This window comes from Muscardinus avellanarius (genome assembly GCF_963383645.1).
Source record: "Muscardinus avellanarius genome assembly, chromosome: 8".
Lineage (NCBI taxonomy): Eukaryota > Metazoa > Chordata > Mammalia > Rodentia > Gliridae > Muscardinus > Muscardinus avellanarius.
In genome coordinates, this window is record NC_137794.1 from 76417945 (window position 1) to 76539840 (window position 121896).

Sequence of the window (121896 nt, forward strand, 5' to 3'; positions counted from 1 at the left end):
TAAATTAAGATTCTAATTTTACCTATGACTTATGCTTCACCCTGTCCCTTAGCACAATCCAAACCCAAGAGATGGGAACAAAAGTGGGAAAAAGAATGATATGTATGCACTCACATACACACATGCACACACACACAGCCACATGTACACACAGGGAGAGGGGAGAAAGAGAGAGAAGATAGAGGAAGAGAAAGAGACGCAGTAAGAGGAACAGGGTGATTGAGGAAGAGAAAGACAGAGATGCAGTAACACAGCAACAGGGTGAAGTAGTGCTAAAGAGAATAACTTAGAAAAACATGAGGCAACTATTTGAGAAATCACCTATGGGTGCAGAAAATCTCCCTTCACTATGACAAGAGAATGCACTCAGTATATGGATTTTAAAAAATCAGCCAGACATTTCAGTTAAGATCTTTAAAATATAAAAACTGAAATATATGCCATTTCTTCTCAAGCCATATCTCTTGTGGCATTGTGCAAAACATTTTACGTGAGTGATAATGAGAAAAGGGGTCTTTCATATCATTCCAAATGTGTGGAATGTATGTGTGAAAACACAATGACATGCCCTCATCATCATAAAGTGTATGTGTAGAAATTGAGAGCCTGCATTTGGTGGGTGGTGATATAGACTGAGGTGATCCTCGAGGGAAATAAAGCATTCAGATAAATATTAATGTTTCAATAAATATGCAAAGAATTTCCACTATTTGTATATAGCTAAAAGTGCTGTACTGAGCTAAAGTCAGACTCACTAAAAAACATAAACAACCAAATATGGCCAAGACTCAATTGGCAGTAACAGTTACAGACACTTTCTTCTTTTCTTTTTTTTAAAATTTTTAATTGGTTCATTATATTCATAAATCTTATTGGGGTAAAAAAAAACTTGTGTGTACATACATGTACATATCACTGACTTAACTCCTACCCACTTCCCACCCCATTCCCTCCCCATGCCTCCTTCCCTTGCTTGGCTTAGTGTTGACTTCGATATGTTTAAGTACATTGTGTGTTTTAGAGAATTTCCTTCCCCCACCTCCCATCCCCTCATTTAGGTTGTCTTGTTTGCTCCTCTATAGGATTTCCTTTTTCATCTAGAGTTCTTCCTATGACCCATTTATACTTAGCTTTCACATATTAGGGAAAGAATCTTATTTCATATTTTTTGGAACTGAATAATCTCACTTAGCATAATGTCCTTGAGTTCCATCCATTTCCCAGAAAACGATGTAATTGAGTTTATTTAATGGTGGAGTAAAATTCCATTGTGTACATATCCCACAATTTTGTAATCCATTCATCTGTTGATGGACATCTTGGCTGGTTCCAGTGTTTGGCTATGGTGAATTGTGCATCTATGAACATAGATACATATGCATTAGTTTGGTAGTTTGGTTTCCTTTCTTTTGGGTAGATACCCAGAAGTGGTATTGCTGGATCAAATGGTAGATTTGTTCCCATTCTTCTGAGGATTCTCCATACTGTTTTCCAAAGTGGTTGCACTAATTTGCAATCCCACCAACAATGTTTTAGAGTTCCCACTTCTCCACAACCTTGCCAGCATTTGTTGTTGTTTGTGTTTTGAGTGATTGCCATTCTAGTTGGAGTTAGGTGAAATCTCAGGGTAATTTTGTTTCGCATCTTTCTGATTGCCAATGATGTTGAACATTTTTTCATGCATTTATTGGCCATTTGAGTTTCTTCTTTTGTGAAGTGTCTATATAGTTCACTTGCCCATTTTTGATTTGATTTTTTTTTTTTTTTAGTGTTGAGTTTCTTGAGTTCTCTGTATATTCTGGGTATTAGTCCTCTATCAGAGGTGTAAGTGGCAAAAATCTTCTCCCATTCTGTTGGCTCCTAGTTGAGGTTCTTGACAGTTTCCTTTGCTGAACAGAAGTTCTTCAGTTTCATGCAATCCCATGTATTGATTCATCTTTTAATTTGTTGTGCCTTTGGAGTCTTGTTGAGAAAGTGTTTATCTGTGCCTATGTGTTATAGTGTTGGACCTATGCCTTCTTCAAAGAGCTTCAAGGTCTCTGGTTTTATTTCCAAGTCTTTGATCCATCTTAAATTGACTCTTATGCAGAGTGAGATAGTGGGATTAATTTCCAATTGTCTGCATATGGTTAACCAGTTTTGCCAACACCATTTGTTGAACAGGCTATCTTTTCTCCAGTGTATGTTTTTGGCCCCTTTATCAAAAATTAATTGGCTAAAAATGTGTGAGCTTGTTTCTGGGTCTTCTATTCTGCTCCATTGGTCTATGTATCTGTTTTTGTTCCAGTACCATGCTGCTTTTATTACAATGACTTTGTAGTATAGTTTAAAGTAAGGTATTGTGATTCTTCCTGTATGGATTTTGTTGCTGAGAACTACTTTGGTAATTCTGGGCATTTTGTTATTCCAAATATATTTAAGGACTGATTTTTCTATGTCTGTGAGGAATAATTTTGGAAGTTTAATGGGTATTGCATTGAATCTGTAGATCACTTTTGGAAGGATGGCCATTTTAATGATATTTATTCTGCCAATCCATGAACACAGAAGATCTTTCCATCTTTTAAGATCTTCTTTGATTTCTTTTTCAATGTTTTATAATTTTCTTTGTAGAGATCTTTTACCTCCTTGGTTAAGTTTATTCCTAAGTATTTTATTTTTTGTGGGAGATCCTGAGTGGAAGTGTTTTCTGAATTTCTTTTTCAGTGGATTTATGGTTGGTGTACAGAAAAGCTTCTGATTTTTTTTTTAAGATTGATTTTGTATCCAGACACTTTGCTGAATTTGTTGATCAGTTCTATAAACCTTTTGGTTAAGATTGTTGGGTTTTTAAAAATATATTATCATATCATCTGCAAATAGTGAAAGATTGAGTTCTTCTTTCCCTGTTTGTATTCCTTTAATTTTCTTTTCTTGCCTTATTGCTCTGGCTAGAGTCTTAAGTACTATATTGAAGAGAAGTGGTGATAATGGACATCCTTGTCTTGTTCCTGTTTTTAGGAAGAATTCTTGAAGTTTTTCCCCATTTATTATAATGCTGGCTGTGGGTTTATTGTAGATGGCCTTTATGATAATGAGATATATTCCTTCTATTCCAATTCTCTGCAGTGTTTTTATAATAAATGGATGTTGGATTTTATCAAATGCTTTTTCAGTGTCTATTGAAATGATCATGTGATTTTTGTCCTTGGTTCTTTTTATATGATGAATTACATGGATTGATTTTCATATGTTGAACCAGCCTTGCACCCCTGGGATGAAGCATACCTGGTCATGGTGTATGATTTTCTTGATGTGGGTTTGAATGCATGCTGTTAGTATTTTGTTTAATAGTTTTGCAGGCAAGTTCATCAGAGATATAGGCCTGTAGTTTTCTTTCCTCGAACTGTCTTTATTTGGTTTGGGTAACAGTGTGATGTTGGGTTCATAGAATGTATTTGGAAGATTCCCAGTTTTTTCTATTTCATGAAATAGTTTGAGGATTATTGGTGTTAGCTCCTCCATAAAGGTTTTATAGAATTCACTTGGAAAACCATATGGTCCTGGGATTTTCTTTGATGATAAGCTCTTTATTGCTGTTTCAATTTCTTTGGCTGTTATTGGTTGATTTAAGTGTTCTGTATCTTCTTGACTCAGTTTAGGAAGGTTGTATCTATCTAGAAAGTTCTAAATTTCCTCCAGATTTTCCATTTTATTGGAGTATAGTTTTTCAAAGTAATTTCTGATAATCCTCTGGATTTCTACCTTGTCAGTAGTAATGTCTCCTTTTTCATCTCTTATCTTCATAATTTGGGTTGATATTCTTTTTTTTTTTAGTTAGGTTGGCTAGTGGTTTATCTATCTTGTTAATTTTTTTAAGAAACCAGATTTTGGTTTTGATGATTATCTGTATTGTGTTTTTATTCTCTACTTAATTAATTTCTGCTTTAATTCAAATAATTTTCTGTCTTCTTCTGGCTTTGGGGTTTGATTGTTACTGCTTTCCAAGGGCTTTGAAGTGTGTTGTTAAGTTATTCATTTGAAGATTTTCTGTTTTTCTTATGTGAGCACTCAGTGCTATAAATTTTCTTCTTAATACTGCTTTCAATGTGTCCCAGAGGTTTTGATATGTTGTATTTTTATTATCATTTGTTTTTAGAAATTTCTTGATTCCACCTCTTACTTCTTCTATGACCCATTCTTTATTCAGAACTGTGGTGTTCAGTCTCCAAATGTTCATGCTGTTTCTCTGGGTCTTCTCATAGTTGATTTCTGGTTTCATTCCATTATGGTCTGAAATGACACAGGGAAGTATGTAACATTTTTTAAATTTGCTAGTGTCATTTTGTATCCCCGGATGTGGTCTATTTTGGAGAAGGTTCCGTGAGCAGCTGAGAAAAATGTAAACTCCACTGTAGTTGGGTGAAATATTCTATATGTGTCCAACAGGTCCCTTTGATTAATGGTGTTCTTTAGTTCTGAGGCATCTTTATTTACCATTTTTCTGGAAGATTGGTTTAATGTTGTGAGAGGTGTGTTGAAGTCTCCCAGTATTATTGTTTTGGGATTTATGTGTGACTTCATGTCACAAAGAGTTTGTTTTATGAAAGCAGCTGTACATATGTTTGGGGCATAGATGTCGATTATTGTTATTTCCTCTTGCTGGATTATTCCTTTTACCAGTAAAATATGACCTTCTTTGTCTCTTGTAATAAGTTTGGGTTTGAAGTCTAACTTGTCTGATATCATAGTTGCTACTCCTGCTTGCCTTCAAGTTCTGTTAGCATGGATTACCTTGCTTCAGCCCTTAACCTTGAGTTTGTTCCTATCTTTACTTGTAAGGTTTGTTTCTTGTAAGCAGCAGATGGATGGATTTTTAATCCATTTTGCCACTTTATGTCTTTTTATTGGGGAGTTGAGGCCATTTACATTCAGTGTGATTATGATTTTATTTCTTTTTGAAATACTGTTTATTTTTCTTTGCTTAGTTGTCTGCTGGATGGAAAATCTTGTTTCTCTGGTTCTGGTGTGTATTACCTATGTATTCTTTGTAGTTAATGTCTTTGGGTTTTTTCTCTAGTGCTGGTTGTGAAGACATAAATTCCTTCAGTTTCTGTTTGTCATGGAAGCTTCTTATTTCCCCATCTAATTTAATAGATAGTTTTGCTGGGTAGGAAATTTTTGGCCAGAAATTGTTTTCTTTCAGAGTTTGGAATATGTTACTCCAAGCCCTTCTGGCTTTCATGACTTGGTTTGGGAAATCTGGAGTGATTTATTGGTTTACCTCTGAATGTCACTTTCTCTTTTGTTTTTGTTGCCTTTAAAATTCTCTCCTTGCCCTCACATTGGTTATTTGGACAATTATGTGGCATGAGGAACATTTTCTCTGATCCTGTCTAAAGGGAGTTCTATAAGTTTCCTGGACCTGTGTATTGACCTTTTGCTCTATGTTTGGAAAGTTTTCTGCTATTATTTCTTTGAAGAGATTATTGATCCCTTTGGTTTCACCTTCTTTTCCCTCCTCTATGCTGATTATTCTTAGGTTAGCTCTCTTAAAATGGGCCCATATTTCTTCAATGTCAGATTCCTGCTGTCTGATTTTTCTTTCTAAGTTATAAATTATGCGTTTGTTTTTGGAGTGGTCATCTTCTACGAGTGAGATTCTATTCTGTATGTGTTCTAATCAATTGTTTATAGTTTGAATTGATGCCTTTACTTCAATGATTGCATCCTTTATTTCTGTTAGCCTCTCTCTGTATTCTTGTCAAAGGTCCTGTATTATTTCTACAGTTATATTCCTGATTTGATCTTCTGGAGATCTCTGAATTTCTGTGTTATCAGGTTCTGATGTTGTGGGGTTGTTGGCATTCACTGCTCCATTGTTATTTGTCTTTCTCATGATGTCAGAAGTTTGTGCCTTCTCTGAGTCACTACGACTTGACTTAGGGTGCTTTGGATCTCGAGTCTGTGGTAATTTCAGTCACCACTACTCCTTTACTGGGTTGTATCACAAAGTCTCAGTCCCAAGGAGTTAATCGAGGCTGCACGAGACTGTGGAGGTCCCGGGCTGGGCATTTTCCCATGGGGAGCTGCGACTAGGTTGTGGTATCTCTGCCACTGCTACTCCTTCACTGAGTTGGACTGTAAAATCTCAGACCCAGGGAGATTATCAAAGCTGCCAAGTCCCTGGGGGTGCAGTGCTAGGATTTCTCCTTTAGGGGCCACAATTTCACTTACAGTTGTTGAGTGTGCTAATCTGGAGTTGTCACGGGCATGGAGAACTCGCCGCTGCTGCTGCATGAGTTTTGTTCTGAGTCCCTGGAGGGTGTGATGAGCTTGGCCACTCGGAGTTTTAGATGTTCTTTGCACTGAAAAAACTGCTGAATTACATCCAAATGATCTGCAGCTGATCACTTTACCTCCTTGTTTACCTTTCTTCTCTGGAGCCTTGTGCTGTAAGGGAAGATTTTACAGACACTTTAATGAGTAGTTCTTTCTAATAAACAAAAATTAATGTTAATAGAATGAATAATATATGTATAAGAATAAAATTCCATGATTTCTTGGTGAAACTTTGAACTAGACATCATTTGTTTTCCTAGTTTTAAATAGTGTATGTAATTTCTATTATGTAAAATTAAGAAAAACAATTTTAAAAAGGAAAGATGAATGTTAAAAATTAAAATATGATATTATGCATTCCCAAAATAATAAGTACTGGTAAGTATTGGATGAATATCTCTAACTTTTAATGTAAATATTATATACATATTTTACAAATGTGGCATATCAGGATATGTTTTTAATTTGAATTTATTTCTTATGAGTTTTATAGTCTTTCACCAAATATTCTTCCATGTTTGTCTTAAATATGTGCAAGTTTATTTTCTGTGTGTAGTACTAAGAATTGAATCCTTGGGCATTATACCTCTGAACTACATTCTGAGCTCTATTTTATTTTTTATTTTAAAACAGGGCCTTGTTAAGATGCTGAGGCTGGCATTGGAACCTACAATTCTCTCATCTTAGCCTCCCACAAACTAGAATTACAGGCATATGCCACTATGACTAGCACATTTTTAAAAAAAAGTATAATTGCATTTTTGTTTTTATGTATCTATTTATCTCCTTCAATGGATTTTGCCTTAAATTTATTTATTGTATAAATTCATATTATGCCTCAAATATTTTTGGCTTTTGCAAGATATAACTCTTCCCATCATCATTTTGCATTCAGGTGTGTGTGTGTGTGTGTGTCTGTGTGTGTGTGCACGCGGAGATATGCATCTCTTATTAGCAGCACATTACCAGGTTCTTTTAAAAATCGAATCTGTTTTTAACAGTTTTAAAAATTTTATGTATTACATTTAATGATTATGGTTAATGGTTTTGAATATGGAATTATTTCTGCAACTTATTTTGTTATGAATTTTGTACATTTTTCTCTTTTCTCATTTATTTGCTTCCCAAACTTCTGCTGAATTCTTTATGTCTTATTCCTCTACTGTTTCAGAAATGTCACTCAATTCAATATTAACTTGGATTCTACCATGTGAAAGTCACTGCTCTGGATATTGCGAATGCAATGGCGATCAAAAAACATAAATCCCTCCTTCATGGAGTTTATATTCTCTTACAGAAACACATGTGATAAATAAATCAGTAATAATAGTTAATAATTCTATGCAATTCTTAAATGTAACTGTAGAAACAATACAGGAATTCCAAAAAGAATTTAGAAAACATCTGAAAGAAATACAGGATGTAATCATTGAAGTGAAGGCATCAATTCAAACTATAAACAATCGATTAGACCACATAGACAATAGAATTTCACTCCTAGAAGAAGATTAGTCCAAAAGCCAACATATAGTATATAACTCAGAAAAAACAATTCAGCAGCATGAATTGGACATAAAAGAAATATGGACCAATTTTAAAAGAGCTAACCTAAAAACATTTGGCAGAGAAGAGGGAATAGAAGATAAAACAAAAGAGATCAACAATTTTTTCAGAGATGTAATATTAGAAAATTTTCCAAAATTGAACAACAGGTGGATACACAGGTACAGGAAACTTATAGAACCCCCTTTAGACAAGATCAGAAAAAAGGTTCATCAGGCCACTTAATACTGATGAATGTAGAAGCCAAAAAGAGAATCTTAAAGGCAACAAAAACAAAAGACCAAGTGACATTCAGGGGCAAACCAGTTAGATTCACTTCAGACTTCCAAAACCAAGTCATGAAAGCCAGAAGGGCTTAGAGTAACATATTCCAAATACAGAAAAAAACCCAGCTTGCAGCCCCAAATTTCCTATCCAGCAAAAGTATCTCTCAAATTAGCCAGGGAAATAAAAATCTTCCATGACAAACCAATGCTGAAGGAATTTATGTCTTCCAAACCAACACTAGAGAAAATACTTAAAGAGATTAGCTGCAAAGAAGAAATAAGCAATACATGCCAGAACCAGAGAAATAATAATTTCCATCTAGCAAACAACTAAGCAAAGAAGAACAAACACTACCTCAAACAGAAGTTAAATCTCAATGTTATGAATTAAAAATCATCTCTCAATAATCACACTGAATGTAAATGGCCTCAACTCCCCAATAAAAGACAAAAGGTGGCAAAATGGATTCAAAACCAGAATCCATTTAGCTGCTGCCTGCAAAAAACATACCTTACAAGTAAAGAGTGTAACAAACCATAGGTAAAGGGCTGGAGCAAGGAAGACAAGGAAGACAAACAGGAGTAGCAACTATAATACCAGACAAATTAGACTTCAAGTCCAAACTTCTTAGAAGAGACAAAGTAGGTAATTTTATTTTACTAGTAAAAGGAACAATCCACCAAGAGGAAATAATGTTAGTCAAAATTATGCCCCCAACATAGGTGCAGCTACTTTCATAAAACAAACTCTTTGTGACATTAAGTCACACATAAGTCCCAATACAAAAATAATGGGAGACTTCAACACCCCTCTCACACCATTAGACTTCTTTTCTAGACAAAACGTCAGTAAAGATGCCTTAGACCTAAACAACACCATCAACCAAATGGACCTATTAGACACACATAGAATAGTACACCCAACTACAGCAGAGTTCACATTTTTCTCAGCTTCTCATGGAACCTTCTCCACAGTAGACCACATCCTGGGACACAAAGTGAGCACTTGCAAATTCAAAAAATGTGACACACTTCCCTGTTTCTTTTCAGAACATAATGAAATGAAACTAGAAATCAACTCTAAGAAGACCCAGAGAAACCACATAAACATGTGGAGACTGATCACCACACTGCTGAATGAAGAATGAGTCATAAAAGAAGTAAGGAGTGAAATCATAATCTCTTTAAGCATCTTATATATAATTACTTCAGAGCAGCCCCATGACGTTTATGCTATTAGTATGTTCATTTTATCAATAAAGGGAAGTGAACTACAGAGTATGATTGGTTTAAAGTCATATAGCCAAAACCAAAAGAACCAGAATTAAACTCAGACATTCTTGTTCCAGAGTCTATATCCTCCCCACCTACTGTGATAAAATCAGTGCAGTGGAGTAAACTATCATATTGAATAGGGGTGTCAGGAAATCTCTATGCCATCTATCATGACATTAAATAAAACATAAGAAAGGCCTCATGCAGAAGGCAATATTTAAGTCTCAAAGACCTCATGGAGGCAAAGAAGCAAGTCTTGCAGGTATCTGAGGAAAGAAAATTCCAGGTAGAAATAAATCGAAAGCCTTATTGTGGTGACCATAAGGAAGGAATTCCTGTGCTTTTGGGCAGCAAGAGTTTGGAGACGACAACAACTGAAACAAAAGGTCACATCATATCAAGTCTTGCAGGCTCCAGGAAGGGTTTCTGTGTCATTGAAAACAAAGCCACTCTTATTCATTTTCATATTATACAGCTGTAGGGTTGAATGGTTCCAAACAGAGAGTGTGTGGCTTACAAAAGCTAAAATATGGACTATTTGGCTCTTTACATGACAATTTTGCCAAGCTCTGTTCTACTTCATAGATATTTGTTGAGCTAACAAATAGAACAACACAATTTTGGTACTTTGTCACATATATAGCTATATTATTACATGCAACACAATTTATATCATATAATATATATTGTATATACATTTCATGTATAGAATGAATGTACATATGTATGTAAATAAAATATGCTTTACACAATACTAAATTATATAAAAAGAATATTAAGAATATATAATAGTATAAGTATTTATAATGTATACCTAATATAATTATACATAATTATAGCTCTATATAATGCATACCTGTGTGTATTTGTAAATACATAACTTTTACTCTCTTTTCTCAACTAAACCCTAAAATAAAAATACTGCCTTATAATTTTTACTCTTTTTTCAATATAGACTGGTGCTGAAGTACTCAATAAATGCTTGGGGTTGAAATAAAATTGTTTGAACCATATTAATTCTTAGCTCATCAATATTTTATAACCTTATGCTTCTGAATTGGAGGATGATATGAGAAATCTAAAAGACAGGTGTGATATGGAGTAAAATAGGTGATATGAATATAAATCAGAAACTTATTGCAGGAACATCTATTTTCATGCAGGATATGCACATGATCCTTTGTGAATTGTGATTAAACAGTCTCACAGAGTTAATACACTTTTTAAAGTACCTTATTAGCAGCTAACAATTACACCTAGGGAATAGCCAGCCCAGTGTACTATTGAATCAGAACTTTTGCTTTAAATTTATACACTTCCTTCCCAAAGGGATTTGGGTCAATTCTTAAAGCTATAGACATTGATGGATTAAAAAGTAATATGGCCAATATAACCTGAAACGATTTCATCCTACACTGCTTTCATTGCTGCTGCTTTAAGTAGTGTAAGTCTTTATGCTACTTTAAGATGAAAATGTATGTAGGAAGGAAAAAGCAACTTGGAAAAAGATAAATCCACAAGTGAAGGGCAGTGATGTGTGTTAAGTTGGGAACAAATGGTTTCAGTAATATGTTCTGAAAGAAAAAATCTATACCAGAGTTATATTAACACTAGCTGTCTTTTCAATTATAATTTTCACTGGCTGTGTGAAAATTTTAAAGGACTGTAAACACTGTCTGACAACAACCAGAATTGAAAAACCTCCGCACTACAAAGTGGACACTATTTGTATCAATATCATTTATCCAGCTACTTCACAAGTCATATAAATTATGCAGCTCACAAATCCACAAATCTTTCATTAGCAGACATGAAATACTCAACTTCTATTGTATCAGCTTAAATCTATTCCATCTTATTGCATGGCCTAGTATTCATCTGATCTTCTAAAGTCTCTGTGAAAAAAGATGGAAAGTTAGGCTAAAACTTGAAGGGCAGAAGTTATAAATCAATTTTCATCTGGCACTACAAGGAGTGACCTTCAGGACCTCCAGATGTCCACTACATTTTTATTAGTACATTTTTATTATACTGGGAATACTGGGTTTTCTTGTGGCAGATTCATACTTGAACATAATTTACTTTGTTCAATTCAATACCCGTTTTTTCTAATAATCTCTCTTCTACTTTCTAATAGTCTCTCTTCTCCTTTCATGGTGTGTTTTTCTTCTTCTAGATTCCACATATAAGAGAAGACATTTGGTACTTGCTTTCTGAATCTGATATAGTCTATCCATTTTAAATGCATTTACACATTTTTTGCCTGACTTGAACCCAGTGGTTTAGTCTATAGTCATACATTCCCTACTTTGTTTTTATGTAAAGACCACTGACTAAATACAGTCTGTGAAGTTTGCTGAGAGAATAGTGGGGTTTTTTTTTAATTTTAGAATTGTAACATGAATTGTCAATTCTGAATTATATGTTTCTATGTCCCAATTTATAGAATATGATGAACAATGTGAGAAGTTCCTAGGCATTTCAACTTAAAAATTGTAGAAAAATTGGGGATTGAGTAAGGCATGGGAATTGAAAAGAAATTTGAACTACGCTGGGCGTGGTGGTGCACGCTTGTAATCCCTGCGCTTGGGAGGCGGAGACAGGAAGATCGCACAGGTTCAAAGCCAGCCACGTTGGCTTAGGAGACCCTGTTTCCAAAAAATAAAATAGTTTAGGGAGTGTAGCCCGGAGGTAGAAGGGCTTCCAGGAACCTCAGAACCACCAAAAAAAAAAAAAAAAAAGAAAACAACAACAAACAACAACAACAAAAGAAATTTGAACTAATCTTGTTATGGAAACAAAAAAGGAAAAATTCTGATAAAGGAATTGTATTCTTTTCTTTTGAGAACCATGTGAGATTTATTTATTTTTGTCTTAGGAAATGAGAAACAGAAAATACTTCCCTTCATAAGTCTAAGAATATTTGGAGAAAGAAATGCAGAGTTTCAATATACAAGGAGAGAAAAGAAATTGATATTTACTAGGAACTGAGTATAAGATTGTGATAGAAGTTTTTAAAATATTACCACATTTAATTATTAAAAAAATCCTACAGGCTAGAGAACTGGACTTCAGGAATGTTAATGACACTTTTTAGTTCATCCCATATGCTTTGATCTGTGAGTATCTGAATGTGTGATGCAAAATTGTGCAACAGGATTCACATAGGAAGAAATCTCAAGCTAAGGGTGGCCTTCAGCATTGATTCACTGAGTCAGGTATGCTGCGAAGAACTTAGTTTCTTTCGGTGTCTCTATGCAGTCAGCCATACTTTTGTCTTCAATCTAAAGCCAGTTTCTTCACGGCTGTCAGACCTGCAAGCACCAGTGGAGCTACATGCTTCCTTTCCTTCCATGCAAAGACATGAGAGAAAACAGTGCTCTAGAAGCTTTTCTAGATGCACTATCAGAATTTCTTGAAACTCATCAACCTATCTCATTATTCAAAAACTAATCTCATCCCTAGCAAAAGGGATACAATGACCTCTAGGGCAGTCAGGCCGCCTCTTGAAGCCAGTGGGTGGTAGAATCAATTTCCTTGAGTCACAGGCTGAATGAGGTGGGATGGAGAAACAAAATTGAGTTCTGCTAGAGAAAGATGGCAGAATAGAAACCTCCATCCAGGCTGGGTGTGGTGGCGCACGTTTGTAATCCCCGCGCTTGGGAGGCAGAGACAGGAGGATCGCGCAGGTTCGAAGCCAGCCGCGCGCGCTGGCTTAGGAGACCCTGTTTCCAAATAAAAATGGAAAAATAGGTCTGGGAGTGTAGCCCGGAGGTAGAAGGGCTTCCAGGAACCCCAGTACCACCAAAAAAAAAAAAAAAAAAAAAAAAGAAAAGAAAAGAAACCTCCATCCAGAACCTCCTTGCCCCTGTGGAGTTGCTGGCTCAATGACTGTATAGTCCAATTCTTTCTGTGAGGAATACAGAATCAGGTAAGAGACTCTTGTATCCCAGGCAAGCATAAAACTAGCTGTACTGAAGCTGGTAGAGGCAGTCTGTCTATAACAATAGTCCTCCCAACCCCAACACAGTACAGTGAGATCAGAAAGAAACCCTCATTTCCACTTGTCCTGAGCAATTTTTCTTGCTGTGACAAAATAACTGAAAAAAAATCAACTTATATAAAAGAAATAAGTGTTTTGGCTCACTCTCTCAGAAGGCTTAGTCAGTGGTGAGGTGGTGAGGTGGAGCCATTGTTTCTGGGTCTGTGGTATGGCAGAATATCTTGGAGGCAAAGGAGGAAGGTCATCTTCTGGTGGCTAGGAAATGGAGGAGGGGGTAGGAAAAGTGACAAAGAAAGCAAGAATGAGAGCAAGAGTGAGAGAGAGATGATTATACCACTATACCCCCTACTCCAAGTACGTTCCCCAAGCATGTTACTTTCTCCTACTAGGTCTCACCTTCTAATGTTAGGTCACATCTCAATATCTGGGGACCAAAACCTCAGCACATGGACCTTTGAGGAACATTCCAGATCCAAACAATACTATAATCTTTCTCCTAGGATCAGCAACAATGAGCAAAGAAGACTCCTAACTCTGATTTTGCCTTCATAATGAAAGAATTGAAACATGTTCCCAACGTCCCATTTTAAAATGTGGCTACCTGAGGTACTGCTCTTTGTCTTACCTGCCTCAGAGCACCGAGGGGACCTGGACTACTCAAGATACCTGGAGAACACAATAGAGATACCTGGAGACCATTGAGATCAAATGAGAGTTGAGTGGCTTGCTGCTTTTCCAGGGGAACTGTCTCACATCAGACAGAAGACAATACAGCTTGGCAGTCTCTCTCTTGTTAGGGGCAGGGAGTATAAGTATGCATCCCAAGTAGCAGCATATCTATCAAGTGCTTTCCACAAAGGACTGATGTCTATTTCAGATCCAAAGAGCAGTGATGGGAGCTGGAATACTCTAAAAGGCCGAAGGCTTTTTAGAAATAAAGAGAAGCTATATGGTTCTGGATATTTCAGAAAACCTGCAGTACTATATATACAGATGCCAGAAAGAGTGAGAAAGTAAGAGCTCCTGAAAAATAAGCCAGTATATCCCTCTAACTGTCCAGAGAAGTATACAAAGTAGAGAAGTAAGAGAACTCCATTAGTGAATTTATGAAACTCCTTTTCAGTATGAATATAGATCATAAAGATTCTGAGAGGAGGCAGTTTTTCTAAATGTATGAATCACAACACAGAATTATAAGATACCAATGAAAAAGGGCCATGGGGCCCAATCAAGAACAAAATAAATATCTAGAAACTGAGCCTAAAGGAACAAAATAATGTATCTTGAAAAATAATTCTAAATGTGTGTCATTATGATGTTCAACAATCTCAAGAATATGATACATGAACAAAATTGAGAAAGTAGAGAAAATATTAAAAAGAATTAAAAAAATTTTGGAACTGAGGAACACAATAATTAAATTGAAAATTTTATTATAGGGGTTCAGTAGTAGAGTTAAGCAGAAGAAAGAAACATTAAACTCAAAAGCAAGTCATTTGAAATTATCTAGTCAGAGAAGTAAAGCTCAAACAGAATGAAAAGTGAAAAATCAAGAGGGATTTATGGGACACAATGAAGTAGACCAATACATCCATCTTGGAAGTTCTAGAAGAAGAAGAGATGGAAAAAGACTCAGAAATACTCTGGAAATAATGGTTGAAGACTCCCAACTATGAGAGAAAAGAGTGGACATACAAATTCAGAAGCCCAGGACTGCAAAGAACTTCAGATTAAAACACATTACAATAGGCCGGACGTGGTGGCACACGCTTGTAATCCCCGTGCTTGGGAGGTGGAGACAGGAGGATCGCACAGGTTTGAAGCCTGCTGTGCTGGCTTAAGAGACCCTGTTTCCAAATAAAAATATAAAAAATGGGTCTGGGAGTGTAGCCCGGAGGTAGAAGGGCTTCCAAAAACCCCAGTACCACAAAAAAAACAACAAAAAACAAATTACAATGAAATTGCCAAAAGTCAAAAGAATTTTAAAAATAACAAGAGAGAAGTGCAAGGGAACACAGGAAAAGAGCTTCACCAAAAATCAGTGGGGGTCTCTCAAATATTTTTTTTGAGTACTTCTTTGGACAGTGGGGGGATATACTGTTGTTTTTTTCAAGAGCTCTTACTTTCCTCTCTTGCTTTTTCTGGCATCTGTCTGTGTTACTCTGGGTTCTCTTAAACTTGCACATCATGTGCAAGGGAACCTCCGTAAGACTATTTGTAGATTTCCTGGCAGATGCAAACAAACAAAGTGGGGAAAGAAAAATATTCTGTGAATCAAGAAAACTATATCTGGCAAAATTGTCCTTTCAAAAATGATGAAGAGGTGACATCAGAAAGACAGTGACTAGAGATACTTAACATCCATGCTCCCCACAAAGCAGGACCAAAACAGTGAAAAGCAACTATAATGCAGCAAGAGTGACCAAGAGAAAGTAGCCATTGCATATCTCCCTCCCTAAGGCTCTGCTGTCACTGTAACATGCTCATCCATGATATTACACCATTCTCCAGCTGAGCTCCTCACCTCCTAGAAACAAGCACCCTGGAGGCACTCCATCTCCCCAATTCCAGTTGCTGATATAGCACCAACCCTGGTCCACTGGGATGATCATGGTACCAATACCTGAACCCACTCAGCAACCTGTCTACTGGAGGAACAAGAAGCTCTGGCCTGAAAAGAAGCCACACAAGAAACAGTGGTGCAAATGCACCCTCTCAGCACCTCGGGTAGGACGTCACACCTTCAGGAAGATAGAAGAGAGTGGCTCCAAGCAAGATGCTCAGCCACTTTGAGCCCGGTGCTTCTGTTCAGCAAAAAAGTCGAGCTGCCTCATTGCCTCCAACTACCTTGCACCCGAAGTCCTCAGGTATAGAAGATGTAGAAACTGCTGGAGGCTTTAATTTAGTCTATTTATATTGCAGGCAATTTTTGATCTGTAAGTACTTACTGGTGCTATTTTGTTCATTGTTTTCTGGCCATTTTATTTATCTTTTGCTAGTGCTGTGTGCTTGTATTTCATTGTTGACATGATTTGCACTAGGATGTGAGGCTATAATGCACCAATAAAAGCATATTATAAAATAAAATCTTTAAAGTAAAGTTCAAAGAAAAAAATCTAATATGAGAAATCTTGACTTAGAGTTACCTTGCTTTAAATGATCAGCAACATCACTATAGCAGCTTAAAAGCCAAAAGTATTAGCATTGATGTGCATCTTGTTTAATCACTTGCAGGTATAGTGAAAAAAAGAATCATTGATAAGTATAGTACTTTGTTCCTTGAAATGTGGCTCCAACTGGTATTCTTAACCCATCACTGTTCAAGTATGGTATAATTCTTACTTACTGAGATGTAGACGTGAATTCCTTATGGGCCCAAGTTAATGCAGAAACCATAAGGAACTCTTAATGTCCCAACTCTTTTCTTTCAACTTCTGCCCACTTTGATAGGCACATAATATAATTAAATTCTCAATGAGATCTCCATAATCATTTAAGGTAGTTAGTTACTCTCTATAGACATTCACATCCCTGTCTATTTAGAACTTGTACAAATTGCTTTGATTGACCAGTGCTAGCAGATTCTCCAGGGGACATTTAATCTCTTGTGCTAAGTGTTGATTTTGTGTCACTAGGGGTGAAAATAAGCCTGGAATTTCTCATTTTTTATTTTACTTGGTTAGGAATAAATCCCTCTGCCCTTCTAGATGACGCGCTGGGCATAGTCACAATCGCTTGGCAATGCATTCATTAAGATGTTGTAGTCATTTTTCTGCATTGCCTTTTCCTCATAATGCCATATAAGGGCCTCAGAGTAAAACAGTCACTCAACATTATGATTATTAAGACAGTTCTTTGATTTTCTCCTCAATATCATAATGTATTTCTTCACATGTATGGTATTATTATTTAGTAGTAGTAGTAGTAGTAGTAGTAGTAGTAGTAGTAGTAGTTGTTGTTCTGGAGATTGAACCCAGAGACATTCTACCTCTGAGCTACATCCCCAGCTTGATTTTTGATTTGGAAATAGGGTATGGCTTAGTTGCTGAGAGCCTTACTAAATTGCTAAGGCTGGCTTCAAATGTATGATCCTCTTGTCTAAGCCTATCAAGTATGGGGTTCACAGGCATGCATCACCATACTTGACTGGTTTTATTCTTGTATTATTTAAAAAAGTATTTTGTAAGTTTAACTTTTTTTAGTTTTGGTGAAAAGCCAGCATTTAATTATGAATGACATTACTGGATTGAGGTTAATACTACTGACATACTGATTATTTGATTGAGATTTGCCATAAAAAGTTTGAAAGATTTTTTTATTAATTTTTTATTGGTACATTGTAGTCATACATCTTAACGAAGTATAAAAATGTAGAGGCACACATGCACACATCACTCATTTAACCCTCCCCACTTCCACACCATTTCATCCCCCCTCCCTTCCTCTATGTTTGGCCGAGTGATTGATTTTGATACATTTGTGAGTGTACATCATGTACATTAGGGAATTTCCCCTTTCTTCACTACTTTCCTTCTCAGTTAGGTCACTTTATTTGCTCATCTATGCTTTCTCCTTCTTTATCTAGAGTTCTTTCTATGACCCTTCTTCTCCCTAGCTTCTGCATATCCGATTTCTTATTTTTTTTGACTAATTTCACTTAGCACAATGTTTTCTAGTTCCATCAATTTCTCTGTAAATGACATAATTTTGTTTTCCTTTATAGCTGAGTAAAATTCCATTGTGTACATATCCCATAGTTTTGTAACTCATTCATTTCTTGACAGACATCTTGGCTGATTTCATAGTTTGGCAATTGTGAGTTGTGCAGCTATGAACATAGATATGCATGCATTAGTTTTGTATTTTAGTTCACATTTTTTGAGTAAATACCCAGAAGTGCTATTGCTGGATCATATGGTAAGATTGTTCCTATTCTTCTGAGAATCCTCCATACTGTTTTCCAAAGTGGTTGCACTAATTTGCAATCCCACTAATAATGTACTGGAGTTCCCACTTTTTCACATCTTCAACAGCATTTGTTGTTGTTTGTGTTTTGAATGATTGCCATTCTAGTTGGAATTAGGTGAAATCTCGGGGTAGTTTTGCTTTGCATTTCTCTGATTGCTAATGATGTTGAATATTTTTATATAATTATGGCCATTTGAATTTCTTCTTTTGTGAAGTGTCTATTTAGTTCACTTGCCCACTTTCTGACTGGGTTATTTATTATCTCAGTACTGAGTTTCTTGAGTTCTCTGTATATTCTAGGTATTAGCCCTCTATCAGAGAAATAGTTGGCAAAATTTTTCTCCCATTTTATTGGCTCTCTGTTGAGATTGTTGATAGTTTTCTTTGCTGTGCAGAAGCTCTTTAGTTTAATGCAATCCTATGTATTGATCCTCCTTTTAATTTTTTATGCCTTTGGGGCTCTTGTTGAAAAAGTTTTTACCTGTGCCTATTTGCTGAAGTGTTGGACCTATACCCTATTCAAGGGGCTGTAAGGTTTCTGTCTGATTTCCAAGTCTTTGATCCATCTTGAATTGACTCTTGTGCAGGGTGAGAAAGTGGAGTTTATTTAAAATATCTCTTTTTTATTTTTTGTGATACTGGGGATGGAACCCAGAGGCATTCTGCCTTCAAGCCACAGCCCTCACTCTATTGTATTTATTTATTTGTTTTACTATTTTTAAAAGGACCTCACTAAGTTGCTGAGGCTTTGAACCTGTGATCCTTCTGTCGCAACCCCCCAAGTTTTGAGATTACAGGCATATGTTACTATGCCTGGCGAAAGATATTAAATTTATATTATTCCAAGTCATATTAGATAGAATTTGATAACAATACATTAAAGTGAATGTTTTCCAAGATTTCTCTTTCTAATAGACACATCCACTTAAATTCTGAAAAGAAATTGTACCTTTTGTTCTTTTTCTATACTGAGAATGGAACTCAGGGTCATTCTACCTCTGAGCTACACCCCCAGTCTTATTATCTTATTTGGTAACAGGGTCTCACTTAGTTGTGGAGGGCCTCATTAATTGCTGAGACTGACCATGAACCTACAATCCTCCTGTCTCAGCCTCCCAAGTACTGGGATTATAAGCATGTACCACAATGGCTGGCTTAATTTTTGTTCTTTATGACTAATTTTCCTTAGACTTTGGTTTTGTTTGATTATCTCATAAAAGAATTTGAATACTCAGTAAATGCCTGAAAAGAAAATGCTTTGTTTATTAGAAGGTAGATAAGTTGGAGTAGAATTTCCAGGCGTGGAGCTCTAAGAGTGGTAGCCTTGAATATTACTCTGTTGTTAGCAACAGAAGGGACCATCTACTTGAATAGTATACTATCTATGTTCCTAAGTCGATATTTTAAAAAATAATTTTTTTGAACTTTTAATTATAGAGACTTTCAAACATACACAATATTAAAGAGAATAGCAGAGCAAAGTCCCATAGACCCATAACTCAGCTCCAACAGCTGTCATCATTTCCCCAACAAGTAGGAAAAAAAAAAAACTTTCTACCATCACACTCACTTCCTTTTCCCAAAATGTTTTAATGTAAATTCCAGAAAACATATTGTTTCACTTGTTAAATAATTTTTCTCTTGTTGAAAGTTAAAAATGATGCCATATTTAGTGCACTGCAATTATACATCATATTGGAGTGTAGTGATAGAAACCATGCACACAACTCTTGGAGCACTTTTCTCTGATTCTTGACTCACTATTTTCCCCTCTCTGTACATGTCTTTGAGACTGGCATTGGTAATTTTGCATACATAAGCAGCATTATTTCAACTGTTACACTAAAATATTTAAATGAAGGTGACAATCGTGGTTATCCCAGGAGAGACGTTCATGTAGCAAAACAGAAAGGTACCTTGGTCAGCTCCTAGTTCTTTTGAGATAGAAATTGTGACTCAGGAATGGATTACTAGAGAGATTTTGTTCAGATACCTTAACCTCTGTGTCCTCAGATCTTATCTCTAACGTGAGAATTAAATAATATGCATTAACTGACTGGCTTATTGTAAGCATAAAATACGTGAAGAATATATATTCACTTTTTAATCTCAAATACAAAATATTAAAGTATGCTTTAGAGAGCCTTGAGCATTGTAAGCACCAAACAAATGTGTTAAATAAAAATTATACATTTAAAATGAATTAGAGATATTACCTATACAAAATTTTATGAAAAATAAAAGGTTGAATTGCTTCAACAAATATTTCGCTTAATTGGAATTGAATTGGTAGCTATTTAGAAATAGCAATTGAGTATATAGTATATATATAAAGTATGCATTGTTATCCTTTGACATTTTAATCTTTTGTATAATTAAGACATATTTCATTTTTCATTTAGTTTCTTTATTCTCGTGCAGTAAGAATAAGAAAACTGTGTTTTGCACATTATTGCTTACCTTGAACACCAGATCTTTACTTGTAGGTTTTCAGCTGTATGTTTAGGCCATATTTCTGCCTCACATGCTCACTAAACAGATCATCTCTCATGGACTCCTGTTGATCATTGGTTATTCACAATGACTACAGCGATTATTTGAAAGGAAAGTAATTTTTTTCTCTAAGCAATAAAAAGGAAAGATTGTTTTGAACTGGCCAAAATAAATTCACTTCAGTTTGACACAAAAATATTGAATTTTGTCTCTTTGGACAAGAGGGCTGTGAGAGATGCAAAGAGAAAAAGCTGTGAGCACTACCCCAAGAGCTTGCAGACTTCATCATACAGAAAAGCATACAAAAAGGGCTTGCTGCTAGACAGAGAAACTTAAGTACTCTCATAGAGATACAAATAAGCAAAAACAGGAAGATTCAGTTAAAAGCCTGCTATAATTCATTGTAGAATTAGATCATTTTCTACAGAAAAAAATACAGTAGCAGAGAACTATTGCAGGTTTTTAAGTCAAAGCAGCTAAGCAGCTACTCTCATGAATTGTATATGGTTTACTGAATTCACACAACCCAAAGAACTTTTCTAAGCACTATGTGGTTCCTCTTGTTTTATTACACTGCAACACTCAGTGGTGTGCACAATCATAAAAGGTTTACAACACCTGATAAATGGGGCTGATGAGATTTAGGGCCTTCTCTCTTGCCATTCTAGTGTTGTGTAACGGAGTGTGCATGGCCTCTGTTTTTTTTCAATTTAAAAAATGTGGTTAGGAGCCTACCACAGTAATATTTGGAAAACAGGTTTTGAAATTCCTGTGGCTATGGAAAGATGAGGGATGCCCTGACATCTGCTACTTTAAAAGCTTTGTGAACTTCATGCCTCTTTCTCTGAGGAATATTTAACAGCCAGCTATAGTGGGAGAGGCGCCCTTTCTGCCCTCACCCAGTTCCTAACTTAGGGCAGCCTTCTTCTTCCCTGGGGAAGTCCTGGACCTTGCTTGGTCCAGCAGTGCAGAGTTCCCTCTGCGGGTACTCCTCAGGCAAGGAGGCAGCCGTGTGCATGGAGAAAAAGATGTATGCAGGCTCTTCTTGGTTCTTTCCCCTGTCGGCTCATTCTTTGCCATCCTTATTAGCTTTCTTTCTTTCTCTTTTTTTTCTCCTGGTACTGGGGATTGAACCCAAGGGTATTCTACCTCTGAGCTACACCCGCAGCACTATTTTACCTTTTATTTTGAAACTGAATCTCACTAAGTTGCTGAGGCTAGTCGCGAACCTGTGATCCTCTTGTCTCAGCCTCCGAAGTACAGGGATTGCAGGCTGGCACCACCATGCCCAGCTCATCCTCAGCTTTCTTGCACCTTCGTACAACACTCAGGTGACATTCAGAGCACACTTCTCCTTCCAGCTGTCTTCCTAGCTCCATTACAGTGAGGGAAGGATTACTCTTATTAAACAGATAGAGTCCATTGATTTCCATGCATTACAAGTCATGTCTGCTTTAATTGGTACATAATCAATGTCCATTCTACTAAGATAATCAGTGTGGTCTTTTGATGAATTGCTTTTAATTTTGCTCTGGCAGTTTGTGGATAGATTCTTAAAGGTGATATTACCGTGTTCATCTAAAACTTGAAGTTCTAAGTTTATAGTCACATGGCAGTGTTCTGACATTAACTCAGACTCATTTGAAGAAGTATAATGCTAACATTTGAATGCTGCATGCCTGTTTCTGTATTGCTCTAATCAAAAGAGGTAATGCATGAAAAGATACTAATAAAACACAAAGTAGGGTACAAGGCCATTCAATTGACAAGTGAATTTCTATCTAGAGTTGAATCGTAGTGATTAGAGTTGAGTTACTAAGAGTTGATTTGAGAATGGGTTTTAAGTAACCATTTATAGTGGAGACAAGTTTTTTTTGCACTTCACTTTTACTTAAGAATGAAATTTTCTATTCAGTTGCATAATCAAAAATAAATTTATTAGCAGAGTGTGAAAGATATTTAAACACTGATATCTTACAAAGATATATTTATATTTTCTCTTTCATTTTAGACAGTGAAAGTAAATGTATTATAAGTTTCATTAGTCTCAGGAACATTTGTACCTTATGTAGAGTCTACCTGCATTCAATATTATTAGATTACAGGATTTGAAGTTTGAAAGAGATGTTAAAAATCATTCAATGAACAATCTTTCTTCACAAATGAATAAAAAGTACTTCAGAGATCTTGAATAATCTAACTTAACAGCACAGCAAGAAAGAAAGACATAACTAATATCCACTCTCTTGACTCCTAATAATACAATTTCTACCATATGTTTCTTATCTGTTGTATATTAATGCTTTTATAACATTTTACTTGAGCTTTTTCATTCCTTAAGAAACTAAGTATACTCTCTAAACCAGAAAACAAAGTGGCGTTTTTCATTAATTCTATACATATTTATTATATTCTTATAAGATAAAGCTGTAACTTTACAGAATTTATGCACACTGGGGAACAATATTTTAAAAATAGAAGAAAAATGTAGGCAATTACTGTGGAGCAGAGAGTAATAAGATATAAGGATCATTATACAGTGTTTTGATTATAGAAAATGCATAGATCAAACTTGGGTGGGACAGATAAGTCATGTAATGGGGTAGACTTTCAATTGAGTCCTTAATGATTACTAGTTGTTACCACAGCGAAGGAGGGCAAAAGTGTGTTCCAGGATCAAGAAGAGCATGAAACAAAGTGTGCACAGACTCAGAAGCAAGATCGGGTGGTATTCTTGTTTTCATGGATGTGCTGGGAGATTGATTTTTTAAAATCTTTTTATTGGTGCATTGTAGTCATACATATTAATGGGATACAAGATGGTAGAGGTATACATGCGTATCACTCATTTAGCCCTTCCTCAATTTCTTCTCCATCCCCTCCCCCTTCCTTCCTCATGTTTGGCTTAGTGATTGACTTTTATATGTTTGTGAATGTACATCATATACAACTGAGGGGGTGGGAGGAGGAAGTGGGAGATTGATTTTGCTGAAGCTGAATTTACAAAAGCTAGGCAAATGAAAAATAAATGAGGAAATAAGCAGGGATTCATTCATATTTTGATAGAACTAATGAAAATCGAAATCTGTGAAAGAGTCTTAGGTAGGAGGTATGATATTTACTCTAATTGGATGGCATGCTGTAGCCGGGTGATCATCTCCCTGTGTGACTTTCTTCAACTCTTGCAATAACTCCATCTTCCTTAAGACAGGTTCTAGTCTCCTTACATTTGCAGAGAGATGCCTGTTTCTTCTACCCCAACAACAAATAACAGCTACACTGGTATACAATGTTTCATGCTAAGAAGACTGGCCACCAGTACACTGAAGATAACACTTTTTGCCTGAGACAGTTCTCCATTTCCTCTTTGTCTAGACAACACCTCCTTGTACTTTTGCTTTTGGCCATATGCCATTTCTCGGAGAAAACCTTCCCTGAAGTCACCTTGTTCCACTCTAAGCTAGTGGGTTTTTTTTTTTATACTACATGTTTTAAGACCCCTTGAAAGATTACTATCACATCTTTGTCACCTGTTATCATGACTGCATGAAATATTTGTATTCTTAAAAAATGGGCATGAATAATACGTTTGAAAGCAACCTTGTATGAGATCAGGTTAATGAAACTGACACTGATGAAAAGAGAAGTTGTGATTGCAATTTTACTTAACTTTTCCCTACTGGCTGTAAACTCTGCTCAGCAAATGCTTGTTGAATATATGAATAGAAATGGTATAGAGCTGGGGACATGAGACAAATAGGAGTCACTTATAGAGGTGATGAAGGGCCTGACAGGGAATGGTGATGGAGTTAGATAAAGGTGAAGGAGTTTGAGAATTGTGAAGGAGATAAAGAGAAAGAATAGATTGGGCACACAATCCTTCAGGAAGGAGGATGGCAGGATGGTCTTTAGGTTTCTGGCTTATGCAATAAATTGATAATGATATCAGACACTGAAGTAGGATGAGTACTTACGTGGGGTTAAGGTAAAGATTTCAACTTTACACATGTTGCATTTTGGGGATTGTAGAATCCAAAAGTAGAAATAATCTCAAGACTGTAGGTGAATAGTTTGGAGCTCTGTGAGGTTATTTGGCTAGAAATGTGTTTGTCATTGGCATGGTTGCGGCAGAGAATTCCCGAAAAGAGTAGAGGAGGCAATCCAAAAGATCACAATATTTTGGAACTAGGAGAAGAATAATTAAATTAGAAATGTGCAGTGAAGTAATAATAGTTAACATTTATTGTGGGTCTGCCACATCTTATAGACAGGTAATACCACAATAAATTCAAGTCAAGTGGTATGCCATTTAACCAATATGACATACAATGGAGTCTATTATAACTCTCTTTCTCACTTTTTTATATTTCATAGCGACCAAAGAAATATGTGCTTATACAAAATTCACAATGATCTATATACATAATTTAGAAGGTAAATGTGTAATATAATTTCTTCTACAACTGTAGTGTGCGTAACTCTAACATTTCCTACCCTTTACATATTTACTTTCTATTGATGATTTTTCAAAAAGGACAATGTTATTTTTGTTCAACTTATTTTTCTCCAGATGATCATGACTAATTTACTTTATATTTTAAACTTGACACCTGGTAGTTCATTGTGTAGATATAGTAAGTAGTCCAAGTAATGATGTACTGACTATATAGTGAAGAAAATTAGATTTATAGTTAAAATTAGTCTTGAAGTAAAATTGTCAAGGCTAGTAAGCTGTGGAAATTAGGTTCAAAAGAGAAAAACCAAATAAATACCATATCATGAAAGCCTAAGGATGGCAGGATAATATGACAAGAAAGATAGAGAGATTAACATGCTACAGAGATTAAGGAAGATTTAGCAAGACTTTGTTAGTGACAACTACTGATGCCTGAACATGATTTTCATCACATGGCTGAAGCCGGATGGAGGATGGTTAAGGGGAGACAGTCACTTTAAACAGCTTGTCAAAACTGTTGAAAAGTAGGCGAGGAAAATGACAGGGTGGCAGGAAGTTTATGGGGTTGAAGAAGCCTACAATCAATACCATTTTTTATAGACAATAGATTTTTAAGATCTAAAGCCATTTTGATAGCTTATTAAAATGTCTTCCTTTGATTTGTAATTGGTTTAATACAGAAACAGCAGAGGAAGATGAGTGCTTATATTCCTAAAGACAAAAGTCAAACTAAACACATTTGCACTGCATAATCTGACCAGGATATAGGTCACTCTAGTATGTGTAAGACACCAATAATTCTGATTTCTTCTTCTTTCTTAAGAAATAATTACAAAACACTTGGCTCAGTAATAGATATAAAGACTTTTACAAGGAAGGTCTTTATGCTCACCATACATCCTAGAAAATAAGTGTTTGCTATAGATGGGATATGGTTTGTCACCCGCAGGTCCAGGATGGCAGTGCTGTGTTGTAGTGATGGAACTTTGACGAGGTAGAGCTGGTGGAAGGTGATTTGGTCACAGAAGAACAAGTTTAGAAGGGATTAATATAGTCCTTACACAACCAAATTAGTCCTTATGAGTGTGTTGTTAATAAAGTCACCCAATGTGGTCTCTTCCTCATGTAGCCATGGATAGCCGGATGTCAACACCAATGATGCTGTTTGGACTCTCCAGCTACCAGAATTATAAGGCAAATAAATATTTTTGTGTTGTATATTACCCAGCATCATATATATTGTTAAAAAACTAAAACTATGACAATATCAAATCAATAATGCACCACAATATCTCTCTTCAATCTTTTCCTTCTTCCTGAAGCTGAATAGTTACAAATATCATGAATTTGGTGCTCTCTCTACAAGATTTAAAATTCTAAGAATACACTCTCATTTTGCCATTTTAATGGAAGTAAGATGACGCTAATAGAAATAGTGTGATATTGTCCTATTATTTGACACTGTAAAATATCAATTTTTGAAGCAGTAGTATGTTTTTATGTAAGGTATAAAATGAACTTTATAAGAGGATTTCAGCTACACCTGCTATATGAACTTTCATATAAGCCAGAGTCTGGGCATTATAATAAAATGTAAAGCTGATGGGATAAGTCAAAACTTTTGCTCTGACTGATGCTTCTAATTTTATGCCATTTTCTTATTCTCATGGTGTCTAATACAATATTTTCTGCTAAAAATGGTATCATCAGGTAAAACCTCTTAGGAATAATTGCCAGCCTTCCTTGTGAATTATACAGCTCATTTTTTGGTAAGGACATGGTAAGTTTCCCAGAAGTCCAAGTTGGGACAGTGCGCTGGTGGTGTAAGATGGAAGGAGGATGAGATGGATTTTATTCCTGAGGGACATCACCAGATATTAACCTTACTGCTTCTCCATCAGCTAAGACTCAATCATCCAATAATTTAAATCCTGGTCATGTTGAGATCACGCTGCCAACAGAGCATAGCTAACCATTTCCAATAAGAAAGTGTTTGGTATTTCACAGTAATTGCTTCAGTAGTTTTTAGTGTTCACAGGAAAATATTCCAATAAAGAAACACAAGTATTTTTAACTGATCACTTATTTTTACTGTGCTGGGGGAAAAACTCACACATGAAAATATACTACTTAGCTATATGCCCAGGCTTTCTTAAAAACAAAACAAAACAACAACTCAATTTCACTTTGATTTACTGCTCACTTTTTAAACATATATAGCTTCTGATGATCTGAGAGACAGACCAATTTATTTCTTTGGATAAAGCTTATTTTCTGTGTAAGAATTACACAATATTAAATCAAACATAGTTACCTGCAACAGCTCCTTTGAGCTAGCCTTGCAGTAGGGACTGGGGGAGTTCTTGGACTAGATATACTTTTTCTTTGCTTGAAGAAGCCCAGGATTTTCTTGTGAATGAAGAACAGACCCAGTCATCTTTTCTAATTGTAGTTTATTTAAACCACAGGACATTTTGGCTGGAGTTACATTCAAACACACAGTTAATTAAAATACCCATCTGCTTTTTCTAAACTTCCAACTTCACAACGTCTTGATTTCTCTTTTATGAGACAAGAGAATGTTCTGGGATCTCTAACCTACCTTCTAAAGTGAGGACAATCATGCAGGGTAGGTCTGATAAGTAAAATCACTGTGCTTCCCAGGTTGCAGAGAGCCTTAGCAAGTTTCTGTCCAATGTCCACCATAAGTCCACTCTGCAGTCTTGGGCACTCTCCTGCATGGAGCTGATCACTTGACCTCACAGCTGCAGGGCCTTCACCACCAGGAACATTACGCTAAACATCTCCTCCTCCTACTGCATCCCTGCTTTTACTTCTGATATTGATAAAATAGACCCTGTTTTTCACTACTAACAATTACTTTTCTTTCCTTCATACTCAGTAGACTTTTCAACCAGGCTTGCCAGCTATAATACACAATGTCCAGTAAGATTTGAATTTATTGAGTAATTTTAGTATAAATGTCTTTAATATTGCCTGGGATACACTTGTACTAATTTTTCATGTCTTGTTTATGGCATTAGAGAACTCAGAATTTAAGCAACCACTGAGTTTTTGACCACTGAGTACTAGTCAAGCTCTGTGGAGTTTGCAGCTTCCTCTGCTGGGAAAACTGACCAGTCTTTGACTTAGCTCCACTCTTAGGCTGGGGATAAAGAGTTATGGACAGAGTTGAGACAATGTTTATGGCAATTATAGGGGCTGGTAAGTAGACCCAGTGGCATGGAGCAGGGGATATAGTGAAGATTTTTAAATTGGAAATATTTTTCTTTGCTATACATTTAAAATTTTTTACAGCCTTATGAAACCATTATTCTTTGATTAATTTTGATCAGGATATCTGTATTTTATTTCTTCTACTTTACAATGAATATAAATCATCCTCTTGCAGTTCCCTTATATCTTGGATCCCAGCACACTTGCAGTTATCTTTAACTGTCCTGTTTTTTAGCTTCCGGAGAATTATAGGACAGAAGATAGAAGATGAATATGATTCTCAGTGATTAGTGTTTTAGCAATAAACAACTTAAAAACTGGCTGGAGAAAATAGTAATGATGTTATTTCCTTATGATGTTTTACCTCACTATGAGAGCTGTATATGCGTTTTTTCATAGTAACTGGCTAGGCATTTGTGAGACATCGTTGCAGTGTAGCTTAGTAATTATAGTAAATCTGCTTCTTATCCTTTGCAACTAAGAAGTGTGAAAGTGGACAGCTAACACTTTGACCAAGGTGACTGTCACTACAGAGCAGAGTATCCTGGGCTGTATATAATGAATGACTCTCCATCTTTTGGCCAACACTAGAGCCCCTATTCCCCTATTTTTTTCTTGAAATGCATAGAGAAACTTGCCTAACTCAGCAGAAAAACAAACAAATAAACAAACAAAACTGAAGAGACCTATTCTGGCATCTTCAAGGTATACTCACCCTTACAATGCAATTTTGATGGACTTGGTAATAAAGCGGGAGAATATTCAGAGTCAGAGAGCTTAGTCTCAGTTTCTAAAGAAATTGTCAACTGATGACTGGTATCTGATTTCAAATACAACTAATGTTTCAGCCACAGAGAAAGTAACCAGAATGTGCAAAGCAGAATAACAGATGGCTTGCAAATCTCTAGGGGTCTAGGGCATGCTTCACATCTCAATCCTGTGGATTTGACCCACCTGATAAGGAGAGTCCTGATGTGTGTGACTTAGAGAATATGCAGATGCTGGGATAAGGCCAGCTTCTGGCACATTATGTCCCAGGGAGTTTGGCAGTTCAAGTGACAGAAGTTCAGTGCAGCAGCACAATTTGTGCATCCAGAAGTGTGTACTGGTCCACAAAATCTCATCTTTGAAACCCAAGGCAGTATATATTAATGCCAAGCATTGCAAACTGGCAGCCCAGCAGATGTTTGGGGGTCCTGTGCAATGTGAAAAGAATTCAGAGCATCTAGGGTCTGGACATATTCTCTTGTTTGTCAAAATTACCAGCAATCTTTTTCTCCTTATACAGTCTGCTTTGCATTTCGTAAGGCCCTACTGTGTCCTTAATGACATTTGAATTTGGACCTTTGGTCTGTACCTTGTTTTTGCTTTGATCGATCTGGGAAGCAGGAACCTTCCAAGGCAGCCAACATTGGATTTGGCTATGAGGAGCTGGGCCAATCAGAGGCAAGGGCGGTAAGGTAACTTCTGACACTGCTAAAGAGAAAACTATCACCAGAAGAACTGTTATCAAAGGCATTTCATTACAGATGCAGAAACTAGCTAAGCTCCAGCATAGTTGATGAAGCCAAGCCTTGAAGCTCTTAATTACTGGGAGCTGACAGGCACACTTTATGAGTGATCAGTCATAGTATTTCACATGTAGCTTGTTTTGACCAGGACTTAAATTACTGAAGTTTAGAAATTATTTAACTTGGCATGGTGTGATGGCGCACGCTTGTAATCCCCACACTTGGGAGGCAGAGACAGGAGGATTGCACTGGTTTGAAGCCAGCCTTGCTGGCTTAAGCGACCCTGTTTCCAAATAAAAAATATATAAAAATAGGTCTGGGAGTGTAACACAGAGGTAGAAGGGTTTCCAGGAACCCCAGTACCACCAAAAAAAAAAAAAAAAAAAAAAAAAAAAAGAAAAAGAAAAAGAAAGAAAGAAAGAAAGAAAGAAAGAAAGAAAGAAAGAAAGAAAGAAGGAAATTATTTACCTTTACACTTGCAACTGGGAGTAGCAGTCCAGATTATATTTTTATCATTCTTTCACTTTATACTTTTTTGAGTGAAACATTATTGGATAAAGGAAGCTTTCTAGGGATTTCACAAAACCTATGGGCCTATTTTCTTTATGTGTTTATATGATGATGTTCCTATGTCATTTGCTATCTAAAATGGTTGAGAATACCAGTTTTGGATGGTTGAGAAACACTGAATTGCCCCTAAAAAGATGCTAAAAGTGGGAATCACTGAATTGCATCTAAAAGGATGCTAAAAAGATGTTTTTGGTTACACCATCAAATTGAAAAGCCACAGTATTAATGGCAGCAGCCATTATCCTAAAGAATTTTATGCAATTTTTAAAGATCTCTGTCCATCTTAAACTAAAAAACATAACCAGAACAATATAATATTAAAAGGAGGATTTTGGAAAATAAGCTTATGATTGTTTGGATAATTTATCTATAATGTATTCTACAATGGAGAGCTGAACATGAAGCGAGGAGGAGAGACTCTACAATGTAATTGATTTTTAATAAATATCTGGTGAAAGAGAAAATGAATTAGTAAAAGACAAAAGCTCCATGTGCATCTTTAAACAGTATCTTTTTCAAATTCTTTGTATTACTAAGTGTGTCATCTTAATAATGCATCTATACATATTCAGTTGGACATTCTTGTTGTTTCCTCCACTAGATAATCCTCTCCAGTAAGCCAGAAAATAGACAATTTAGGAAAGTCTCATAAAGATCTGTATTGTAGCCAGAGAAAAAGTGAACCCATAGAAATTTAATGGAATACTTTTCAAAAGACTCTTTAACTGAATTACAAAAGGAATCTCACCAATAGAGAACACATGAAGTTAAATGTCAAACACAACCACTTCTGAAATATTTCACTTGTTTGTTATGTGGGCTTTCCACTTTAAAATATCTACAGCCGGAACGCATCAGGATAGTTTTTTCACATCATGACTTTTACTTTCCTCCTACTCCCCCTCCCCCTTTGTGCTCTTTATGAATAATCAATGTAGGCTAAACTGTAAGACATGGCAAGCACACACATGGTTTCCATGTGCTTGTGGCAGAAAATTACTTTTAGTGCTTGTGAAGTTTAGCTAAATGTGTTCAACTACAATAAATCTAGTTTCTACTAGATGATTATTAGCAGATATGATGTAATAATAAGATCATCAATATTTTTTAGAACAAAATCACTACTGAGAAAATAAAAGAGATTCAAGTTGGAAGAGTTGGCATGAAAATATGTTACAACTGAAATTATATGCCTCAAAACAAGAGCAATGAGGCAGAACTGAATTTGTTCTTCTCTACTAAAGAGACTTCTCTAATAAGATGGCATTAAGTCTAGGCATTGACGAATCTGGATATAGCTGCACTCATTTAAGACATAAATCTGGAAAATGCTTCCAAATACAAGTTTCCACATATTTTTCTGTTGAAATAGTTTCATTCTAGATAATCTTGCTTTAGAGAACTGAATGTTTTTTATATTAAGCTACAGCTTAAGGAGTAAGCTGTTGATTTTGTTAAAATAGTTGAGGCACATATGCATTTATACAGACTTTGTGTATATGTGTATGTGTGCATGCATGTGTGTGTGTGTGTGTGTGTGTGTGTGTGTGTGTGTAAAGATACCCATACCTTAAACATTTTAGAGATTGTGTTTCCTTGAAGTGTCTCTTGATGGTTATTTTAATTTACAAACACATAGAATAAAATGACCTATACAAATTATATTCTTTTAGGAACTTAATAGTTCTCTTAGAAATATATTGTCATAGGAATAAAGTAGAAATATAATAGCTATTAGTCAGAATCCTTCTAAGCAGAAACCTTTTAAGCACAAAAGAAAGAAGACTAAAATCTACAGTGATTTTTTTTTTAAATTTTTTGTAGTACTGGTGGTGGAACCCAGAGGATTTCTACCTCCAGGCTATACTCCCAGAACTATTTTCTATTTTATTTGGAAACAGGGTCTCACTAAGTTGCTGAGAGTTTCACTAAGTAGCTGAGGCTATCTTTGAACCTGTGCGATCCTTCTGTCTCAGCCTCCCAAGCACAGGGATTACAAGCGTGCGCCAACATGCCTGGCTACAGTGCATTTTTATAGTTTAGGGCACTGGTCTGTGGAGCTTTCAGAGTTAGAGTTTATAGGAAAGAACTGATGTGACTATCAAGTGATAAGTTATATTTTCTTAGGAAAACATTAAAAGTGTAATGCAATTTTTCAAAATAAAATAAAAAGTGACGATATGGATCTGTGAAATATTATTAAAATATTTGTAAACATGTATTATATTTTAAAATAATACAAGATATAATATGATCGCCTCCTCCATTACATTTACTTCTCAGAAAGAAGAAAGCAATACAACGTCCACTGCATCTAACAGGATGTCTGGGAAGCACTTGTATCACAAAGGGAATAACTGGATCAATCTGCTATTATTAGCTACCATGAAGGTGTGATATTGTTGATAACAACACGAAGATGAAATGAGAATTTGCAAACTATGGCCGCAACACCTATTTTATTCAATGTCTTTAAAGGCGATACCTTTATTTTAATTTTAACTTATCTGTAGTACTACTAAGATATGATAAGAGGAAAAAATGAAGTAAACATCTGGAAAAAAATTGCCTGTTAACACAATAGTAAATATAGAGATTCTATATTATAATGACAATGAAGAGTGTCAGATTATTTCAATGCTCCTAATATTCACTTGTGTTTGGGAAGCTACTAGTCAGAAACCATCTAAGCACAGAAGGAAGAAGTCTCAATGCTTCAGTTTACTCATGTAGGTTAGGGCTCTGGTCTTGGAGGTTTGAGAGTTAGAGTTTATAGGAAAGAAGTGATGTGACTCTTAAGGAACAATATGAGAGATCCTTGCATTGGTTGAAATTCTGACTGTTGGCTGTTATCAGCATCAATATCCTGATTGTGACACTGTATCATAAGTTAGCAGGATGTTTCCACTGGGAGACCTGGGATAAAGGTACGTGCAATGTCTTTGCAATATTTCATAAAAATGCATGTCAATCTATAATTTTTCATAATAAAAAGTAAATTTTTTCAATTTTAAACTTTAATTAAATTTTAAACCTATGAACCTTTTCTTATACTTTTGGTATCAGCTATCATTTGTGAGTGACACTTGCAGGTATTGAAATAAATATGCTTTTGAGAAAAAAATATGGAAAGGAAAATTTAGGAATATATTCTAATGCTTAAGCAATTTTTTGTGTTTTGTTGTTGTTGCCATTTTGAACATGTGAGCTGCTAGTAGTGACACTGCTTCCTGGTTCATGGATGACTATGTTTTTACTGTGATTTTATATGACTAAAGATGTAAACCAGCTCTTAGAATTTTTTTTTAAGGGTACTAATGCTATTCATGAAGAGTCTCCCTCAAGGCTAAATTCCCTACCCAAAGCTCCATTTCCACATGCTAGCATGATACAATATACACAAAAAAACAGAAGCATATACACAATAATACAAAAATAGAGCAAATCAATAAGGGCCCCAAAACTTTAAAATCACAGTGTTTATTACATAGAAGAAGCTAAAAATTGAGATGAGTAACTATAACATAACTGATCTATCTCTGCGTATATATGTTATATATTCATTAGAACTATTAGAATGAGAAAATATAATAAAAGTTTATTGAGGGTAGCAAAAAGACAGCAGCAGTTTAGAAAAAGCTGAAGAGAGCTTTGTCAAACTGAAAGCAGATTAGACAGAACATATTGAAAATAAAAGATGGCAAAATGATAGAAAATAAAGCTGCTAATATAAAGAAAACAGTGAGAAGATATAACATCTATTTTAACCAAAAATCCAGAAGCAGAGAAGTAAAAGATGAAGCAGAAAGAATATTTAAAGATATAATGACTTAGATCATTTATTCCCAAACAGATAAGAAGGATTAGGATAAAGTCAAGGACTCCTATAAGCCCCATAAAAGGTTTGTAAAATATAACAGGAATAAGAGTAGTAAAAGTGTAAAGTAATAAAAAGCTAGCTTAAAACTGTTGAAAATTAGAGATGGGGAGATACAATTAAATCAGCTAGAGATTAGTTTCAAAGGAACAATGAAAAGAATGGCAGTTTACAACAGAAATAAGAAGAACCAGAATACATGGAATACAATATATATAGTATTGAAAGAAATTAGCTGCTAATCTAGAATCTTAAGCTTAGCAAAAATAGTCTTTGAGAGTAAACATAAAAAGATGACTTTCAGGAAACAAAACAAGTAATTTACAACCCTCAAAGGTGTACTGTATAACATATTTAAATGTGTTAAGTAAAATAAAATTAATTCCATATGGAAACTCAAGAGATACGGGAAGGAATAACAAACAATGCAAACTATGAATATGTGGGTAAATGCAGAGCAATGATCTCAGACTTTAGTTTTAAATAAAACCACTCAAAGGGCTGGACAGAAAATTGCAAGTTTCTACACCTTTGCAGGGGTTTATTTTATTTTATTTTTTGTGGTACTGGGGATGGAACCCAGGGTAATTTACCCCCAAACTACACCCCTAGCCCTATTTTCTAGTCCCTTTTAAATTTTAAAACAGGGTTTCACTGAATTGTGAAGGACCTCGCTCAATAACTGAGGCTGTCCATGAACCGCGATCCTCTGGGTCTCAGCCTCTCGAATGCTGGGATTATAAGTGTGTGCCACCATGCCCGGCTAAGGGTTACTGATCTAGTATCTTAGGCATGAGAACTTATATTTCTAACAAGTTCCCAGGTGCTACTGATGCTGCTGGTCTGGGCCTCACACTTTGAAAAACACTGAGGAATATTATATGTATAAAATAATGTGGAGTTTAAAATTTATATTGAATTAAAGCCCATGCATTTATGGGAAATTATTTTGTGAAAATGGTTGGTCATCTGTCCAGTATGGAAAAAGAAGTTTTGTCTTTCCAATAAATAGTCACCATGAATAGTGATCAGTAAATTTGAACACATACAGAATAAAATGACCTTATGCCTTTCTCAATTCATGAAGTAGACATAGTCCAGGATTGCAATTTATATGTGAAACACACACACACACACACACACACACACACACACACACACACACGTTGGTATGTTGGCACATACCTGTAATCCCAGTACTTGGGAAGCCGAGAGAGGAGGATTGCTGGTTTAAAATCAGCCACAGCAATTTAGTGAGATTCTCAGAAATTTAGTTAGACCCCATGACAAAATTAAAAAATAAGAAGGCTGGGAGTATAGCTCAGAGGTAGAATGTCCCTGGATTAAATCCCCAGTCTTCCCACCCTCCACCAAAAAAAAAAAAAAATTCTGGGAGGTGCATTAAAGAATATCAGAGGAAGAGGATCCCCAAATGTACTATTTACCAGGGAAAGTTTGAACTACATCAAATGTTACAATTATGATAATCAAGAGGTGCTATCAAGAGAGTGAAAAGGCAAGCCAAAGACTGAAGAAGTCATTCACAAGTATGCAATCAACAAAGGGCTTGCATTTAGAATCTAAAAACATTCCCTCAAGTCATTAATAAGAAAATAAACCACCCACCATAAAAATTAGCAAAATCTTCAAAATGATCCTTCACACAAAAGGGTACACAAATGGTTTCTTGAAATGTGAAAACTTGTTCAGCTTCAATAGTAATCACAGAAATGCATACACATTCAAATTATAATGCAATATCTTTATTCAAAATCAAAATGGATACATTTTAAATTATTGCTAGTAATATGAAGTTGTGATGCAATGCCACAGAGAACACTTACATTTACTGCTGGGGGAGAGGGAAATCATATAATCATTTAGAAAATAGTTTAACACTATTTACTAAATTTAAAGATGCAAATCCCACATGATTCAGCAATTTTATTCTTAACTATGTCCACATTCACCAAGAGATGTGTAAAAGACTGTTCACACATCGTAATTCACAACACTAAAATGAAAACAACCCACTTTTCCACCAAGAGTATAATGGAAAGATATATTGTAGTATGTGTATAAAATGCAATTTCATGAATTATCACTGAAGGGGGATGAAGTATCTACATGCAATAACACGAGTTCATATTATGGGCCAATTGCAAAATTGCATATGAATTAGTATATTTATCTAGTTAAACACGGGAAAAACTAAATTGTAGTTACTTTGTACAGTTTTAAAGAAAAACAAGGATTACTTGCCAAATATAGACATTGTGGCTTCTTTTTAAAAACTTTTTACAGTACTGGGATTTGAACTCAAGGACATTATACCTCTGAGCTACACCCTGAGCCCTATTTTTTAGTCTTATTTTGAAACTTGGTTGCACTAAGTTGCAGAAGGCCTCACTCAATAGCTGAGGTTGGCTGCGAACCTGCAATCCTCCTGTCTCAGCTTCCCAAGTACTGGTATTATAAGCATACACCACCACGCCTGGAAGACATTGTGGCTTCACTTATTGGAAAAAAGGGGCTGAAAATTAAGAGGAGACAGCAAGGTCACTTTCTTGTTAGTGGCAAAATTCTGTTTCTTAACCAAAATCCTAAATGGATATTTAAGTGGGTGTTTATTTTTGTGCCTATTTCACAAAACACACACACAGTATATTTTAAAATATATTTTTCCTGGTGCATTGTAGCCATATGTTACATGCACATGTACACACACACACACACACACACACACACACACACACTGTGGTATATATAAAACAAAATTTTACTCAGCCATAAAAATATTTTATATTTATCTAACTAACCTACTCCAACTTACCTGATTTACATTATTGTGGGGAGCCATTAAGGCTCTCCCCAAGATTAATGTTTCTGACTCAGCTGAGTGTCCTCCGCCCAGAGTTAACAAGGTTTGGGGTTATGGAAAGTTCTAAAGGGTCTGAGAGAAGATCAGGTGGTGATGACACGAGGGTACTGATTAACCTATTTGTAATGTATGTGTTTTGTATTGGTCTTTATTGTATTCCAGTGGTGGTAGCACGAGAATGTTGATTGACCTGTGGCTGTGTATAAATACCTCTGGAAAAACAAACCTGGCATTGGCACAATAAAGATGAGATTGATTCAGAAGTAGATGTCGGAGACTGAGACAGGAGGATTGCAGTTCATGGCCAGCCTCAGCTACTTAGTGAGGCCCTTTGCAATTCAGTGAGACCCTATTTCAAAGTAAAGAATAAAAAATAGGGCTAGGGGTGTATCTCATCGGTAGAATGTCCCTGGGTTCCATCCCCAGTATCTCAAAAAAAAAAAAAAATCAGTACAATAAATGGCTACTTTGTGTTTTAAGTGATTTTAAAGGCTATATTCTTATTTTCTGTCAGTTGAATTATCTAATATATGCTGAAATAATAAATCATCTCAGACATTGGATAACCCTTACATATTATAAATATTATGTTCATACATAGCACAATATGCCTGATCTATATTACTTTATTTCCATAATAAAAAAATTTCTAACATAGAAAAAAAAAAAGAAGTAGATGTCGGCCAGGAGCATTGGTGCAGTAGAGAATACTGACCCAGGCGTAGTCGTTGACCCGTAGGAATATTGACCCAGGAAGAGGGGTTGGCCAGTAGAGATAGTAGGATGGCGGCTCCCCCACGTTAGAATTAAAAATTCTTCATCCTCACGCCTCTCTTCAGAACCAGTACTTTTGCCGGCTGGCTCTGGCATATATATCCTAATATAGATATATATGTATGTATGTATATAATCTTGGTACTTGAGAGTGAAGACAGGGTCATTCTACCTCTGAGCTATACCCTCAGCTCTATTTTTTTTTTTTTTTTAATTTTGAAGCAGGGTCTTGCTAAGTTACCATGTCCTGGCCTTTAACCTGTAATCCTCGTGTTTCAGCTTCCCAAGTAATAGGATTATGAGTGTTAGCCACCATGCTCCTGCTTCTGTTTTATTAGCAATAAATGAGGAAATACTTTAACAATAAATGAGGAAATTTTTTTCTAATACAAGCTACTTACTGTGTCCATTTCAAATAAAGCAAAAAAAAAAAAAGCTTTCCTTTCCAGTTGCTTCAAAACACCTGCAATCCTTGATTTAATTATTTTAAACAATGCTTTGATTAATCCTTCTTCTTCATTAATTTATTCTCATATTCTAGTTCTTACATTACTTTGTATTTATTTAGCAAGGTAAATTAATATTTAATAAGAATCAAATGTGCTGATGTCATCTGGATAAACACTTTGCTTGATTCATTGATGGTCATGTGTGTTTATCTTGGTTTCAGAACTGCTTTCAAGTGTATAAATAGAGAAGAGAGTAGGATAATCATTGGAGAAAAAACTAATAGTTTGTAAATAGAATGAAACTCTTTTTAAGTATACTTTACTGGTGTATTGTAGCTGTATGTTGTATTGAAGTTTAATGTGATAGAAACTTACATGCATATAGCACCTGGTAAGTTTCCCTCTGGATCCCAATCTATCTCCTTCCCTCTCCAGGTAGGTTGTAATCATCAAGTATACAAGCCATAATAAATTCTGGTGGGGGTGTGGGGAAACAGGAACTCTTATATACTGTCTTTAGGAGTGCAAATTAATATAGTGTGGAGGTTCCTAAGATTAGTAATGTAACCACTATAATGGAACCACTATATGACCCAGCTATATTACTCTTGGTGATCTTTCTAAAAAAATTGAAATTGGAATACTATAGTGATATGTGAATATGCATGTTTATAGCAGTATAAGTCACAATAACCAAACTATGGAGCCAATCTAGGTGTTCATCAATAGATAAATGGGTTATGAAACTTTAGTATATACACAAAATTTTATTCAGCCATAAAATATTTTTATATCTACCTAACGTACTCCAACAATCCTCTTGCATGAAAGGAGTTCTTTATTTTATACATTGGTTTATTAAGATAAACCTATTTGAAACAGTTCTATTATTGGTAAATAATAATAAAATGTTATCACTAAATATAGGTCACATCATACTACGGACTAAATTTATCTTGTAAATTCTTCTCAAAAACATACTTTGATACTCTCTTCTCAGAGAACAAACTTAAGAACTTTAAAAAATTTTTATTTGCCGCCGGGCGTGGTGGCACACACTAGTAATCACGCTTGGGAGGCGGAGACAGGAGGATCGTGCAGGTTCGAAGGCAGCCACGCTGGTGTAAGAGACCCTGTTTCAAAAATATAAAATAGGTCTGGGAGTGTAGCCCGGAGGTAGAAGGGCTTCCAGGAACCGCAGTACCACCAAAAAAAATTTTATTTGCTTTTATTGATACATTATGTTCTCACATAATGTAAATCATGTTGAAAGTGACATACACGTACACAACACTTGGTGGCCCTCCTCTCCCTCCCCATTTCCCCCCTTCCTAATACAGAATACTGATATTGATGTTGGTATATTTGCATATATACACATAGTCGATGGTAGTATTTTCATTAATGAACCTCAGTATTTCTCCTCCTCTTCCCTTATACCTCCTCCTTAGCTCCACTGAGACTTCTCTTCTATTATCTAGAGTCCCTCTGGTATCCCAATTACTCCCTAGCTTGTGCATATTAGAGGGAACATGACCTTTCACTTTCTGTGATTGCTAAGCTTAATATAATGTTCTCCAGGTCCTTCAATTTTTTTTAAAAAAGTAATAATTTTGTTCTTCTTTATTTCTGAGTAGAATTCCATTGTATATATTTTCCATTATTTTGTAATCCATTCATATGTCGATGGATACCTGGTTTGGTATCATAATTTGGCTATTGTGAACTGTGCTGCTATGAACATAGGTATGCTTATATTACTGTAGTTTTCTCACTTCAAGTTTCTTTCTTTCTTTCTTTCTTTTTTTTTTTTTTTTTTTTTTTTTTTTGCTGGTACTGGGGTTCCTGGAAACCCTTCTACCTCCGGGCTACACTCCCAGACCTATTTTATATTTTTATTTGGAAACAGGGTCTCGTAAGCCAGCGAGGCTGGCTTCGAACCTGTGTGATCCTCCTGTCTCTGCCTCCCAAGCGTGGGGATTACAAGTGTGTGCCACCACGCCTGGCGTCTCACTTCAATTTTCTTGAAAAGATACCAGAAATGGTATATCCAGATCATATGGTAGGTTCATCTCCAGTTTTCTAAGGAACCTCCACACTGATATCCATAGTGGCAGAACTAGTTTGCACTCCCACCAACAGCATTCCTATTTCTTAACATCCTTGTCAAAATTTATTGTTATTTGACTTCTTTATGGTCTCCATTTTTATTGGGGTTAGATGGAATCTAACGGTACTTTTGATTTTCATCTTCCTGATTGCTAGCAATGTTGAACATTTTTACATGGATCTATTGGCCATTTGTATCTCTTCTTTTGTAAAGTGTCTATTTAATTCAGTTGCCTATTTCTTGATTGGGTTATTGCTTGGCTAGTGTAGTCTTTTAAGTTCTTTGTATATTCTAGTTATTAGTCCTCTGTCAAAGGGATGGCTGGAAAAGATCTCACATTTTGTAGGCTCTCTCTTTAGATTCTTGATGGTTTTCTTTGATGTGCATAAACTTTTTAGTTTAGTGCCATCCCACTCATTAATATTTGTTTTAATTTCCTGAGCTTTGGGGGTCTTGTTGAGTAAGTTTCTACCTGTGCCTATATGTTGGAGTGTTGAACTTATGCCCTCCTCTAGTAGTTTCACAGTTTCCGGTCTGCCTTCTAGGTCTTTGATTCATCTTGAGTTGTTTTGGGCAGGCTGAGAAGTAAAAATTTAGTTCCATTTATTTTTAAGTGGATAACCAATTCTCCCAACACCATTTATTGAAAGAGCTGTATTTTCTCCAACATATATGTTTGGCCCCTTTGTTGAAGATCAATGGGCTATGAGTGTGTAGATTTATTTCTGTATCTTCTATTCTCTTCCAGTGATCTTTATGCTTGTTTTTGTGCCAATATCAGGGTGTTTTTTTATTAATATAGCTCTGTAGTATAAAAGAAATAGTTTTAAGCACAGGGAAAGGCTTGAGTTTTAACCTTACTTATAAGTTAGCAGGCTAGCTGGCTGTAGTTTCATAGATGCTGGTAGAAGAGATAAAACTCCAAGGTCAGAGACATAAAACATCATCATCACTCAGGCACAGCAATCAGCATGAGCTTCAGGATATTGTGCACAAGTTTCTGAGCTCCAATTCCACAGGGATAAGGGAAGAAATTCAGGTGAAAATTGGATGCACATTGGTAGCATTAGAGTAATTCTAAGTTCAGGAGATCCAAATAAGCCTGCCTGCATTTGCTCAGTAGTAGCTTCCAAGGCTATAAATAAACTCACCCTTCATTTCAGATAAAGGTACTAGTATCTCTATCTTCTAAGACTTCCAGGGTTGTTCACTATTCAAATAGCCTTACTATACAAACAGTCTGAAAAAAAGCACATACTATCTTCTTTATAAGACAAAAAAGCATAAGATATCCATGGGGAAATGCCACTCCAATCTGGTAATAGCAAAAACCTCTTCATACACTTGATATGATGCATAATTTTTTCTATTTTTGGTATATTGGCCCCAAATAATTTTTAATATCTTTTGAAATTCAGTACCAAAATATTTAACAATATACATTGCACTCAGAATGCTTGTGAGGGTCATAGTCACATAAAGTCCTAGAAAGAGCTTAAATAAAGCTACCATTTATGTCCATGGGTTCTGCGTCTATGGGTACAGAAAAGTGAGAATAAAATATATTGGGGAAAATTCATCTGTCTTGAACATGTATAAACATTTTTCTCCTTGTCATTACTTCCTAAAAACTGTATAACACTTATTTATATTGCATTATTATAAGTAATCTAGATATGCATAAATTATAAACAACACTGTGTCATTTTATATGAGACATGAACATCTGCAGATTTTGTTTCCTTGAGGATCCTGGAACCAGTCCTCCTCAAGTACTGTAGGATGGTGTATAGTATGTATATATAATGCAAATATGAACATACATTTATTTGTACAATGCATATGTATTTATACTGTTTATTTTTCACCTGCCCAATTTAAAACACAAATTCCTCAAGAGTGTGTGTGTGAGTGTACGTGCGTGTGTGTACAATTTATTGCTATCATTCTGGTCATAATGTAATTAATAAAATGGTAAGGTTTGCCATGCAACCTTATTTCTTTTCATCAACCGTATATACAGAAGAATAACAGTAAGAAAGAGGGTGCCTCTGATTTGAAAGTTCTAATAGTCAAAGCATAGACAATTTTTTTTTTTATCTTCAAAAACCCCTCTCTCCCCGGGGAATGGTGGTGCATGTTTGTAATCCCCGTGCTTAGGAGGCAGAGACAGGAGGATTTCACAGGTTTGAAGCCAGCCTCGCTGGTTTAAGAGACCCTGTTTCAATACACACACACACACACACACACACACACACACACACACACACACACACACATAGATATATAGATATATAGATAGTAGAAATAGGGGTCTGGGAGTGTAGCCTGGAGGTAGAAGGGTTTCCAGGAACCCCAGTACCACCACCACCAAAAAAAAAAAAAAAAAAAAAAAAAAAAAACCCTCCCACTCATAGAATCTAGAGCAATGTCCCTCAAATAGTACAACTCAGTAAATATTTTTGCATTAAGTTAACCTGAACTCAAGACTCCATGGTACAATTTGTAACACAAAGTTGTTCTTAGTGATATGCTCAGTATTATAGTCTGTGCTTTAAAAAAAAAAACAACGAAAAACATTTGTTTTTCTCTAACCTCTTTACAGTCACCATAAGTTCAAAGATTCTTCATTTGTGGTGGTTCCAATATACAGATGCATAAATTGAGAGTGAGCGAAAGATCATGTATACAGAAATAGTTGCCTTATTATGAGAAATAAGCCAAGTGCTGATATTGTCTTCTGTTGACAGATGTGTTAGTTATTGTTATTAATTTTTACCCGCTTCTCTTTTTCATCCTCTTTGATAAGAATTTAGCAGAGAATTTAAAATGGAAAAACGTAAAAGTTCCTCCAGAGGCTTAATCATCAATCTAATGTGTTGGAACCACTCTGGTCTTCTTTCCTAAATTAAACATCTCTGTTTACAACAAATGCAGAAAGTACAAAATGTTTCAGTACTCCTTCCACACAGAAATGACCTCCTGCAGGAATTAGGAACTGTAAGTCGGTGTGCATTACCATTCACCAGGGCTGCTAGCCGGCCGGCCACTCTGGGGTCTTGCACACAAAGGGTGAGAGATGACAGAGGGGCGTGGGGAAGCTGGAAGGCTCCGTGCCAGGGAGTGGGGACCAGGGGCAGGTTAAACTTGGGGTTTGGGAAATTTGAACGCCACCACAATTACCGTCCTACCCCAAAGAGGCAGGGAGCGGGGAGCGGAGTGCGTGCGAGAGCTCTGTGCTTACGTCGCGGCGAGATCTGTGCTGGGATAATTAGAGAGTTGGGCTGAGCAGCGTCCTGCTTTAGGCGGCGGCGGGAGGGGCGCGGAGACCCCGGACGCCCGGGAGGCCCCGCCGCGCCCACCGCCCTGGCCGGCGCACAAAGGCGGGGCCCTGGCGTGGCCTTCCCCAGCCCAGTGTTCGGGCCCCCTCCCTCCCTTCTCTCCCGAAGGCTAAAATGGCAGGGCCAGGCGAGGACCTGGGACAGGGGTGGCCCTAGCCCTGCGGTCCCCACCCCTCCTGCTGGCAGAGGAGCCGGGCTGTCCTCAGAGGATGCGGTCGCAGCTAGTCCCGAGTGAGTCTCCGGCCCGGATCCTCGCCGCCGCCCCTCTTCTCTGCTCGCCATCCCACCGAGAGGAGTTGATGCTGCGGTCGCCCCCGCCGCCGCCGCCGAGCCGGGGCTGATGGATGCCAGGGAGTGCCGCATTGCTTAGCGTCCCCCGCCGCCGGGTTTGCTGGTAGGAGCCGGCTGTCCTTTCTTCTTTCTTGCTTTTGGGGTTTATAGAAAAGATACAGATATTTTTTATTTCGTTCTCCACAACTCCCTCCATCACCCCGTTTTTGACATGCACCTTCCCAGAGAGGAACCCTCCCCCCTCCCGCTGTGTATGAAATAAAGGGAGAGAGGAAGGCAGAAGTTGGGGGTGGGGTTGGGGGAGCCCACGCTGGTGCCAACGCCACCAAAAACCCAGCTGGTGCCTTATAAGATCACGGTGTATCCAAGAGGGGCAGAGGGAAGGTGCGCTATCTGCAGTCCCCCTAATTGGATCATAATCATCATAAATAAAATCTCACAAAAATATCTTTTTTAAAAATAGCGTCTTTGAATAAGCAGCAGAAGAAATAAGCTCCTACCCCCTCCCCTCCCGCTCCCCTTTCTCTCTTTTTCTTTCTGGCAAAGATGCTCTCTCCCCGCCCTGGAGCTCCGTGCTGAAGGGCCACCTTATTATTAATCAGAATTCCCATCTTTATCCCTGGCAGGCGCTTTCTTCAGTAGGGACCACAGAAGCATCACGGCGCTGGGGCTGAGATGTGCGTGGGGGTTGTTTTTATTACATCTTGGAAGAGGAGAGAAGAGGACAGTACCAAGATCAGAACCGCCCGAGCTAGGTGGAATTAGGAGTGTTTTGTTCGGAGAAAGAACTAGAAGCAGACATTCAGGGCCCTTCGGAGGTCCACATCTCTTTAAAGGAGAAGAGAGAAACACCTTGGTGTGCTGTTTTTAGGGGAAGGGGGAAGAAGTTTCTATTCTCCACAGAAAACTGTGGAAAGCAGGAGCAACAGGGTACTTGATTGGTCGCAAAGAGGAATCATTTCCTGTAAAGGAGAGGAAGCAGACCGCAGCAAGGTCTGGGGGCCAGGGCGTGGAGGGGCAAGGGCCAGCTTTGCTGTGGGACAGTCAACAAGAGCCCCAGAAGGGAAGGCTGGGGACAACAGAACAATGACTCATTTACAAGCTGGTCTCTCTCCTGAGACCCTGGAGAAAGCTCGCCTGGAACTCAATGAGAACCCCGACACGCTGCACCAGGACATCCAGGAGGTGAGGGACATGGTCATCACCAGGCCGGACATTGGCTTTCTGCGCACGGATGATGCTTTCATCTTACGCTTCTTGCGGGCCAGGAAGTTTCATCACTTTGAGGCCTTCCGCCTCTTGGCCCAATACTTTGAGTACCGGCAGCAGAACTTGGACATGTTTAAAAGCTTCAAGGCCACTGACCCTGGCATCAAGCAGGCGCTGAAGGATGGCTTCCCCGGGGGCCTGGCCAATCTGGACCACTATGGCAGGAAGATTCTAGTCCTTTTTGCTGCCAACTGGGATCAGAGCAGGTAAATCCTAAATCCGAACTTCTATTCATAAGCCTTATTTTTCCTCCTCTTTTCTAGAATTTACCCTGGGTAGTGTCATGCTTTTGCAATTTTGATGTTTTTGTTTATTGGGCTGGGGGGATAAGGAACTGGGAATAAGAAATGAGCATTTGGTGGCCCGCCCAAGAAAAGAGGAGGACTTTTATTTTTACTTTTAAAACTCTTCCTTCACGAACACCCAGTTTCTACTGCAGCTTTCAGTGTTTTCTGAACCATATTATTACCCTGAGATCTGAGTTATTTAACTTCTAAATAAAGCTTCCAATTTTTCACCTCCTGAATACATTTACTCATCTGAGAAAATGAGTAGAGAATGGAGACAACTTATCCTCCCTTCTCCTAGAAAAATTCTAGATTCAGTGCTATCATTGTCATCATGATCACCACCATCATCATCATCATTGTCTTCACAATTTAAGAATCAATATTTTATTTTCTATGAAAATCTAGTGTTTAAGCAAGAACAGGTAGTTTCATTGCTGGGGAACTTTTCTGCTTGGTGATGTGTAGATAAAGGCATAATATGATGTGTGTCACTTCACTGGAAAGCAAGAGTTGTACCCTCTGTCTCTGAGCATAAAATAAAGGCTGACTGGTGTGCTTGTTCTACACCTGCCACTAATCTGAAGAATATGTTTCCTGTCTGATGTGATTTTTCATCTTTTGGAAGGAAGTGGAAAATGTTCAGATATATCAGCTGGTTGACTTTTTTTTTAGCTTGTTTGCTATTTAATAGAGGAGCAATCGTATTCTCACTCCATCTGTATTATTACAGACAAAAAGCAAACAATGATACTTCCGCTTCTTCAGTCAGAATTAATTTCTCAGGCTGAAAGGTAGAAGAAATTGTAAAGGAAAGGTTCTTGTATCGGGTAATTTCGATTACGTTCAAAGCTAAAATATATTTCGTGAGACTTAAAAATGCTATTTGAGCTAATCATTAGAAGTTGATTGTTAAGACCTCAATGTGTGTTTAGTTCTGTGAATGGTGATTTTGAATGTGTGTGGTTAGTCGAAGGCATCTCTGGAGCAACTCTAAGTACTTTTACAGTTACTGAAAGATGATATAGAATTATGGGTTTCTAGATAGGCTTCTGAGTTTCTTGGAATGTTAATTTTTTTTAACATTTTACAATAGTTTTCCTCTTTGAATTTTAACCATTGGGAGAGAATGGAATTTCCTTACCTTTTACTAGTTATAGAGACTATACTGTACTTTTTATCAGGCAGAAAACTTCAAAGAACTATGAGATTCCAACCCATTGGTCATAGTTTTCTTTACAAAGTGGGTTTTTAAAACTGTAAGTACACTGTTGTCATGAAAACTAACTGTGCATATCAAATCTTGAAAAATTACTTGAGAAAGAACCTAATATTTCTTATTTCAGTAGACTGAAACTTTATTGGATTGTACTAATATGAGAACTGTGAATTTTTTATATTTTATATCTAGCTTGAAGTTTGTTAGATATATTGTTAGAGAGGCAGAGTTCATTTAGAGAGACATACACATAACTTAGAACTATTTTTTTCTTTTTCTATAAGTAAACTAGTATTTATACTGATCTAGAAATCCAATTAAGGTAAAAGCTAGTCACAGTTCTCATGTAGTGTGAAGGTGATTATTGTGGATATACTCAGGAAACTGTTTCAGTTATCTATCTCATGCATTCATATAAAGGACAGGTAATAAGTAATCAAGCCTTATATCTCTGGAAATCTGATTTATTGATTGATTATTTTGAGTTATTTTATATTAAGCCTACACAAAATTATAAACACTGATACCGTGTGCATATGAAATTAAATTGAGAAGCTCTGTCTTGTAGACTATTAACTGTGAATTATATTGGAAAAAGAACAGGTATAACCCAGAAGTTGTAGCACATCTAAGTGAAAATGTATGCAAGTATTTAAAGCTTACCTAAATTTAAATAGTTTCTATTTCCTGTGTTCTTAAAAAAATGCTTTTTCCTACTGCTTCTTATACCAAATCCACATAAACCCAATGGCAAAGACTAGTGGGTGCAATTTTGCTATTTTGGCATATCTTGGCATCTTCTGTAAACCTCTGTCCCTAGAATATATGCATAAGAACTAACTGCTTTCTAACTGCTTTGGTCCCTCCTGAAAAGAGAAAGACAGCTGCCTCTCTCATAGTGCCCTGACCCTACCATCTCTTCTGTCTGAATCCTCTTCTTCTACCCTGAGTTGCAAAGCTTATCAGACTTGACTCCTACAGAAGTCTGTGCCACCTTCTCCACGTGCTCAGCTTACTGTTGCTGTCTTTGGTGGCTTTGCCATGTGCCAGTTGCTATTACTCTTTCCTCCCCCTCACCCCTTGGTGATTCAGTCAGGTATTCTCACATTTCTGGCCCCCATCCTGCCTTTCCAGGGAACTATACAACTGAACATAATTCTGACCACATTTCTTGAGTTGAATTTTTTTTAAGTTGTGTTCTTTCTTAACGGCAGTGCCATGCTTAGAACTCAGCATATACCTCCATATTGTCCACCTGATTTCATCAACAGAATGTGATGATAATAGGCTGTAAAACTCTAAGATATAGCATTGCTTTATAAAAAAGTTTGGAATGGAAGGAATGGCAATCTAGGCCCCTGGGTTTGAGAGCAGAAACATGAAAAGTTGAAATCTACTGGACATAACTACTGGGAATATTCACGAGTGGAATTATATCACCTGAATCATAAAGATGATGTATAAGAGTTGTCTGTTAGCCTGCTGGTAGAATTCGATCTTATGAAAGCTATAAAGTACCTACCTATATTTTAGCATAGTAAACAACCATTTATCTGGAATCTGGTTAATAGTCATTAGCCATCCGGTTAATAGTTATCACTAGAATTCAAATGATTCTTAATATGATAGCAATTCAGAAAGCACTAACCATACCATCTTACACTATCTATGGCTTTCACAGTGGGCATTGATTATCACTTACAGTATTGAAGTTCTGGAAGGGGTAAAATAACAACCCGTCAGATGTTGCTATGATCCTCTAATTCAGCCTGAAATTTGCCTAAAAATTACTTTTTTTGTCTCTTTGTTCCTTTTATGTGGCTTTTTTCATAGAAATTTTGTAAACAGGCAGGTAGTTGTTGCTTCTGTTTGAATTATGATCATGTTCCCATTTACTAAATTAGCATGATTAATGTTCAAAATTAAAGACTATCACATTAGCTTTCTACTTAAAAATAACTCTAGACTCTACAAATTTGCTTAAAGCCAGCTACAAAGATTTCATCTTTTTGGAAGTACACTAATGTACATAAAATAAAATCAAATTTACCAGGAATGGATTAAATAGTCAAGGGAAATAAACCAGACAATTAGGGAGAAACACTCACAGTAATATTAAAAAAGTAAAAAAGAATTTTTGGCTTGATTTTTCAAGACTTTTTGTCTCAGCTAATTAAAGCATTAAAATATTTCTCAACTAAAAAGTCCTTGTCATACATATTGGTGGATCAGGAGTCCTTATGTTCAAAATCCTGGAAGCATTGTAGAGCTTTGTTATAGGTAGATTTTGACTTGGTCAGAATTACAAATGGTAGGTGTGCATTCCATGGGGTTTCTGTCCCAGTTGACCTTCCATATTGTAAGGATCCTCTTTTAACATATATTCTGGAAACTGCAACTGATTGCAAACTCTGTTTTTGGTACAAACCACAGGAAAATGGGGGAGGAATCAAATATTATCTTGAGGATCATTAGAAGAAAATTGTGACAAATCTCTAAAAAAAAATAGGATAGTCTCTAAAAACCAGAAGACCACCTTCAGTAGGTGTGGATGAGGTCTGGCCCATACTATGTTGTTTGCTTGTTTCCAATGTGTAACAAGGCTGAAGAGAAGCACAGTATTTGAAAGTTACCAGAGTGCCTGAAAGGATGCCTCAAGAAAAATGTTTAAATGGTATTTTAAAACATGAGCAACAGCCGGGCATGATGGTGCATGCTTGTAATCCCCATGCTTGGGAGACTGAGACAGGAGAATCCCAGTTTCAAAGCCAGCCTCAGCTACTTAGTGAGGCTCTCAGCAACTTAGTGAGACCCTGTTTCGAAATATAATATCAAATAGATCTGAGAGTGCTGAGAATGTAGCCCGGGGGTAGAAAGCCCCTCTGTTCCATCCCAATACTGCAAACAAAACAAAATAATACAAAACAAAACAAAAAAAAACCATGAGCAACACTTAGTATGTTAATAAGTTATTCTTAGTAAATTAGAATACTTCCTCAATTTTGAGAAAATAAAAGAGCTCTATTGACTTCACTTAGGGCAGGCACATAGAGTTCACTGTAACAATAGTGATATTAAAATGCAAAGGATATTATTATATTTTGGATCTTTAGGATATCAAAAAACAGGCTAAGCAAATTAATATTTTATATTAATTGATTTTAAAAAGTCAACTTCAGGTTGGTATTTGTTATTTACCTAGATTTTTAGTAGGTACTAAAGGCCAAGACACACAGCACAAACTTTGAAGCATTAAGGGCTATATAATCTCTCTGAAATAATTTGACACTGCACAAAAGAAGAAATTCAAATGGCCAATAGATGCATGAAAAAATAGTCAATATCATTACCAATCAGAGTTAATATTAAAACTACCCTGAGATTCTACCTAACTCCAATTAGAATGGCAATCATTAAAACTATTAATGACAAATGCTGAGGAGGGGGTAGAGAAGTGGGAACTGTAATACATTGTTGGTGGGATTCTAAATTACTTCAACCATTTTGGAAAACAGTGTGGAGGATCCTCAGAAAAATGAGAATGAACTTGCCATTACCAGCAATACCACTTCTGGGTATTTACCCAAAAGAATGAAAACCAAACTACCATAGTACTGCATGTGTAGCTATAGCTGCACAATTCACAATTGCCAAATTATGGAATCAGCCAAGATGTCCATCAACAGATGAATGAATTAAAATCTATGGGATATGTAGACAGTGGAGATTTACTCAGCCATAAAGAAAAACAGAATTATGTCATTTGCAGAGAAGTGAATGGAACTGGAGAACATTATGCTAAGCAAGATTAGTCAGACACAAAAAGTAAAAACATCAGATAATGCCCCTAATATGCAGAAGCTAGGGAGAAAATGGGTCATAGGAAAAATTCTAGATGAAGAAGAAGAAACTATAGATGAGCAAATAAGGCAACCTAACTGAGGGTGATGAGAGGAGGGAAGATGAAAATTCCCTAATGTACATGATGTACATTCACAAACAATGTAAAGTCAATCATTAAGTCAAACATGAAAAGGAGGGAAGAGGGAGAGAATGGTAAGAAGTGTGGAAAGGCTAAATGAGTGATATGTGCATGTATGCCTCTCCTATCTTTTACCCCATTAAGATTTATGACTACATGCACCAATTAGAAAAAATTTTAATGGCTATCAAAGAAGTCACAAACATTTTTGATAATACTGTTTGTCAGTGCTAGACATTCTGGTCATGGGGGACAATGTAGCCTACTTACTGTATATAGAAAGGGTATAGCCTGTATGGTTAACTGAAGCCAAACTTTTATTCTTCCATTTCTTTTATTCATTCATTCATTTTAAATATATATTTTTCAATGAAATATTTATGCAGCATGTATTATACCAGTTTAGTGCTTCTTCATGATCACACAACTAGTAAGTGAATTTCCTTTTGTGTATAGTTACCGACATAAAGGAAAAGACACTTAGATATAGTTATATAAAAATTGGGTTCTGACAATTTTTTAAAATATACTTTTATTGGTGCATTTTAATCTCACATCACAGTGAAGTTCAGAGTGATAGGGACATACCTGCACAAAGCACAAGGTGAGCTTTCCCCTAGCTCCCACTCCACTTTCCCCCTTCTCTGTACATGACATTAAGATTGACTTTGATAATTCCTTTATATACATGATGTCATAGAAATGCTTCCTTCATTAATTCTCCCTCCCCTCTCCCAACATCTTTCATATATGCCCTCCATTGCTTCACTGGGGTTTCTCCGCCTTCATCTGAAGTCTCTCTTTTATCCTGATTTCTCCCTAGCCTTCACATATGAGGAAAAACATATGACCCTTCACTTTTTGTGACTGGCTAATCTCATTTAGCATAATGTTCTCTAGATATATCCATTTTTTTCTGTAAATGAAATAAATTCTTCTCTTCTTCATTACTGAGTAGAATTCCATTGTGTGTATATCCCATAACTTTGCAATCCATCTATTTATTGACATTTAGGTTGGTTTCATGATTTGACTATTGTGAATTGTTCAAACATGAATGTGCATGGTTACAAAAAGTCTTGATATAAAATCAGAATATAGACAATTAGGGACAAAGAGTTAAGGTGGAAGAGTATATTTTCTGAAGAGAAAGACTTTACTAAACAAAGACTTGGAACATTCTTCCCTGAAAAGGTGAGGCTGAGACAGGAGTATTGTGGACAGCCTCACCTACTTGGTGAGGCCCTTTGCAACTCCGTGAGACCCTATTTCAAAATAAAGAATAAAAAATAGCCCAGAGGTAGAATGCCTCTGGATTCCATCCCTGGTACCACACACACACACACACACACACACACACAATGTTGACTTCCTGATGTGTTTGTTTTTGTCCACCACCATTTTATTTTATTGGTGCAATAGGTACACATTTTCACCTTCCCCCCCATAATGACATTTTTTTCACAGATGTCTCATTTCCAATGATTATCTTGTTCTCACCCACCTACATTTACATAGCAAAAACATTAAAGCAAATTTGAGACAGCTTATCTTCTGTTCTCAGTGATAGAAGCCAGACAAATGAAAATTTCAGAGTAGATATTTCTCTAGGGTTTGTTGACTTAGCTGCTTCCTCTCCTGACTCCTTGTGAAAGTCTTAGTATTTTCCCTCCAACAAATCTCTGTATTGTGGCCAGGTTCAAAAATGTTTGACACAGTGCCACTGTGTGCTTCATTGATGTTGACCTCTGACCTCCTATCTCCTGACATGTTATAACACCAATACATGAAAAAGCAGAAGAGTTATCAAAAACTGTCCTAGATAAGGCACCAGGAGGCGTAGAAAGAACACTGGTCTATGTGGTATCAGAAAGATAAGGCTTCTAATCTAGGCTTCCTGTTTCCTCCATGTTGGAGTTCAGCAAAATGTTTAAATTCTCTGAGACCTTATGTCCTCATCTCTCAAATAATAGGAAGAAAGCCCCAGAGACCTTGGCAATTGTTTTGGGATTAAGATAATGCATTTGAAATTGTTTTGGAAATCCTAAAATTATTTCACAGGTAGAGGTATTATTATTACCACTCTACAATATAAAACACCTAGATGGGTTCATCAGCTTTAGCACTAATCATACCCTGAGGTATTCATAAAGGTAATCCTTCTCCTTTGTCTCTCCCCCAAGCACCTTTCCAATAAGAAGTGCTTCAGACATTAGAAAATGTGGTTTAATGAAAGCTGAGGGGCTGGGGCAGGCTTAATGAAGAATTTAATAATGGCTGATTGATTTAGTGACAAAGGAAAATTGCTGGCTGTTGTGCTGCTCAGTGTAATGCCAGGATGTCAGTTTTCTTTTTCTTTTTCCCTGTCATGCTGAAAAGACTGGAGAGTAAAAGGATATAACCTGTTTGTGATTTAAGTTGATCTTTGCACTGACTGTCCACTTTGCTAGAGGAGGAAATGCTGTGAACTCCAGGAGGGGAGCATAAGCCAGAAATTCTCACACACACACACACACACACACACACACACACACACACACACAAACACACACAAACACACACACAAACACACACACAAAGACACACACACACACACACACACACACACACACACACACACAAAAAGCTTGACTAGAAGCTGAAGAAGTTTCCCTGATCTTGTTAAATATTTTTGAAAGTACCTCAGAATTCACTTATGCAATTAGCTTCTTTTATATATATATATAAAGGTGAGAGGGCTACTAGCTGCAGGCAGGGCACGGCCACTCTGTCATGCTGTGTAACAAGGGTCTTGTCCTTTCTCTGGTCTAGGAGGAAGCCATAGTTAATGGTATGACAAAAATCAATGCCAGATTAGGACACCGTTGTGACCCCTGAAGGGAGGAATGGAGCAGAGTCATCTGCATCCTTGGAAAACTGATTTCAGTATCTATTTTTGTACACTTACACTGTCCAAGATATATTGGGAAATAAAGACAGAAAGTGGTATCAAATGTGAAACTCAGTTTTTAAGCTAATATTACTTGTCTACTGCCATAGGCAAACACTGCTACTTAAGCACTCTAGGGTTTCAGAGTGGGAAAAGGCATTGGGTTTTTTGCCAGGTGGAGACAGTATCCCACGAAAGCGTGCTGAAGTTGGGTCCAGAGAAGGTTAGAACTTAGAGATGAAAAGTAGTGGTGTCCTCAGTGGACTGAAGTGATGAAAGCGTGGTGGAGCATACTACTTTGTTGAGGGACAGATGTGACAAAACCTTGGAGGCTGAGGTGAGCCTGTGCAAGGGTGTGCAAGGAAAGAGGTGAGATTAAGGCAGTTATGGGTTTTTACAAGAGTCATGGGGACAAAGTGTTATGTGGAAGTTTTAGGATAATTAATCTCACAACAGGGGGTAGATAAGATTTGGAGAGGAGAAAAAGAAGAAAGAAATAAAAAGAGACAGAAGTGCCATTATATTAGAAAATGAAGCCAGGTCTCCACTGGAAAGAAAGAGTTGAATGCCAACACATATAAGTAAATAAAGGAAGAAAAAATAGTTGGGTCTTGGTAAATACACACAGAGGAAAAAGGAAAGAGAATATACAAGAGTGATTATTAATTGACTGATGCAGATAATCCCAGAGGGGAAGTGGGTTGGGGGGGCTCTAGGATGAGTACCATTAATATGAAGTATTTCAAGTAACAAGGAGGTACTAAGATGCTGATGTTTACTTGACAACTGGAAAGATGAGGGCATTGCTTTTGAAGGCCACTTGCTCTGCACACACAGACTAGACAATCACTGCCATATTGGTTGAAGGGATGAGCGTATGACTCAGGAGCTCTATAAGATACTGCATGATGAAAACAGGAAATCAAAGTCTATTTCCTCATTTGCATGATAGGAGGAGAAGCAAAACCGAAGAGGAAAAGTAGAAAGTATTCAGAAGAGTGGGAGGAGAAAAAGGTCAATGTAGCATCATGGAACCAAACAGAAGAGTATCAAAAGCGATGAGTATAGCAAATGTTGTTATTGCTTCTGTTATATACCAAGTACTTTTAAAAGCCTTATATACATTTTAATTTTATTTCTAGTCTCATAACAATTCCGTGAAGAAGACATAGGCAAAATAGAATAAAAGCAAGTGTACAATATGTGACAATAGAAAGAAGTAATAATTATTGAAATTATAGAAGTTAACATTTAAAGGGTTTTCTGTGTGCTCGACACTGGGCTTAGTATTTTACTTTCTGTTCTATGAGGTAGCTATGACTACTTCTATTTGTAATGAGGAAAAAGAGGCTTAGCAAGGTTCAATAAATTCTTGAGTGTTCAAGGGCAAGTTGAGATTAGCAAAATAGACAAGAGTCGCCATTTTCACTATGCATTTGGGATAGTGGTAAGTTTTACAGCAAAAGGTTTTGATTAAGTTAAACAAAAATGCCTTAAATTATTAATTCATCAACAAATATCCTTCTTTGCATATATCCTACTTTTACAGACTGATTTCATAGCTAATTTTTTTTCAAGAGGGCGGGATTAGATATTTCCTTCTGATTACACAGCAAGTAAATAGGTGTCAGTATCTTCCCCGTATGTTTTTTTACGTATTATAACAGTTTTGATTTCTTTCAACAAGATGGTGGTCTATACAGTCTTCTGTTAGTTGTAAAGTTTCTTGCTGGTGTCATGATTTCTCCTTCCTATGTGCTGTGCATCATTTTCTGCACAAATTCATGTTTTAGCTAATGCTATTTTGGGAAGCACAATCAGGAGTCAAGAGCTGCAATAATGTGCTAGTTTTTATTTATGGCTGTCTTCCGATCTACAAGGGAAGCACAGCAAGGATGGAACTCATGCAATTTGAGTCTAAATTCCTAACAGGAACATGTAACATATTTAATTATAGTGATCTTTAATTTGTAAGTTATAAGTTAAAACAAATTAAGAGAGAAGGATGATGGTAGTATCCCTGAAGAGATAAATTTGTAGATGCTACATTTCTTTGGAAAATATTTTGTAGACTTTGGCAAGAACCTGTGTAATAATGAATAATTTTGTGCTACAGAATAGCCTGCTGAGTTGCTAATGGTAATAATATGACATGTTTGACAACAGAGGACTAGAGTAAGTCAAGAGTGGTGCTGACCTGCCCTTCTAATGCTGTTAGCTAGGGTCTTTTATGTTTATTTTCTTATACTTATAAATTAATGTGATTCATTAAAGTTCATTTATTTCTCAAATTTTAAAAACTGGTTAGATCTACTCTTGAAAACCTTGCAAACATGCTTTTATTCCTTGCTAATTCTGGTATTTGCTTTTTTTCTTTTATACTTTTTTGGTATAATGATATATGTGTGTATATATATATATATGTGTGTGTGTGTATATGTATATGCATGTATAAATGTATATGTACATACAAACACATATACACATATATATGTGTGTATGTATATGCATGTATGTACATATATATACATTTATATCATTATATAAAAATACATATTTTCTTTTGATTTTGACACAGTTCAGGAAAATCATACTTCAAGTATATTTCTTAAAACAAACTGCCTCTTGTTTTCAGTCCTTATGGGTGTCATGATTTACTTTTACTACACACAAATGCATCATACTTTCAATGCTGATTTCAGAGTTATTTTATGGTATTTTGATAGTAACACTATGTGGTATTCATATGGACAACTAAATAAATTTTTCTTATAATGAGGAAACCTTCTAAGTTGGACTTTTCTGATTTTTAATTTTCTTTATGATAATATTATTTATTATAGAAAGTAAACTGATGTGGGGAGATGCCCAATTTTAACATTAAATATAGTCTTCCTGTTCCAACTCTCTCATCTCTGTGCAGGCTATCTGTGAAGTGACATTAAAAGTATTAAGCCATACATTTTCACAGATATAATAGAAAATAAATATTGTTCTTCAAATTTTTATTTCATTTTGTATTCAGAAAGTATTTTTTTCTAGGCCTGTAGTAGCCTAAGAATAATCTTGGAATCCTCGTCTTTTACAATAGTAATAATCTATCTTAAAGAACACCAACTTCTTAAGTAAAAAAATTTCCGTTCTGATTGTACCCTGAGTAGTATACTACATCCAGAGCTACCATTACAATAAAAAGTATGTTATGTATATGTTCCAACCAAAATTTACTAAATACATGCTGTATGCCTCAAATTGTACAAATTTCAACAGAATCATCTCTTTGACTCAATGCTCTCTATCCCTCCTTTCCCTCAACCCCACGGGACAGTGAGGTAGATGCAATTACTTCTATTCTTTCGAATAAGGAAATCAAACCTTAGAATTATAGACCAGCGACACATTGTGGGCCACACAGCCAGTGAAAGGCAGAACAGAGATTCTACCTTGAAGTCTCCTGACATTATACCCTATGCTTGGTGTGTGCAAGAAACCTAAAGGAGATTCTGTTCCTAACTACTAGTTTTGCAAATGGGAAAATGATGCTATGAAAAGGTGAGAAATTGCTAAAGTTCAACTTTTATTTATTTTTTCTTTTCCAGAATACTATACTTTCTCCATTCACATCCAGATGTTTTTAGAAGTAAGAACAGAGCTCCTCCCTCTCATTCACTCTCTTAGACTGTGTCCCTGACATGTCTATTACTTTCACTAAATGGTGATGATTTGTATTATTACTTTTTATGGTACTGAGAATGGAACCCAGGAGCATTTTACCTCCAAGCTACATTTCCAGCCCTATTTTTTATCCTTTGTTTTGAAGCAGGGTCTCACCAAGTTGCAGAGGCCTCACTAAGTAGCAGAGGCTCTGGCTGCAATCCTTCTGTTTCAGCCTCCCAAGTACTGGGATTACAAAAGGGCACAACCATGCCTGGCTAATGAGTTCTATTCCTAATCCAGCCCTCCCCATCCCATCCCCATCTCACATTTCTACCTGAATGTCTCAGGAAAAGGAAATGTTAAAATATGGGCTATATAAAATTGAGAATTGTTAACATTGTTCACAAATTCTGATTCTTTTTAAAATTTTGGGATTTCCTAAGGATTCTCTCAGGATATTTATCTGATATTCTTCTTTGTTCTGATAGCCTTTATTTTCTCTGCTTTCTTTTTCTTAGAGTCTTCACACTTTTGATTCCAGAACTTCTGGCTTAGTGCTCTCTTCTGAGCTTAGAATGTATTATTAAATGTTTATTTGACACCAGGTGTGGTGGCGCATGCTTGTAATCCCTGAGGTTGAGAGGCTGAGACAGGAGGATCACACTTGTTCGAAGCCAGGCTCAGCTACTTAGTGAGACCCTGTTTCCAAATAAAATATAAAATAGGTCTGGGAGTACAGACAACAGGTAGAGAGCCTCTGGGTTCCACCCCTAGTACCACAAAAAATAAAAGTTTATTTGATGTATCTTTATGGGTATATTGCATGTTTCAAAAGTACAGTAGGTTTTATTCAAAACTATATACTTCAGCCTTCACCAAAAGTTTCTTCTGTTTGCACTATTGATTTTAATGAATCATTTTACCATTTATTCAGGCTCTAAAGCCACAATCTGTGTTATACTTTATATTTCTTCAGTTTGAGTCCTACATCCAAGTAAGTATCCAATTTTAGTTAGTTTATCTCTAAGATAGATGTCTCCCAAATTTGGCTTTTTATTTTTTTTTTTTTTACTTCTTTCTTCATTGAATGAGTATCTTAATCGACAACCAGTATCCTTGCACTCAATTCTGGTCCCATTTTACAGAAACAAGTGTACTTACTGAGTTCTTAGAATATGTCAGGACTATAGTAAGGTACAAAGCAGAAAAAAATATTTAGCCCCTAAATTTTGATAACTTGCCTTATAATAGAGAGGTACATTTTCATGATTTTTTTATTGGTGCACTGTAGTCATACATCTTAATGGAGTACAAGATGGTAGAGGCATATATGCACACATCACTCATGATTTAATGACTTTTATTTGTATCACTCATGATTTAATGACTTTTATTTGTATTTATCACCTTTTCTTCCTGTACCTTCCACCTTCCCTTCTTTTATCTTCATGATACAAACTCAGTAGAAATAAAGTCATTCCATTTTTTATTCATAGTTATCACATACATCATTCTTGTTTCTTGACAAAACTTTTAAATCTTATTCTTAATTTTCTTAAATGAAGTTTTCTCTTGGTATCCTTCGGATATTGATTTCAGGATTCCCTGCAGATGCTCAAGTCCCTTATATAAAATGGCGCAATGTTTGCATACAATCTGTGCATCCACTTAGGTGTACTTTGAATTGTTTCTGTTTAAATTATTTCTTGGAGTCGGGCATGGTGGCGCATGCTTGAATCCCAGCATTCGAGAGGCTGAGACCAGAGGATAGCAGTTCACGGACAGCCTCAGCTACTTAGTGAGTCCCTCTGCAATTTAGTGAGACCCTGTTTCAAAAATAAAGAATAAAAATAGAACAGAAGGTGTAGCTTGGAGGTCGAATGCCCTTGGGTTCCATCCATGTATATATATTTCTTGGTTCCTTAAAATACCTAATAGAGTAGAAGTGCTATGTAAGTTATTGTACTATATTTCTTAAAAAACATCTTTAAAAATATTTTATATCTTCAATTGGTTGAATTTATAGATTCAGATCCCTCAGGTATAGGAGGCTAGTTGTATAAAGATAGGAAGTGTCAGTATTACTGAGGACATTTTTCAGCTATTTAAAAATATGATACCCAATTTTAGGTTAGTTAAAATGAGATTTTAGAAAAGCATAAGAAGGCCTGGAGGCAAATTAAATTACTATAGTATGAATACACTGCAGTGTTTTCAAAAGCCTTGTTATTTGTTTGGGAAGAAGGCATGGCATGTTAAATTCTTCTATGTCCCAAGGGCCATATAAAGTAAACATCCTTTTTTTCCCTTTCCTTTCTCTTTCTTTCTTTCTTCCTTTCTTCCTTTCTTTCTTCCTTCCTTCCTTCCTTTCTTTCTTTCTTCCTTGTTTCTTTCTTTCTTGTTTCTTTCCTTCTTTCTTTCTTTCCCTCCCTCCCTCCTTCCCTCCCTCCCTCCTTCCCTCTCTCCCTCCCTCCCTCTCTCCTTTCCTTCTTTCTTTCTTTCTTTCTTTCTTTCTTTCTTTCTTTCTTTCTTTCTTTCTTTCTTTCTTTCTTTCTTTCTTTCTTTCTGCAGTACTGGAGATGGAACCCAGGGGCATTCTAACTCTGATCTATACCCCCGACCCTATTTTTTATTTTTTTTAGAAACAGGGTATCACTGAGTTGCTAAGGGCCTTATTAGGTAGCTGAGGTTGTTCTCAAACCGTGATCTTTCTGTCTCAGCCTCCCAAATGCTGGGGAGATAAACATGTACAACCTCACTCAGCTAATAAACATCTTCTTAAAAGAAGTTTTCTAGACAATATCATTTTCTTGATATTTCTGAGGCATTTTAAAGGGAATTTTAATGTGCTAGAAACTTTGTATTGTTTTTATCCTGGTGGTTGTCAGATTTAACTCAGTACTTCTTTGTTGCTGATAGGTACACGTTGGTGGATATTCTGCGTGCCATATTACTTTCTTTAGAAGCCATGATAGAAGATCCTGAGCTTCAAGTAAATGGGTTTGTTTTGATCATAGACTGGAGTAACTTCACCTTCAAGCAAGCCTCTAAACTTACACCCAGCATGCTGCGATTGGCTATTGAAGGCCTTCAGGTAGGATACACCAAAGACTGTTTCCTAATCATTCATGTTTGACTTCTTTTGTCCAGTGAGTTAAAATACAAAGTGTCTTACAGAATCATAAAAAAACATGGATCTTGAGCATAAGCATCAAAATACTAACTGAACAAATGATTATACAAAAAAGAGCTGGAGAGTGCTAGACTTTTCATAGATGAGAGTTTGTGATGCTTGGCAGAAGCATCCTTATGTCTAAACACACATATAGGTGATGGACTGATATTTTTATCTTAATAATTAATGAAACATTTTTATTTGAATTATTATCTATTTAGATTTTCTTTCTTATTTCTTTGTCCTTTTCTGGCTTTATTAGTTAATTAACTATTTCCTTCATTCCTCTAACCTAGTGAATTTGGGAAGGATCAGTAACATCTGCATGTTTCCTAAGGTTCATCAATATGATATTTTGGTTTCTTAAGATTACCATTTTAAATTATCTCTGTAGAATTAATGGCTTTTCTTTTATTTTTTTATTTTTGTGTGGGAGATGCTGTCATATGGAATTTATATAGTAAAGATGCATATTCCAGGGGATGATATTTAACTGCTTGGAAATTATAAAACTGAAAATAAATCATTATTTGGTGCCATGTCATAATCCTGTTGCTTTTAAGTTCTCTTTAACTGTTAGGATGTCCTTCTTTACTACATGCTTCTTTATAATACTTATGAAACTGATTTTAAGTTGCTAGAAAGATTTTCAAGTTTACTGGAGTGATATTCTGTATTTATTTTCTATACTTTCAAAGTATACTTTAGAAGCTTGTGAGTTAGCAGTTATTTTTTCTAACTCAGAATAACTCTTATTTTAAAAGAATGAATTACCCGTGAATCATTCTCATTTATCACATCAGAGTTTCAGACTAAATTTTTTATGTTGAATAAGCTAAAATGACCAGATCTCTTTGCCATAGTAATTTCTGACTGCATCTCTGGGCACCTAAATTGAGATTACTGACCTCTTCACAATGGGCCACTGCTGTAGGTGGCAGGGTGTCTTAATCAAGTTGAATTCACTGTTTGAATTCTGACTCTGGACTGAATAAGACACACTGATCTTTCTTTTCATACAAGCTTCCTGACTTGCTCTTGGTGAGTCAGCCTTGCTTCTGTTTTATCTTTAACAACACCTTATTTTAACTCCACAGAGACAGTGAACAGGGTTAAGAGAGGGCACTGGATAAAGCACGTTTGGTAGCCTGTATTTTATGTAGAATCAGACTTAATTCTTCTCTACTTCCAGTAACATCTAGAGGATGATCTTTGTTAAGGAAATTGTTTCCCCTCAACTGTGGTACCATTATAGTTTGTACCTGGAATGTTCCTTCAAAGGCTCACACTTGATTCCTAACAGCAATATTCAGAGCTGGGACTTTTGGGTGTGACTGAATAATGAGGGCTCTGATCTCATCCGTGGATTAATCTATTGATAGCCAAATGGACTACTTGGGGGTGGTAGACAGTGTAGGAGGTAGAACCCTGTTGGAGGAAGTGGCTGTGCTCTGGAAGAGTAAGTTTGTTATTGCCTCCTTACCCCCTACTTCCTGGCTGCCTTAAGCTGAGCAGCTCTCTTTCTTCTGCCATGACCTCCTACCATGGTGTCCTGTCTCACCTCAGGCTCAAAGCCTTGGAGCTGGCTTATCAGTGGCTCTGCAACCATGAGCCAAGATAAATCTTTCCTCCTCTAAGTTGTTGCTGTTAGGTATTCCGTTCACTGCAACCAAGAGTTGACTAACAAAGTCACTCAGCACAGATGGGTGATGCAACCTAATTGTTCTCCTTATTTAACTTGTGTCTTCTCTGTGCATTAGAGGAATCCTAGGCCTTCTGCTGTAAGAAAGGCTGGAGAACTCAATTGATAGCTGAGAAAGTTTAAAAAAAAGACAGCTCACTATTGTTCTATTTTGTAATTTTCACATTTTATGGACTTATTTAATAATGTGTGATATCACTGAAGAACACACTGATGACTCAGATGTTACAGTTTCTTATGAGCCACAGTCACTCTCTGAGGTTCTTTAGTGCTAAGTGTGAGCACAGTGGGAACTGCATCCAGCAAACCTCTGTGTTTGTCTCTAGAGAGGGAAATCATCCCTTTTGCGTGCATGGACCTGGGCTGCACATATGGAATTGCCTTCTCTCTATTCTCCTAAATGTCTTATTCACTTTCTCCTGTTTCCCAGAGCACATACTGAGTAAACAGGTCTAATTCTTCCTGATTGCCAGTTGAGAAGCAACTGAAGAGAGGAGGGCTCTTTCTGAGAATTAATTTGACATGTGACTGACCCTTAAACTTTTCCCCATTCAGATTGATTGTTTATAATGTGTATCTAGCCAGGCGTGCTGGCACACAGTTGTAATCCCAGCATTTGGGAGGCTGAGACAGGAGGATCACAGTTTACAGACTGCCTCAGCTACTTAGTGACACCTTTGCAACTCAGTGAGACCCTGTTTCAAAATAAAAAATAAAAAATATAAGTTTGGGAGTGTAGGTTGGAGGTGGAATGCCCTGGGTTCCATCCTCAGTGCTGAAAATAAAATAATGTTTATCTATGCTTGTGTCCATGCCTAAATAATGATATCTAAGAACAATGGTAATTCTGAGTCCTAGGAATATAGAATTGCTAAAAATGTTCCAGTTCATAGTATTTAGTTTAATATTGAAGTAACACTTTCTGACTTTTTAAATTTAGTTCCTGTTTTATTTTGCATTTACTGTGTAAAAAATAGTGCATTGTATGTTTCTGTATATTTCCTTTATTTTTAATTCATCACAGAAATAAAATGTATACTACCATTGCCAAAACCACCAATACTACACCAATTGTAAATGCCTTCCAGTTAGCGCAGCCAGGATAATTAAGAAATGAGAATCTTTTGTATAACTCAGTGTAATATATACATAATTCTAATATAATTTTACTTTTATTTATAGATGTAGATAAACATAAGTATTCTAAGTAGTTTAACAAAAATATAAGAAAGGTTACTGGCAAGTCTAGCATCAGACAGAATAGCTATTTCAATGAGCTACTTTATGAATGGGATGTTTCTATTTTAAGAGGCTGTATATTTTTTTTGAGTTGGGTGTGTGACCTATTTATCCACATAACTACCCCCTTTCTCCTCAAGAGATAACCATTTTGAGTGAAACAGATAGATATTACACCAGATTCATGATATAAAGCTATGTGGACAGCATTCGGGAGCTGAGACAGGAGAATCATGGTTCGAGGACAGCCTCAGCTACTTAGTGAGGTTCTTTGCAACTCAGTGAGACCCTGTTTCAAAATAAAGGATAAAAAATAGGGCTGGGGGTATAGCTCGGAGGTAGAATGCTCCTGAGTTCCATGCCCAGTAAAAAAAAAAAAAAAAAAAAAAGATATCTGGAGGTTTACATGTGACCACAGTATAAATTCAGGTGAGAAAACAATATGGAAGAATGAACATAGAATGCCCTCAGGAGTCAGGCAGACCTGGATTTGGATGATGGCAACCCTGCCACATACTAAGTGTTGTACAAATTACTTGTTTAAATCTGTCTCTTTACCTACTTGTATTTTATTATTATTATATTAGATATGATGCATATTGCACCTGACAGGTGTTTTCAGTGATTAAAGTTGATGTAGATTAGCTAATTTTTCAGGTGGCATATTTTTTCTCAGGATATGTTGCTTTTCTCACAATTCAATGACTAACTAATTTGTGATTAATTATTGTTGATTAACTTTGGGAATTTGAGTAATCTATTTTGCTTTGGTGTTCTCATTGTAGATACCCAGACTGCATTTTTTTCTATGAGTTTTCTTTATAGTTAAAGAGCACTAGATATTGTTGTATTGGATGCCAAATAAAATGTTTTCATATTAAAAAACAAAATGAAAAATGGAATAAGATTATTTCACCTATCAAAACAATGTTTGATTCTTTTGGGTGAAGCTCCTGGCTCCGCTGGAAAGGTGGTAGTTATGAAGATATCCTGGGCTTTGATGGTTGAACAAAAGTTTTCTATATGGACAAGAATAAGTTGATTATTTCAGGCAGGAGGACAATGGAATAATACGTTGGGAGAACATGGAGCTGTAGACGGTTGGAAATCCATAATGAATTAATTTTGACATGGCTCTGATGAGAAATAAACTGAGGAAAGTAACTAGAGATGGCCCTGAGAAGGCTGTCTGAGACAGAACTTCATGAGACTGAAGCTGTATGCTATGTAGTTTGTCTGTGCTCTCCAGATAGGTACATTTCATATAGGAAAGTGACCTGAGCACTGTTCTGCTTTAAAAAGATGGTTTGGGTAGAATGATTGGCTTGGATTGAAAGGAGAGGTTGAAGCTAGAGAATTCTCAAACTATTCTTGTGTTAGTTAATATTAATCCCATTTTATAGGATAGGAAATGCAACTTCAGAGAGCTAAAAATGCTTAGACTGCCAGTTGGGAGGCTAAGACAGGAGGATTGTAAGTTGGAGGCTAGCCTATGGAATTTAGTGGGACCCTTTTTCCAAATAAGAAATAAAAAGTACTGGGAGTATAGGTCAGAGGTAAAATGCCCCTAGGTTCAATTTCTAGTTCCAAAAGAAAAAAAAATGCTTAGCCAAATTTTCTCATTGACATTATGACTTGAGCCTCAACTTTTTGACTCTAGAGACTAATTTATTTCTTGAATCCTGTTGTTACTGTTGATTCCTAGCTTGTCCCTCTTAAAAACTGGGTAGGCTCAGTTTAAAGTAATTTCCCTCAGCCATATTTAAATACTCACATTTTAGTATAATATGGAATTTCCTTATTGGAATTGATTGTGTACTTTTAACTAAAGAAGTCCCAAATAACTGGCCTGTGTCTTTGTAGAGTTTGTTGACACCAAAGGGCAGGACTATAGCCTTTTTCCAGTGAGCAGACTACTTGAGTGAACATCAGCCTCTTAGTTCTTTGAGATGGAGAATGAAGACCAAAGAACCATTTTTACTGTTAGCCAACGAGACCTTTTATAAACCCAACTACAGATTGACAAGCCATTCAAAATGTTGGTCTAAATTCTATATACTTTCACTGTGTTGAATCTCTAAATATATTCAAAGTATAAAAGTTACCTACGTTTTTTCTTCTTCTTCAAAAATAATGCAGTTTTCTGATGGGAAAAGGACAGCATCAGATATCTTTGTGAGAAGATATTCAGGCTTCACTGGAGATAAAGAAAAAGAAAATTGTCTTGCTGCTTACAAGTTAATTGATTAGAATAATCATAGAAACAGGAAGTTTCTTAGAAAATCAATATAACACTAACTGTGACTTGAAGATTGTAAGGTATCTGTCCACGAAGCCAATTAAATCATGAAATGTTTGGAAATACCTGGAACAGTTAGACTCTGAGTTTATGGAAAAAGGTTCTACTTCTAATACTTTTGATTTCTGTTGTTATTCTTTTCTTATAAAATATATCAGAAACTTATTTTAAAAATGAAACTCTTCTATTTTTAAATTTTTAAAAACTTAGCCCAATTCTACCATTGTCATTTGCCAATCCTTGGGATATGTCTGTTATTCACCTAGTGCTATCCTGCTGTGTCTTTGTGCATTTTGCTCTCATAATTTCACAGAAATCCCAAACCCCATCTGCTGAAAATTAAGTAATGCAGCCAAGACATGGCCCGCTGGCAAAGGGTTTGACTGTAACTGAGGTTTAAATTGGTGCATAAAGTTAGATATGGGACCATTGTAAAGTGCCTAGTAGAGCTGACAGTCCAAGAACACTTGAAAAGAAGTACATGTGAAACAATCAAGAGTATGTAATCAATTCACTGGCCCTTTCATTTGTCTCAAGGGCCTGGCACAACCCGCAGCCACCAATCTTTCAGCTCTGAGAGCCCTGATCATTCATGTGAAAGGCAAAAAGTGCTGCCTCTACAAATTCTGGCTCCGACTCTTTGGAAAGCCAGTCCTATGTAGGGAATCTTGCCAACAGCAGAGGACATGCTAATGATTTGGAACATCGCTGTCCAAAGCTAGCGAATGAGGAGCTCCATTAACTTCAGTCCAGCCGTAACTTACTCCATTTTCCAAATTCTACTTGGGATTTCTGGCAGCTTTGGAATTGCATGTGGGTGTGCATGTGCAAGGTGGTTAAGGGAGAATATAAGTAGAAATTTGCTGTGGTATTGACTAAATTAGAAATTTATAATGAAACAAAGGAGTCTGCTGTACAAAAGTGTTTTTTTTTGTCATTGTTGTTGACCTGTCAATAGTTTTCAGAGTGAGAATGCATTGCATAATAATAGAAATCTCTTGCTTATCGACTACCTTGTAAACTTAAGGCAACATTGATAGGATGGTGTTGAAACAATTCCCATCTTTTTGGAGATGAACACAGACACTCATGGTCTCTACTCACTGACACAGCTGGGACTTGAGAGCCTTTATTTTCACATTTTGTGGGCACAGGCAGACCCATATTGAGAAACGGTGACAAGGGTAGTGTGTAAAAAAAAGTGATATTTTGTTCATGACGGGCATAACTAAGCTAAGTGTGTTTCAGTTGTGCTTCCTTTTGGTTGTTACCTAACCGAAAGCAAAATGAATGAAAACCCTAAAGTTGATTTATTTCGTGGTGTTAGAATGTGTTATGACTGAGAGATTAAGTCCTTAGAAATAGGATGTAAAGTATTTCTTAAAAGCTGACAGTAGGTATGTAAAATCTATATATAATATTCAGTTTGACAAGAAAGTGAGGGATTATATAACCTTTGACAATGAGCTAGATTAATTGTATACATATACATATGTATGCATGTATATATAATCACTCTATGTTTACTATTACAGGTTAATTATACAGAATTATGGGTTTCATTATGGCATTATTATAGATTCACATAACATGTATTGATAATTTCCATCTCTATAACCCTCTTATACTTCCCTCCCCTCTTCCTAATCACCCAATCACAAAATATATAATTTTTTTTTCAGTACTGGAGATGGAACCCAGGGGCATTCTACCTATGAGCTACACCCACAGCTTTATTTTTTATTATTTTATTTTGAAACAAGGTCTCATTGAGTTGCAAAAGGCTTCACTAATTAGCTGAGGCTGTTTGTGAACCGTGATCCTCCTGTCTCAGCCTTCAGAATGCTGGGATTACAAACGTGCGCCGCCACACCCAGACCAATCACTATATTTTTTGCTTACATGAAAATTGCTGTTCATTTTCTTTGATTATGAGCTGAAGGAGTTAAAATTATCTAGTTGTAGGAAGTAGGTGTTAAACTTAAAAAATAAATAAGGGCCAAAGTTACTGAACTCATATTTCCTGAACTAAAGAATATTGGAAATTTTCAATAAAATTGAATATTTCTACCCCCTTTTTTGTGGGGGGGGTGGGACTGGGGTTCCTGGAAGCCCTTCTACCTCCGGGCTACACTCCCAGACCTATTTTATACTTTTTATTTGGAAACAGGGTCTCTTAAGCCAGCACAGCTGGCTTCGAACCTGCGTGATCCTCCTGTCTCGGCCTCCCAAGCACAGGGATTACAAGTGTGCGCCACCATGCCCGGCTTTATTTCTACCGTTTTAACTACCAACAAACCGGCTTTTATCTTTTGGCTTCAAATCACTAAATAATTGAGGGCACAAAGAGAAATTATATAAATCACACATTTTTTATCTAAGCCATCGAGATAATGATGGAGAGAAAGTAAATATCTATAATGAAAAACTAAAGGACCCATATGAGCTATTCTGCATTTCGTTCTTTTGGCTATGTTTAGACATGTCCTGAAATAGAGAACAAAAAGGATGAGTAAGAGCAGATTCTCATATGCTTTTCAGCAGCAATGTTAATGCATATCTTGATGTGTCCTCTTTCAGCAGAATCTCATTTTTTCTAGTGTCTTCAAATAAGAATGAAAACTGTGAACATCTATTTATACTTTAAAAAGATTAGGTCATGACCCCACATAGCATCAGGTTTAACTAGAGCTATTAATAAAATTGATATGCTTTATCTTTCAAAAACCTAGTTATTTCCCTTTTATAAATGTTGTCTCATAAACATTTAATTAAAGTCTGTTGAAATATCAATTAAATATGCTTTTTTCTTTTCTTATATTTTAAAATTCTGGTACCATATTGTCAGAGTCTTGGAGGTGAGTGACCCTATTGTATCATTTATGGATAACACTCCTGTTGTTCTATTTTCTTAAGACTGTTCTGGAAATTAAAATACTCTTTATAACTATTCCAAAGAGCCTTTTTCAATGGCTTTAGTTTTCTTTCCTTCTGCAATCTAGGGTGCTATTCAGCCAGGCATGGCAGCCCACACTTATAATCTCAGTACTTAGGAGGCTGAGACAGGAGGATCGCGTGGGTTTGAAGTCAGACTCAGCTACTTAGTGAATCTGTCAGCAACTTACTGAGACCGTTTCCAAATAAAATATAAAATAGGTCTGGGAGTGTAGCCTGGAGGTAGAAAATTCCTGGGTTCTATCCCCAGTAACAAACACACACACACACACACACACACACACACACACACACACACAACACACACACACACACTGAGGAATATTTCTTTGGAATTTTTTTCTAAGATCCATTTAATGAACATTTAATACTAGTGTGTTCCTGTGGCCTAAAGTGAATTGCATTTTGACATCTCACAATCAATTGGAATCTTAAAATGTGTGTAAGTGTGAGATGGGTTCTTAGCATAATGGTAGCTTTTGTAACAAGAGACAAACCAAAATGCTTTCATTGACTCAACCATCTTTCACATGAAATTCAATGGGTGTTTTGGACAGTAGATGTTGCTGCTCCTTTTTCTTCATGTCCTGTGTTCCCTTCTCATTGTTGCCTTGCTAAGTTTTTCATATGGTTTCAAAAGTCATTTTGCTCAGTTCTGTTCTTTTCTCCTGTAAGATGAACAACATGGAAGGTCATATGTAATAGATTTTTTGGGCCATACCTGGCAGTAACACCTATCCATTTTAAAAAAAATTCTATTGGCTAGGACTTAAACAAAAGAACACTCCTTACTATAAGGAAAGCTAGGGAGTGGAGTCTAACTGTGACCCCAGGGAGAAGAGGAATGGGTGGATACCTCACACTCTTTGACAAAACTGGTTTCCTGAAATAACATTGATGAGTCTTCAATCAGTTCTTTAAGGGGTGTTTTGCTTTTGTTCTGTGTGAAAAGGAAGAGTCGATAACTAGACAGTATTTCAAAAGACTTTAATTCCTACATTCGAGTACAAAGGAATAAATACGCTTTTCTTACATTTTATTCTATGTAAACTTTTGCACAAGTGAGGTAGTGATCAGTTTCTTTGTACCTGTATTGGTATAGATATATCTCTGTAACAATTAAGATTAGATCAATTCAACATTCCACAAATTACTCTCATTCTCCAATGATGAGTGTTTCCAAACATCTTTAATATAAAAGAAGAAAAAGATAAATAATTCTTCTAAATTTTTAAGACGGTTTCCAGAACAACTATTATTTTTCTGGGTTCCCCTAGAGAATCAGAGCCAAAAGCATTGCTAATATATTTTATATTAAGAGAGACTGAGAAGTCTCAGAACCAGTAATTAACAAACTTGAGACTAGGAAAGCTGATAGTAGTTCTACTTTGTGTCTGGAATTCTGAGAAGCAGAAGCACCTATGCTGTAAGTTACTGTTTGAATCCCAAGTCTAAAGGAAGAAAAAGATCCACTTCTCAATCCAGAGACAATCTTAGAGAGAGAAAGAGGGGTGTGTGTGTGTGTGTGTGTGTGTGTGTGTGTGTGAGAGAGAGAGAGAGAGAGAGAGAGATTTTTCTTAGTCTACTTTTTTATTAAACTTTTAATCAAGTGAATAAAGTCCATCCAGATTGGGATGGGCAGTCTGATTTACTCATCTACCAATTAAACTTTTAATTTCTTCCAGAAATGCCCAGAATAATCTTTTTTTACAGATACCCAGATAATGTTTATCCAAATATCTGGGCACCCCTGGGCCCAGTCAAGTTGACATATTAACTGTCACAACAGCTATAGTGATATCTCTATTGCATTGCTTTGAAGTTAGAAATTATCTGCATTTGGGATTTAATATTCATAAAATGGAAATAATACACTTAAAATGAGGTAACCTAAATTAAGAAGCTTATATAAAAGAATATTAACTGCTGATATACAGCTATGTGTCAGTTAACAACAGGAAAATGTCCTGAAATATGTGCCTTTAGGTGATTTTATCAACCTGCAAACATCATTTAGTGTACTTATACAACCCCAGGTGATGTAGCCTACTACACATGTAGGCTGCAACACTACATTATGGTACCATCAAGGCATATGCTGTACATCATTGCCCAAAATGTCACTTCATGGCTATGCTAAAATAGTTTTGTGATTATATTTTGTTGCATGAATTTAGAGAGTAGGATCACTGTCAAATTTTAGAACACAGAATCTATAAAATTCACCACATTGTCAGTATTTATCAAGTGCTTTAAAAATTTTGGACTTGTACTTATTATTTAGCTACATAGTAAAAGGTGATGTGCAGAAGTCAATATATTTAATCACTTAAAATTTAATAGTTACAGGAAGAATTATTTTATTACTTAGTTTTTCAATGACACTGATTTGCTTTCCTCTTTGAAGGTATTCTAGAAGCTCTTTATGCTATGATTGTTTTATTCTTGTTTACTAGAACTATCATCCTAAATATTTAAAAATTATCTTTATGTTATATTAGATATTTTTTGGATTTTTATTTTCTGAGTCTTTGAATTTTCTCTCTTGTTTTGATAAACTGAATATTAGGAATTTTTTTTAATCTGAAAAAGTGCAAGGAAGGTAAAATTGCAGAATATTTGTCTTCCCCAAAACTTATTTATTCTGTTTCATATTTTTTATAGTTTTGCTAATTATAGACATATGAGTCCAAAATAATTTTCCTTAGTATTTTGAAATCATTATTTTATAGTTGTTAGACATCCATTATTTCTCACAAGAAGCCTAGTTTCAAACAAATTTTTGTTATTTTGTAGGTACCTGCAATAACTCTGTAAAAGATGTAAGGATCTTCATGCTTAGAATTTACATGCATGCGCTTGAGTTTGGATTTTCTTATAGGTCTACCACATAAACTAAATAAATTATTTAGTTAGAAAATAATTATTTTTGTTATTATGTCCTCTCAGGTTTCTCATTCTCTTGTTTTGTTTCTCCTGTACTCTGAATTCATATCTATGTTCTTAATCCTTAATGTTTCTGTTTCATGATTTAGTACATTTTTATTAAATTTTTATTTTGACATCATTGTAGATTCAGGTTCAATTAAAAATACATAGAAATGTCCCCTTTAATTCCCCATTCAATGGTGACATGTTACAAAAATATTGTCCAGTATCACCAACAGCATAAAATATTGCCATAGAAGGGATGGGAGTCCTGGCTGCTCTCCAGCCTTTTCTGGCAACACACTGTTGGGAGGTGGCTCACTACATCTTGTCGGGATGTGACTTTAGATTCCTCTTTTAGACATTTGCAGGTATGGGTGAGGATGAGACCATACTTTTGTCCTGTAGTGTTTGGCTAAATTAGAGTAGTTACTGCACACATGTTTTATATGTTGATATATACTAGTTTTTGGTTAGTGAACGTTAAGTTTTTGCTAGGACTATTGTGGGTAAGTTCTAAATCTGAGATAGTTGAGGCAAAAGCAAACCCATGGAATTTACTGTTATGTCTGTATTTGAGTCTGAAGGTCCTTCTTTGCTTCTTTTATATACAATGTTCACGATTTTTGTTAGCCAAAATCAGTGGAAACAATAGTGCAAGGTACAAGTATCTTATCTTTCTGGAAACAGAAGTAAGAACTACATATATTTTCCATCTAAAATTTCAAAAAAGTATTTAACTTACTAATATTATTGTGCCTCATTTACTTTTCAGTGATGTTATAAATCTGTTAGAATTTGTATTGTTCACTATCATTTAATCTTTTGAGGAAGGTAACAAAAATGTACTTATTTCATCTGTCACAAATACTTGAGAGCCAACCGTTATCTAGTTTATCATCACAAGAAGATAGCTGTACAGGACAAAAGCCATAATTTTGAAAGGTCTAAGAGACCCTAACTATTCTATTTGGTAAGAATTGTACAGTGGTGATGACAATAATGATGATAATGGTGTTTTTCAACATGGAATTCCTAGAGATATTCTTTTTCTGGGGTGATATATGAAATAAATTTATTTCCAAAATTTAAAATTTCAAAGGAGGTACCAACAATTATTGACAAATAAGTATGGAGAGATAATATAAGATTATAAAACTTAGAACACTATGGTTATTTGCAACTAGGTAGTGATTCAGGAAGAATCTTCATCACCTAGTTTCAAAAGAAGGCCTCAGAAAGATGCCTGTGGTCAGCTAATTATCACTACTAAGATGGCTAAGGGAAGGCACATTCTGCCCCATATAGGACAATGATGGTTTCACAGGACTGGAAAACAAACTGCATTTAGAAGTAACAGGTCTGGTGGCTCAGCATGGGCTGAGTGATTAGTGTCATAGTGGATTACTGCCACAATGCTAAATGGAGAGGTAATTTAGTTTGTTAAAGGGGAGTAAAAGCAGTCATCTGTAAATAATAGAGAGCTATGCTCTAGTTTCATAAATGTTTAGAACTGATGAAGGACTATACCAGAAGAGCTAAAGTAACTTTAATGCAGCATAGAAACCATCACCACAGACCTAGGCTGACTTGAGCAGCACCCTGGAGAGCTCCCAAGAATTCATCTGTGGTTTGTCCTTTCCTGCTCTACAATTCCTATTTTCTACAGTCATCCAGGCCTTTACAGTCTTAGATAAGTTACAGATCACTGCAAAAATAGGGTTTTCTTTACCACCCCTGGGATTTACAGGCCACGTGTTTGAAAAAAGGCTGCAGTTTTCAAGTGACCAAGGTTTGCCTACATGACCCCTTCTTCATTAGTCCTGATTTCGGTGTTAGCAGAATTGTTTACTGGATGCTCAGATATTGGGAATGAGAGTAGTACAATTGTTTCTCTCTCTCCTTACTTCTGGAGGCTTCCTTTAATATCATTTATAATCTACAGACACAAAATGTTCTTAAGTTAGGTATAGGAAAAAAATTATGTACTGTGATTTGTGTTTCATCATGAGGTCATATAAGGAGGAAAGCAAACTTCTGAGAAAATACTATTTTATTTTTCTTCATGAAATGTGGTTTGGAGAATAATTATATAGGAAATAGAAGGAAGTTATATTTTCTCTTGACAGCTGCTGAGATAGATCATATTTTAGAATCTAAACTACATGATGATGTGAGATTACAATGCACCTATAAAAGTATTCATAAAATATGTATTGAGTGCAATCATTGAAATGATTGTCACAATCTGAGTGATAGCAATTAAGGCTGGGTACTCGGAATGGCAAATAGTCTTATTAAACAATGCATTACTATAAAGAAGAAAAAATCCAATAAAGGTGTTGTTTTAAATATTCAACCAAAAAGCATAAGGGTAGATATTCCAATATAACGTTAGAATACAATTGGGTATGGTGGCGCACACTTGTAATCCCAACATTTGGGAGGCTGAGACAGGAGAATCATGGTTCACAGTCAGCCTCAGGTACTTAGTGAGGCCCTTTGTAACTCAGTGAGACCCTGCTACAATATAAAGAATAAATATAGGGCTAGTGGTATAGCTCAGAGGTAGAATGCTCCTGGGTTCCATCCCCAGTACTGCAAAAATAAATAAATAAATAATTAAATTTAAAAAACAAAGTTAGAATACTATTCCTACTTCCCTGAATTGAGTTTCTTCACAGACTTGAAATCCATAAACCAAGGGGTAAAATGTTTGTATTTCTGCATTGAGCCTGTCTCTTATGCTCAGTTATGTCACTGTCAAACTGATTTACGTTGTGATATAAGACGATGATACAGCAATAAAAGCATATAAAAAAGAAGAAAAATGCATCTGTATGGAAACAATAAGTATATGATGGTGGAAACAATAAGTATATGATGGTTGTAGTACTATTGTAAAATTTTTGTTTTCTGAATTTTGCCATTTGGAACATAATATTTTTGCCATAGAAATTTTATTCTGAATAGTCATTATATGCAATAAAAATAAAGGAAATTAAAAAATAAATTTAAATTATACTATATTAAAGGCTTTGGTCTATTTTAAAAATAATATTTGCATGATTTGATGAGTAAATTGAAGTGGCCAGCTGCAATTTCTTATCTTACAAACATTATGTAATGCTAAGGCAGCATGGTGGTGCACACTTGTAATCCCAGTATTTGGGAGGCGGAGACTGCAGGATCGCGGTTCATGGACAGCCTCAGCTACTTAGGGAGGCCCTTTGCAACTCAGTGAGACCCTGTTTCAAAAATAAAAGGACTAAAAACTAGGGCTGGACATGTATCTCAGAGGTAGAATGCCCCTGGGTTCCATCCCAGTACCATACAAAAAACAAAGTTAGGTAATGCTAATAAGTGTAGTTATGATGGGTCACATTTGGGTCCACATCCCAAAGAACACAGCAACAGGATTAGTGGAAATGTAACTATATCCTGGAAAAAAGATCATATATCTTTTAAAATGCATATATTCTGAAACTACCATACAGATATAAAATCCCAAATATCATGCTATTATACCTGGCATGTACCAACCCGTTTTTGGTAGGAGGAAGGAAAGAAGTTGAATTAAGTCCTATAGTCATCAACAGCACTATTTAAACTATTTTGTGCAAATATGAAAAAGAGAGTCAAGGATGAATTAAATAATGGAAGTGAATTGCATTTTATAAAGACACTTTATAAATATATATATGTTTATAATATATGTTGTTTCTTTTTATTAGTTATATTCTCATACTATAAAATTAATTCCATAAATGAAAGAGAAGTTTTGTAGAGAGCAATTACTTGAGTTCAGAGGGTAGGGTAATAATGTATGAATTAAAATGCGAGCTTTATGAAAGAATGAAAATGGATGTTCTCAAAGATGACATAACTTATCCTTGTGGAGTGGATAAGAAGGAAGGGAAATACCTTGAGCTAAGGTTTGGAGGTAAAATGTACATATTGTAGTAAAATATAAAATGAGTCTAAGTAATCTTATGTGGAAGGCCAGCAGGATAAGACTAAGAAAGTGTCTGATAGGTTGGAACACAATGGGAGGGATTTTGAATTTAAACTGTATTTTATGAAGAATGGAGTTTCAGTGAGCATCTTGAGTAGAAAAAATGTGAAAAGTAGAGAAAATGTGCATTATAATTTATTCATACTCTAATTTTATAAGTAATCACTGAGTGGAATACTTTTTGTTTATACATAAATTATATATAAGCATATATATAACTATATATAACCATATTTATATAACTATATAACTATAACTATATAACTATATATATATATAATTGGGTTTTGAACTCAACTCAGAGGTGTTCTACCTCTGAATTAAATCCTTAGCCCTATGTAATTTCAATTTTGAAAGAGTCTCATTAAGTTGCTGAGGGCCTTGCTAAGTTACTGAGGCTAGCCTTGAACCTGTGATCCTCCTGTCTCAGCCTCTCAAGTATTAGGATAACAGGTATGCTCCAGCATTCCTGATGAATGGGATACTTTTAATCAAAGAAGTCTGAGAAGTAGGAAGTCTGGAGACTTGTACAGCAAGGCATCTCAGACATGCTGGAAATCACACTATTGCTGGTCAAGTGACATTTAATGAAGAAGAGGATACTTCCCACCCATATATTCTTCCATCCACATTTTTCTCTCTTCATTTAAATATTTATCCTTAGACCTTAGAATGCTTTCAACTTCATAAGGTTTAAAGTAACACTTGAGTCTTTTAAATGGGTTTTTAAATTGCTGGTATCTAAACATTATAAAATGGTATGGTTGTTTTGGTTTGCTTGTATGTAACAACAAAAGACAGATGTAGAGAGTCTATAGATGTATTTATTTATATTTTGGTAAATACAGAGAAAGGAAATTTTGTGAGACTAAGAAAGCATATTGTAAGGGTTATCCTAAGATTGTTCCAAATGGGAAAGAAAGAACCAGGATAGAAAAATCAGAGGGTTAAAGCAAGTTGTAAAGCGTTTGTGGAATGTTTGTTTTAAGGTATCCTACAATTGTCCCAAATGGGAAAGAAAGAATCAGCATAAAAATATCAGAGGTCACTGTGGCTATCTCAGAAGGCAGAACAGTTGTCCTGCCTGCAGCCTGTCACTGTATAATCCCTCCTTTCATGGCGATCACAGTTGTCCTCTAAAGCACCATCTTTCTTACCAGATATTCCCCACCCTGTGTGTTTTTTCAATTGTGCCCTCTGCATAGACAAGAAGTAAAGGCTCTGCCACTTGGTGCACACTCAGAGCTCATGTGGCCTCACTGATAACATAAATCAGAGGTTTGGGAAAGACAGTTTAGGGCATAATTTATAATGCTGTGGAAAGAAAAATAAGACGTCATGAGTGTTATCATCTCTTGTGGAAAAGTTTTGCTTGTTAAAGTTTATATTTGCATTTGCTCAATGCCAAATGATAAATCATATTTATCATATTAATATACTGTGCATTGTAAGATAAGTACATTAATGGCATAATATTTTATTCGACTTTGCAATAAAACATTCACTTTATCCTAAAATCTAATCAAATGCTGGTAAATCACATGTAGCTATTGGTATACTTTAAATTTTTAAGAGTTACACATTTACAATGGCATGCTTATTTTTCTGTAGATTTTTTAGACTAATAACTAAGTACAAATGACTGAAAAACTGATAGTTAAAATGTCAGAAAGCTGTCTAATATAATCTTTCTTTTCCAATAGTAATGCTATTTCTTGGCACTCTTTGTGATTCTGCATGAAACTGTTGGCTCTGCTGTACAGAGATAAATCAGACATACAACACATGCTATGTCAGACTCTAATGAAAACTGAGTGTAGACATTTCTAGGATCTTAGAATATCTACGTCTGAAGGAAACTCAGAGTCTTACAGAATATCTTAGGATAAGAGATAATTCTGTCATAATTCAAAGGGATGGTGATGTGTCTTGTTAGTATACTGAGAACACACTACTACATCACTTTACATAGTGGCCCTTTCATCTCAAAGCGTTGGGCAGCGAGGAAGCTTTTAAATTCAGTTAAAATCTGCCTATGACTCGTTCATCATTGTACCAGCTCTTCAATACAGGATGAATGCCTCTCCTCCTCCACTTCCTCCTCTTTGTCCTCCTTCTTTTGATCTTTATTTATTTTTGTGGTATGGGAGTTCAACCCAGGGTCATTCTACTTATGAGATATACTTCCGGTTTTATTTTATTTTTTAATTTTGAAACAGGGTCTCACTAAGTTGCAGAGGGTCTTGCTAAGTTTCAGAGGCTGGCCACGAACCTGCCATCTTCTTGTCTCAGTTTCCCAAGTACTGTGATCACAGGCATGTACCACCACACTTAGCTAATGCTACTCTTTTTTATGCACTGTTCGTATGTAATGATTTCTAAAAAAACAATAGAAGGTCTATTCCTTTGAATTCTGGAAGGTATTTGGTATTTCTGATGTAATTTTTCCTCTTTAAATTCATATAACCTCTCTGATTGCTAATGATGTTGAACATTTTTTCATATATTTGTTGGCTATTTGTAGTTTTTTTTAGTGAAGTGTCTGTTTAGTTCATTTGCCCATTTTTTGATTGGGTTGTTTCTTGGTGGTGAGTTACTTGAAAGAAGATTCATGTTTATAGCTGTACAATTCATAATTGCCAAACTATGGAACCAGATGAAATGTCCATTGAGAGATGAATAGATTACAAAACCATGGGATATGTACACCATGGAAATCTACTCAACCATAAAGGACAAAATTATTTCTAATAAAATATAGATTTTATGCTACATGAGATTAGTTCATCAAAAAAGTGAAGGGTTGGATGTTCTCCATCATATACAGATGCTAGGGTAAAATTAAAACACAGAAGGACTCCAGACAAAGGAAGAGATGCCTTCGTGGAGAAAGAGGGACCTGAGGGAGGCGGGGTGGGGGAGAGGAAGACTTGAAAAAGGAAATACGTCAATGGTCATGATATACATACACAAACTTATCAAAGTTAATCAATGTGTTGAGCACAGGAATGTGGGGAGGGAGAAGATGGGTGGGATCTGGGGAGGCATATGTGTGTACATATGCCTATATCACCCTGAACTTCATCAAGATGTATGATTACAATGCACCAATAAAGAAATACATATGACCTGCTCCTCCATCCCTTTCTCTCTTATATATTTTCTAAATAACTTATTATTCTGGATGTCTTCTTCAAAATATAAACTTTGTTGGTTATTCCTTAGTAAAATGCACTGAATCTATGTTCATCAAAAATTCACAGGTTGAAATCATAATTCCCACTGTGATGACATTTGGAAATGGGTCTTTTCAAAGGAAATTTGGTCGTAAGGGTAGAGCCCTCATGATGAACTTATTCTCTGATAAGAAGAGATACACAAGTGAGCTCTCCTTTTTCTTGTCATGTGAGGAAAATAGGAAGAACCATGCTGGCATTCTGGTCTTGTATTTCCAGCCTCCAGAAAAATAAATGTTAATTCTGTGAGAAATAAATGTTCTTTACATCACTCAGTCTATGAGCTAAGACACTGAAGTAGAAAAACAATGATTCCACATGTGTTTTGATCAGTGTGTGGTGAATATTTCCCACCATTAAGAAAGTATATTACTTAATAATCAATTGCTATGTTAATCTAAAACAAAAATGATTTGTCAATGTGCTGACACCATACCAAAGAGGCAGAAATGAAAAGGCAATTAGATCTTTTGGAAAGGACTACAAAAGTAAGAATACCCAAAGTATGCTCTACATGGATTTTGAAACAGAGAAAATGCATTCTTAGGAGCATTATATGCTGAAGGACAGTGGGGGGGGGTGCAGAATTTATTCTGTACATGTTGCATTTGTGTAATCAGTTAATACAATAATATAGTTGTTTTTTAGTGAGAGAATACATCAGGAAATAAAGTTGCAAAATTTAGCTGAGTTATTTAATACTACACTAAAAAGTTTTGTTTTTTTTTTTTTCTGTAGGAGTGAATTTTTGACTTGATAGGACAAGTGTATTTTAGTAGAGCAAACTTGTGGTCCTGGGATAATGGATGGATTAAAGGAGGGAGATAGGACAACAGTTGCAGCATGCTTTTGTTTCCCTTTACACATGTCATCAATTGTACAAATACTGCCTGAAGATAGAATATATAGGTAGCAAGGAGCCTGTGTCGGAAAACACAGATTGATGAAACAGCTTTTGTCAAAAGCATCATGTGACTACTTCTTATGAATCATCCTGCGTGGAGAATGGCTTGCTGGGCCCGAAGAACGATCACCTTCACTTAGTGAAATGCTCATAACCTTGGCACAATGGGCATTTAGCAAGCCACACAGAGAGCACAGGAAAAGCTGGACAAATGTGGACTGTCAAAGAAAGTCTCGTTGATCATTGTCACGTTGTTGTGTGATACTCTCCTGTATCCTTTCATAACATTTCCCCTATTTCTTTCAGAGACTTTTTAAAGGGCTGTTAATAAAAGTGTGTAAATTTAGTTCTCTTGTTCAGTTCTTTCTGCATGAGATCTTTGATCTCATCCTGGTCCTTTGGAGCTATTATAAGAGAGATAAGAGACTGGATTCTTTAGTTCATTGTGTGACATTTAATCTTCAGTGGAGTCCCAGTTACCCAAGAACCTTATCTAATGTTTGGTTTTAATGTTATCGGTGTTCTAGTAGTGAGGAGCGGCAATGAGTCATTTTGAAGTTAAGCTTTCTGACATCTAAAACTATATAGCGTTCAGGCTCCTATATACTTGGCTGGCGTGGAGAACTGCTCCCTTCCTGCCGGTGAAGCATAAAGGTCAATTCTGTCATCAGTTACACATTCTCCAGATCTGCTTCCTTTTGTCTATTCCCATAGCTCTAAACCTGAACTTTGCAGTCCAGGTGATTTGGAGAGAAGTGAGACTGTGCAGAGCCCGATGACAGCACGTACTTTGTTCTTTCTGTTAATATCTGAGACCAAATCTAGCTCAGCCAAACTAAATGCAGCAATTTTTAGGGTCTTCAATGCTACTTTATTTGCTGTGCTTTAGGATGGAGTAAAAATAATTTTGTAAAGATAGTCTTAATTTTCTTAACGTTAGCATTAGGTTCATCACAGAAGGAATATAGGATGGATTTTGTTTTGTTAGGTGTCTCTATTTGGAGAAATCTGTTTACACAAGCAAATGCCAGTTTTAACTTGAACTCATCTATCTGCTAAATGAAGGGTAAGTGGGGAGATATTGGTCAAAGTGTACAAAGTTTCATTTATACAGGATATGTTCTAGAGACCTAATGTACAGCACAGAAACTGTAGTTAACCGTAGTATATTCCATACTTGAAATATGCTGAAAAGGTAGAGTTAAGTGTTCTCATCACACACAGTAAAGTGGCAGCCATGAAAGGTGATGAATATGCTAATTAGCTTAATTATGGTAATTCCTCTATAATACACATGTTTATTAAATCACTAAATTGTATACATTAAGTATATACAAATTTTATTAATTGTTAGTGTACCTCAATAAAGCTAGGGAAAATTATCTGACGATCTTTTTTATGGCTATTTTCAGAAGATTATGAGGCGGTAAAACTCCAAATTTTGCTCCTAAAACATTTGAGGTCTATGAGTAGTGTATTCTTTAATGAGATTAACCTCACTATTAAGGCTCCTGGCCTTATTTTTCCTTCTTTACACTTGATTCAATATTATAATTCCAGCAAGACATTTACCTATTTATAAAATAGTAAAATAGAAGAGTAATAATTGTTTTTAATTGTTTTTTATTGGTGTGTTGTACTCATACATCTTAATGGAGTACAAGATGGTAGAGGCATACATTCGCACATCACTCATTTCGCCCTTACCCGTTTTCCATCCCATTTCTTTTCTCCTCCCTCCTGCCAATGTTTAGCTTTGTGATTGACTTAGATATGTCTGTGAATGTGCATTATGTACATTAGGGACTTTCCCTCTTCCCCCTCCCATTACCCACAGTTAGGTCGCCTTATTTGCTCATCTATAGTTTCTTCTTCTTTTTCTAGAGTTCCTTCTCTGATCCTTTTTCTCCCTAGATTCTGCATATTAGGGAGAACATTCAATGTTTTACTACTTGTGACTAACTAATCTTGCTTAGCATAATGTTCTCCATTTCCATCCATTTCCCCACAAATGATGTAATTTTGTTCTTATTTATGGCTCTGCTTTAGAGGACTTATCTCTTTTTTCTATTGTTACTATTGTTGTTATTATTACTATTATTATTATTATTATTATTTTATTGTTATTATTATTACTATTATTATAGACTAGGGATTGAACCCAGGAATATTCTATCTCAAAGCTAACTCCTCATCATTTTTATTCTTTTACTTTTTATTATGATACAGGGTCTATCTACATTGCTGAAGGTTTTGCTAAGGTTTTGATGCTGTCCTTGAAACTATAATCCTCCTGTCTCAACCTCCCAAGTATTTATTCTTTTCCTATTGTAAAACCACTTTAAAATATTTTGTATGATGATGGTTTGTGATAATTCTTTTACTATTTATGGATTTATTATTTAAAAATATTCTTTTCTCATAATTTCTAATGAAATATCCAGATCAGGGGAGACAAATGCATGTTCTTAGTCTGTCATTTTAAATCAGAAAACACTCATTTACTTTTAAATAATTTTATGCATCATTGTAAGCCACCAAAAGGCTTTCTAGTTAAAAAATAGAATATAAAAATTTACACAGAAAGTGAAGGGTCATTTGTTTTCTCTCATACTCAGAAGCTAGGAAGTAATTGGAATACCAGAGAAACTTCTGATAATGGAGGAGAAACTGCAGTGGAGCCAGGAAGGTCATCTCAGGGTAAGGGGAGGAAGAGAGAGGATCAATGAAGGAGTCATTCCATTGACATTGTATACATATATGAGAATATCAATGTCAATCTCAATTGTTGGTATGCAGAAGAGGGTTGGATGGAAAAGGAGCCAGGGGCAAGCACACCAAATGCTGTGTGTGTGTGTGTGTGTGTGTGTGTGTGTGTGTGTGTGTGTGACTATCTATGAACTACATTATAATATGAGACTATAATGTACCAAAAAGTGTATAAAATTTTTATTTCAGCTTGTTGGAAAAACCCATGGATATAGGATGATATTTTATAGTTATTATATGGGGTTGAAAAAATATTATTTAAATCAAATTAATATAACATTATAAAACATGATTTTTTAAAAAAATAAGAAAATGTTAAAGATGGTGTTGGTTGTGGAGTAGGTGAAACAATATCAAGGTTCCTTAGGAGTGTGTGGAGGGCCTTATTATTATACTTAGCTCTGGTTTATATTCAAATTTTGATCTCTTTCATACTTCTCAATGACTAAAATAAGTATATATCCAAGTGCAGTGAGAAGTTGATTTGAAACTACAGAGATTCCAGGCTTATCTTGACTAACAACATCTTGATTAGGTAAAATGTAAAGTTTCTGTACCTCAGTTTCCTTAGGAATAAAATTAAGATCAGGCAATGACAAGTTTGTCCAAGAGGTGATGGAGCTTTGTGTAATGTGTCATATTATGTATATCAAAAATTTTTTGTAGTGAGAATTTAGCCCAGTGGCATTCTACCTATAAGTAATACCCACCCCAAGCCCATTTTGATTTATTTTTAAACAATGTCTTGCTAAGATGCTGAGGCTTGCCTCAAACCTTCCACTCTCCTGTACATTCTGGGATTACATGTGTGTGCCACCATGCCTGCCTTTTTTTTAAAATTAGTTATTTCCCACTTGTATTTTTTTCAATACTGGGGATAGAACCCAGGGACATTCTAACTTTATGCTATACCCCAAGCCCTATATTTTATTTATTTATTTATTTATGTATGTATGTATGTATGTATGTATGTATGTATGTATGTCTTTATTTTTGCAGGTCTGGGGATGGAACCCAGGGACATTCAACCATGAGCTAAACCCCCTGCCCTATTTTTTTTATTCTTTATTTTAAAACAGGGTCTCACTAAGTTGCAGAGGGCTTCACTAAGTAGCTGAGACTGTCTGCGAACCCTGAGCCTCCAGTCTGAGCCTCCCAAATGCTGGGATTACAAGTGTAATCCCACCACACCAGCTTATTTTTTTATTTTTTGAAACAGGTTCTCACTGAGTTGCAAAGGACCTTACTAGGTAGCTGAGTCTGACCTTGAACCTCAAGCCTCCTATGTCAGCCTCCCAAATTCTGGGATTACAAGTATGTGCCACCATGCCCAGTTTCATTTGTATATTGTTACTATTAATTTTGCTCAATGTTAAGATATGTGTTTTTGACTTAAAATTATGGTTGATCTTTCTCATGTTGACACACTAATCTATTTTTGTTTAAAGAACCCATTTTTGACCTTATAGTCTCTGATTCATGAAATTGAAAAATTTAGACTGACAAGCTAAATTGCCATCTTTTTCTGGAAGAAAATTCATTTGTATCAAAATCAACTGTTATTTACCTTTCAGAATAGCATAGGATTATATTTAGAAAATATTTTAAGATAGAATAATATAATTAGTTTTTGTTCTTATTTTCACATTTATATAGTAGCAATACTACTACATAAATTAAAATGTGGAACTGATAAAGAAATAGACATATAGATCAATGGAACAGAATAGAAAAATTAGAAATAAACCCATGTGAATATGCTGAACTGATATTTCACAAAGTACAAAAATTTAATGAATAAAGTATAGTTTTTCAATGAATAATTCTGGAAGTAACTAGACATTTATAGGCAAAAAAACTTAATTTCAAACCTTAGGCAAGTTTCTGTATCTTATCCATTTTCCATGACTAATGGATTTTAAATGTAAAACATAAGTTTGTACAGTTTTAGAGAGAATAGAAGAAAATCTTTAGGGTCTAGAGCTCAGCTTAGATTTGCTGCCAAAATATAATTTAGCCTTGCTGCCAAAACACAATCAATAAAAGGAAAATCAATAAATTTTACCTCATCAAAAAATTTTGAAATTTGTCTCTGTGAAACAACATGATTAAAAGAAGAAAAGACAAGTTACACATTGAGCAAAAATATTTTTTAACTATATATGCAAGGAAGTATTTTATCTAGGACATTTTTAAAGCTCTTCAAAAATCAACAGTAAAAGAAAATTCAGTAATGAAATGATTAAAATATGTAAAAAGACATCTCACCAAGGAAGGTATACAGATGGCAAATCACATGAAAAGATGTTCAAAGTCTTTAGCATAGGGAAGTGCAATTAAAACCACAAGAAAAAAAATCACTACACACCGCGTACAATGACTATTTTTCTTTTAAAGTGAAAACACTAAATGCTAGCAAAGATCTGGAGAAACTGGGTCTTATAGGTGTTGCTGGTGGGAATGTAAAATGGTAGAGCCCCTATGGAAAACAGTTGGCAGTTTCTTATGAAACATGAAACCCTATGACCCAGCAAGTATATGACATGAAAAGAAAAATGTGTTTACACAAAAATTTATACATGATATTCTGTGCAGGAAGCTCTATTTATAATGTTCCCAAACTTAAAACAGTGCAATTTTTCTAAATGGATGGATAGTTAAAACTATTGTATATCTTTACCATAAAATACAATTTGGAAATAAAAAGAAAAACAAAAGTTAAAAATTAAAAAAAAATCCTTTCACAACACCCGAGTTTGAAAGCTATCAATGGCATTGTGATAAGTGAGAAAAACCATTCTCAAAAGGTGTCTTACTGGTACTGTATAATCTATATACTTAAAATTCTCAAAACAATTAAATTACAGAAATAGAGAGCAGATTAGTAGTTAGCAAGGGTTAGGACCTGGGATAAGATCTGCTGGGCGTGACACTGAAGGGATATGGTGTCATGAGGGCGCCTTGTACTTGTTAAACATTTATTTTTATTATTAGTATAATTATTAATGTATGTTAATTTTTAAGATTGTTTGCTTTCACTGTGATGTGTATCTTCTTATGTCATGCTTTGATCACATACACTCCTCCACTATTTTATCTTCCCTTTCCTTCTCTGTCTCTGGTCCCCATTTCCTTTCCTAGTAGTCCCTCTGATATATCTGGGTCATCTTTGTATTTTATTTTTAATGTCTACAAATGAGAGAGAAACCATGCAACATTTGTCTTTCTGTGTCTGGATTATTGTGCTTAACATGATCAGCTGCAGTTTCCTAATAGAACATCTATGTTTTCCCTTTCTTCCCTTTTTTTTCTTCTATTTTTTTTTTAAATGTATGGTACTGGAGATTGAACCCAGGAGCATTGTACCTCTGAGTTACATCCCCATCCCTATTAGCCCTATTTATTTTTTACTTTTTTGTGTTACTTGGAATTGAATCCAGGGGCATTATACCTCCAAGCTACACCCTAAACCATATGTTTTACTTTTTTATTTTGAAACAGCATCTCACTAAGTTATGAAGGGCCTCACTAAGTAGCTGAGGCTGGCCTCAAACCTATAATTTTCCTGGCTTAGCCTCCCAAGTACTGGAATTACAAGTGTGCACCACCATGTTTGGCCTTTAGTTTTTAATTTGAAAGAAGGTCTTGCCAAGTTGTTGAGGGTCTTGCCAAGTTGATGAGGCTGGCCATGAATCTGCAATCCTCCTGTCTTACCTTCCCAAGTATGTGGCCATCACACCCAGCTACACTTCTATACCTTGAATACAGTAGTGGTTATAACAAACTATACATTTGATAATTTACATTGAAGTACATACTAACCAAATGAGAGCTTGAAAAATCAGTGTCATGCACATAGGCCCTGTAGATCGTCTCAATACCAATTTCCTATTTTGGTGGTTTACTCTAGTAAAGTATCTCATGGGGGAACTGGGGGAATGGTACAGGGAACTACACAGCTCAGTTTTCACTACATCCTGGTGAGTCTATAATTACATCAAAATGAAAAAAGACAAAGAATTAGTGAGTCAATAATAGATGCAAGTACCACATAAATGGTAAACAAGTGAAAATATAAAGACAGCATCTCAATGGTATCATTGTGCCAGTATACAGAAGGTATAAGTAGCTGTTGAATGAGAAAACAAAACTCTTTTACTACTTTCTTTGAAGAATATCATGAAATTATATTCAAAAAACATTTTTATTTTACTTTATTAGCATAGAATATTTGTAGATGTTTTGTTTCTGATCAAACTTATATATTAGAAATAATATTAGATAGATAAAAGCAATATAGTATATATAGAAATAGTATAGTAAAGGAAAACCACCAATATTTGAGCCAATAAAAAACCAAATAGGTGAAGTAGATTCTCAGCCAGCCTCAGCAACTTATTGAGGCCCTCAGAAACTTAGTGAGACCTGTAGCAACTTAATTGGACCCTGTTTCAAATGAAAAAAATAAAATAAGACTAGGGGTATAGCACAGAGATAGAATGCCCCTGGCTTCAGCCAGGTGTGGTGTCACATGCTTGTAATCCCAGCATTTAGGAGGCTGAGACAAGAGGATTATAGGTTTAAGGACAGCTTCAGCAAGTATTGAGACTTTCATTAATCTAGTGAGACCTTATTTTATTTTATTTTTTATTTATTTATTTATTTTTTTTGGTGGTACTGGGGTTCCTGGAAGCCCTTCTCCTACTGGCCTACACTCCCAGACCTATTTTATATATATATTTTTATTTGGGAACAGGGTCTCTTAAGCCAGCGAGGCTGGCTCCGAACCAGTGTGATCCTCCTGTCTCCCCCTCCCAAGCACGGGGATTACAAGCGTGTGCCACCACGCCCGGCCTTGACCTTATTTTAAAATAAAACAAAATAAGGCTTGGGGTTTAGCCTAGAGGTAGAATACCCCTGGGTCAGTCCTCAGCATCCTACACACACACACACACACACACACACACACACACACACACACACACTGTCCGTGGGTTCAATCCTCAGTACTACAAAAAATAAAAAATAAATGTAAAAAAAATAACAGCTTCTGTCAGTCACAGGATTTCATATTTAAAATGCACTTCCTCAGAGTTCCTTTTACATGTTATAAAAAGCAAGCTATTGAATCAGCTCTGCTCATAGTTTCAGAGTTGCTTTGTTAAATTAAGTGTCAAGCATGGATGGAAAGGTGAGGACTATAATCTTCTTTTACTTCTGCTCCTGAAATCTAGAAAACTGAGCTAGGGAGATTTCCTGTTTTAATTAACACATAAATTGTACAAATTAGTGGGGTTCACAGTGACATTTCTACACATACACATATCCAGCAGTGATCATGTCTACTAGGGAGATCTCTTACTCACACGAATGTATACCCGTATAACCACCACCTTTGTAAACATTTCTTTATTCAGAAAATGTGCACTTCCTTGAAGACTTTATGCAATAACCATGTGTTTTGGCTGGAACACTTTTTTCTTTTATGCTTCATGACTGTGTAAGGAGAGTCTACAGATATGCGTGGATATCATGATGTGAATGCCTGAACAAATAGCGATGCTTGCGTATCTTGTTTATGTGAGTTGGCAGACCAAAAGAATAATAAGAATTCTCCAGCTTCATCATAAAATTTAAGAGTGCGTTCAGGTCCCGAACGGACAGTTGTGCTATGGGTAGATATCTACCCATATCTATCACTAGCATCTCCATTCCACTGCAGCAGATTGGAGTTCAACAACTTGTTGGGAATTACATTGTAATAGCTTTATTTGTAGAAGATTTTGCAGTTATGTGAAAGAAAATGTCTAGGGAATAGTTTTGAGTGGTTATTACTTGCCAATAAATTCAAAGGGGGTCAAGCCAAAAGAAGAGAAATCCTACTAAAGCCACATGAATTTCTTCATAGTTTTATTAGAATCTTCTTAAATTAACCAAAATTGATAACTATAAGCGTTTGTACTCATTGCAAGGAAATTACAGTGAACAGTAAAATATTTGAAGCGTTGAATTAGAAATTTTTTTTTTGTATTTAGAAGTACATTCTTTTTTTTTAATGGATTTTGGAAAAGGGGAATGATCCCAAGTTGCTTTCTTTCTTCGTGCTGCCAAACTAACAGAAAAGAGCAAGTAAATATTTCCATATTGTTAAGCTGAGGGCATCCTCCTTAGCCCCAGCCTCCTTCGCCCCAGCCTTGCAGGAGATGTTGAGAGACTGGACCGGAGCTTCTCAGCAGCAGCATCAGGTGTCAGGTGGAGGGCTGCCTGCAGCCTGAGCTTTGGTCTTGCTGTGGTCCATGCATGTTTCTTTGCAGAACATGGGCCTGGAACGCCTTTCGATCTTCTCGAGCTATCTTTATAATCCACTGCTTCACGTTCCATATGGACACCACACAGTTCTGGAAGGAGGTGGCAGAACTAAAAATGTTCTAGCAAGTGATTGGAAATCATCACTCTGGCTGCAGTAACCTCATTTCAGGCGTCTTACTCCAGCCAGTCCCATGAATGATACAGGGCAAGAATTTAAATTATGGAGAAAAATGTGTACTAATAATACTATTATTTTAAGTTATACAGGATATTATGGCATTTTAAATGCCCTTTACATGTATTCATAAATCTTTTAATTTTTTCTGTATTTTTAATTTCTACATAAATAACCTAGCCTGGGCTACCATAGCCTAAGGACATTATATATATGAGGCCTACTGTCACTTGAAATTTAACACATCATACTTCCCTTCAAATGTGAATCTTTTCCTATTTAAGTTTTTAGGGCAATTAGTAACCTCTCTACCAACCGAGATTAAAATGCTTGCTTTAGCCGGGCGTGGAGGCGCACGCTTGTAATCCCCTTGCTTGGTAGGCAGAGACAGGAGGATCGCGCAGGTTCGAAGCCAGCCGCGCTGGCTTAAGAGACCCTGTTTCCAAATAAAATATATAAAATAGGTCTGGGAGTGTAGCCCAGAGATAGAAGGGCTTCCAGGAACCCCAGTACCACCAAACAAACAAAAACAACAACAACAACAACAACAAAAAATACCTGCTTTCAGCCATCCTTTCCCATATCTCTTCTGCGTCTAATCATTTGCCAAGGTGGCTAACTTCTGTCTTCTCACATTTCTAACTTGTACCTTGTTTTCCTTTCAGACTTAATACCTCAATATGACTAAAATCAAGGCTATTGTTGCCTGAATGGTACTAACTGCTTTGATCTCACATTTCTATCTTTATTTACTTCTTATTTTGCTTAAAATTAAGTAGAAAAATTTGCAAATCTTCTTCAAACAAACTGGGAGGGTAAAAACATTAAATTCACTTTATAATTTTATATTCCAAGAAATTTGCACCAGAAACACCTAAGACTCCACTCTTACCTCCATTAATTCCCAAGTCTAATTCCAGAACAATCCATCCCAAACTTTCACGGCCTCGTCTCTGCTGCCCAGTAGTGGGCAAGCAATTCCTATTTTTCCAAATCCTTCTAGCACCATTTTGTTGTTAGAAGCTACCTTGGCTACTTCCACAGGCCTGAAGAAGACCAGGGTATCTTCAATCTCCATTTAAGACTTTTTTCTCATTTCTACTGTAATTCACTCTTCTTGATTTCTCTAGCAAAAGTTCTGCTGTTTAACTCACTTTTGGCAATTTTGGATATGGAAACATCAGCACTTCTTTTTTTTTTGTTGTACAGGTGTGGGGGAATGAAACTCAGGGCATTCTACCTCCAAGCTACACCCCAGCCCTGTTTTTTTTTTATTCTTTATTTTGAAACAAGGTCTCATTGAGTTGCAGAAAGCCTCACTAAGTAGCTGAGGCTGTCCAGAAACCGCGATCCTCCTATCTCAGCCTCCCAGATGCTGGGATTACAAGTGTGCCACCATGCCTGGCAGCACTTCTTAATAAGTGTTATTTAAAGCAGTTTAGAAGCCAAGTGGAAGACCTGATTCATCATTTATATATTGGCTAGAGGAATAGTAAGGCCCTTCTGCTGCCAACTAACATATAGATTGGCGCTACAAGCTTCAGCACAGGCAGCAGAAAATTATTACATGCTCTATTTTGATTAAAAATGACACAATTATCTGTTACCTTTACTATGCATTCAGTTTTAATAGAACAGCCTGACATAGGCACATGATGATGTCATGTTTTAGGGAGCTAAGAGTTGTTACTTTAGGTTATCTCCACTGTCATTGAGGTGGCCCCCAAAATGTCTTCATATTATCAAAGTAGAAGTTGAAAAACCTATCTGGGCATGGTGGCACATACTTGAAATCTCAGTACTTGGGGTATTGAGACAGATGGATCTCAGGTTCTAGGACAGCCTCAGCAAGTACTGAGATTCTTAGCAACCTAGGGAGACCCTGTTTCAAAGTAAAATAATAAAATAGGATTGAGGGTATAACTCAAAGGTAGAATGTCCTTGGGTTCAACTCCCAGTAAAACACACACACACACACACACACACACACACACACACACACACACACACCAAATAATCCTTCATGTTCCAACAGTAAATGCTGTTTGTAGAATTATCAAAGCCAAGTATTCAAATTCTTCCACCTTAAAAATGTCCCTGTAAGAGCTGTTTTCCCTGTAGTCCATGGCCTTTACAATGTAAAGGACATGATTCTTTAAAAACTTTGACTCTTACAGCTGATTTGTTATTAGTGTGAATTGTGAATATATGTCCCTCCATTAAAACCCTCTAAAATTTGTTTCCTTCAACCTATAGGAAAGACTATAGGCAATATTGTTTGACTTGAAAATTATTTTTTTCATAAAAGAATAGTAATAGGGCAAGACAGTTTTGTAGGAGTCACAGTGCCCTGAAGTCTTCTTTAGTCAAATATTAAAAATACAGGATGGGAAATGACTTTTTAAACAAGAGATATTGTGAAGCATGCAAGTACAAACTTGGAAAACTATTTTCAAATAAAAAAACTAAACATCTGCTGGGCGTGGTGGCGCACACTTGTCATCCCTGCGCTTGGGAGGCGGAGACAGGAGGATTGAGGATCGCGCAGGTTCGAAGCCAGCCAAGCTGGCTTAAGAGACCCTGTTTCCAAATAAAAACATTTAAAAAAAATAGGCCTGGGAGTGTAGCCTGGAGGTAGAAGGGCTTCTAGGAACCCCAGTTCCACCAAAAAAAAAAAAAATTAAAATTCTTAAATAATTTTTACTTACACTGTCACATTAATGGAAGAGAAATGCATTCTTTTACTCTTTTAAATAGTCCATTGTAGTAAATCTGGCTGTTTTCTTAAAATATTTATTAAAATTAAGATACCATTTTATAAGGAATCATGAAAATATCAATATTTGGCTTAAATGCATGCAGTTTAAGCCATCACTCATCAAATATAAAGCCCTGCTAAGAGTTTGTTTTGAAGCACGATGTCATATATCCTTGGAAGCTAACTTGTTTCCTGTAAAAAGAACTGACCACTTTTTAGCCAATTAATTTTTCCTCTTTTTTTATGAAACACCCACAGTTGTTAAATTGTTTGTAGAAAGTATCATGCATGCTGGGCATGGCGTTGCACTCTTGTAATCCCAGCTTTTGGGAAGCCGAGACAGGAGGATTGCACAAGTTCAAAGCGAGCCTCAGCTACTTAGTGAGGCTCTCAGCAACTTAGTGAGACCCTGTTTCCAAATAAAAATTATAAAATACGTTTGGGAGTATAGCCTGGAGGTAGAACGCCCCTGGGTTCTACCCCCAGTACCACCAAAAAGAAGAAAAAGTATTATGCATTGGAAAATAGTTATTATGTTGGTAAAATTTTTCTTCTATACAATTCCTTGTATATAACCAAGTTCTTTTTTGTTTTGTATGTGTACCTGGATAGTGAGGTATTTAATGAGAAAAGAGGATGGAGGTGAAGTGTTCTTGTCTGTGTGCATAATTTTAATTTAAACTCGCATCTCTGTGTGATATGAGGGATAAGATCCTTTGTTTTCAATCTGTTATTTGCATTCATTTAAATATGGCTCATTACCACTTATAAGAGAGGCACAGAAAAAGACATTCCAATTAGCTGGTAATTAAATAGTTTCTTGGCTGTCTCTTCTTGGTTTGGCAAAGGACACTATTTGGAATGTTTGGGTAAAAATCCTTGTTTTTATCATGAAAACAAGTGAATGACTTGCCTGTAACTTTCTGTTCACTAATAATGAGATTGAATGGGTGGGACCACAACTGTAGCCCCCTTCTTTTCAGCCCCAGATGCTAGTGGTGGGGGTGGGAGCAGGGAGTTGGAATAAGGACAAACTTGACTTCCTTCTGGAGTCTGAACCTGCTAGATGAATAGGAAATACATGCTAATAATGAATACAAAATTCTAAAAGAAGGATATAAGGTATGCAAACATTGTTATACTACTTAGAAAAGATACACCCAAAAGAGGTAGTAAGTAAAATATAGTGTGGTTAGCATGTCAAAGCAGACAGCTGAAAAGACTAATAGTGATGCTACTGAGGGAGCCAGCTGCATCAGCTGCTGCATTAAACACTTTTGCTTTATACACACACACACACACACACACACACACACACACACGTGTACATGCACATACACACAATGGCACTCTTTCAGAGAGTGATATCACATACATTGTATATCTCATATCTATTATATACTATTATTACAATTTCAGAATGCTATATAGAGTTTCATGCCATCTTTATAAAACTTAGAAATAAAATTGAAAACATATATTGAGATATGTAGAGAATTTCTGTTGTCTCTTGGTAAGGACATGAGTAATGTTTTAAAATTATGCTGTTTTGGTAGTCAACACATCTGCAAAAAAAAATCTTGACTTGTATTTATACTAAAAGAATTATAAATGAACAATGCTATATTTTACTATCATGGGTAAGTTCTGGGTAGAATTATATAGAATTAAGTTTGTAATTCCTAAGTGATGATTGCTACAGTTTGTTACAATATGTACTTAGCTATGGTGCTCATACTAGTTGGAAGTTGTAGAGTAGTTTAAAAAAGCATAAGAAATGAAGAAAAGTACTTTAAAAGAAGCTGGACAGCATTTGGGAGGCTGAGACCAGAGGATCGCAGTTCGTGGACAGCCTCAGCTACTTAGTGAAGCCCTCTGCAATTTAGTGAGACCCTGTTTCAAAATAAAGAATAAAAAATAGGACAGGGGGTGTAGCTCAGAGGTCAAATGCCCCTGGGTTCCATCTCCATACCCGCAAAATAAATAAATAAATAAATAAATAAATAAATAAATAAATAAATATGGAAACATACCAAGTGCTGTGTGCATTTATTTTTCTATCACTCTTAACCTCATTATAATACATAATTATAATGTAACAATAAAAATATATTTAAAAAAGAAGCATGATAGAGTTAATTCGGAATGGTTGAATACATACAATTTCTAAATATGTTCAGCACTGAGAATACTTCTTAAGGCAATTGATTGGTTTAGGAACCCTTTACAATCTGACTTGTGAAACAAGAGCAGAGTTATAGATTTACTTCTCATATAAAAGTTCATTTTACTTTCATTTATGACTATAAACTGTACACTGATTGCACCAGAAATTGTTTTGTTATGTTACTACAACAAAATTGTCTCTAAACCTGAGTATATCATGTGTAATAATATTATCTGACACAATTTTTCTATTTTAGCAAAATTAACTTTTAAATTTGAACAATATGCTAATATTTCAAATTATCTACTTTTTAAAAATAGCTTGGTACTTGAAGCAAACATTTACACTGTAAATAAATAAATAATTCACTAACATATTTATGTGATAGATATAAGTAAATTTAACCCATGTACAGTGTCTCTAGTGCCAATGAGGAGAAAGTAGAGGACTTGCTTTTACTTATGTTCATTTGTAATTGTTTGCAATAGCAGTCCACTTTTGAGGAAACTCACTGCATGTTGGAGGTACTCTAAATTCATTTTGTCCCACAGAAGGATACATAAGGTTACTGTCAATAGACGCTTGGGGAAATGCTGAGTTTTACTATAACCTTAGCAGACCAGCTCTCTATTCACAGTTGTTCAGGCAAGACAACCTGTGGGTATCAAGCACAATGTTCTGCTCAATTTCCAAAAACAGAAAATGAAAAGAAATGGATGAATGAGCCAGAGTGCTTAGAAGACAGACATTCTATTAACTTTGGTCACCCTGTCTTGACTGTGCTCACTAATTGCAAAATACTTTTTATGCCACTATATCTACCAAAAAGCACTGTGGCCAGAAGAGTCCATGATCAGCATCTTCTATGCTCTTATTTTGTATCATGTAGTGCTATTTAGGGCCAAACAACTGCCCATTAAACCACAGTATAAAATTACCTCCGTGATCATTCTCACACTCATAGAGTAGGATTGATAGTCAGTAGAGTAACCTTGTATCTATGAAGTGTGCTCAATAAATATTGTTAGCTATTTGGATTCCTGTTAAATGTTAATTTCTTACAGATGAGGAAGTTGTGGCTCAAAAAAGATAATTCCCTTAAACTGTAAAAATTGGTTCCTATTTCATTCAATGATATTTATCTAACTCTGCTCAGGAATAAACAAACTGGCATTTTCAAAGTGCTGGGAATACAAGATTAAGCAGGTACCATCTGGCTCCATACAGTACACAAAACAGAGAGCTGTCTGAGTGACTAAAAAAATCAAGTTAACCTATTACAAATAGTGAGATCTTAAAACCTTGTTAGGAGAGCTAGAGCAACACAAGTTAGGGAGGATTGCTGCTAATCTCTTGGTTCCAAGGTCATATCCTTACAGTTGTGACTTAGGGGTCAAGAAACTGCTGTGTACACCTTGGCTACTACTGCTCCAGAGGCCTCTCACCTCCTAATGGTCTGAAAAGTGAAATGAGGATCCAGACCCTGACTGCTGCAGAGTCTCTCCACAGTAGTGAGGCTGCTGCTCCCTCTGGGCCTTTACACCTTGCTCAAGTACACACACAGGCAGGTGCACACACACACACACACACACACACACACACACACACACACACCACTGGCAGACTCTCCCTTTCAAAATCCCACCACCACCTTCATACCCTACTCCTGGCTCAGGTGGGGGAGATGGCTTAAGTGAAAAGTATTCTAGGCTAAGCATCAGTAGATCATATTGAACACACAGCTCTGACTTAAAGAGCCCACAGTCCAATAGGGATGAAGAAGAAACACAGGGGGATCTTAGGGCCCTTGTGGCAAGTGAAGTGATGAATTTGTTATTATTTATTTTTTGTGGAATTGGAGACTGAACCAGTGGCATCCTACCACTGAGCTACATTCCCCAGTTCTCCCCTTTTTATTTTTTATTTTGAAACAGGGTCTCACTAAGTTGCCCAGCCTGGCCTCACACTTATGCTCCTGTCTCAACCTCCCAAGTACTGGGATACTGGCAGCAGAGAGAGCCCTTGAATGGGTGAGCCCTGGGGAGAGGAGTGAGAGAAGGGATAAAACAAAGCTTTGTGGAAATGATGTTGTTGAAACTAAGCTTTAAGAGCTTAGTAAGAGCAGATCATACTTAAAGAGAGGGGAGACCAAGTCAGGTGTGTGGGAGAGAACGAAGCCCACAAACTACTAAACTGCTTGGTGTCAACAGGCACACAAGGGATGATGGGAAATGGCAGTGATGAAGGTGATGGGTTTAGGATTTAACTGAGGTCATTTTGGCACCATGTGGAAAGTGAAAATGAAGGTCCACAGAGTCTTGGGGGGTCAATATTGCAAGACCTGGAACATGAGGTAGAGCAAGACCCAGAAATGAGGAAGAACAGAAAGCAAAAAGAACTGGATTAATTATTACAGTTTTGATGTTTGGGAGGTGGATTAAGTCAGGATTTTAAGTAAGATCTAATTAATTGCAAGGTCACAGCTTTTCCTGCTCTTTCACTCTGCCTCAACTGTGATTTAGTTCTGATGAAATCATAGGTTTCCATACCGAATCATTTTGTATAAAAAGATGTGTCCAAGAAAATTCATGACATCATGTGCAGATATGTGTATATGGTGCACATTGATTTTCAGGACAGAATCTGTGTGGCCTCTCTGTGATTCTCAGTCTGGAAATCACTGAGCTAAGACTCTTGGCTTAATAGCTTTGATAGCTGGTCATTCCGTTTTGTTCTGGAGATCAAATGCTCATTCAGGATCAAATGCTCATTTTAAAAGCATATTAAGTAGTTCTGCTTCAGGCAGTGCAGAAGGCTAAAATTGTTTCAAGCTCTTTCTGCCATGAAACAGCAAGATGTCGAATACATCACAACAAATAGAGTTCCAGATGCATTGCTTAACACTCAGAAGCATGAGCAAGACCTTAAGCCAAACTTACATGAAAATTGATAGGAAAAAAGAGAATGTTGGATGAAGCTTGGGCTGCTAAGGAGGCTAGTGCCAGTGCTTGAGAGGATAATGGCTACCTGGGCTGTAGGGTGCACAGGAACAGAAACGAGGCTTAAACATGCTGAAAGCATGTGAGACTGTGTTCAACCAGTTCCTTGCCCTTAGGAAAAGGTTGTAAATGAAAGCCCAACTGGCCAGGAAACCTTTAAGGAAACCGCTCTGCCTCTCCTTTATTCAGGTAGAAAAATAATAAGATCAGTATTAGTAATGATGATAATAGTCTTCCATAGTTATCTGAGACTAAAATTGTCTCATAAGCGTCTAATGTTTTATATACAGTGGGTCAGATATATCTCATGATAGGAAATTAAATTAAATCTGTATAAGTTTGCTAGTCCCTCATGCCTAGTGTGAAACAAAGAAGATTGTGTTTGTAGAAAAGCTTCCTCAAGCCAGCTCCTTCAGGATCCTGATGATCAATATGGGCCACCACAAACTCATCAGAAACAAGATACCATGACAAAGTTAGCAGATACAAGAACTTTAGAGGTTGATAGACTAAACAAATAAAAAGCCCATATTTTAATGTTTATATCACTAAATGATGAAATTAAATGAAGGTCATACTAGAATCTATTTTATATCTATCTGACTGGTAAAAATCAGAAAGACTGTATCAGATATGGTCTTTGGAACAACAAACTGTCATGCGTTACTAAGGGAAAAGGAATGTAAATTGGTACAATTACTCTTAGAAATTTTATGAAGTTGAAGTCTGTATGACTCCACATTAAAACTTTTTTTTTGTAGCATTGGAGTTCCTGGAAACACTTCTACCTCCGGGCTACACTCCCAGGCCTATTTTTTATATTTTTTTAAATTTGGAAACAGGATCTCCTAAGCCAGAGAGGCTGGCTTCAAGCCTGCGTGATCCTCCTGTCTCCGCCTCCCAAGCATGGGGATTACAAGCATGTGCCACCACACTCAGTGATACATTAAAACTTAGAAAAAAATTTTTATTGGTGCATTGTATTCATTTATCTTATTGGGATGCAAGCTGGTGGAGACATACATGTACACATCACCTAATTAGTCCTTACCCAGTTACCACCCTATTCATTCCCCCTCCCTTCTTCTCATGTTTGGCTTAGTGGTTGATATTGAAACATTTGTTAAAGTACATCAGGTGCATAAGAGAATTTCCCTCTCCCCTTTTCCCATCCCCTCAGTTAGGTCGCCTTATTTGCTCATGTTTAGAAACTCCTTCTTCATCTAGAATTCCTCCTATTACCCATTTTCTTACTAGTTCCGTATATTAGGGAAAGCATCAATTTCTTATTTTTTGTGACATATTAATCTCACTTAGCATAATGTCCTCCAGTTCTATCAATTTCCCTGTAAAGGACATAATTGGGTTTTTATTTATGGTTGAGTAAAATTCCACTGTGTACATATCCCACAGTTTTGCAATCCATTCATCTGTTGATGGAAATCTTGACTGGTTCCATAGTTTGTCAATAGTGAATTATGCAGCTATGAACATAGATACACATGTATTAGTTTGGTAGTTTGGTTTTCTTTTTTTTTTTTTTTTGGGTAGATACCCAGAAGTGGTATTGCTGGATCATATGGTAAGTTTGTTCCCTTTCTTCTGAGGATCCTCCATATTATTTTCCAAAGTGATTGCACTAATTTGCAATCCCATGAACAATGTTTGAGAGTCCCTACTTCTCCACATCCTTGCCAGATTTATTATTGTTTGTGTTTTGAATGATTGCCATTTTATTTGTAGTTAGGTGAAATATCAGGGTAGTTTTGATTTGCAGCTATCTGATTGCCAATAATGTTGAACATTTTTTCATGTACTTATTGACCATTTGAATTTCTTCTTTCATGAAGTGTCTATTTAGTTCACTTGTCCATTTGCCATTGGGTTATAATTTTTCTTAATTCTGAGTTTCTTGAGTTCTCTGTATATTCTAGATATTAGTCCTCTATCGGAGGAGTAGTTGGCAAAAATCTTCTCCCATTCTATTGGCTCTTGGTTGAGGTTTTTGATAGTTTCCGTTGCTGTACATAAGCTATTCAGCTTAATAAAACCCCACATATTGATTCACCTTTTAGTTTCTTGTGCCTTTGGGGTCTTGTTGAGAAAGATTTTTTATCTGTGCCTATGTGTTGCAGTGTTGGACCTATGCCTTCTTCAAGGAACCTCAAGGTCTCTGGTCTAATTTATAGGCAGTAAGTCAACAAAAGGAAATCAAAGGGGTATAAATAGGAAAAGAAGAACTCAAACTTTCACTATTTACAGATGACATGATACTATACCTAGAAGACCCTACAAGCTCATCCAAATGGCATATAGAACTTATCAACATATTCAGCAAAGTGTCTGGATTTAAAATCAATCTTAAAAAGTCGGAAGCTTTTCTATATACAACCATAAATCCACTAAAAAAGAAATCGATAAAACACTTTCACTCAGGATTTCTAACAAAAAAATAAAATACTTAGGAATAAACTTAACCAAAGAAGTAATAAATTGAAGAAGACCTTAAAAGATGGAAAGATCTTCCATGTTCATAGATAGGCAAAATAAATATCACCAAAATGGCCATACTTTCAAAAGTGATCTACAGATTCAATGCAGTACCCATTAAATTACCAAGATCATTCCTCATAGACATAGAAAAATCAGACCTTAAATTTGTTTGGGACAACAAAAATCCCAAAATAGTCAAAGTAGTTCTTAGCAACAAAAACCATGCAGGAGGAATCACAATACCTGACTTTAAACTATACTACAAAGTCATAGTAATAAAAACAGCATGGCACTGGCACAAAAATAGATACACAGACCAGTGGAGCAGAATAGAAGACACAGAAACAAATCCATACACTTACAGCCAATTGCTTTTTGACAAAGGGGCCAAAAACATACACTGGAAAAAAGATAGCCCGTTCAGTAAATTTTATTGGCAAAACTCGTTAACCATATGCACAAAAATGGGAATGTACCCCACTTTCTCACCCTGCACAAGAGTCAATTCAAGATGGATTAAAGCCTGGGACATTAAAACTTTTCAATAAATTTCCTGCAAATACCTTTGAACATTTGTAAGAATGAAGCATTCAGATCACCAATTCATCAATGGCAAAAAAAAAATAAAATAAAATAAAAAGAAACAAAGCAAAACAGAAGAACAACATGCATGGGAAGGAGAAAATATATTAATTATGGCGTACCATAAGATGGTACAGTATTCAGAAATGACAGTGAACTATAGCCCCACATAACATATATAACCTCAAATAAACTAAACCTCAGGAATAATATTGTGTGACAAGGGAGCGTAACTATGCTCTGGTGACATTTATACATAGTAAAATATAAAATTTGATATTACATAATAATAAAAAATGTAAAATAACAATAACATTTGTATATTTCTGTTTATAATATTTATAACATAAAATATAACCCAAGGAATTACAATATGAAACTCTAAAAGGTGAGTGCAGGGGAAATAATATGAATGAATTCAACCTCAGAATCACCAAACTTCTATTTTTTTAAATAGTATTGGGGTTTGAACCTAGTGGCATTCTACCTCTGAGCTATACCCAAGCACTCTATTTTTTTCAAAACAGATCTCTCTAGATTGCTGAGAGACTGCTTACATTTCTGAGGCAGTCCTCAAATCTGTGATCCTCTTGTCTCAGCCACCCAAGTTCTGGGATTACAGGTGTGTGCCACTATGCCCAGCTATGTTCTATTTTTTTAAAGATGACTTACAGTCATTTGGGTATTTGTTTTAATAATATTTTTATTGTTTAAATGTAGATTGCTTTTTCTTTTTTGTATAAAATTTCACAAGTTAAAATACTATATTAGCACTTCTATAGTTCATTTCTGTTATTGTAATAATCTCTCGCTGAATGGAAACTACATATTTATAAAATTTAGACACTGACTTAAAAGTAAACACATTTTACTTTTAGCTAATTTATTCATTTTTGAAGTACTCTTGTTTTACAGTGTGCTATTCTTAGATGCACAAATTATTTTTCAGAAAAATGTTCATCAGCTCTGAAAATTAATTTGCAAAATCACTATTTCACTAGAGCTTGTAAAATAGCCCAACTAAAACCAACACATTTTTTTTTTTTGTGGTACTGGGGTTCCTGGAAGCCCTTCTACCTCCGGGCTACACTCCCAGACCAATTTTTATATTTTTGGAAACAGGGTCTCTCTAGCCAGTGCGGCTAGCTTCGTGATCCTCCTGTCTCTGCCTCCCAAGCGCGGGGATTACAAGCATGCGCCACCAGGCCCGGCGCAAACCAACACATTTTATTGGGGTTAAACATGCACAGTTTTGACCAGAGAATTTTACTCAATAAATAATTTAAATTAAAAAATAAATCAACAATTATTTCACCTTCATCTTCACCTTTCATTCATTCCTAAATAGAATCCAAGAAAGTGCTAATTATCCACTTCTAGTGTTTTTTTTTTTTTTTTAATTTCAAAGTCAGTCACTAAGCTGAACATGAGAAGGAGGGAAGTGGGAAGGAATTGGGTAAGGGCTAATTGGGTGATGTGTGCATGTATGTCTCTACCATTTTGTATCCCATTAAGATGTATGACTACAATGCACCAATAAAAAATTAAAGAAAAAAAGAAAAATTGTGTAGTCAGTTCTCTGTAAAATTATGAACTAGTAACACTAGAGCATGAAGCAGGCTCATTTATGGGGAATCCTTATGTTATGGGTATGGAGGCAGCTATGCTTGGAGATGGGTGCCTGGGGGAGTAATCTGGAAACTATGTATTTTCCTTGCCCCTTCCCCTTCCTCTCTCTTCTCTCCTCTATCTATATATATATATTTTCATATGTTTATATGTATATTTATGTCTGTGCACATATGCATATGGGTATACACATATATGTATATGCACACACATACATATTTCAGCCCCTCTCTCTATAGATAGATAGATAGATAGATAGATAGATAGATATAAATGAATAAGTAGCTATAATCTATATACATATATGCTGAAGTCTTCAGGACCATAAGCTAACAAACCTTCCTCTAAGTTGTGCATCAGCTATTGGCATCACAGCAGGGAGGATGCTGATTGAAGTACCTCAGCATTCTCCTGAGCAGTGCCCAAGTTGCAATTCACGTGTTGTAAGGATAGACACTGTGCTATGGGCTGTGGACATAACTAGTGACATGTAGGAGGAAAATACCTCTCTTCATCATTTTAGACTCAAGCTTGCACTTAGCAAGTTCTTGCTGAAGAGTGGGCTGGCTTTAAGGATAGTCTCATTTTCCTCTGGTGGGGTGATCTCAGAAGGTTTTGACTTGTATTTAACCTAAGGAGAAATATCTTCAGATTTCCTGTGATCCAATTCTAGGTTTTTATTTTGCTTGGAATGGTTGCTATTTCTAATAGTTGAACTAAGGAAAGGAAAATGTTTATAATAAAGCTTATAAATCATAATATAGAGAGAATAAAGTATTTTTATATATGGTATTATTTACATTATAAATGATTATACTTAAGATTAATAAAACATGTTAATTTAAATAAATTTTATTATAAATGTGAACAGTTTAAATAATATATTTATCCAAGATGTGTTTATTGTTTGACAAATCTCTAATACTTCTTGGTTATGTTCCTGGGACTATAATGACCGTGAGCAGTATGCCAGCTTAAAACATGTCTCTCCTAAAAATTCTGAGATTCTTTGCAATAGCTATTCTTGAGAAGAATTTGCTCTGTTACACACTGCCTCTATTTCTGTGTGGAAGTTGCGTTGCAGGAAGATACTGCTTTCTCTTTAACTTCATAGATAATCCTATTTTAATTTGTGGTATAATAAATTTGAATGCCATGTGACCTTTCCTAAACTTCCTCAGTGTATTAAAGCATGTCTTGACTTTCCTCCATGTGGCTCTAGGATAGCTTCCCGGCACGATTTGGAGGAATCCATTTTGTCAATCAGCCGTGGTATATCCATGCCCTGTACACTGTGATCCGGCCTTTCCTGAAGGAGAAGACAAGAAAAAGGGTAGGGTTATTTCTCTGTTTTAAAATTGTTTTTTCTCTACTATGCAATGGATTTTGATGCACACTGCATGCATGATATTGGCCCTGGCAAAATATGCTTTTATGTTGTCTTATGAATATTCTGATAGGCAGGTGTGATGGGACACACCTGCAATCCTAGTACTGGGAAACCTGAGATAGGGAATCAGCAATGTAGTGAGACCCTGAGCAAACTAGTGAGACCCTGTTTCAAAACAAAAACAAACAAAAAAGGGCTGCGAGTGTAGCTCAGAGGTAAAATGACTCTGGGTTCAATTTCCATTACCACACACACAAAAAAAATATTTTTTTGAAAATTCTTATAGACCTTATCCTTAATCTCAATAATGAATCTATAAACAGAACATTTAAAAAACAAGCTCTCTAGGAGAGAGATTGGGATACAGTAGGACTCTGGACAAAGGAAGAGTAACCCTAAAATAATGATGGAGAGGCCTAAGGGAGGGAGGCAGGAATGGGGAGGGAGACTTGATGAAGGAAACATTTCAATGGACATGATGTTCATACACAAATTGATCAATGCCAATTTCAGGTTTTCATATGGGAGATTGAAAAGGGAGTGGGTGGGAGCTGGGGGGAGACTCACCAAGTGACATGTGCATTTATGTCTCTCACTTTGAAAGTTATCATGATGTGTCATTGTAATGCAAAAATAAAAAATCAGTCCATCTTTATGGACATTACGTGGGGGTTTTCAAACTTGACTTTTCATTAACTTATATGTTTAGATGTGGTGCCTAGAGCCTGCTAATGGGGATAAAGTTTTCTGTGAACAAAGTTTATTTGAAAAGGGAGTTTAAAACTAAAAGAACATGGATTGGCAAGTTTCATAATCTCCCAAGATCATGAAACTATTTGGAAGCAGAGGCAAGGCTAAGCCTTCTAGAGCTTGTCTCCTGGTCTTTATTTCAGGAAATTCCTCAAACATGATTAAATCAACCCTCAAGAAACCTAATAGGAAACCAGAGATAAATAAATAGAAAAATATGATCATAAAGTACCAAAATGTACAGCAAGGTACTAAGCAAGTGGATACTCAGTGCACTCCTCCTTTGGACTGCTGGGTCCATGGGACCCTGTGTGCTGCTGCCAAGGGAACTGTCTCACGTGTATATTCACTAAATAACAAAAACAAGAATGAATAAATCACTTAGCAAAATAGCTTAATTTCAAAATAAATGCAACATTTATCAAAGCTTCATCTGTTATAACATTTAATAATATTTTTATACTTTTGTGTATTATAATTTCACAATATATTATAGTTAATATGATATTGACATAAATGCACACAGCACTTGGTGGGCTTCCTCCCAGTCCTCTCCCTGACTCCCCAAACAGGGTACAAAGAGTGAAATTGTCAGTATCACATATGTATATGATGTCAATGGAGTTTATTCCTTCATTGATCCTCTCTCCCCCCTTCCTCTTCTCCTAGACCACCTCCTAGCTCCACTTGGGTTTTCCCTCCATTATCTGAAGTCCCTCTGATATCTCAATTACTCCCTAGCTTATTCATATGAGAAAAAACTTTATCCCTTCACCTTCGTAATTGGCTAATCTCACTTAACATAATGTTCTCCAGGTCCATCCATTTTTCTGCAAATAACAGAACTTTTTTCTTCTTTATTGCTTAGTAGAATTCCATTGTGTATACATCCAAAAAGTTTGGAAACCGTTTATCTGTTAATGGACACCTGGGTTGGTTCCAAAATTTGGCTATTGTGAATTGTGCTGCTATAAGCATGAATATGCATATATTACTATAATATTCTGATTTCAATCTTTTTTTGGCAAGATAACCAAGAATGGTATAGTTGGATTGTATGGTGGATTAATTCCCAATTTTTTGAGGAATCTCTACAGTGATGTCCATAGTGGTTGTGCTAATTTGTAATTACACCAACAGTGTAGAAAAGTTCCTATTTCCCCGCATATTTACCATTTAAGAATGAATCTTCAGAATTTATTGTTTATTTTTTAAATTTGTTTGGGTACTGAGGATTGAATACAGTGCATTCTATCTCCAAGCTACACTTCTAGGAGCCTTTTTGTTTTGTTTTGTTTTATTTTTTGTTTTCAAACAGAGTGTAAGTTGTGAGGGTTCAATGAATATCATAGTGAAATTCAAAGTAAGACATTCAGATATGCACAGAAAATCCCTTGGTGTGGTTCCCTCCTACCTCCATCCCACTTGTGCACATTTGTTAGGTGTGGTGCAGTAGTTCAGTACATGCATACAGTATGTAATGATTCATTCGCATTAGTTAAAATATCCATCTCCTTGAGTATTTTTAAAATAGTTGATTTTTACATATTTATGAGGTACTTAAATTTTTACATATTTATGAGGTACAGTGTGATATATCAATACATGTTTATAATATATTGATTAAATTAGGTTAATAAACATTTTTTTTTGGTGGTACTGGGGTTCCTGGAAACCCTTCTACCTCCGGGCTACACTCCCAGACATATTTTATACTTTTATTTGGAAACAGGGTCTCTTAAGCCAGCGAGGCTGGCTTCGAACCTGTGCGATCCTCCTGTCTCTGCCTCCCAAGCACAGGGATTACAAGCATGCGCCACCACGCCCAGCGCTGGTAATAAATATTTTCATCTCCTTAAAAAATAAATAGAAACAAGCTCTCCTACTTTGTCACATAATGGGAGGATATTTTAGCACGTTCATTACATAAAGAAACCTCAATGTAGAGGTTAAAAAAAAAGAAAAAAAAACTTCTGTGCCATGTTAGCATATTATTATTGATGTACTAAATTTAAAATAAGATCAGAGAAAAGTGACAATTTTACTTTCTGGCAAAATGGATGCTGCTCTTTATAAGATATAGTGTAATGGATGTGATGAATTTGCAATATTTTATATAATTTTATAATAACTGTCATGATCAATCACACATTTTTAAAATGATGCTAATGTGTGGAAATTTTAATTGTTTCTTTAAAGTACTTGTGACTTGAATTTCTCTAAGACTTAGTTTCATCTAACAATGAAGATAATCAAAGTACATACAAGAAATCATCATTTTCTGAGACTAAATTAATAGTTTATTTTCATCATTTAGCACAGCACATTGCACATGGAAAATACTGAATATGTGCATCATTGTTATTACATGTAGGTTTTGAAATGCACTTTAATGAACATTATTTTATTTAATCCTTGTAACATCTCTGAGAAGTAAATTAAAAATATTAACTATTTATTTAGTTTTTAAAAAACATGTATACATTGTATAGTATTCAAATCAGGGTAAGCATGTATATCTCTCCTGCCATTATTTTTTTGAGATGAAATATCCAAAATTCCTTCTTTTAGCTTTAAAAAATATACAACATCTATAATCAACATACTGTGACTTATTTTTCTTATCAAACTTTTAACATAGCACACATGGACCACTTCTCCCCATTTCTTTCTCCCCGGATTCTGGTGACCTCTATTTTACTCTCAATCATGAAAAGTAAATTTTATCAAACATTATTTTCTATTTTGAAGCTGAGAAAAGTAAAGTTTAGGATGTATAAGTAACTTGCTTACTCATCTATACAGCTGTAGCATTGGGGAGCTAATCTATAAACTCAACTCACCCAGATCCATATTTAGAGTTATGTTTACTTCCTTGTGCTGTGTCCAATTTCCAAACGATTACTTACACAGTTATATCTGCTTGCTTCTAAAACTATATGAAGAGAATTTTCCCTGTATTTTTAATGGTTGAGAAAGTGTTTTAGGTATTTCAGTATTGAGAAGCTTTCCTTGTCAATGTAGAAGTGCAATAGTTAAAAATGAATAAACAGAGGGTTGACTATGTATGACTTTGCTGAAAATGTCCCAGTAGCTTAGGAGGAAAAACTCTACAAACAACTATATTTTATATTAAGAATTGTTTCTACCACCAAGAATCAAATTATTTATATTTTAGATTTCAGAAAGTGTACTGAAGTGCCTCACAATTGCACTTACAAACTTTGTGCTCTGAAAGAGTGATCAGGTTATCCAAAACACCTGCTGGGGCTTTTAGAACAAATTATACTAGTGAATGCTTATGCAGTGTTCATTCTGTGCCACATGCTGTTCTCAAGACTTCACATATGTTAACTTGTTTATACCTTGCCACAATGCTTTAGGGTAAGTATTGCTATTTTTTTCATTTCATAGATGAGGAATGAAGCATATAAGGCTAAGCAATTTGCTCTGAATGACAGTTAATAGGTAGTATTGCTGGGTATATGACTTCATGGGGAAGAGAGTTCTAAGCAGAGGAGATAGCAAGGGCAAAGATCTAGTTTAAAAAAAGGGGGGGCCCAGAAAACAAAGAGAAGAATAAACAAGGGTAGTAGTAGAGGACAGGATAGGAGAGACCACAGTGTACCAGATGATATGTGGCCTTTTATACTACTACAAAGATCTGCACTTTCAGTCTAAGTAAAATGAGAAGCACTTGAATGGCTGTGTCTACAGGACTGACAACCTCTGAAAAGATTTCAATGTGATCTTACTTTATTAGAAAAAAGACTGAAGACGATGAGGTTTAGAAAACAGGTTTAACATTAGGTTTGGAATTTTTGTGATTGAATTTGACAATTTTAACAATGCCTAGAAAAATGCTTTGCTGGCATTATTCTAGTTGAAAGTGAGGTATCTGAACTTTACTATTTTAATTAAAATTATATGAATGGAAATTCTTATATAAAAAGTAATTTTCAGTTAAAATACTTCTAACTTCTACTTATATAATCAGTTCACAATGCAAAGCATTATATTTCTTACTGGTATTAAAAGTGACTCTGCATCTCAGTATTGCTCAAACACCTCACACTTCATATGCTGAAAAACTAGTGAAAGAAACCATAAGAACAGTTGGGAATCTTTTTCCATAAAATTTAGGTATGCAAGAAACACATAGTTTTTCATTTTATTTTTTAATAAATTTTTATTGGTGCATTGTAGTCATACATCTTAATTGGATAAAATCTTGTGGAGATATACATGCACACATCACCCAATCCTAACCCCTTCTCTCTCCCTCCCTCCTACCCATGCTTAGCTTCCTGACTGATATGTTTAAGAATATCATGTGCTTTAAATAGTTTTCCTCTTCCCCTTCCCCTCACCTCAGACAGGTCACCTTAATTGCTCCTCTATAGGATCCCTTCTTCCTCCTGTTACCCATTTCTCCCTAGTTTTAACACATTAGGAAAAGAATCTGATTTCTTACTTTTTGTGATATTTCACTGTGTACACATCCCATAGTTTTGAAATCCACTCATCTGTTGAAGGACATCTTGGCTGTTCCACAGTTTGGCAATGGTGAACTGTGCAGCTATGAATATGGTTGCTCATGCATTAGTTTGGTATTTTGTTTTCATTCTTTTTGGTAGATACCCAGAGGTGGTATTGCTGGATCATATGGTAAGTTCGTTTTCCTTCTTCTGAGGATCTTTCATACTGTTTTCCAAAGTGGTTGCACCAACTTGCAATCCCACCAACAGTGTATTAGAGCTTCTCCTTCTTCACATCCGATGAATCACAGTTTCTTTCTTCCTTGGAAATCCTTCTTTTAATTTCCACACTTATTCCCACTTATTGAAATCCTGAAAGCAAGAAGGTGAGTAACTTTGACACGATGATCCACTCACAAACGATTTTTTTATAAGTAGAGATCACTTGAGCCTGAGAATCTGCTGAGAGATGAGGTGAGGCAGCGGCAGCTTCCTGTGCTTTCTGACCACATGGTTGCAGGGAACCGCTGGCCCTTTGCTGTGGAGCAGACCCTGGTCCCAGTCCTGCCACACAACAGGCCCTGGGCCTGGTCTTGCTGGCTTCAGACCCAGCCTAGCCCCACGGCAGGCTCTGGGCCGGCCTCGCTGACACCATGCTGGGCTGGTAGAAATATCAATCTTAGGTGTTTAGGAATCCCTTCTTATACTCTCAACAGTATCTGGAATCTTTCATACCAAACTTACTATCCATCATGTCGACTTCTGACCTCCTCACTGCTTAAGCCAGTGTTATTTCCTGGAGTTAATTTCTCCTTTTGCTTCTAAATTGTTTGTGACAAAAAGGGCATCTTTGTTGAAGCTGAAGATGAAGGCTCCACTTTAGCCCACAATCCTAGTGCACTCTCCAGCTAATCTATATGAGTGGTTTTGACACTTCCAAGAGATGACAGGAAGCAGATTTCCCACTAATGGGCACACATTCCTATTTCTTCCTTCTATTCCTATGGTAGACTCTCTCTTCTTCTACTTGCTAGACATTAAAAGGTATTTCACCACTCTTCCCTTCTATCTCAGATCATCTAGCAGAGTCATGTTAATGACACAGAGTAGAAAAGCAAAATAGTAAAATGGAAACTTTATTCAGGCTGATTGTTAGGATTTGTAGGGTATCCTGATTTCTTACATGAAATGAAAGATGAGAAAAAGAAAGGTATAAGGAAAACGTCAATAAAGAATGTTACTACGGAGAACTAGTCCAAAGAAAAATCTAAGAGGAAAAATATAACATTTGGACAATTGCAGTCCTTCCTTGTTGCTGAGCCCAGAGGAGCAATTCATATTTAAAAGATCTGAAAGAGTATCTTCATGTTTGTTTCCATCAGCATTTTCACTGCTGTGACCAAAAATCCCTGATCATACAACTAGAAAGAAGGAAGGTTTATTTTCTCATAGTTCTGGAGATTTCAGTGGTTCAGTCCAAGTTAGGCTGGCATCTGCACAGCTCAGGGCATGGTGGTGGGAGGCAGAGGGAGGAAGAAAGCAAGACTCTGCGGTAACATCATGGGGACAGGAAGCAAGAGAGGGAGCAAACCAGGGGGTTCATGACACAAGCACAGTCTCCAAGGCCATCCCAAGAAGCCATCCTCCAGCCAGACCCTCAAGACTTAATTATATCAGCTCTGATCATTAAATACTTGAGTTCTTCAGAGGACATTCTGTTTCTAAACCATGGTGATGCAGTATATAATTTTTCAACAAATGTTGGAGAAACAGTGGTATTATTTTTACGAAACTTTAAAGTGGTATACGCATAATGTAGGTAAGTAACTTGTTTTATATATTAAAAGGTAGATGGTGCTATAAAGTACTTGGTTCAGAAAAAGGAAATAGGCCTTTCCAGGTTGGGCAGGGTTACATAGATGCTTTTCAATAACGACTGGCAGGGTGTGGGACCGTAATCTATGGGGACATCTGGAGGCAGAATACTATGGGGAGAAGAGAGATCCATTGCAAATGTTTTGAGACATATATGTGTACCACATGTCTCAGTGGAGAGAGAGAGTAGTAGATGTTTTCAAAGAAGTAGTTCTTATAGGATCTTAGATCTTTTACTCTGAGAGAAAGAGAAGCCAGTGGGGAAATTTTAGTAGAATAATGTGATCCATTTTATAATTTGATCTGGTCCTTCTGGTTGCCTTGTTGAGAATGGAGAGTAGGTCGAAGGATGACAGTTAAAGGGAGATCATAGGGGCAGAGTTGGTGTTTGAATCAAGGATACATTTAGAAGACAATGCCAAAAGGATTTACTGACAACCTAGACAATGGAAAGTCAATGGATGAGTCAAAAGGTTTGGTCTGAGAAACTGGAAAGATAGTCATACCATTAATTGAAGTTGGAAGTAGGGAAGAACAGATATGAGGGGAAGATTGAGTTCACTTTTTTGATAGCTAAATTTGGATTGCCCCATCATTTAAGTGAGGATGACAAGTAAAGTGTGAAAATTCAAATATGGAGTTCAAGGGAAAGGCCTGGATTCAAAACAATATTTTTAGTGTATGGACAATATTTTGAAGCAACTTACTGAATGAAATGAATCACCAAGGAGGGAGAAGAGTTGAAAAGGAGAATAGAACCAAGAACTGAGACCTGGAGTTTTCCGGTTGTCTCATTTAATATTCTCACTGCTAGGATCCTAAACAACTGCCACAATGTAGGAGAAGGTAGCTTTGTATATTTCAGGGTTCAGTCCATGTCAAGATAGGTCTGTAGAGCTTAGTGCATGGAGGGAGAAGGAGAGAAGGAGAGAGAGAGAGAGAGAGAGAGAGGGAGAGAGAGAGAGAAGGAGAAGGAGGAGGAGGAGGAGGAAGAGAAGAAGAACAAGAAGAAGAAGAAGAAGAAGAAGAAGAAGAAGAAGAAGAAGAAGAAGAAGAAGAAGAAGAAGAAGAAGAAGAAGAAGAAGGGGGAGGAGGAGGAGGAGGAGGAGGAGGAGGAGGAGGAAGAAATAACAAGGCTATGATCACATCCTGGAGGCTTGAACAAGCAGGGGGAGGAGAGAACTTGTACAATCCCCAAGGCCACACCCTCAAAGACTCCTCTTAGCAAACAAGCCCCGCTTCCAACATTGCTTCCTTGTTTTTGTGAACCCTAGGGGGCATTGTAAATGTTGACCATTACACCAGTGTTAAGAATATAGAAAAGCAGGAAGAAAATAAAATGATACTGTAAGAAAAAAATTTTTTTTTTGGTGGTACTGGGGTCCCTGGAAGCCCTTCGACCTCCAGTCTACACTCCCAGACCTATTTTTACATTTTTATTTGAAAACAGGGTCTCCTAAGCCAGCGCGCACAGCTGGCTTCGAACCTGCGCGATCCTCCTGTCTCTGCCTCCCAAGTGCGGGGATTACAAGTGTGTGCCACCACGCCCGGCTGTAAGAAAAATTTTTAATAAAAGAGAATCATATCCGATATACACTACAATTGAGAGCTCAAGATAAATGAAGATAGAGACCTGAATGCTGAATTTAGTGAAGATAAGGATCTTGATTGAAGCTGTGTTCATGCCGTGTCAAAAGACAAAGCCTTTTTGGGTTGGATTTAGGAAAAATGTGCAGAGAATATTTGAGCAATAGATGTAGACAACTCGTTTGTTCAGGTCTATGCTACATGGAAGGAGAGAAATAGGGTAACAACTGGAGGTAGACATGGAGCCAAGAGAGGATTTATGTGTCTGTATAGGAGTAATGGAGTCAGCTTGTTTTATTTTTCCTCAAGTGGGAAAGACCCAGTGGAGAGAGGAAATTTTCGGTGTGAGATAGATAAGGAGGCTTGTTGAGAATTATGACAGTAAGGGAGAGAGGATGGTTCACGGTGCACAGGCAGACAGGGTGGCCCTCGGAGGGTTTATCCTTCCACTGTTCCAGCAGCGACGGCAAAGCACAGGAACACAGATGCTGGTGGGTGGATCTCATCTGGTTGCCCTATTTTCTCAGGGAAAGTGGAAGCAAGGCCAAAGCTGAAAGAGATGGTGAGGGAGGAGATAGCAGAGTGTTAGTGAGGAGAGAGGAAGTAGTGTGCCAGGATTATATTTACTGCTCCAAGGATTCTTACCATAAGGCTTGAATGACTGGAAAAATTTTTCCTACACAAAGAAACACATGTGTTTAAAAAACATCTTATGCACCTAATAAAATAAGGGTTTCATGTGGCAGAACTTAAATTTCCTAGGAACATTCTTTTCATTTCTGAAGAATCAGAGAAAGAAACGGTGAGAAAGACAGACAGACAGACAGACACACACACACACACACACACACACACACACACACACACGAGTTTTCTTAGAAATAAATACTGGCTTTTGTGGTCTCAAATAGCAGGGGGGAGGCATGAAATTTGTAGTGATCCTGATGTGCTGTGGGGCAGGTGGAATCATCCTCCTCTAGAGAGTTGTTTGTTCTGCCTGCTTTGACCAGTGACCTGCTATCATCTATGTTTACTCTCTCATATTTTGTTTGACATACTTGTTAATTGGTGACTCCCCTCCCTCTCTAGTTACTTGATGTTGTAGACTAATCTTTCTTTGTTTTCTTAAGTAGGTATATTGTTGATTCTAAAGGTACAGAAAACAAATGTGCTAGTTTGTCCATCTTAAACCTGGAGTATGAAATTATTTAGATGCTTATAAACTATGGCTCTTAAATAAATATTAGATATATTTGTGATATGACAATCATGCTTTATTAGAGAAGGCTGATCTATCATTTTGAGGTTGAAATAAAAAAGAGGAAAGGGGTAGAAATTAATGGAGAAATAAATTTTGATTATGTGGCTTGAATAAGTCTTCAGTTTAATAGAAAAGTCACTACTTAGAAATTAATGCCAATAATTAATGCATACATACAATATTACATTTTCAATCCATTTTCCATTTTATGCTTGGACAATAAGGATGGAAATACCTAGGAGAGAGAATGCTGACAGCTATGTAGCACACATGTCCTTCGGGACATGAACTTCCCTCAGTCTTTTATTATGAGGATGCTGATCTACTTTGCATTATAAGGTGGTTACAGTATTCTTATTTTTATTGATGATAAGGAGAAAGCCATACTGTTGAGAGCTTTGGGGCTTAATAACCTGGGTCGACTTTGTAATTGGTGAGTCCCTTATGAAAAGGGCCTGTCTTAACAGCATTTATTATGCACACCATTGGGTTTGCACAGCTAACACGAGGGTGATGTGCAGATCAGCATTGTGCATCTTATACTGCTCACATCCCTGGCCAGGAAGCAGAAAGTCGTATTTATGGTTCTAGCTCTTTAACCTAATAACTGTCTGAACTTTCCGACTACTTCACATTCCTGAACCTTAGTATTTTTATATGAAAAACCGGATGCATAGTACCAATCCTGTCTGTTTCACTGAGTATTCGAGAGGTTTAAATATTTTAGCAGGCATGGGAGAAGCTTGTATTTGGTTTTCCTGTCTTCACTTCTTTCCCGCAGCATTTGGATGGTATTTAGTTTTGTTCCACCTTCTTCTTGCATTTGTAGATATTTTTGCATGGTAACAATCTGAACAGTCTACACCAACTTATTCATCCTGAGATCCTTCCCTCTGAGTTTGGAGGAATGCTGCCCCCATACGACATGGGAACATGGGCAAGAACACTGCTAGACCACGAGTATGATGATGACAGCGAATACAATGTGGACTCCTACAGTATGCCTGTGAAGGAAGTAGAGAAGGAACTGTCCCCCAAGTCCATGAAGAGGTATGCTGGTGGGAGACTGGGGAGTGGCCTGGGCTAGGTGCAAAGAAACATCCTGAATCTAACCAAGTTTTATGTTTTTTTCATATATATATATATATATATATATATATATATATATATATATATTTTTTTTTTTTCCTGGTGGAATTTTAAAGTCTTTCATGTCTCCATAATTGGATGTCTAGAATTTTTAAGATAAAGTATTTTTTGCTGTCAGAACATTTAATATTTACACTCTGAGCAATTTTAGAATATAAAATATATTACTATTAACTATAGGCACCATACTCTACAATAGGTCTCCAGAACTTATTCCTTCTAATGGAGACTTTATACCCTTTGACCAATATCTCTCTGTTCTTCCTACCCCCACCCACTCGGCCCTCGGATAGACACCGTTCTACTCTCTACTTCTATGACTTTTGTTTCCTTTTTAGATTCCATCTACATGTGAGATCATAAAACATTTGTCTATCACATGTACCTCATAAGTGCATACAATTACTAGCTGTCAGTTTAAAAATTATAAAGTCATTCAAGGTAACCTCAACTTAACATCATTTTAAATTTATGGATAATTTAACTGTCACTAAATCCAGTAGTTTTCCAACTGTATCCTGAGAAACCCAGGCTTTTGATGGAGGGGCCAAGTCCAAACAGGTGAAATGGGGAAATGTCTCCTTCCCCTGCAATGACAACATCTTTCTTTCTAACTAATTTATTGGGCTTCTTGTAAGATTTTTTTTGAAGAAAAGAACTACAAAGACATAGGTGTGCATGTTTATGCATGCACACACACACACTTCAATTCAAACACTATATTTAAAGCTCATATTATCTTTTTAATATCTCTGAAAATTCTAAAGTTCTAAAACATTCTATTTTCTTACAAGTTTAATCTTTATAAAGTTCACTATTGAGTTAAAGTTCAACTTCCTGCTTTGGCTCATGGCACTTTTATGCCTGATTTTTTTTAATAAGTGGCTGGTGAATTGCAGACACACAGTTTGCATTCCATAGAAAACACAGAAAGCATTTAATTCTTAGGTTTTCCCCGGCCACACCAGCCAGAAGTTCAGTAGAATATAACAAAAAATATTTCTCCAGTTTGTTTTCCCTCATCTACAAAAATGTGAGACAGCAGCCCACAAGTCTTCTTACCTAGCTCAAAGATGGCCCGTGGACATCTCATTTATCATACCAAACCTTGCTCTTTGTCTCTCTCTGAGGAAAGCCCCTGGGAGTTATGCTGTCCTAACCTAAAAGGTTTATTGATGAGTTTTTAAGAGATTATGTTAAGTTCTATGAGTTGTGTAAAAAATTGTGTGTGCATGTGTATAAGTGTATACAGACGAATGTACATTTTACTTTTCTAGGAAAAAGGTATATGTTTCATCAAGTTATCAAAAATTTTTGAAACCAAAAAATCCCTAAAAGTAATTATCTATGAACTATTTCCTTCTAATAAAAAAATAATAACAGTTGTTAAAATATACAATTCAGTAGGTACTTATCATGGGTAAGGCCCTTACTCGGCACCTGTTTTTCACATGAATTTATTGAATCCTCACAGCAACCCTGTTAAACAGATATTGTATCCTGAATGTAACACAACCTATATTTAGTAGAGCAGGGCTTAAATCTATGAGGTACACGGTCTTTCAAACTGTTCACATGAAGCCTGTCTATCCTTTTATGACAGCAGGGAAGAAGCTTCTTCTCTCTGAAACTAAGCCATATAAAGATTTTGAGACAGGTGTCATAGATGTCTTCCGATTTTCTTCTTTAACAGCTAATGGTATCTTTTTTCTTCAGCCAACTCTCTCATGATATGTCCACTCTCATTCCATCAGGGAAGCAGAAGTCTCTACAGCCTTACTTCACCACACCCGTACTCCTGCAATGTATTCATCTGTATCTCCCTCTTACAAATCTCTGAACAGTTCTTCTAGTTTCCTCCTTAACCTGCTCCCCTGTCCTGTATTTATCATTTACATGGCAATTTAAAAGCCCTTTTTTTAAATTTATTTATTTTTTTTTTTTGGTGGTACTGGGGTTCCTGGAAGCCCTTCTACCTCTGGGCTACACTCCCAGACCTATTTTTACGTTTTCATTTGGAAACAGGGTCTCCTAAGCCAGCGTGCGCGGCTGGCTTCAAACCTGCGCGATCCTCCTGTCTCTGCCTCCCAAGCGCGGGGATTACAAGCATGCGCCACCACGCCCGGCTTCAAAAGCCCTTTAAAAATTTACTTCAGCAGGTCATTTCACATCTTTGACTTAGGTGTTTAAGTGACTGACTGTTATGCAATGAATAAAATCAATTCTTTATTGTGGCTGTCAAGTTACCACATGATCTGACCCTGCTTACCTTTCCCCTTTAGGTTTACTGTGCTTTCTCTTTCCTTTCCTATCGTCCAGAAACACTAAGCTGCTGTCTGTTCCTTCAGCTTCTCCAGCAGGTTTCTCTTGTTTATACGATTTTCTGAAACTCCAGGGCATGCAGAAAGAACTTGCTTGCAGGAGGTGCTTACTAAACAGCTGATTAAAAAGTAAGCTTCTGTCCTTGGCTGTCTGTAAGTTCAGTATTCGAACTGAGTAGTTGACCTTTGACCTGTGTAGGGAGCACATGTCTCTTTACAGCTTTGCTTCACCCCACCTCCCACCCCCCAAACACCCAGACAGCTCGCTTAGCTCTGACCTACTGCCACTGAGTTGTGTAAATTCTGGCTTCTCAGTGGAGTTGTCCACAGCTCCTTTTTACTCCTGGCCATGTCTGTTGATGCTTTTCAGGTGGCCAGAGAGCACTGCAGGCTCATATTGATTGCCCTGTATCTAGGAGGTCTCTATTTATTGAGCTGTGTCCTCCTAATTCTCTGTTTCTGCATTTAACTTTTTAATCCAAGGAAATTAATTTAATTGAAATAATTTCAGATCCCAATTCTCTTTTTCAAGTAGTTAGCCTATTTCGTCCCCGTAGACTTGACTTACAACATATACACTGCCCAAAACCTTTTCCTTGTTTCTGAGAGGGGGATGATGGATGAGACTTTTAATTGTTCTTTGGTGAAGATTTTGAATTATAAGAAGCTTTTAAAATCCAATTGGCAGACACCCAAAGAAAGACATAACAAAAGTTTCATTTGATTGTCTTGTCCTCTGTGCTGTGGAACCAGGGTTTGCCACAAGGAACGGGCAGGATTCCCCTGCCTTCTGCTCTCTTGGAGTTTTCCTTTTTTAGTTTTATATTTTTCTTTATTAAAAGGGGATAAAATTATTCCTCTACCAAAGGTATTTTTGGCATTCTTCCTTGGGTGTACTCATCCAGACTATAAGAAGGTGATTTCATTTCACTGTATAATTTGGTGGAGGGGTGTACAGGTATGAGAAAAGATACAAAATTCACTAGACTGCAGGTGTTTTTGAACTGGGAAGCATCATTTCATCTTACGTCTTCAGTTCTTAGGATAATACTGGAAACATAACAGTTTCAGTGAGTAATGATACTAGTATTATTGCAGTGATATGAACTTCTAACTTTATTGAATGACATCAGATTTCTATTGATACTACATGCCAAACTCTATTCTATCGGTATATGTAACTTGGCTCATTTGCTTCTTAAAGCAGCTAATAAAATAGTTTAATCTCCATTTTGTTGATGAGGAGAACACGACACAAGAAAGGCAAGTGACTTCCACATATTGCATAACTAGAAAGCAGCACTACTAATTTTAGTACACAGGCCATATCGTCCCAGGAGCTAGCCATTTCCTTAACCACTACCATTCGCTCTCTGCCAGAATTCCTACTGGGATTTGTGAATGCATCATTGCATCTGATCTTCACCTGCATAATATAGAGATTCCTTTCCTCATTTTAATAACAAGAGAACTAAATCTTAGGGAGTTTAAATAGTCTCCCTCATGATCACAGAGCTATTAAACTGTTATTATTAAAATAAATTGAAATCCACCTCTCTCCAAAATCTAGTCTCATAAATGCTCTGGGGTACCACAATTGTGGAGGCATAATAAATGAATAAACAAGTACTGGGTAACTAAATTTAAATTATTTGTTTTCAAACAAAGAAATGAAACTTATTCACTGCAAACAGAGACGGGCTATGTGGAAACTCTTGAGATGAACTAGACAGCTAGAATAAGCCAGTTCATTAATAGTTATGACTCTGCACAAAGCATCCTGTTCTTTAAGAAAGTAAAAATAATCTGGACTAAATAACGGTACAGGGGACAGTTCAATACCAAAGAAACTTGTAGTTGCAAACTGTTACTGTGTGGCCTTATTCATGTTGAGAAATTGTTCTATATACAGAACCAGCATTCATCAGTCAACAATTCCACCTGGAGTTCATGATAAAAGAGAATTAGGAACTTAATTCCAGTTAGAATAATACAACATAATTTAAAGTATTTTGTTAAAATTGCTACATCCTTTAATAATAGTTTTAAAAAATAAGGATAGAGCCAGGCATGGTGGTGCATGCTTGTAATCCTAGCATTTGGGAGGCTGAAACATGAGGATCATGATTCACAGCCAGCCTCAGCTACTTAGTGAGGCCCTGCAAAACTTAGTGAGACCCTGTTTTAAAATAAAGAATAAAAAATAGGGCTGGGTGTGTAGCTCAGAGGTAGAATTCTCCCAGTTTTCATTCCAAGTATCACAAAAAAAGAAAAAAAAAGTCAGGATAGATATAAACATAAAGACTGTGTGTATGCACATTTGTGTACTATACGTGTTTTAACAGAATATTATGGCAGATGAAAATACGTATGTACCTTGTGTTGTATAAATAGCTTTGGTATTTATTTATTAAATTCGATGAAGACAGACCTCAACATTTATGTAATAGATACAATGTTATGATAATCTTTCATCAGTTTTGTAAAGAATTGTTTTCATTCTGACTACTAATACTGAATTTTTTCAGTATAGAAATTATTTATTGATTAGAAATTCAGATATTGACATGGTACTATGATTCTGACTCTGATGTACTGCTCTCTCTCTCTTCCTGCCTTCCTTCTCCTTTTCTTGTTCTTTCTTGAAAACATGCACAGAGACAACCCTTCAGTCAGTTTTCTTTTGAAGATAAGCATCTAATGCCTATTTAATATTCAGATATAAAATAACAAAATGATTTAGGAGACAAAACCTCTCCTTAGAAAAAATTTCTTCCACCTTTATTTTTATTCACTCCTTTGAAACAAATTTATTTAAATGGAGTCAATTTGTCAGTTAATCCCATATTTTTTTTGATAATTAGTTCCAGTGCTGTTCTTTTTCATTAGCATGTGCAGTTGTATTTTAGCTTATAGTCTTTCTCTTAGGAAGTTAATGAGGTCTGCTAAGAGGCATATTGCCAGAGCAATAGCCAATTGGCTGGAATGCAGCAGCAGGGGAGTTTTAAAAGGGCAGCTGCTTCCTTAATGCTACAGCTATTAAGACTGCAGCTTCCTGCCACAACAGTAGCATGTTTCATTGATTTTCCTCCTTCCCGCTATCCTGTTGTTTCCTAATGATGAATCGGGACATAATTCCCACCTGCTATCAAAGGCATGCATAAGAGGTGTTCAAATTATGTGGTTTTCTAATTATAGAGTATTGCTGCCTAAATAAAATTTTTGCCTTTTTTTAAAGAAAAAATCTTTCACCATTTATTTGAAGCTTTTAAGAGTAAGGATGATTTTATTTGGATGTTCTATTGAGAAAATTAACAAAAATCACATTCAAATTCTGCTATTTTGTTGATGTAATCATTAAAATAAAAAATGATGGTTAAATAAAAATTGGGTTTGTTTTATAGAATTCTCAGGGCAGATGTTAAGCTTTCTATCATTTCTATCCAGTTTTTCATGACAATCACTTTGCTGTGGTATATTTTCCATTTAGAGGGATTTTATTGGAAAAAACTTGTCCTACACTAAAAACTGTCAGTATTTCACAAAGAAAAGTCTAGTTTGGTTGCAAAGAGGAGAATCTAAGCCTGTTATTATCTGCTTAGAACCCCTTTCTGCTCACTATTCTACTTAGAGGGCAAAGGGGATTTTCCCTGACTCTGATACAGACACCACTATAAGTGTTTCTCAAATTGTGCAGGAAAGCCACAATTCATAAACTCCTTGATGCACAGGAAAATAATCCACATGCACAGGAGAAGCAGTGGCAAAGAAAAGAAGAGACTGCTGTCTGGATAACTACTTGGTGTTAACTTAATGACCTCGGCTTTATCCTTTCCAGGTCCCAGTCAGTAGTGGATCCCACAGTACTAAAGCGCATGGATAAAAATGAGGAAGAAAATATGCAGCCTTTGCTTTCTCTGGACTGATAACTCCTCTACTCCTACCCTGCGAATTAGAAATGGAAGGTACTGGTTTTCAGCGACAGGGATAGAACTGTGGATGAATTGCCAGCTGAAAACCTATATATTCATGTTAATGTAGCATACTATGTAATAAGGCATCAGGTTGTCCCATTTGCCTGAACCATGGGTGCCCTGGGCTGGATTTTAAAGAAAGGTCAATAATTTATTCTGTAAGTGCCAAGCTCTTTGTAAATACAATGTAATCTTCCTGTCAAGTTTGTACATTTTGGTAGTAATTTACCTTGGGAAAGATGGATTCAAATGTTTGAGCCAGTGATATGAATTGTAATGAAAACCAGAAGAGACACATAACGCTATCAAAGATAATTACATGTAGCCCTGTTTCCTATGAAGCCATATTCCTGCTATCATAGTGAATTGTTTCACTGTATGTCTCTGGAACTTAGTATTCAAACACACTTTGAACAGACACAGGGAACTAACTAATCCTAGAAAATGATTAACGTATTCTTATCCAGTGATTTTCATCTCAGAGAAAATGTGTCCTAGGATTGTTGCTGGTTTTGCACTCTGGAGACAAAGAATGGCAGATGAGCTGGTGAAGTAAACATTTGAACTTTTCTATGTTGTGCAGTTCCTGGAGTCTTGACAAATGATGTTTCCCCATTTAAGGTTTGGAATTCTGAAATAGAGTGAATTCTACCTAAACTACTGTCTTCACAATGTGCCCTTTATTCAAGACACCATTGTATCCCCATTTGATGTACTTTAAGAATATTTCCCTGAAAACTCTGTCCAAGAAAATGAGAACTCTATGTGAATAGTGTTTTGACAGCTAATTTTGAACATAAAATTTGCCACTTACAAATAAGGGGCTAATTTCTAATTATTGTGCACTTGTTGAAAAAATATATATATTCACTTCACACAGCATATATATTTTTACTAAGCTCTAATAAACCCTTGATGTGACAGGCTTATAAAATAAATAACATATATTAATGGTCTTAGAGATATTGCAGATAATTATGAGATGCTAACTCTGGAAACCATTTTCCCTGAAGTTAATGAAAATGAGAAAGAGTGAAACAGACTTTAG

General features: G+C 36.2%; 1 protein-coding gene across 1 annotated transcript; it reads left to right on the forward strand.

Moving 5' to 3' along the window:
- Positions 1-44439: 44439 nt before the first annotated feature.
- Positions 44440-120800, forward strand: CLVS2 (clavesin 2; the record flags this gene model as incomplete). Its single annotated transcript, XM_080700031.1, has 6 exons — positions 44440-44489; positions 45360-45861; positions 60649-60823; positions 103286-103396; positions 114234-114454; positions 120713-120800. Exons 2-6 carry the CDS (start codon positions 45473-45475, stop codon positions 120798-120800), a joined length of 984 nt encoding a protein of 327 aa, XP_080556157.1. The 5' UTR covers positions 44440-44489; positions 45360-45472.
- Positions 120801-121896: the final 1096 nt, after the last annotated feature.